Genomic DNA, 144,179 nt, shown 5'->3' on the forward strand with positions numbered 1-144,179 from the left:
ATACAGTATGGTGGACCTCACCAGTGCCAAAACAGAAGAACGGTCTGGATCAAGGAGGGGTCCACGTAAATGGATGGTCTGGATGATCAGACCCAGGTGCTAACATCAATACCAGCTAATATAGCTGGTGTGCGGAAAACCAGCCAATCCAATTCCAGATGGGTGCGTCCACGTACATTGTACGGATGGCATGGATAGAAAAAATATACATCAAAGGTAGGCTCCACCATCTAGACCTCTGGACGGTGGATGGCATGGATTTGAAACGTATACATCACCGTCAGATGAACGGTGTGAATGAATTACACATCAGCAAGGTGAGCCCACCCCCACACGTGCAGCACATGTGGGGTGGGTCCCACGTCCCAGAAAAAGGGACGGACAAAGTGGAGAAGTACATACATCATGGTACGTGCCACACAGCCCGTCCAAATGGACGGTGTTGATATACAATAGATACATTTAGGTGGGCCCCACCCCCACACGTGTGGGGTGGGCCAGTCCAGCCAAAAACGACGGACGGTCTAGATGTAGCTGGTGCGAGGGACTCTAGCCATTTGGATTCCCATATCAGGTGGGTACCACATGGGGCCACCATATATAACATTATATTATATTATAATATATATAAATATATTATATATAAAAAAGCCCAGAGCCACGGAGTTTCCTAGCGTCCTTACAGCGACAGGGTAATTGATGTGAGGTAGACCACCTAATCCTCTCCCACCATCCATGGATTGGACGATGGGGATATAACACAAGTAATTCAATGTGGGGCCACGTCCTTGCTGGATGGTGTAGGTAAAATATATTCATGGTGGACCACACACTCACTTGTTAGGTGGGCCATCAACAAGGAAAGGGGGAGAGAGAGAGAGAGATCGGCATAGCCGAGGGACCCCGCCACTATGGGCCCCTCATATGATCACAACACATACATCAAGATGGGTCCCACCACAAGTGGGCCCCCAAACCATTAAAACCAAATGCTATGAACACCCACCTTTAACCTTGGACTTCTCCTTCCACCGGTGTGATCTAAAGCTCCAATGGAGAGATTTCAACAGTTGAGATTGGACTTGGATGGTGGAGATGAAAGGTATGAAGGTGGGCCACACTAGCTCTCTCATGGGAGCTTGGATGTGGGTTTCTTGGGAGGAAAAATGAGAGAGAGAATGAGAGAGAGAGAGATGATGGGAGAGGAGTGATGGGAGAGAGGGATGGATGGGTGTACTTGTGTAAGGGAGAGAGTTGACTTTTAAGGGTTGCTTTTATACTTAGGGATGGGATAGAGTAATGGGTGTACTTTGACAAGTGAAGTGATTGATGTGACATTCTCTTGGGATTTACAACGCACGGTACTTTTTCTCAAACTGAACGTGGACCCACATCTCCTAGCCCGGGTATCGCCTTGGCGCGCGAGATGCGGCGTTAGAATCGCGGCAACGGCGCGGTCGCCAGGGTACAAGTTTCGAGTCAAGCTGACTCTGATATATGGGACATGACTTAGGATCGCACGTAAATACCGATAACAGATCGCGGGTCACCGAAATTTGGCCAGGAGGACCACGGAAGCCTATGGAACAGTACGAGCTAGGATACAGGCCTTACAACTCGACGGCTGAAGTGGCTATGGTCGCTATTGTTACAATGGAGATGGGGCTTAAGGTGCTACTAGCGCTCGAAAGGCTGGGTGGCCTGTGCACCTCTGTTGTGGTCGACGCTGCTGGGAGACACCGGAGAGGGTCTGCTTCTTTCGGTCTCTCCTCTGATCATGGTCACTCTATGCACTGGCCCACTCAGCCTCGTAGATTTGGGCCCTCCATACTACCTCCTCGAAAGTTGGGAGCTCATGCCCAACAACACGGCCTCGAAGACCATAACATAGGCCGTTCTTAAAATGGCGGGCCTTCCGCCCCTCATCATCTATCAAGTACGGTGTAAATCTAGACAGCGCTACAAAACGAGCCGCATACTGAGCCACCGTCATATCCCCCTGCACTAGAGTCTCGAACTCTAGCGCACGCTGCCATCGAATGTGGTCGGGGTAATACTAGCGGTCAAATCGGTCCACAAAATTCTCCCATGTCTAGACAAAATTAGGCCCTGCAGCACTGGCGATGGAGGTCCACCAATGCTCGGCCTCACCCTCAAGTACATACACTGCCAATGTGACCCGCTACTGGGTTGTACATCTCATGGTCTCCAACATCTTCTCCACTCGGGAGCACCATCTCTCTACTGTGGTTGGATTAGGCTCTCCTTGAAATCGCGGGGGATCGAGCCGAAGAAAATCTCGTAATAGGGCGCTCGCGCGCTCCTGCTCTGCCTAGTCTTCGGCCTCAGCGCGGCGCCTGCCCTGTCCATGGAGGGCGGCTGTCATAGCATGGAGCATCTGCTGCAACTAATCCACGCTAACTAGTACAATAGGGGCTGCACTGGTCTCAGACGAGGGTACAAGATCTGAAGGAGTCTCGGGTGGTGGAATGGGAACTGCGGGTGGTGGAGCGGGAATCTCTGGTGGTGGAGCGGGGGCCGCTCCGGTAGCTCGAGCGCCTCGGGTGCCTCGCCTAGGTGGCATGGTCTACAGAAAAGAACAAAGGTGCCTGTCAGCCTTAAGAACTCTCCAAGGCACATATGTTAAAGGTCTAAATCAGAAAATTGCTAACTTATTCAGGCTCAGGACCTATTGATTCTAAGTTCATAGCAAATATGTGACGTAATCCTCAGGTATTTCTAAGTTATGCTCTGATTCCAACTTCTATCATACCCCAAACTCGAAAATCGAACTCACAGAATTCTCGATCATCGAATCCGGCGTCGATAGCCTCCATAGTACCCCATTCTCGGCTCTCGGCTCCCGGCACCCATATGCCAAATTTCAATCCTAGGATCCTACAAGGAGGATTTCCAATATGATTTTTTTTGTAAAGGAGCATAACCAAGTCACAAAACAACATCACCACATATTCACTATATCAAAAACTTTAAGTACAATACAGAAAGGGAAATACAAAGATAGACAAAAGCTCCAAGATGATCTGCCACACGGTCCTGCCTCAACGCTGCTGCGATCTAACGTCACCTGCACGCAATGGTCATGTATAAGGTTATAGAAAGCTTAGAGGGTGGTGTAAGTGTGTGCATAAGGTAAGTGTCAAATAAGCAATATTAGAGTAATGCGGAAACATGCTGCTAAGTCCATGAATGTTATCAGTCGTACCAAGGTTATGCAATGCAAGGCATGAATGCTATCGGCCATACAGAGGCCATGCGATGCAAGGTATGAATGCTATCGGCCATACCGAGGCTAAACGATGCGAGGCTTACATAGCCAAATGTCATATACGAGATGCAACGCAAGTATGTCAATCCTCATTTGAATCCTCATATCAATACAGCTCAACTCTGGAATATCACTGGGGTCTAGTACACTCCTAACCAGATTGTCGCCCCATCGCGCACAACAAGGTGAGTGGAAGAGACCTCACTATCCACCTGCCAATATCGGGCCTGACTCATCGATAGCGGACCCATTCCTCGAGCTGATCAAACTCAGCCTAGCTTTGCCCCCTCCTCTCGGGCGAGTAAGGCCACACTCCCTTCCAACCGACCACGAAATAGTGGAAAGCGCGGCCTCCTGGTATTCAGCACTTAGCGGTCATGCATCCACTAAGTGTAGACGTTGGAGCAACCTCCTAGTACAATAAGGGTTTAGGAAATTTCACCCAGGGACATCTATTGCACCTCATATAGAGAAAGATTTTTGGTGTCCAATCCTTCCATCCACGATATGCCTGTGGAGGCTATGACCTTGATGTCGTTAGGGCATATAATAGTCATGTCACACAAATGCGAGATACATGATTCATGCTATCAATCATGCAGCAATCCTACGCATATCGCGCGCTCATGTGGGCAACTCCTCTGATCAAGGAGTCCCATAACAATCCGCCCGATGGCATATGCCATGATCAATCATTCCTTGCATCAAGCATACATATGATGCGTATGGGCATGTATCATAAAGTCATACTCAGCATGTTATATGATGATGATGTACTCTCCTCATATTAAAGATGGGCCTAGACGGCCTACTCATATCATGGATGGGCCTAACAATTATGGGGGCCCAACAGTTTGGGTTAGCCCACTAAGAGAAGATGAGAACGGGCTTAACAATGGGCCTTAGGAAGGGTTACAATGCAGACATTTAACCATCATTGCTCTTACAATGTGGACATTAAACCATCATTGCTCCCAAGGCATGGCCCATTTAGAACCAACTAGGAAGATGAATGGGCATCATAAACACTATTACATACGTTATGGTGGAATCACACATCACATCGGGCCTCACATGTATATCACATTGGGCCATATCTCATGGGCCTCAAATACGTCACATTTGGGCCTCAAATACATCACATTTGGGCCTCAAACATGGGCCTTAAATACATCACATTTGTGCCTCAAACATGAGCCTCAAATACATCACAATGGGCCACATCACATGGGCCTCAAATACATCACAATGGGCCTCACAGCAGGTGGACCTTGCACAACCAGTAGGTGGCCCACCCCAACAGATGTACGAGGATAAAACACATATATCACGGTGGCTTCCACCATCCAAACAACTGGATGGTGTGGATACAAAATACATACATCACGTTGGTCCTGCGGATTCATGGTGTGGATCAAAACATATATCATGGTGGTCCCACCGTCAGGACCGGACGGTGTAGATAAAATACATACGTCAAGTGTGAAGTCCCACGTCCAAATGGACGGTGAGGAAAAAACTCATACGGTGGGTCCCACTTGAAATTTAGATCTATCTCATTCTCTTTGTAATGTCATAAAATGATCTCTACATATGATTGGACGATATGGATACAACACATACCTCAAGGTGGGCCCCACCCCACACGTGCAGCACGTGTGGGTGGGTCCCACATCTAGATAAAAATGGATAGACGGTCTGGATATAATACATACTTCATGATTAGACCCTCAGAACTTGCTGACGTCAATACAGCAACTATATAGCTGTGCAACGTAACTAGCCAATCCATTTTCCCACAGCAGGTGGGTCCCACGTGGGTGGGGTCCACGCCCCCTCAAATGGATGGTTGGGATATAACACATACCTCATGATCAGGTCCACAAACTTGTTGACGTCCATACAGATGAACAGTTTTGATAAAACACATATCATCAAGGTGGGCCACATAGATGCACGGTGTGGATTAAACACGTATCATGGCAAACCCCACCATCCAAGGTCTAGACAGTGTGCAGATCACCCATGCTAGTGGGCTCCACCATCTAGAAAATGCTGGACGGTGTGGATATACAAATACATCAATGGTGGGTCCCACCGTCTAGAATGTTGGACGGTGCGGATGAGCATATACATCTGGTGGGTCCACGTGCTGGCCCACCAGCGTTGATTCACACTGATATTTGTGGTTTCCCTCTTCACCCAGGCCTATCCAAACGGATAGGTAGTAGGTGTAAGTGCTATGTTTTCTAGCTCCTATGATTGTCAAATTTTGAAGTGCCAAAACCTCTTAGAATCTGTGTCTTGTATAGCTCATTTACATATTCAAGATAATATATCTCATGTACAAGAACAAAGGTCTTTACCTCAAGAACTTCAAATGCAAGATCAAGAGATATACAAGTTCAAGTTCAAGTTCAACACCAAATGTTTTTATATTAAGGGATGATAAAAAGGATCTTACAACCTCACTTGTTAGACCCAAGGGGCAAATTCAAGCCATGTGAGATGACCCAGTAATAGTCTGAGAAGTTCTTCTTTGAAGTGCCCTACGCCTCAATAACATAAAGGGTGAAGATCTTTTTGAGTCAATCAATGCTGATCTATCAAAGTTTACTATGGTAGTCTAACCCACCAACATAAATGAGTATGATTATAAAGGAACAATTGCTAGAGGTAAATAACTAAGATGAGAACATCCCGCAATCTCTTTCAATTCCCATGGAGTTTTGAATAAGATTTTTTTAAAGAGTTTTAAAGAAAGAAAGAAAAAGCAGAATGCAAAAGAGAAAAATGATAACCCATACAAAAAAAAAAATGAAAAAAAAAAATTCAAAGTGATAAATGTGAGGCCCGCATCTAGTATTCATTCTATTCCGTCAGGTCCCGCGGTCCTCCCGATCGAATTTTGGCAACCTGCGACCTGTAGATTGTATTTGCGATCATCCCTAAGTTCTGTCCTGTAAACCCGACCCGATCTGACCCGAAACTTGCGCCATAGCGACCGCATCGTCGCCGAGGTTCCAACGTCACGACTCGTGCGGCAATCCGACGAGTAGATCAAAAGATGTATCATTTGCAATTATTGGCCCTTGATTTGATGTGGGACCCACTTTAGTGGGGTGTGCATGTATCCTGAGGTGGCATGGCCCACCCTAGAATTTCATCATTTCCTAGCCTAACCTACAAGCTACCACCCTACTAACCTATATCCCCTTATAGTTAGCTATTATGAAGTTGCCTAATCTAGGCAATTATTAGTCTCTTTCCTAGAGAAGTCATGATGACTCTCTCTATCCAAGACCCCATTTCTCTAGAGAAAATTCAGCTTTTCTCCCCTTTTCTCTAGAAACTCATCATAGCAACCGCTACACCTGTCCTTCTCTTCTCTCTCCCTCTTTTTCTCCATCTCCTCTCCCCTTGCAAGAGCCCAATGTCCCACCATTCTCCCCATTTTCCAACAACATTTCACTTTAATCCCCCACCATCTAACCCTTAAGATCAGATCTCCACCATAGATCTACCTCCCTTAGAGCTTGAGGCGCTTAGAGTTGGAGTTTTTGTGAAGATCCTTTAGGTGGGTGATCATTTAGAATAGTTCTTCATTGTCTTTCCTTCTTAGATCTTCTTTTGCTTCATGTGAAGAGTACAAGACCCACCAATCAATGGTGGAGATCCTACACAACTCCTTGGGTGTGGCCATTGGCCCACCATATGCATGCATTTTGTCTTGATGGGGCCATTCTCCATGGACCCCATCTTGATGATTCTTCTCTTTGATCTATAGTCATTGGGTCATCTAGACCCTAGATCCTTGGTGGGGATGGTATCCCCACCTTAGATGTTGATTTGTAGGGCCCATGCATGCATGGGACCCTTGTAGATCTTGCATGTATATGTTGATTACTTGATTGTGAAGGGCTCATAGTGGCAGAGCCCTCCCTATGGCCAGATTGTGTCTTTCTCCTTCCTTTCTTCCCTTTCTTTGATGTGGATCTGATGTGTGTGTGGCCCACCTGATGTGCCATGCAACTAGACCTTCCAGTTGTTGGGACATCTAGGCCCAAGTTGCTGGACGTCCAGGCCCAACCTTGCTGCCCCATTTGTTGGCATGGTTTAGATGGCCTTTAGGCTTGAATTTATGGTTGATCTTGGAAGGGGCTTGGGTCTAAGAGTTGTGTGACCCATCTAGGTGGACTCCACCTTGAGGAATCTGTGATTTATTCCCCTATTATTCATCTTTTGGGCTGGTCTAGATAGCAACATGTTGTTGTCCAGATTGCTAGAATTTTTTATGTTGCTGAAATGTTTGGAATGTAGGCCCTGTTTATGGATCTTTTCTCCCTGATTTCTTAGACATTTCTCTGAGGTGTGGACCCCACCTTGATGTATGTTAAATTCCACCTCATCTAGCCCTTGATTGGAGTCCATTTGGTAGGCCCAAGAGCGCTGGACGGTCCAAGTTTCTGGACTGTCCAGCAGGCCCATATGTTGTGAAACATAAATTTCTGCATGTACTTTAGGGATGATGGGCCACTTTTGTGGACCCCACTTGAGGTTCTTTTATGGGAGCATGTAATCCACTCTCTTTCCCCTTGATTTGGAAGGCCTGGGCCCACCCCATTGGGTGTCTAAGTTGGGGACAACAATGTTTCCAGCAAAATTTTAATTTAAAAACCTTGTTGTCCATTATGTTGCCTCTTATGTTGCTATACTTTTTGGGCCCCAACTCATCCTCCTTTATGGCCACCTTGCTGGGACCAACTTTTGATGCTTTATGGCTCACCAGGCCACCATTTTTTAGGGCCACTATGGCTAGACCAGCAGCCCTACTGGACGTTCCAGCTGGGCTGGCGTCCAGCAGGGGCTGGTCATTCCCAACTTGCAGGCCCACCATGATGCTGTGTTTTATCCAGCCGTTCTTCCATCTGGTGTGGCCCACTTGGACGTGTCCACCCCCTGGTGGGGTGTCCCTAGTGGGGCCCACCTTGACCACCTTTGTGGGGCCAGCCATCCACCCCTCTTGGGATGCCCAGGCATGTTGGGTGCTACTGGACTTTTGTCCAGCGGCAGGCCCACCTTGTATTTTTGTATTGTATCTCCACATTCCATCTGGTGGGACCCACTTTCACATGTATGGGCCACCTTGAGAATTCTATTTTACTCAGATTTATGATTTACTGGACTTCAGTAGGCCCAGGAAGCTGGGTGGGCTAAATGTCAAGCAATGCCTTAGAAAATTCTGCTTGCAATTAGGCATTTTGAAGTTAGGTGGCCCATCAGATGGAAGGTGCTTTCCATGCCCACCTTGTTCATAATTTCCTCAGATTATCAGACTCCTTATATGCCTTGTAAGGCCCACCTTTGGTTGATTATTGAGGACCAAATAGTTCAGATTTTTCGGGATGTCTAAATAGGCCCAGATGGGCCGGACGTCCAACCTAGGGCCCAGATTGATGTATGGGCTGCCCATCTTGTATAATGGACCCTATGGGTTAGATGTAAGCCCGGATTGATGTAAGGGAATGGATCCTTGTTGCCCATCCATATTAACCAGTTTTTAGGCTGACTTGTAAGGCCCACATTAATGCATGTTGGGAAGGCCTTTGTTAAGTTTTGGGCTGATTTGTAAGGCCCGTGATTGGATTGACCATTGGCTATGTACTTTGGGCATATGGGCTGCCCATTAGGCCCATCAATTAGCATGGATTCGGTGGCCATTGAGACTTGGGCCATGGTTGCCCCATTAGCCCATGTTGATGTATGCCTTGGGCCATGGTTGCCCCATTGGCCCATATGGATGTATGTAGGCTTTAGGTCATTCCTTGAGGCCCATCATAAGATATATAATGACATGTATTGCTGCCCATTTAGTTTTCATAGTTGTATCCGAGCCTTGGGCCTTGTTTTAGCTAGTTTCTTTATTGGGCCGCCTTATAGGGGACAATGGTGGTTAAATGTCCACATTATGTACCCATATAGGCCCCTTTGTTGGGTCCATTCTCATCTATTGGGCCCCATGTGTTGCTTACCTAGTCTTAGTGGGCTAACCCAAATAGTTGGGCCCCCACTAGTGGTTGTGCATCTATTATGACTTGTAGGATTGTCTAAGTACCTAGACCCTACCTTGCTCAGAGGAGAGTACATCATCAACATACATCTTGCTTAGTACATCTTCATGATTCATTCCCATGTGCATCATATGTATGCTTGGATTGAGTAGTGATTGATCATGATATATGCCGTTGGGCAGACTATTTTATGGGACTCTCGGAGTAATGGAGTTGCCCCACATGAGCGTTAGATGCGCAGGACTGATGCATGGTTGATTGGTATGATTCATCCCAAATTTGCATAACACAGATATTTTACACCCTAGCAACATCAGGGTCATAGCCTCTACAGTTACATCATGGGTGGCCAAATTTGGACATCGAAAATGTTGGTTCTAGCACTGTGGGCACATAGGATGTCCTTGGGTGAAAGTCCCAGAACCTTTTTGGTACCAGAAGATGCTCCAACGTCTAGACCAAGTGGAAATATGAGCGTCGGTGCCTATACCATGAGGCCGTGTCTCCCACTGTGTCATGGTCAGTTGGAAGAGGGTGTGGCCTTACCCGCTTGAGTGAGGGGGCTATAAGCTAGGCTGAGTTTGACCAGCTCATGAAATGGGTCCGTTACCGATGAGTCGGGTAGATATTGTTAGACTACTAGCCAGGCAGGTAGTGATGTCTCTTTCGCTCGCTGGGCTATGCGGCTAGGAGAGTGGCAGTCTGTGTGGGTGTATTTGACCCCGGTGATTTTTCAGAGAGGAACTGTATTGATATGTGGATTGGATATGAGCACTAGCATGACTTCATTGCACCTTGCATATAGCATTTGGCTATGTAGGCCTCTCATCGCATTGCCTTGGTATAGCGTCTAGTACTCATGTGTTGTATTGCATAGCCTTGTGTTGGCTGATGGCATTTCATGCCCTGTATAGTATAGCCTTGGTATGGCCAATGGTTTTCATGGTCTTGCTAGCATATTCTGCATACTCTAATATTACATACTTGGCACCCATCTTGCACACACTTACACCACCTTCTAAGCTTTCTATAAGCTTATGCACGATTGATGCGTGCAGGTGACGCTAGGCAATAGCAGTGCAGGAGCAGGAGCATGTAGTGGAGCTTTCTTTTGGAGTTTTGATTATTAACCATTGTATCTTTCTTATGCGACTTGTATTGTAAAAGTTTTAATTTCTAGTGGATTTTGTAATGGTGTTCTTATAGTTATTTGCTATGGTTATAATCTTAGTTATGCTGCTTAAGGAATAGACTTATGTTATAGAAATCCTACTTATGAGATCCCAGGATCAGAACCTAGTGAATGGGTGTCAGGAGCCAAGAATGAGGTACTACGGAGGGTGTCGGCACCGGATTCGGTGATCAAAAATTTTGTGAGCCCAGTTTCCGAGTCTGGGGCGTGACAATAAAGCATCAGCTCCTCAAGACAAACCTAAAATACAAATAGTTGTGGGCTCTACATGACCACATTGTACGACTAGACATGTGGCACCTTACTATAAGAGGATGTGGGCGAGCCCCACATATTCTACATGTGTGAACGTTTAAGCGAATACACACTTTCCATAAAGCCACCATCACAAAAATCACAAGCATGATTAAAAGAGGAAATAAATGAGGCTTAGTTTTTCACCAAATTTTTAGATTTAAAAATTTCCTATATCCTCCCACTAGTTCACTTGTCAATTAAAGAAAGAGGAGAGGAAGTTTCCATATTAAAAAGTAATGAAAAGCTCACACTGTAAGAAAGATAAGAAGAAATTGGAGAGAGAGAGAGAGAGAGAGAGAGAGAGTTTGTAGCATGCACACATCCATACAATTTCCTAGGGTTGGACCCATGGTTGGGCCTTAGTCCAAACATCCACTCCATCATGCTCCAATCAAGCCACCCGGTCCATTTTTGTTCTCTTTTTCACAGCTGCTTCATCGTGTATCCTCAAAACTCCGTCAATGGTGTGTTTAAAAAACTTAGATCCATCAAAATACACTAAGATCTTAGCTAATCCAGATCATTTAAGTATTGGAGTTATGTCCTAGAAAACCAATGCAATCCCAATTCACTTGCCATGTGGATGTGATGATGATCATCTTAGTTGTAGATCATGATGACCAAATGTCCTAAGTGGACAGAATGTTATGCCTTAGTTAAAGTGTAGTTTTATCTTAAACATACATAAATATGGGTAGAGAAGAGAAGTGAACCCTTTGCTTATCTTTTGGAACTCAGAATTAGACACAATAGTCATTGATTAAGGGAGAGTTGTGGTTCATAGATCTCAGTACCCTGTTATAATATGACCATCATAAGTTTTAGGACATGCATGTGATCATCACATGGGAGTGTGAGTGTATCATTGATGTAGGATTTTGTTGGACCTTTGGGCATCCTTCTTGAGGGGTCTGACTTGGGTCATAATAGATAATCTCCACCATCAGGGGTTGACTCGGTGCTGATATGCCTTTGCCCCTAACTCACATGAGAGTGTGAGTGTACCATTGATGTAGGATTTTGTTGGACCTTTGGGAACTTACATTGGTGGGTCGAGATCAAGTCATTAGTGCAAAGGCCCATTAGCCTGGACTCTAATTAGACTTAATGATGCATGAGAAGTTGATTCATCTTTAGGTCTGAGGACGTGTAAAGGTCGTGATTCTAATTGTATGACTTTGGCCATCTTTATGAGCTACCCGTGGCCTTTAAAAGTGGGTATGGTCGAGTGCATCCACTAGGGTTTGTTGATTCTTACGCATGTTATGGTAAGATCTATTAGATCATGTATTTAAGTAGTTTTTCCACAAAGCCCATCACTTGAAAAGTTTTTAATGTTTTTATGATAGTTTTCAACCGTTAAAGTTTTATTAAACCATTAAAACTAAATTTATTGCACTTGATGATGATTTGATGATAAATTATTTGATAAAAATGGGATATATGCCTTTTGTAAATGGCCATGATAATGGAATAATTGGATTATAAGTACATTTATGAATAAGGCAATTACAAGTCCCATTATGTATAGGGGCTGCAAAATTTTGTAAGGTGGCAACGTGCCATAACTAGTGTACCCCTATAACCTTAATCCTCCTTATATATTAGATATAATTCTAAAGGGGGGAGCTGTAGACACAGAGAAAGCCTAAATGCCCTCCCTTGGGTTTAATCTAAAGAGTATAATGAAAATGACTATGAGAGAGAGAGAGAGAGATCCTTCTCCCTCCTCGCTTCTTCTTCTTCTTCTTCTTCTTCTTCTTCTTCATTCCTCTCTCCATCCACCTATGTGCGTGGGTCCACCTGATGTGGATGCAGGGCACTCATTCTCCTTCTATCTGAGATAGATATGGGAGAGACCTCTTATATTGGAGTATCAATGTCGACAAAAGTTCAGATAACCGTTTGGGGCAATCTAAAAAATAGAAACGGGTGGTCACCACCTATTAATAAAATTGAGTGGAAGGTGAAAATTTCCAACAGAAGCAGAGTATTTTATAGGAGGCTTCCTTGTAAAGGAAGGATTTAAGAGAGACAGCATGATATGACTATCGTTATAAATTATTGTTCATATATAGACATTCTATTATTTTAATCAAATTAATTTATTTTAACCTTATATGTAGTATGTATGCACATATAATCCTTTTTTCACTTCATTTTTTAAATCTAAATTGCATTAAACGTGAGCTTTTTATTCTCTAAAATTTTGACTAAAGTTTTGAACATATTAAACTCGAACTTCTCATTCTTTAAATTTTTTTTTATTGAAGTTCTTATCGTAATTTTTTTACAATTAAGACTGAATTAAACAAGAACATTTTTCCATACCATTTGTTTGTTATTTCCTAATTAGCTAAATGTGATAGCTTATTAGTAGGCTAGAGTGCATGTACATATAAAGTCTCGCTGGGTAGAGTTGGGTCAGGCTAATATGTCTTGAACACAAGTCTAGTCGAAAAAGTTGACTGGGCCATACATGCTAGGCCCAAGCCCAACCGGTCACCCCATTACTGGTATATCATAACATGACACTCTAGTCTTGGACCACAGAGCACGCCCATTGTGTTCCATGCCCAATGTATTAAATATGAATATTTTCCATGAAAATTGTGTGGTGGGATAGTCTACCACGATGCATGCAGAAGTTTGGTGGATCTATAGAATTATGACCAAGTCCTAGAGGGGGGTGGGTGACTAGGACCAATTTAAAATTTGCCAATTAAAAGCACAATAACATACTTGAACTAATTTAAACTAAGAAGGCAATTTAACACTAAGGCTTCTAAGCCAAAGTGGGTCCAATCACATAGACTATATAAGATATGCCAATGAAGCAACTAAATTAAAATAGATAGTGAGCTTGCTTGTACTTTACAAGTTAAGTGCCTAGCAAACAATCCAATCCAAGCATTCATATAATTTGCTAATTAAAAACATAAGTATGAATAGAAAGTATGCAATTCACAATCATAAACACAAACATATAGTGGTTCAATTTCCCTGCTCCACTCCTGGTGGACACACTCTTTTCGAGTGTATCGATATTCACCACCAGAGGTTTTAAATCAGGTTCACCTCTAATCTTAACAATCCTACACAGGACCTAACATATGTACTCTCCCCATGTCGGAGGCACACGTTGCTACCACAAGAGACTTAAGTCAGTTTTCTATCATCTAACCAACAACCACTAGTGGTCCTAATCCAATGACCTACTACACTCTCACCGGAGGCTCTTACAGAGACTAACACGTACACACCCGTGCCCTGTGTAAGACCCGTATCCTAGACCGTACCATTCCGTATGCTTCCGCAGTCCTCCCGGTTGAATTCCGACAACCCTCGACCTGTATCCAACGTTTGCACGCAATCCTAAAACGAGTCCTGCATGTTAGAGTTGACTCGATTTGAAACTTGTACTCCTGCGACCGCACCGTCGCCGCGGTTCTAACGTCGCGACTCGTGCACCGAACCGATACCCGGGCCAGGAGATATGGGCCTGCGTTCATTCTGAAGAAATGTCGCGCGTTGCAAATTTCAAGGGAATCTCTACGACATGTCTCATCAATCAATCAATCAAGTTAAGTATACTCCATATCTCAAGTACAAGCAACCCATCCCTTCTAATTCCCAAAGTCAACTCTCTCTCTCTCTCCACCCATCCCTTTCTTATAACCCCATCACTCCACCCATCACCCATCACACATCATCCCATCCCTTTTCACCCATCACTTCCCTCTCTCTCTCTCTCATTCCCTCTCTTCACTCCCAAGCAACAAAACATCCCACGTCCAAGCCTCCCCAAACTCTCCCAAAAACAACAAGTGTGGCCCACCCTCTCATCTCTCATCCCCACCATCAAAACTCCATCATCCACCGTCAAAAGTTGAGCATAGGAGCTAAGGAAGCTAAGGGACCAAGAAGGAGGCCAATAGGTGGGTGATCTACCGTCAATTTGCATTTGAGGGCCCACTTATAGGTGGGAACCATTATGATGTATGTGTTGTAACCATGAGGGGCCCATAGTGGCGGGGTCCCTCCATCATCATCTCTTATCTCTCTCTCTCTCTATCTCTCTTTCCTTCTCATATTTTGTGGCCCACTTGATGAGTGTACATGATATCTGGACCGTCCATCCAACGGACCACATGGCTGACCAGCCCACCTTGCTTCTTTTTTGAGGGTCTGGATGATGGAAATACAAATCTTAGGTGGACCCCACAATGGCCAGATGGTCCAGCCCAGAACCCGGTGGATGTCCACTGTCCAAACCGTCCAGCAGGGTCTGGACGTTGTGCATGAAAAACAAAATATCGGCTTGGTTTAAAATTTCTGGTGGGCCGCTTATGCGGGCCCCAACTTGATGTATGGATCTAATCCACACCGTCCGTCCTATCTCTCAGCTCATTTTAGGCGTTGAGCCGAGAAATGAAGCTAATCCGATTATTTAGTGGGCCATATCTTTGAAAATAGTGATTTTACTGTTAAAAATCCATTAGGGACCCCTTTGATGTTTTCTATATATCAAAACATGCTAAATATTAGGCTCATTTAGTCTGTCATGAGCCGTAAAATCCAATAGATGAAGTGGATTCTCCTGATGCGGGCCCCACCTAGGAAAATCCTCCGAAAAATAAAAAAAAAAAGAATCATGTGCAGTAGGTGCTGCTGCTGCGCGTGGACAAAAAGGGCAGGGAGCCGTAGGCCCCACCGTGATGTGTGTGTAACATCAGGACCGTGCATTTGATGGGGCCCCTTTTTATAGCAGGGCACCCCAAAACCAGCCGTATACCAGAGCTCAGATGGTCCACGTCACAGGAAACAATGGTGGATCCAACGTTTGCCATTGGTTCCAGATGTTCTGGATAAATATAAAAATTTATTTATTTATTTTTCTTTTATTACATGGGTCTGTGTAACCATACCAACAAATGGATGGAAAATAGAGGTTATGGCGGGCCCCACGTGGGACCCACCTGTGAAGTGATTAGATTGGCCGGTGTACTGTCAGGTTCTGTGGAGCCCACCTTGGTGACGTGTGCACCCGAATTGTGGGGTCCTCTTTGATGTATGTGTTGCATCCAAACTATCCATCCATCTGACTAGTTTCATGCGCCCCACCTTGATGTAATTGTTCTAGCCGTGCATACCATCCATCTGACGTGTTCATGGCCCCACTTTGATGGATGTGATCCATCCAAACCGTCCACCTATTTGAGGATACCTCGTCTCACGGCTTGAGACTAAAAATAAGGCAGATCTAATATCAAGTGGACCACCCTACAGAAAACAGTGGTGTTGAACTCCCACCCTTGAAACCCCTTTGGGTTACAGAAGTTTTGATTCAATATAATATTTGTTTTCCTTCCCTATTCAGGTCCTTGTGACCTTATGAACAGTATGGCTGGAAAATAAATACTATGGTGGGCCCACTAGAAATTTAACCATGGAAATCATTACCACCACTGTCATTTATGGTATGGTTCAGATGATCTCTTGATATGACTCATGTTTTTGCATAATACTCTATATTGATCTCTAAAATTAGATGAATTGTGTTAGGCCCATTTGAATTGACTCATTCGACTCGGCCCATTCGACTTGGCCCATTTGATTCGGCCCATTTGATAGGGCCGATGTGATATATGAGGCCCTTGTATGAAGACCAACTTATTGTATTTGTGGCCCGTTGTTGAGGCCCACCTTGATGTATATATGAGGCCCATGTGATGCGGCCCATTTGACGTATTTGAGGCACAATGGGATGTGTATAAGGTCCATGGCAAGTATGATCCCACCATAGTTTATGTAAAGATATTTGTAGTGGTTCGTGCCTTAGGATCAATGATGGTTTGATGCCCACATTGTAAGGATGATATTGGTTAAATGTCTGCATTGTTACTCTCCCTAGGGCCCATTGATAGGCCCATACTTGTAGAGTATAGGCCGTCTAGGCCCATCTTCGTTATGAATAGAGTCCATCACCATATAACATGTTTAGTATAGATCTATGATTCATGCTCATACGCATCATATGTATGCTTGATATGAGGAGTGAGTGATCATAACATATACATTCGGATAGATTGTTTATGGGCTCCTTGATAGGCAGAGTTGCCCTACATGAGCGCGCGGTACGCGCAGGATTGTTGCATGTCTGGTAGGGTGATTCATACACTTGCATTTGTGTGATTGTGATTATTGTATGCCCTAGCGACATCAGGGCCATAGCCTCCACAGACACATCGTGGGTGGCTAGATTGGATACAGGAAATACTGTTTCTAGCATCAAAGTGTCATAGATGTTCCTGGGTGAAAATTCCTAAACTCGATGGTACCAGAGGATGACTCCAACGTCGAGACCGAGTGGATATATGAGCACACGAGAGCCGTATACTAATAGGCCGCGTCTCATACTGTGTCGTGGTCAGTTGGAAAGGGGTGTGACCTTACCCGCTTGAGTGAGGGGACAATTTCTAGGTTGAGTTTGACTAGCTTAAGGAATAAGTCCGCTATCGACGAGTCGGGCCCGATATTGGCAGGTAGATAGTGAGGTCTCTTTTACTCTCCCAGTTGTGCGTTCGGATAGGGGCGGCAAGCTGGCGTAGAGTGTACTAGACCCCAATGATTATCCAAAATGAGAACTGTACTGATATTTGATATGTGGATTTGGATGAGGATTGACATGCTTGAGTTGCATCTCGCATCGTATGGTCTTGATATGGCCGATAGCATTCATATCTTATACCGCATAGCCTTGGTACGACTGATTGCATTCATGTACCCATCAGCATGATTCTACATTACTCTGGCATTGCATTCTGAGCACGTTCATACTATACACACACTAACACTACCCTCTAAGTTTTCTATAAGCTTATGCACGATTGATGCGTACAGGTGATGCTAGGATGCAACTGTAGCTTCACCACAGTGGGAGTGTGCAGTCGAGCTTCAGGAGTTTCCGTTATCATTATCTTGTATTTCCCTTCATGCACATTGTACTTAAAAGTTTTTTTTTATCATAGTGGATTTTGTAATGGTGTTTTTGTGATTATTATTCGTGGGTTATGCTCATTATGAATCAAATCATGTTTGAAATCCTCCTTGTAGGATCCCAAGATCGGAACCTGGTGTATGGGTGCCGGGAGCCGAGAATGGGGTACTATGGAGGCTATCAGCACTGAATTCAGCGATCGAAAATTTTGTGAGCCCGGTTTCCAAGCTCGGGGCGTGACGGACCATATACACACTCATGTTGGTGAATCGGCCCTACATAAGAGCCTAAGTCATATACAATAACCTATCAAGTTTGGGTCACAAACTCTTACACTCAATTCTGCACAATGAAAGAGTGTATATTGACTCTTCCAAATGACAACTTACTTGTCGGTTTGAACCCCTTTTATAGCGTCTTACTTGTGTTTCTGGATCGATGCTATCCCATGCTTCAATTAGCTCCCCTTCTACACCCCCGATTGATGACGCCAATGCTTTAACTCTCAGGATCATTCGCCTTGCATGTAATGTGCCAATGAGGTGACTAAGGCAAGTGAGGTGGTGAAATCTTATACAACTAATGGATAATTGATTTCTTGGGGGATTCACCTATAAGGGTCTTGTAAAGGATTTAGACAAAAATATACTAAGAGACTTGATATCTAATCTCTAGAGAAGGTGGAGATTGAGTTCATCTTCAAAATAGAAGTTGGAATTCTCATTAGAGTGGTAAAGCTTAAAAAGATTAATCAAATCTCATAGGTTTAGAGTCATAAGATGAGTGATATGAGTGAATAGTCATATAAGCTCTAATTGCACTAAAAACTTATCATGATGTTCAAGAATCAAATGCCCCTTTATAAAAAATCATGTTCCAACATCTATGAAACAGCAAAGCTAATGGCTCTATCGATCGGATCGAAGGGTCATTCGATGTGATTGAATGTCCCTCGATATGATCGAGATGGTCATTGATGGAATCAAATAATACGAATTTTCAGTTGAAATGTTACTAGATAGTTTTTATGCATCCTTCAAGTTTTATCGACAGTCTGTCAATAGGATCGAGATCCACTCGAAAACTGATGTTTGGTTCATATATGATTACAACAGCTCTGCATATCTTTTAGCCTTACTTATCATGTTTCAATTAGGATTTTAAATCTAAGGGATTATTAAACAAAGTTTACCTATTATGGTTAGGATAATCTAAAGTATATAGTTGTTTTGGGTTTAATGTTAGGATCATCAAAGTACTTTATTCAATTGTTCTTCATTCTTTTTTGCTTTAAGTCTTTATGTTTTTTTTTTCGTTTTCAACTTTCAAGGGCTTAATTGATTCATTGACATATGCGCATGCATACGATTGACAAATAAGTTGCACCCATAAGTACGCTAGTAATATTTCCATTTATCGGTTAGGTTACAAAAACCTAACCTTGTATGATCAAGTCCGCCGAGTCAACTCGTACCGTGCCCACTCTTCACGTTCACTTGATCGTTCCTCTCTTCCGTAGTTAGCGGAAAATGAACAGGCTCTGTAGGAAGGAAGACAGGGTGGAGATGCGCAGGTGAGGTGACGAGGTAAGGCGCGTTGTTCTCTCTCATTTCCGACCGTTCATCATGCCCTTCTTCTCGTCTGCGGGGAGTCGTCGGGGCAGCGGCCTTGGCCAGTCCATCCTGCCATCATCATCATCACCGTCCGCTAAATCGTCCAGGCATCGGAAGCCCCCTCGCAGGAGAAACCCTCTCAAGGACCTCATCTTCTCCAACAATCTCATATTCTCTATCACCATCTCCCTCTCCTTCTTCTTCTTTCTTGCTGTCATCCTCCGATACGGCATACCCAATCCACTCCATCGCAATCCTCGTCCCCTCTCCTCTTCCTCTTCCTCCAGGCTCAGAAAGACCTCCACCATCAGAAAACCCATATCCTCCGACAGGAATCGCAACGAAGCCGTCGTCGACCTGACAACCAAAGATCTCTATGACAAGATCGAGTTCCTCGACAAAGATGGTGGGCCATGGAAGCAAGGGTGGATGGTGAATTACATGGGAAATGAGTGGGACTCTGAGAAATTGAAGGTTTTCGTCGTCCCACATTCTCACAATGATCCGGGATGGAAGCTGACTGTCGATGAGTACTATGATCGCCAATCCAGGCATATCTTGGACACTATCGTAGAGTCCCTTTCCAAGGTATGTGTTCCGTCTCATCTGCGTCATTTGGATGCGTGGAAGAGCATTTGCAATGGGGATTCCGTATCCATGGATCTGTAAATCCTGGATAAGGGGTTCAATGGCTATATGTTGTTTTGGACCTGACATTTTTAGAGTTCCATCATTCCATGGGTGTTGGGATTTTGTTTTTGGATGACAACTCATGGAAGTCATGTTCATGATTTCGAAATTCGAAACTGCACCAGGGGATCATTTATTGGGGAGTTGAACTATGGCACATGTGCCAACTTGTCACTCTTACGCGAGATCTGGGCCATCTGTAAGTGGGTCCTAAAATGTGAACATGCTCTCTCCCCGAATCTGGGTCAGTACTGTTGTTTTGCATCTGCTGGAGCATGGTTACATTTTGGATGATGAGTAGAGGCAATATTTGTGGGTTTTCCTTCTTTCATGGATAATGGCATTCCAGCTGTTGGGATGGAAACATAAATATTTGTGTAAACCCTTGTCCACTGGAAGCCACTTTTCCTCCATGCTTAAAGCATCCAAAACATGGAAGCTGTTACTATCCATGGACACTTGTCTTAAGGTTTCAGCACATCCTGATGATTCTGTCATTTCTCTTTCTGTTTGCAGCTGTGTACTGTTTCAGTTCCCAAATGGAAAATGGGTGTATGGAAATCAATCAGGGTGATTGTTGGCATCACTACCTGATCTCTTCATGTGTCATCGAACTGTGATTTAGGTTGATCGACCTAAATTGCTTGCGGCAGTGTATTATTTCAGTTTCCAAATGGAAGATGGGCATATGGAAATCGATCAGAGTGATTGTAGGAATTGCTACCTTAACTGCTTGATGCATCCTTGAACGGCCTAAATTGCAGTTCGATTCGCCAGTATATGTCGAGCCAGTTTGTTTGATCCTTTGGCAGACTACATTCCAGTACTAAAAAATTTCTGGATGCACTTGAAACATGTGTAAAATGTTTGATCCCATGTCAGTATATGGTTAGCACATATACGCTCAAAATTTGTACGTGGGTTGCAGTTGCAACAGATGCATTGAAAATCATATAGCTCTAGTCGAGTTTTTGATCCTTTTGCAGGGCATATTGCTATGCTCCACACTGTGATGGAAAAGCTTGTATGAACTGATCAGCCTTTTAGCTGATTGTATGATAGCTTACAATGACTTTCATGGCTACCATGTCTCTTTTGTAGGACATGCAATTCATGTAATCGGTGGGCCCCACTGTCAAATATCACTTGGCGCAAAAAATCTAGCTGATCCCTCATCGGCTAGGCCATACCATTAAAATAAAATGACGTTGAGAGTCTGATTTGCCGAACAGGTGTGGCACAATTAATGAGCAGATTGGCGGATTTTTGAGATCGGTGATCTTGATTGTGCCTGTGGGAGGCTTGGATGTTCTACATAATTGACACTTTGGTGGACAGATAAGGCTGTGTGCTATGCACCTGGTTGTAGGCGATCATTTCTCAAAGATATAGTGTATACTTAGGCCGATCAGGATTGTATGTTTGACATGCATTGACTGTCTTAAAAATGACATGCCTGGACTTGACTCATCCCTTGGCGAGCATCATCTAGTACTGTCTGAAGGATCTAAGCCTGTCAACCAAAAGTCAAGAAGATTGCATCTCCTGAATTGAAAATCAAAGAGGAAGTTGATAAATTGATCAAGGCAGGAATCATGGAAGCAGTCAACTACTAATTTTGGATTGCTAATATAGTACCTGTCGTAACTCAAGCTAAGCTGTCTCGATTGTTGGAATTACTGTAAATTGCCATTGTCGACCGTTCAAAAATCAGATTGTTCTTAAACTCTGATTAATGGGCATTTGGTCATTGAACTCGACCTTTAGACTATACAGTTGGATTGAAATATGTCCGACTGGATGATCCCAACAATTGATTGGTGCATGTCTTCCATTGAATGGGGACTGCCGACTATAATTGTTTCAGCCCTAAAGCGAGCCTAATCATAGTCAACTAGTTACCTTAATTTTTGAACCATGGCCCAAGAGAGACTGTTCAGGTCAGTCAAAAGTTTCTGCATGTGAGCCCCATTCAGTAATTAATGTTGGAAGATCCTGTAGACTGTAGTGTATCACATGGAAAGCAAACTCTAGTTTTTCTTACTTTCTGTAGATTTTAGTTGGAGGTCTGGCTAGTTGCCTATTGTTGTAATCTAATCTGGTTATTTAATCCAATCCGGTTATTCTTTTCGATGCCAGTTTGATGCTTTATAGCTTTCATCCTCGTCGTTGTCATCACCATAGCCCTGTCCCAGCTATTTGGGTTCGGCTTTCACGAGTGCTTGGCATAAGTTTGGCAATTGGCTGCTCACCTGAACATCATCTCTCCTGCGCCTGAGCTTGGGACTGGCTAGCGTGTTGCTACCAGGTGGACTTCAAAGATTTATAGCTATCTGTCAAAGAAAAATAAAATAATGGCATCTGTTTCATGCACCACATTTGGTTTCAATTGTTGATTTCTTGTGATAATGTAATTGATGTGAGGTCTTACTATGTTAGTTATTTATCCATCTTGTTTAACATATGCAACTGTTGATCAAGAATCAGATTGGATCATGTTCAGTTATTCTACAAGGCTTTTGATTGGGAGCTGAGAATTGTTTGAACTTGTGTTTGTAGGATAGCCGCCGAAAGTTTATATGGGAAGAGATGTCGTATCTGGAGAAATGGTGGAGGGACTCCTCAGTAACTAAACGGGAAGATTTCATTAAGTTAGTCCAGAGTGGGCAGTTGGAAATTGTTGGAGGTGGTTGGGTGATGAATGATGAGGTAACAACATGCCATTTTTCTAACTGTATTTTGAAGATGATAAATAAATTATAATTGATGGGCATCATCTTGTAATTGATTACTATGCATGGTCTCTGAGATTGTAAATATTCAATTTACCTTCACAAGTTTCAGTTGAACTATTGAAAGATGGCTTTTGTGAACAAAGTAGAAGCACGTATGATGTTTTAAAACAAACAAATAAAAAGAAAAAGAAGAAGAAGAAGAGAAAAAGTATGAATCAAAGTATTGGTGGTGTTTAGAGCATATCCCTTGAATTTGAATGTGGATGATATGTGTGTAGAAGATGATCTCCAAACGTCAACACTTGCTTGATTTTTTGTAGAGCCTCTAATGCCAAACCATCAATGAACTCTCTCAATCCTCTCTCTACCATGGGTCTAGAGAGCACGAACCAATCGACAGTTGGCGTTTTCCCCTATATACATGATATATACATGATCTTTCATGTATATAGGGGATTGCCTCGGTCACAAAGGCCAAAATACCCACAACTCTAAATGAACTTATCACACTCACACACAAAACCCTTAGGACTATTTGGTAATTTGACACTAAAATTAAATTCCTTTCCCATGCTAATCATCAAAGTTCAGTTTTCTACTAATGAGTATCCACTATTTCCATGTACTTATCACATTACTTTATTAAAAGACTCGCAAAAACGAGAAAAGAATATAGCCTGAGCAAGACAACTTAGATAGAAAGACTAGTAGCCGAGACTAAAAGATTTCAGGAAATAGATCTAAAAGATCTGGACTTAGGTGTCTTGATGCCTTCAATGAGGCATTGCTTGGAAAGTGGGTGTGCCGTTTTGGCCTGGAAAATTCTCGTCTATGGAGGAAGATCACAATGGCTAAGTATTGGTTCGCTCCTATGGGTTGATGGATTAAAGGTTCTTCTTTGTATTTTTGTGGAAAGGAATTTCTTGAGTGGCTCCCAAGTTTTTTATGGTCAGGATGGGTTATAGGGTTAGATTCTAGGAGGATGTGTGGATTGGCGATTCGTCACTTCAGTCTCCTTTCTGGGATTAGCTCGTCTTTGTCTCGTGTTTGGTATCTCTATTGCGAATTGCTTCTTGAATCATGTCTCGGGAGGTGCACTCCCCTTGTCGTCAGGATCTTTCTAATTTCTAAATTCGATGACTTGCTCTCTCTTTCATCTCATCCGCAGCGCTGTCGCTCTCCCTAGGAGTTAAAGATTCAGGCTGATGCTAGTAGTGGTAGCAACTACACTGCCTTAGTGTGGTTTTACAAGGCTCCTCTTAAAGTCTCCACCTTTGCTTTGTTGGTTTCGAGGAGCAAAATCCTTACCATTGATAACCTTCGGAAGCGATCAATGGTATTACTGAACATCTGTCTGCTCGGTATGAAAGCTAAGGTGTTGGTGGATCATCCGTTTATTCATTGTGCATTCTTAAGGATTATCTTCTCTAGTATTCTTCGATGTTCGGATGTGGCCTTGGTTATGCCAAGTTTTATCAAAGGGTTGTTCCATTCATGGCACGCCAAGGGAGGATGCCAGTTGGGCAAATCTAGGTGGAAGGTTGCCTTGCTATTCTTTGGTCCTTGTGGAGTGAAAGAAATAGATGTTGTTTCTGGAATTCCAGTGTCTACTGAAGGGGTCCTTAGTTGGGTCCATTTGTAAATTTAAGAGAATGGATGCCTTGATTATGTGTGTGGGCTTTTCGCCTATTTGTTGAGTCTCTTGTTTTGGTTTCTTTTTCTGTTGTTTTTCTCAGTGTTCGAAACATTGGTATCGCGTTACGTATTGTGCCCTTGGGATATGGATACCCATTGGTTATTGCATGGGATATATCGGTTGTATCGTGTAATGTATCGTTGTTGTTGGAAACATGGGGAAACATTGGGAAATTGGTTGAATTTTTCTATGAACCTTAAATGATTGTTAAAAAAGACATCAATACATACTTATAAATCAAAACATTACAAAAAACAAGTACACATAATAGGTTTTTTTTGTGTGGGGTCCTAATTTATGCATTGTCTAACTGAATTGATGCAAGTATATTCAAAGTCTATTCATATAATTTATAAATGTAAGAAGATGTGAGGAAACACCAACAATACATTCAAAAGCAAAAGAAGAATCACCAGATCAGGTTACATGTTTGATTTTATGTTTGTATACAAAGATTGCAACCGATTTGTGAGAAATTGGGAAATTTTGATTTTTTTTTTCAATTTTCCACAAGTCGGCTCATCTCCTACAAATCTCGAAATCGAAGCTCCAAATCTTTGATTTTCATGGGTTTGTAACAATTTGACACTGATATCATCCACATTCAAATGAAAAACATGAGGGGGGGTGCCCACCATTGGTGACAAATGGGGCCCCACCATGTTGTGTATATGCCATCCAATCCATACATATGATACATCTAGGGTGGATTTATCATATGTATTGATTGGATGACATGTACACAACACGGTGAGCCATGTATGCAATCAAGGGTGGGCATTCCGCCTCAATTGTTTCCCATTTTTTGGCTCACCCGGGTTTTGGATCGGCTTGATTTATGGGCTCATGTCCAAAAGAGGGAGGGTACATTTGATGTTCGGAGACTTGGAGTGGACGACATACATGCAACAGTGGGGCTCACATACTGCTTTCACCAGGCCTTTATATATATATATATATATACGTGTTATATGTCGTCGTCCTCATCATCATCTAAGCCTTATCTCAACTAATTGGCATCACCCCCCTTGTTCTCCGTTACATAAATATGATATATATGAGAGAGAGAGAGAGAGGTCACGTCAATTGTGCATCAAATCTCCATTAGATGTGCGCTTCAATTTTAGTCCATGGGGCGAAAAATCAGCCATAACAATAAGTAAGGTGGGTCATACCACAAGGACCGGTGGGGACGGGACACCCAACCAATAAAACCTCCCTTGCTATTTGTGGGTCCCACCATGTTGTGGGTATGCCATCTAATCCATTAATCAAACATGCGCCACTAGGATGAAGGGAGAAACAAAAAAATCTGGCCATTCACAAACCTAGTTGGGTAATGCAGGGGCATTTTCACACCGGGCTCAAGTGGGGTAGCTTGTGGGATGCGGGGGCACATTCAGAGTGGGTGGCCTGTGTGAGGCGGGTGGCTTGTGTGATGGAGCCCATGTGATTTGGGGCCCACAAGGGGGCGGAGCTCATGGATTTGGGGCCCATAAGGAGGGTTCGGCCGATGACCTAACCCATGGATGTGAGGCCTAGGCTATGAGATAAAGGGATTAATTCACCATGCTTTATCAGCTCGAGCTTTTAGAGCAAATGGTTAATTGTCCTGCATCAATGGGCCACACCATGTGAATTTAGAGGTCTTAGGCATGATTTTCCATGTTTCTCGGCATTGTAGCCCAAGTTTTGGATCAACCTGATTTTTTGTTTCAAGGTTGAGCATGAGGGGGAAAACATGTTGGATGGGGTGGATAAGGCGCACCATTGATAGTTTACTTTTGTGGGAGGAAATTTGGTTACCTAGAGAAGCAAAAAACAAATTATGGTGGCTAAGTCTAATGCTGAAGCATAATATAGGGCTATGGCACATAGTGTAGAATTATTGTGCTTGAAAATTCTCTTACGTGATTTGGAATCAAGGCGGATGCTCCAATGAAGTTGTTTTGTAATACCAAGGCAACTATTAGCATAGCAGTTAGCACAAAATCCGGTTCAGCATGATTGTACTAGTTAACTAGGGGGTGTAACGGGCTGTTAGCGACGGTTACAAGTTAATTTATTCCATAACGGCTATTACTACCCCATAACGTGTAACGGCCGCCACCGTTACCTTTACGCAATGGCCTTTACAACACACCATGGTAACATGTAAACGTTGCCACCATTACCTTTATGTAATGGCCTTTATGACCCTATAGTAACCTTTATGACACACCATGCTAGGACCACAATTTCTTCCAACACTTAAAGAACAATAGACAACCCTTGGGAGCCCACGCTTGTTCACTAAAGGATATTTATCAATCCAATCTGCCGAGACAAGGAATTTATCTAGGAGAGACAAAACAACCTCCTGCCCATTTGACCACATATATCTAGCCCCTCCTAAAGGCAGATCCACTAGTTGGTGTCTATTTACCCAATTAGAAAAAGCATCCATACTTTTGGTCACATTCCCCCTTGGATTTTTCAAACGAAAATCTGACAATATTAAAATCCCCGCCAACACACTAGGGGGGCCTCCCAACTCTGGTTGATAACATCGAGCTCCTTCTAGAATTGGTTGTGAAGGATTTTAAGACACGAGCCATAAACATAAGTCATCACCGACTGAAAATGTAACGAAATATCTCGTAGCAAAATAGAACCAGAAAAAGAATCGATCTTCCTCCATTTGTCAGAGTTGTAGGCAAGAAGGATCACCCCCGGCCACGCGCGCGAGAAATACAACATTAGCAGAGACCTAAACTTTATTGTTAATACCCCAAATGGAATTAGGCATACTTGAAGAGAGGTACTGAAGCTTGGATTCTTGCAATGCAATGATGTTAGCTTCAACTTTCTTGCACACTTTTCTAATCCGGGCCCTCTTTTCTCTGCACCCCAAGCCCTTAATGTTCCATGACACCACTATCATTGATCACCACCTTTGCCCGATCTCGCCTGTTTTCCGCCACTTCCCTTGGCCACAACATCATAGTTGATAGAACATTCTAAACTTAGCAACTCTCTCATGCCTTGAGGTGATTTCCTCGTCTTTAGACTTTGCCAATCTTCTTGTTGTTGTTGTTGTGCCGCCTTAGCTTTTACGAACTGAAGAAAGTTGTGCACATCATCATCCCTAGCTCCGAATGATAAGCCCGCCAACCCACCCACCCTCTCTAACACATCTTTGGCCCACTTATATTGTTCTCAGGTGATGGGGCCCTCGTCTTCGAATGACGAAAACACATCACCGTCTGCCAAATTGCCCATCAGACCATCCTGTCCTCCACCTGAGACTTCTTAGCACATAGAGGTGTTCAACGCGTCCTCGAGAAGATCATCTTTTGGGGTGACGACTTAGACCTGCAGTTCCCCTTCTGATACCTCTGACATCTTCTCATCTTCGACCACCATGATAGTTCCTTACTACAGTGTGATATTATGGAGTTTTTCAGCGAATTCTACAATAGAGGGGGTCTTTCTAAAGGGCTTGGGGCATCTTTCATTGCAATCCCAAAATTTCCGGGTGCATCTTCTTTCAAAGAATTCAGATCGATAAGCCTGATTGGGGGGCCGTATAAGATCCTGGCTAAAGTCTTGGCGTCTCGGCTGAAGAAGGTGATAAGGACCGTTATTTCTGGCAATCAGAGCGCTTTCATTCCGGGTAGACAAATCATAGATAGTGCCTTAATTGCGTTTGAATGCCTAGACTCTAGCCATAGATCCAAATCGAAGGCAATCCTATGCAAGCTTGATCTTGAGAAGGCATACAACCATGTCGATTGGACCTTCCTTTAGTATATGTTATCTCGAATGGGCTTCGGCGAGAAATGGAAATGGTGGATAGGGGAGTGCGTTGGGTCCGCCCATTTCTCCATGCTTTTAAACGGTTTCCCAAAAGGCTTCTTCAAAAGCTCGAGGGGCCTTTGTCAAGGCGATCCACTATTGCCTTTCCCCTTCCTTATAGTTGGGGAGGCCCTATCCAGAATGCTTAGCAAAGGCCAAGAAGAAGGCATTCTCAGCACTATCAGAGTAAAGGGCATGGGCACTCCGATATCTCATGTTCAGTTTGCGGATGATACGCTGATTTTTAGCGAAGCAGACAAGGAAACGGTGAGCAATCTGCGCATGACGATCCGATGTTTTGAGGCAGTTTCCGGTTTGAGAGTTAATATGGCTAAAACCAAGATGTATGGGGTGAACATGGAACAGGAAGACACCAGGCTCCATGCCAATTTCTTTAACTGTTCCGTAGGCAACTTTCCGACCTCTTTCGTTGGTCTCCCGTTGTGTATTGGTAAGCCCCTAAAATCTATGTAGGACAAGGTCATTAACAGATTCGAGAAATACCTCGCTAGATGGAAATGTAGATACTTATCTTTTGGGGGGGCGCATTACCCTTATTAAGTCGGCATTATCAAATCTTCCGTTATACTTCATGTCCCTATTCAGATGCCCTCCTTCGGTTCTGGCTATCCTTGAGAAACTGAGACGCGATTTTCTTTGGCATGGGAAAGAGGAGAAAAATAAATTCCACTTGGTAGAATGGAAGGAGGTGTGCAAGAACATTCAAGAAGGAGGCGTTAGGATTAAAGCACTCAAGACAATGAATCGGGCCCTTTTAGGAAAGTGGATGTGGAGATTAGGGAGGGAAAGTGGGAGTCTCTGGAACAAACTAGTCAAAAGCAAGTATGGTTGTTATAAGGGAGGATGGTGGACAAAAGATTCCTCTTCCTATAGGGCCTCAACTCTTTAAGGTCCTCAAAGGTATCGGTTTTGCTATCAGCAACGGAGAAAACACCCGATTCTGGGAAGATACATGGTTGGGAGTTGCTACTCTGAAATGCGACTTTCTGAACATTTACTGCATTGTTCCAAACCAAGATATTACCGTAGCCAAGTGTCTCTCTTTCATTGGGGGGAGTTTGGTTTGGAACCTGGAATGCAGAAGGAATTTACAGGATTGGGAGATTGCAGAGTATGTGGCCCTCCTAGATCGAATCTCCAAAAGCAAGCCGGATCAATTGGGTGAAGATAGGCTAGTTTGGAGGGCTGATAAATCAGGGGAATTCTCGGTAAAATAATTTTTCAAATGTCTACACAGCAACCCTCCCATTCAAGAAGAAATTATGACAAATTAGATTTGGAGCTACAACGTCCCTCTTAAGATGGTGTTTTTTGGGTGGCTGGTAGGAAAGAAAAAAGGTCCTTACGATAGACGACTTGAGGAAAAGGGGGATGATTCTCCCAAACGTGTCTTTGTTGCATGGCAGATGAAGAGACGGTTGATCACTTGTTTATTCATTGCTCCTACATAAACCAAATCTGGCCTCTAATCTTCAGTCCATTCGGCCTCAAACGGTCGTTTTCGAACTCAATAGGTCGTTTGTTAAAGGTGTGGCATGAGGTTAGCCTAGGCAAGCGAAAAACCCCAATATGGAGAATAGCCCTCTTAGCTGTTTGGTGGGCAGTTTGGGAAGAAAGAAATGGAAGATCCTTCAAAAACGACTCCAAATCGGTGGAGTCCTTAGTTCGGAGAGTTAAACAGTTTATCATAGAATGGGCCACGAATGTAGATCATCTCAAGGGCTGCAATCTTCTCTTCTTAGGAGCTTAGGTGGCTCGCCTTCTCAGGGGCCCCGCTCCTCTTGTATTCCTTTTTTCTCTTTTATATAAAATTTGGAGATCCTTATAAAAAATAAAAAAATCAAAAATAAAAAATAAAAAAAATAAAAAGAAAGAAAAAAAGATAGTTCCTTCCTACACCTCTGTTTCATAGGCTAGAATCGGCGCAATGTCTTTGATGTTAAGATCCACCTATCTCCCAGCCGCAGTCTCTCAATCACGGCAGGAATCCCCTCTCTTTAACAAAACCCCGAAGAGACTTGGTTTCAAAAGACCTAAGGGGTATCAAAAAAAGACCTTGAATTGACGCATGCGTCATCGAGGAAGATACATGTAGGTGGGCAAAGCTTCCACCCGTGTGAGACTTAAGCCTTCCATAAATGTTCATCTGTTGGCCCATCATCTCCTCCCAACCACGTGTCAGCATCAACTTCTCCCTCATAATCGCGTTCTAAATTTGAGCCAACTGGAGAGGATATAACGCTCTTTGCTTGACAGCTGTCTTGAGCCTCGCACCAACCCGACTTGAAAAATCGGAACCTCGACGTCAAGAGGGAGGTTCAAATTAGTGTCGGGACTTGAGCCTCCCACCAAATCCAGCCTTGGGGTGGAGTACCCATTACCAACAAGACTCGAGGAGTAAGACTTGCCATATGTCAGATCCCTATGAACTCTCCTTGCACCAAATCCAGCCTTAGGGTGAAGTACCCATTACCAACAAGACTCGAGGAGTAAGACTTGCCATGCGTCAGATCCCTACGAACTCTCTTCCCACCTACCTCCTTTGAACCAACCAATAGCAGTCGCATCTCCTCCTCCTAAACTGGTATTCCAACAGAGCCGCAAGGATGTAAACCATGGGAGCGCTTTCTAGCTGCCTCCTCCCAAGCTTTCCACAGACTGCCCTGTCTCAAGGGGGGAGAGTCTTGAGGAGAAATACCCTGGAGAAAATTATGGGGAGCTAGCCTTTCGGAAAACCCTCAACATTCCCAGAAAAGTCGGATTTCTTGCCATCCTTTCTCTTCTCTCTCCTACCACTTTACTCTTTTGTACCATTCCCCAGTCCCCTCTCTCTTCTTCCTCCAAACCTTCGACAAGAGGAGCAGAGCCCAACTCCTTGCCGATCTTGTGTATAGCTTTGTCCAAGTCCCCTCTCTTTGATGTTCCCATGAAGAATCCCTTGCAATGAAGTGTCTCTGGCCTCCTAGTGCTAATAGCTTCTTTCTTTTGATGCCACTTAGCTTCTCTACCTCTCAGCCCATCAGCAATTTGATTCTCTGTGTTTGGATGTCTTGCTCCGAGTTTCCTTCTAAGGAGAAGGAAAGTGATGCAAGACAATTAACCACTTGCTCTAAAAGCTCGAACTGATAGAGCATGGCGAATTAATCCCTTTATCTCATAGCCAAGGCCCCAAATCCATAGTTAGGTCCTCAGCCGAATCCTCCTCATGGGCTTTAAATTCATGAGTTTCATTCCCTCGTGGGCTCCAAATCTATGGGCTTCGCCTCATACGAGTCACCCGCCTCACACGGGCTCCAAATCCATGGGTTATGCGGGCCACTCACCCCCGAGTGTGCCCCTGCATCCCACAAGTCATTTCACTCGAGCTCGGTGTGAAAATGCCCCCGCATTAATCACCCCCGGTAAGGAGTCTCGAACACGAGACCTCCCACTTTGATACCAATTTGATGCAGGACAATTAACCACTTGCTTTAAAAGCTCGAACTGATAGAGCATGACGAATTAATCCCTTTATCTCATAGCCCAAGCCCCAAATCCATGGGTTAGGTTCTCGGCCTAACCCTCCTCTTAGGCCCCAAATCCATGGGTTCTGCCGGCCACCCACCCCGAGTGTGCCCCTCCATCCCACAGGCCACCCCACTCGAGCCCGGTGTGAAAATGCCTCGCATTAATCACCCCCGGTGAGGAGTCTCGAACACGAGACCTCCTACTTTGATACAATTTGATGCAAGACAATTAACCACTTGCTCTAAAAGCTTGAATTGATAGAGCATGGCGAATTAATCCCTTTATCTCATAGCCTAGGCCCCGAATCCATGGGTTAGGTCCCTCCTCGTGGGTCCCAAATCCATGGGCTTTGCCTCATACAAGTCACCTGCCTCACACGGGCCCCAAATCCATGGGTTATGTGGGCCACCCACCCTGAGTGTGCCCCTGCATCCCACAGGCCACCTCACTCGAGCCTGGTGTGAAAATGCCCCCCCCCCCCCCCCGCATTAGAAAGTTTCAGATTGAATATTTCAACCATTGATTATTCACTAAGTTATTAAGACAAAATTAGAATTCATTCTTAGCAAGCTGCACATGATAGATATATATGCGCAGCTTCAGGGGGAGTACTAAGATATGTGGTTAGAAGGGTCTTTTTCTAATGCAGGAATTAACAAGGGGATATTTGTATTTTCCTAGAAGTGTTCATATATATATATATATATATATGTACGATCGTAACGGCCACCATCGTTACCGTTATGATACAGGCCATAATGGCCATTACAGCCTTTTTATTTTTTGAAAAAACTATTACAGGACCGTTACGGCCTGTTTTTTCTGTAACAACCATTTTGAATGTGTAACGGTTACGACCGTTATCGTTACGTAACCAATTTTGAATACGTTGTTAAACATACATATATGTATTTATGCATGTAGGTTTGTGTGTTTGTGTGTGTAGGTGCAAGTATGTTTGTGTGTGCGGGTACCTATGTGCATGCATTTGCATGTGCAGGTGCATCCGTGCACAGGTGCATGTGTGTTTGTGTGTGTGTGCACGCGCATGCAATTTTTGAAATATCGGTATCGCGCAATGTATCGCACCCTTGGGATGCAGATACGTATCAATTATCGCATGAGATATATCATTTGTTTCGGGTAATTTATCGCACTTTTTGGGAAACATTAGGAAAATGGTTGAATTTTTTAATAAAACTTCGAGGATTGTTAAAAAAGACATTAATACACATTTTTAAATCATAACATCTCAAAAAAAAAGTGCACATAATAGATTTCCTTTGTATAGGGTCCTAAGCTATGCACTATCTTTCTGAACAAAGGCAATTATATTAAAATATAATGCATAACATTTATAAATGTATGAAATCACATCCAATTCATTCAAAAGCAGATGACATAATAGAAAGTAATATTTAGAATGATGGGCATCCAAAGGTGGACCCACATGATCAACTTCAAAAGTGCAAACGGTTTGAATAGATAAATAATCACATACACAACATATATGAACCTTCACGTGCATCTCTTAACATCCTTTCCGGCCTGTAAATTGAGTCAGTTCACTGATTAGGTGGGGCCCCACTTGAAATCAATGGACAGACAATGGTCTGATATAGTGCAACCTGCCTAATATCTGGTCCACTGGAATTTATATCTTTCTCATTTTCGGGCTTATGGCCTAAAATGATCTAGAAAAATAGATGGACGATGTAGATAAAACAAATACATCATGGTGGCCCTCACAAAGCACTGTCTAGAAGCCACCTTGCTACTGGCAGTGTCAGTAGGCAATTTGCATGATGCGGATTTAGGCCAACATGCTGCACTAGGATGCTAGGTGGGGCCCACCATGATGTCTGTGACAAATTCACCCCGTTCATCCATTTTGAGAACACATTTTAGGATATGCGACCAAAAATGAAGCAGATCCAAAACTCAAGTGGGCTGCACGACAGAAAACAGTAGGCATTCAATGACCACTGTTGAAATATTCATATGGCCACAAAAGTTTCATATCAGGCTAAATGGTTTGTGCTTTCACTTCATCCCAGTGGGAATGACCTTATAAATGGTTTGCATGGCATATAAACATTAAAGTTGAGCCCATGAAGGTTTCAACGGTAAGAAACTCTTTCCCAAGTTTTCCCTCTCGTGCGACCCACTTGATGTTTGGATCCACCTCATTTTTGGTCTAATGCCCTAAAATGAGCTCTTAAAACAGATTAATCACAAGCATCACAGTGGGCCCCACCTAGCATCCTAACGAAGGAATTTTTCGTGGAAGGCTTTCACAATAAATCTGTGTCCGACCTGGTGGGGGTAGTACTCAATCCGCTCCTAACCGAACAGGGATTTGGAGGGGACCCTGACTGTGGCCCCACCATGATGTATGTGTTGTATCCACACCATCCATCCTTTTGGAGAGATCATTTTAGGTCATGAGACAAAGAATGAGGCCGATCCAAAGCTCAAGTGGACCCCACCACAGAAAACAGTGGGGATAGTGACGGCCACCGTTGAAACTTGAAACCATTTCGAGGGGGCCCACCATGATTTTTATTTGAGATCCAATCTGTTCACAAGTTCAGACAGATATGGATGAAGGGAAAGCACAAATATCAACTTGATCGAAAACTTCTGTGGCCTTGAAGAAGTTTTTAATGGTAGGCGTTCAATCCCCACTATTTTATGTGGTAGGGTCCACTTGAGCATTGGATTTGTGTCATGGTCCTTTTTCTCATGACCTAAAATGATATCTCCAAATGGATGGAAGGAATGGATATACAATACATACATCAAGGTGGGCCCCACCATCTTTCCTGCAGTCGGGTTGCATCGAATCCACTCTCCCTTAAGGGGTGCGGATTAGGTGTTACGTGGGTAACAACTTAGTGGGTGTTAACCTTACTGTAGGGCCAACCTTGATGATATGTTGTTTATCTAATATGTCCATTTGTTTTTCCAGCCCATTTTAGGTCATGGTCCAAAACATTAACTCATCCAAATCTCAGCTGGACCACACCACATGAAACAGTGATGATTGAACGCTCATCATTAAAAAAATCCCAAGGCCCACCCGAGATTTGGATCTGCTTACATTTTGGGATAACGTTCTTAAATAATCAGAATAAAGGAAGAGCGGCATGGATATGAAACACATATATCAAGATGGGCCCCACATGGTAAGGTTAACACCCACCAAGCTGTTATCTGCGTAACAAGCTAATCTGCTTCCTAACTTAAGAGACAGAAAGAGAGTTTGAGAGTCTTTCGACTCTCTTCTCCATTAAAGATGGCCAAGAGAACGGTGCAATCCATTACAAATTCTCTACAGAATCACAACATTCCCAAAAATTTCTCTCGAAAATCTTTATTTTTGTAAATCCCAACCCAAATCCTCATCATCCTCATCGGAAATATGGTTTTCTTCCAAAATAATTATCTTCGAGGAAAAAAAAGGTTTTAGGGATTTTCTTACACGATTTGGCGATATTGACCGCAGCCCACCAAATCCAGACGAAATATGGTTTTCTTCCAAAATAATTATCTTCGAGGAAAAAAAAGGTTTTAAGGATTTTCTTACACGATCTGGCGATATCGACCGCAGCCCACCAAATCCAGACGAAAGCGACTCGCTTAAGAAGACCACAAAGGTAAGAGAATTATATATAGAGCTGGGCATCGAGTCGAGTCGGACCGAGTTAGGGCTGACTCGACTCGATCCAGTTTTGAAATAGGCCTGACCCGAACTCAATCCAACTTGATACCGAGTCCAGCATTCCTGACTCGATCCGAGTTCGGTCTGGCCCGGATTGATCCGGACCGAGTCCGATCTGATTAGAAGTACCGAGTCGGGTCGAATTCGGACCGAGTCGGATTGAGAGATGAGGGAGGGAGTGGAGAGGAGAGAAGAGGAGGAGAGGGTGATGGTGGTGGGTGGTTGCCAGGCTTGGAAGAGGAGGAGGATGAGGGAGGGAGAGAGAGAGTTTGAGATCGGGTCGGGGTAGGGTGCGGTGGGTAGGGTTAGAGAGTCGAGTCAAGTCAGGTTTCAGATCAGGTCAAGTCTAACTGGATCGAGTTTCGGGTCGAGTTACTAGGTAACTCGAACTCGACTCGGTTTGAGTTCGGATTGGGCGAAGCCTACTCGGTTTGGACCGACTCACCCATTCGGTTCGGGTTGAGTTGGATCTGAATGAGTCGGACGAGTTGAGTTAGCCGGATCGAGTTGTTTGGTGCCCACCTCTCTCTCTCTCTCTCTCTCTCTATATATATATATATATATATAGAGTCCCGGTCTCCTGCGCACAAGGCCGCACAGAGCTTTCATGCGAGCATTCATGTGAGCTGTTAGATTACACCCACAGTTGGGATTCAACGGCATTGAGAATAAGAGTGTCTCGAAAATTATGACTCGCGTCGAGACTCTTGCGCTCACAGGAATGGCATGATGTGCGGAGTTAGGTAACTATTGGACGGTGCTCTATGGGCCGATCATGATGTATGTGTTTTATCCATGCTGTTCATCTAATTTTTTAGATCATTTTTTAACATTAGTAAAAAAAAACAAAAGGTAGATCCAAATCTCAAATGGACCACACCACAAGAAAATGGTGCTAATTAAACACCCATCGTTAAAAACTTCCTAGGGTCCACTGTAGGGTTTATTTGCCATCCAATCTGTTCGTTAGGTCACAAAGACTTGGATGATGAGGAAAAAAAAAAATCAATTTCATCCAAAACTTGTGGCCCTTAAGAAGTTGTTAACAGTGAGTGTTGAATCACCATTGCTTCTTGTGGTGTGGTCCATTTGAGATTTGGATATACCTCATTTTTAGGTCATGCATTAAAATAAACAATAAAAATGAATGGACGGCATGGATTAAACACGTACATCATGGTGAGGCCAAAGTACCCTATAGTAGTCATCTGGTGACGCTGCCTCAAAAGGCAATCCGTGTCCCCTGGATGCATGGGTACCACCCTCCTTAGGACGGAAGCTCATTACGTAGTGAGTAACCAAGTACGCTTACCGTACTGATAACTCTGTCAGGCCCACTATAATTTACCTATTTTATCCACTCCGTTCATCCAATTTACTAGATAAGATTACACAGACATGGATGAACGCAAATATCGGCTTGAGCCAAAACTTCTCTGGCCAGAAGAATTTTTCAAAGGCGAACATTCAATTTACATTGTTTCCGGTGGTGTGCTCCTCTTGAGCTTTGGATATGCTTCAATTTTGGGTTCAACCCATAAAATGAACTGGAAAAATGGATGGACGGCGTGGATAAACCACACATATTCATGGTGGGCCCAACATAGTTTTGCTCAACATGATAAAAGCCTACTCTTTAACTCAGTACGCAATTTGATTTCACCGGATGCTAGAGACGGACGGTTCTAGTGGTGCCTCTTTGGGGTCCACTATGATCTATATGTTTTATCCACCCCGTCCATATTTTTGGACAGATTATTTTAGTGCATGAGCCCAAAAATGAGGCACATCGAATGCTCAAGTGGACCACACCACATGAAGCATGAACGCACGCAACATTTATTCGCATTCGAATAAAAGTTGTTGGATCACACCAATCGCTTCACCATCATTGTCGTTGCCTGCTGTGGGGCCCACTATGATCTATGTACTCTATCCACTTCGTACATCTATTTTAACAGATAATTTTAGGGCTTGAGACCAAAAATAAAGTATATCCAAACCTCAAGTGGACCACATCACAGAAACAGTGCGAATTAAATGAATACCATTTTAAAATACTTGGGGGCCATAGAAGTTATGTATCAAGCTAATATTTGTATTTTTCTCTTCATCCATATCTGTGTGATCTTATGAACAGGTTGGATGACAAGTAAATATTATTGTGGGCCCTAGAAAAGTTTAAACGGTGGAAATCATTATTTCCATTGTTTCCTGTGGTATGGTCCACTTGAGCTTTGAATATGCTTCAATTTTGGGCTCAACCCTTGAAATGAGATGAAAAAACAAATGGATGGCATGGATAAACCACATACATTTACGGTGGTCCCAACATAATCTACTTAGAATGATAAAAGCGTACTGAGTAATTCAGTATGCAATCCAATTTCATCGTGTGTGCGAAGGAAGCGGATTGGTTGGTGTGTTGACATCACCAAGTTATGTGGGTCCATCATGAGGTATGTGTTATATCCAAACCGTCGGTCCACTTGGTGATCTACTCTTAATACTTGAGCCTAAAAATAAGACAGATCCAAAAACTAAGTGGACCACACTATAAAAAGCAGTGGGGGATTGAACGCCTGCCATTGACACCCTTTTAAAGTTCACAAAAATCATGGATTAATATGATATATTTTTTTTCTCTTCATCCAGGTCTGTGTGACCTGATGAACAGATTGGATGGAAAGTAAACATTACAGTGGGCCCTGCGAATGTTTTAATGATGAGAATCATTGGCCCACTGTTAAAAACTTTTTGAGGGCCACAGGTTTAATTTGGATGAATTGGATATTTTTATTTTCTCATCATCCATGTCTGTGTGACCTAACGAACAGGTTGGATTGCAAATAAACATTATAGTGGGCCCTAGGAAGTTTTTGACGATGGGTGTTCAATCACAACTGTTTTCCTATGGTGAGGTCCATTTGCGATTTGGATCTACTTTGTTTTGGGCTCATGGTTGAAAATGATCTGAAAAATTAGATGAACGGCATGGATAAAATAGGTACATCATGATTGAACCAAAGAGCACCGTCCAATAGTTTTCGAGCCGTACAACATGCAATCCCATGAGAGTACGAAAGTATCGCTGCGAGTCATTATTATGGAGGCTCTCTCGTTCTCACAGATGCTGAATCTCAGCCGTGAGTATAATCTAACAGCTCATATGAAGAGCTTGCATAAAATCTTAATGCAGCCTTGTGCGCAGGAGACCATATATATATATATATATATTCTCCAATATTGGCGATATTGGCCAATATTTTGTGATATCTTGCTATATATCGGATGATAGGAGTCTATCAAATTTTCTTTATTTTTTCGAATTTCTAAGGGTTTCGTATCGCTGGATTGTGAAATCGATAATATCGGCCGATAATATCGATATTGCGAACGCTGCGCGCATTTATGTGCACGGGGAAGGGGAGGTCGCCCTCGTCCACTCGTCCTTTTGGGCCTTCACTTTGTGTGCTGGCACATGTGTGTGTCCACTGATGTCCTTTTGAGTCTTCACTTTGTGTGTGTCCGTTCACATCCTTTTGGGCCCCAAAAGAAAAAAAAAAAAAGTCCTTTTGGGCCTCCACTTTGCCCATTTGGAGCCTTTAACTTGAAGCAACTCACTCCTGACCGGTGCAGTTCTTGGTTTCTGTTGCCCATGGCCAAACCATCTATGTTGACTTCTCCTTATTAGTCTATTGGTGCTACTCCTAAGCTCCCTTGAATGACATTCGTTTCTAATTCTTTCCTCGTGTTGCCTGTCATCCATGTCAACATCTTCCTTTCAGCTACAACATCCCTTAAAGCATGTCTGATCTGTTAGCTATCCTATAAAATCTCCCTTTCAGTTTCATTGGTATGCATTGACCACATATAACTCCAGAGGCACCGCTCCGAAGGCACACTCCTTGGCCTTAGCTTCAATGAACCCCCTTCCCCCCACATGGTCCTCTGATGAATACCTTTCACTAGATTGGAGGACATAACATTAGATTCTCTAGGAGGTCAGGAAAATAAATGTTTAGCCTTGCAGCTAAATCCCTAGCTTGGTCATAAACAGAAAGGTTTGACCGCCTTGCTTGATGCCTAGTTGATCATGTTTGTGGAAGTCCTATACTTAAAATTTTCCAACGTTTAAGCTCTTTTACATATTGGATACCAATTGAATGAACTCTAACATATGTAATGGAAGTGTTTGGTCTTCTCTCTCCTCTAAACGAAAACAACAATGACTCATATGTGGATGGGAGTGCAGGAATACCATGAGGAAATGTATAGATTGAAAGTTGGACCATGGTTGAATGTTTTCTAGGCATTCCTTTTGGTTTCCTAAGGATATTAGGTATGTGTGATTACAGCTTTTACATTGTTCTAAACTCAAAACGAATATCCCTTCATTCTACCTCAAAATCCCACAAGAGCTAATTCTATGGATGCTGATATCTAGTTGTTTGAGTTATTCAGTTATATTTCCTCAAAAGAGTATCGTGATAGGCGGTATATGTTTCATGTCTGTTGCCTCTGGGTTTTGATACTCATGACAATGCTTATTTAACCAAGGTTTTACTTCCCTTGACCATGTTGGAGATAGTGTTCCTATTTTATCCTTTTGGAGTTAGTATGTTCAAGAAGCCTGTCTGATTATGTGTATTTTCCTTTTTTTTTGCAGGCTAACTCACATTATTTTGCTATCATAGAGCAGGTACTGTTGAAAAGTGTTCTTGATGTTTTATTTCATGTCTGGTTTCATGGTTTCCTTTGCATACTTGCATAATATCTCCACTCCTAACAGAACTGTCATTGAATAATCTGACCTTTTTGTATACTTTTATTTTATCATTCTTTGGTCATTATTGAGATCTCACTTGTTTCTTTACCTATGTACAATACTACATGCTTAACCTAGAAGTTCACTCTCAGATCTCTCCAAATGTTAATGAATGCTACTAGTGTTCCGAAATTTATGTTATTTTGCTGAAGCACTAATAATTTTGAATTCCTTTCAACACTAAATTCCTAGTATAAGATGTGAAGAAAATGGGTTACCCTTTCCATAAGATACCTCACTCCTAGCTCATTTGAATTAAATCCAACTGGTTAGACCTAAAATGTGATTTATTTGTTTCATTGATTTGAAGATTTCCCTCAACATCGGAGGACCTATTGATGCACGACGTGTGATCTAGACTAAATATGATGCAAGGAAATTATAAATAGATTAAAGAGCAATTCAAAGCATAAAATATACTAACCTACCACAAATCTAAGAAATCAAATAAATAATAAAATTTATATTTCAAGATAAATCATAATCCCACAATAAACTAAACCATATAAAACATGAATTTCAAAGGATCAATGGAAGGTAGAACCTCCACTTTAGTATAGGCTTAGGTCTAATTCAAATGGACTGATTTGTTCTCTTTAGGGTTAAGGATATGATAATCTAGGGTTAGGGTTTGGGTATGTAAGGTTAGGGATTTCGAAGGAATTAGGGCTTTGGAAGGATTTGGGAATTTAGGATTTTATAGGAAATAGGGACTAGGGTTTAAGGGATAGGAAGGTGGTTTGAAGAAAGGGAAGAAAAACAGAGAGAAGGGGCTGACCGTACAGTTGTACGACCCTGTCCATACAGTTGTACAGCCTGACTAGTACGGATAGGTAGTCTGTACATGTAGGAGCTGATGGTGTTGAGTTGGGTTGGGTTTGGTGGAGTGAGGAATAAGAAAAGATGGGTTTGGGGCAATGGGTTTAGGTTTAGAAGGAAAGAGTAAAGAGATTTAGGGTTTTGAGAAGGAAAGTAGAAGAAAAGAGGGTTTGAAAGGAAGATGAGAAAGATGAGAGAAATACCTTTTCAAAGAGAAACAAAGGGAATACATTATGCTTCACACCTTGGCATCACACCATTGATTTCCATTCATAAGAGATTTTCTATCTCTATCTCAAAGCGAGAGAGAGAGAGAGAGAGAGAGAGAGAGAGAGAGAGAGAGAGAGTTTTATTTATTTATTTATTTTAAATGTTCAATAATGGGATAGGACCGGACGTCCAAGCCTTTTTATAGTTTCAAGATGGACTTTTTATGAAAAGATGCTTTCAGATGAAAATCCTCAGATAAGGATGCTCAATGAAATAACATTTGTTCCTAACCCCCTAATCTCAACAAAATATCAAAATAAATCCAACATGAATAATCAACTAAATAAAAGAAATAAATCTAAAACATCCTGAAGTCTATGATCAATATGATCTAAGATCAAAATGATCCAACCATCCGATTAAAGCATCTTCAAGATCCAACGGTCCAAACTCAATAAGCAACCCACATGCATCTTCCTAGTGTAGGGTCTTTGAAAATGCACGATCATGCATGTGAGGTCTTCAATGTGGCCCGCCTGGAGAGGATTCGCTAAGTATTGCCAATGTATCAATATTGTCAATGTATCGCCAATATTTTCAGCTGTGTAAATTTGAGGTATCTCTTGTATTGCCAATGTATCGATATCGCTAATGTATTGCCAATATTTTCAACCGTGTAAATTCCATGTGTCGCTTGTATCGCCAATGTATCAATGATATTTCGATAATATCGCCAATGTATCGATATCACCAAAAACCTGTTTATTAAAAAATTCTCATTTCATAAACTTTTATGGTCACATGGCTGTATGCAGTGTTCAATTATATTATTGTTATCGCAACATGGGTGATATTGAGACCACCAACTTTCGTTTCCTTTCTATTTGTCGATGATTTATTGGGAAATATCTTGTGTTGTCGATATTCTGAAATATCGATGGATGTTTGGATGGAAGGTTGGAAGTTGGATGGATAGATGAGATGGATGGGATATTTGGATTGATTTCTTGTGACAACACATGCCTTTAGGCCTCCATAAAATGGAAACTTATCATGTAGGCATTCTTTTTGCAAAAATTTTAATCCTAAATATGCAAATGTGTATTTTAGCATCTCTTCAAGTTTCACTGAAAAATTCTACCGTTTTCCCCGCATCTCTGGTTATCAGTGATATTATCGGCAATATCGATATAGTTTTTGTATCCCCGACTAGCAAAACTTGTAGCGATACCGACACTTCGAACACTGCTTGTACCTTCTTTAGGACAACCTGATCACCTTCAACTGACTCAACAAATTTGAGGAAGGCTACAATAGGTGATGTAGGACGGATGCACATGCTATGTGAATTGGTGAGGTTAGTTTTCGAATTAAGCATAAGTAAAGTGAACCATAAAAATTCAGCATTCCATTGATTAAGGAAATCAAGAGAAAACCATGTTACATACATCCATATATGCAAGCCACATGCTAGAAACAAAATAACATAAATTTAGGTACCCATGGAAGTTGGGACTTCCATCTAGCATAGGAATAATTCAATTCTACGTGTATTGATCACAAATCACATAAAGGAATCACAAAAGCAATGGTTAATTGGCTAAATGAATGAAGGGATTAGGGTTTGGATTGAGGAATTAGGGTTAGGGTTTCTTAAATTTGGGAATTAGGGTTTATAGAAGTGAAATAGGACAAGGGTTTTAGGGGGCTAGGATTATAGAGAGAGAAGAAAGAAGGGGAAGGGGGCTAGAATTATAGAGAGAGAAGATAGAAGGGGAAGAAGGGACCCGTACTGTTCACTTGCACTATTCACGTGTTGGGTTAGGTTTAGGATGTGGATTGGCTAATGGTTTAGGGACGGAGTGGTTTTGTGGAGTTATTTTAGGGTTTAGGAAGGGATTAAAGGAGTAGAAAGGGGATTTGAGGGTTTAGGAAGAAAATACCTTTGAAGAAGAAGATAATTCGATATTTCCCTCCCTCGGCTTCCTACCTATCTCGATGAACACACGAGATTAAAGAGAAATAACTTCTCAAACTCTCACAAGGCAGAAGCAAATTCCATTCTATTCAATAGTTCCATAGGGGTGGGCGTCCTCCCCTTTTATATGTCCAGATTGGACATTTTATAAAACACCCCCCTAACTTAAAGTCCTATTTGGACTACTCCCTTGCATAATGTTTAAAACAATATTAATCATAAAGTAAATTCTAAACTAATTAACCAACAAAATAGTAAAGAAAAAACAAATGTCCTGTGGCCCATGGGGTCCACGGTCATTATCCTAATCTAGGCCCCTAGCGGGTCAATGGCCCGGTGGTCATGATCCAGAAGTCTAAATGACTAGGGATCATGATCCAATGGTCCAGAACTCCGATAATGCAACCAAAACTCCGATAATGCAATCCACATGCATCTTCCCAATGTGCGGGTCTTCCAGATGCACGCACTCGTGCGTGTGGGGTTTTCGGTTCATGCTCCAGGAAGTAGTCATCCATCCAAAGTGACACTAGAGCTCTCCTCCTCTGCCTTTGGTAGACTCGAAAAGGTGTCTAGATGTCCTCATCAATAGGACTCATAAAAGTGTTTACTTGAATGATTTTTCATCTCATTTGTTTATTATATGATATGTTAGATATATGTGAAATGGTCCAAATCCATGCATGTAGGGCTTAGGAAGGGATTAAAGGAGTAGAAAGGGGATTTGAGGGTTTAGGAAGAAAATACCTTTGAAGAAGAATGAATGAATAAGAAGATAATTCGATATACGGGATTCCCTCCCTCGACTTCCCACCGATCTCGATGAACACACGAAATTAAAAGAGAAATCACTTCTCAAACTCTCAAAATGGAGAAGAAAATTGCATTCTATTTAATAGTTCCATAAAGGTGGGTGTCCTCCCCTTTATATGTCTAGATTGGACATTTTACAAAACACCCCCCTAAGTTAAAGTCCTATTCGGACTACGCCCTGCATAATGTTCAAAACACTCTTAATCATAAAATAAATTCTAAACTAATTAACCAACAAAATAGTAATAATAATAATAATAATAAATGTCCCATGGCCCATGGGGTTCACGATCATGATCCTAATCTAGGCCCCTAGTGGATCAATGGCTTGATGATCATGATCCAACGTCCGAATGATTTAGGATGATGATCCAAAGGTCAAAAACTCTGATAATGCAACCCACATGCATCTTCCCAATGTGGGGTCTTCCAGATGTACGCACTCATGCATGTGGGGTCTTCGGTCCATGCTCCAAGAAGTAGTTGTCCATCTAAAGTGACACTAGAGCTCTCCTCCTCCACCTCTGGTGGACTCGAAAAGGTGTCTGGATGTCTCCATCATCTCCCCGCAGCTGAGAAGAATTCGCCTCTGGTGAAATAAAACTACTGGACTGTAGGTCCGGATCTATGCGCTGCAACTTGGTCTCTGTGATCCACATGCTGTTTGAAATAGGTTTGTTCCTCCACTTGATCAAGTATTGCTAAAAACCCCCGTGCTAGATGGAAACGAGTTGTTCATCTAGTATATCTTCTATCTCTTTTTTTCTCGAAGGTATTCTTGGTATAGGAGGGACAAGCTTTGAAGAAGGATTGGGCAAAGTCCAAGGGTCTGAGGATGGGTGATCCTCAATGTCTGGATCCATGTTAGGGTTATGTGAACCTTTATAAGAGATGAGATCTTCCACATTAAAAGTTGAACTAATTCCAATGGTGGGTGGAAGATCCACAACATACACATATGGACCCATTTTCTGTATTGTTTTGTATAGTTCAACACTACAAGCTTACAATTTTTTTTATGGCCCCTTATCGGAAAATCTTAGGTCTAACATGGACCATAACATAATTCCAAACCTGAAATTCCTTGAACCTGTGATGAGAGTTAGCAAAAAGTTTATATTGCTCATTACTTTCATTAATTCTTCTTCTAATCTCACCATGCAAGTCATGAATATGGCATGCGAATGCATCGGCTGACTCAGATTCCCTTTTGAAGGAAACTATTTCGGAACAGATAAAACTGTTTCTACTTTAGGAACAAACATAAAGAAATTGATCACTCTTTAGTACAAGAGGAATCATTGATAAATGTCTTTGATTCGAATCATTCAAAATATGTTTCTTGGCATAGCAATCTTGATGCAGGACGGTCTAAACTAGAATGTATATGTGAGCACAAAAATTATCCAGTGAAATAAACTAAGCAAATCAATTGAAATATTCACATTCCACATCATAGTAAAGAAAATAATAAAGGGAACATGCAATGGTTGCAGACCATCATCACAATCCTGCAGTACCATATTCAAATCATGCGTGGATTGGATTCGACGAGGGATGGGACCTCCCATTCTTGCATGGTTTCAATCCAACAATCAATGCAGCTTCTCTAGTCCAGGAAATCAAAGGATTTCTAGAATAGGGACGACTGGAAAAATCTGAAAGAGGGTTGGGATCGATTATCAGATTTACAAGGTCAATAGCAACCAAAAAAATACTAGGCATATAAAGAGAAGAAGAAGGTTGGAGGGCTAGAAATAGAATTTAGAAGAAGAGGAGATTAGGGGAAGAGAAGAACTTACCACAGAGAGAAAGGAGAAGGAGGTACTAAGCTTTCATTAAAAAAACATTATTAGGTTTAGGGTAGAAAACACCCTATTTATAAAATTCGGATTTAAAAGAAAATGACTAAATTACCCCTATAACAAAAGAAAAAAAAAGCTCAAAACAAAGCTTTCTAAAAAAATAAAAATCCTGAGTATTAGATTGGTCTTCTAACTCTTCCTACATGTGTGTCCTTATGTGGGACCTTCAATTAATCCAAAGATACGTGTAAGGTCTTCAAAATCATCCTTATTTGTGCCATAAAGATGTTTTCGTCGCCCGCCTTCGTCTTTTATAAACTTTGAAGGGTCTGATGTCCTTATCAAATTTACACAAATAGATGGAAATAAATTGCGTCCAATAGGATTTGAACCTATACCAAAGGTTTACAAGACCTCTGTCTTATCCATCATTAGACAATGGAAATGGAGCCCTGAACTTGTTGCTGCTTGTGAGGTATGCAAGGAGATCAAATACGAATTCAAAGCAGTGGATACCTTGTAATCCAGTAATTCCCTCTCGTTCCCCTAATTGCAATTAAACTCAGCCCAAGAAAGAATTACTTCTACCAAAGAGGGATCTATAACTTCCATTCAATCAGTTTATGTACCTGCGCACTTTTACTTTTTCCATATCTTATATATACGTTGTGAGAAACCTTATTCTCATTATTATTGAATGAATATAAATTCGCATCTTTTCTTCCTCTTTATTCAAGAGATTAGTGTTCACAACTCCAAGTGTAGGGTCGCGATGTAGTAATAACTCAGTAAGACCGAGGTCAAATCCACAGGGACTAAACTTGTACGTATTCTAAAAATAACTAGAACTAGAAAAAGATCTAAATTGAAATCTGAATAATTGAGAGTAATGGTGAGTAATGTTGATTAAAACTTATGAATTTAAAGGTGGGAACTAGGGGGCCAAGGATCCGCTTGTAGCTATCAAGATGCTACCTTGCTTGATTCAATAAACCAAATCTCTTAAATAAAACATGAAAAATAAACTAGTAAAAAAGAAAAACTCTTTGACAGTTGCTCCACCCTTGTGCTATGCTCCTCGAGACATTTCTAAACCCTAGAAGATGCTTTAGAGCATCCTAGGGAGTTCTTTTTATAGTTGTCGAACTTCAACTTTCGCATCGAGTTAGAAAAATCTAGAAACCGCCTCAAATTTATGCACTCTGCGCAGTTTCCCAAAATAAACTTCACTCTGTACAGTTTCCCAAAATGGACTTGGAGTTTTAGAATATGCTTTTTTAAGACATTTTTAGGAATGTTTGTTTTCAGGACAATTTCAGGATTCATTTTCTTCACTTCAAATCTTTGATTCTCTTCATTCCTCACTTGGTTTTCTTGGATCTTTGGCATGTGAATTCTTCATTAATGACTTTCAAATCTCCAAATCTTCATTTAGTAATCTTTTGAGCATAAATCTTTCTTTTGACATCAATTTCACCTAAGCTCTCGAAATCACCTCGCACATGAAAACATGAATAATTAAATTGATTAAGCACTATCATGTTTATAAAACTAAGGTATAAATAGGGAGAAATATGCAATATTTCACATTGAACAATTTGGGTTTCAGGATTGGCCCTTGGGTGTTGAGGATTCCACCCCAATTTTAAGTTTCCTTCTTTCTAGATCTTCGAGGTGCAGGAAAAGGTAAGAATCATCTTCCTTTTCTTTTGAAGACAAAGGACCTGTACTTTCTTCATCTTGAACCCTTCATTCTCCACCTCTTTCATTCTTCTCTGGATATCCCCCTTCTAGTTTGAACGGAAAAGAGGGATGGTTAGTCAGTAGAATCAGATCCAAACTTGACCATGGACAGACTTATGCTAGATTTGGGATATCCTCATATCCTTAGGTTCTTCCTTTTTAATGTTTACGTGATTTTATGCTAAGGGGCATGATCTTGACGGAATGGCCTCATCTTTGTGTTGAGATTTACATAATCCCTTTGATTGGAAACGGTTAGTTGATTCGTGTATTTATTTGAAAATTCTTTAACTTGATTATACATGCATATAGGATTAGGTCATCACATGTCCCTGCATCAGTAAGTGTCCTATTTGGCTTCACCATGCTATTTTCCTAATTATTCTAAGCACTTTTCATGTTGACGCAACTCCTAAAGCCCAACGGACGAAGAGTTATAATCAAACTAAAACTTACTATAAATAGTAAAAATGAAAATAAAATGGGAATTCGACCATCAATCTGATAGTATGTCGCAAATTCGGCATGTGCAACCCGGCATAGCGGGGTTAGGTGGCTAAAGTAGCTCGTCCTACCCCAAAATCATATATGACATGTCGGATAACTCATTCCGGTTTGCAAGATACGCCCGTTTTAAGGTGTTGACGGTTCGGATCACTTCCGCCTCTGATCGGGCCTTTTCTGGTCCATCTTGGCCATGAAATAGTCCGTGGCCTGTTGTACATCAGTCCCCTCCACTTCAGAAGAACTTATCCTCGAGTTCTTGTCTTGCTTTGGTTCATGATACTCGGTCAGGTCCGCGACGTTGGAAGTACGTGAGATCGCCATGTCATCTGGAAGATCAACAGTGTAAGCGTTGCCATTGATCTTTTGGAGTATCGGCACCGTTCCAATCTTCTTATTCTTTAATTTGTTGTATCTCCTTGTCGGAAATCTCTCATTCCGTAGATGGACCATGATGCGGTCGCCCACCTCAAACACCTTCTTTCGTCGATGCTTATCGGCTTGCTCCTTGTACTTTTTGTTCGAGGCATGTAACTTGGTTTGCACATCCACATGAATGCCCATGATTCTATCTGCCATATGTTCTGCTATAATGCTTATGCCTGGGAGCTTAAGCAGAGGGACCAAGTCATGTGTGTAGCGAGACACTCGACCATAAATAATCTGGAACGGAGACTTCCTTATCGAGCGGTTCACTATATTGTTGAATGCAAACTCCGCTTGAGACAACGCTAAATCTCACTGCTTCAGTTTTTCACTTAGAATACATCGAAGGAGGTTTCCCAACGTGCGATTCACAACTTAAGTCTGCCCATCAGTTTGTGGGTGGTAGGCGCTGTTGAACTGAAGTTGTGTATCGAATCGAGTCCATAAAGTCTGCAAAAAGTGGCTAATGAACTTCATATCACGGTCAGAAGTAATGGTCTTCGGAACCCCGTGTAGCCGCATGACCTCTATGAAAAATAGATTTGCCACGTGTGTTGCGTTAAGGGTCTTTTTGCATGGGATAAAGTGCACCATATTTGAGAAACGATCTACTACTACAAAAACTAAATCCATGCCGTGTTGTGTTTGTGGGAGACTAAGCACGAAGTCCATGGATAAATCCTCCCAAGGGTTATCAGGCATAGGTAACGGGGTGTAGAGGCTCGTATTTTGAGACTACCCCTTGGAGGTCTGACAAACACGACAGCGTTACACTGCTTTTCCCACATTATGTACCAATTGTGGCCAGTAGTACCGCTTCTCCACAAGGGCTCGCGACTTGTCCACCAAGGCCACCTCCATGTAGTTCCTGAATAATCTGCTCCCTCAAAGAACTTTGGGGGATGCGCAATCGATTCCCTTTAAAGAGGAAACCATCTTGCATATGTAGGTCATTGGGATGACCTTTTTGACACTTCATCCATGCATCCTTGAAGTCCTCGTACTCGGCATACAGCTCCTTGAAATAGTCGAAGCTGACCACCTCATTGCTTATTGTAACAAATAGTGATGCACGAGGACTAAGTGCATCAGCCACCTTGTTCCACTGTCCTGACTTGTGCTTCAAAAAGAACGTGAATTCCTGCAAAAACACAACCCATATAGCATGCACACGATTCACGTTAGCCTGACTATTAATAAACTTTAATGCTTGATGGTCAGTATACAGAACAAACCCTTTTTAAATCAGATAATGCCGCCAATGTCGCAGCGCCTGAACAACTGCGTACAACTCGAGCTCATATGTCGACCGCTTCTTTCGGGCTTCGTTGAGCTTCTCAATGTAAAAGGCTACTGGCCTGCCCTCCTGTAATAATACTCCTCTAATTCCGACATATGAGGCATCACACCCAACCTCAAACAGCTTGTCGAAACTAGGAAGAACCAAGACTGGTGTTGTGGACAACCGATACTTGATTTCAGCAAAGCTCTTTTTTTTTTTATAAAGAAGTAAAGCTCTTGTCAGCCCTCATTGGTCCACTGAAACGGCCCCTTTTTCATGCAATCTATAATAGGTGCGATTATTGAGCTAAACTTCCACATGAATCGATGATAGAAGGTCGCCAACCCGTGGAAACTCCTCACTTCATGAATGTTCGTCGGGATTGGCCATTCCCTGATGGCTCGCACCTTTTCATCGTCCACACGGATGCCCGTGAACGTTACAATAAATCCTAGGAATAACAGGCTGTCTGTTAAAAAACTACATTTCTTCAAGTTGAGGTACAACTTGTTAAATTGTAGGACTTGCAGCACCTACCTGAGATGTTCCATGTGCTCCATCTCATCTTGGCTATATATCAGGATGTCATAAAAATATACTACCACAAACCAGCCAATAAACGATTTTAGCACTTGATGCATCAAACGTATGAACGTGCTTGGTGCATTCGAAAGATCGAAGGGCATGACCAGTCACCTATACAACCATTCATTGGTCTTGAATGCCGTTTTTCACTCATCATCGGGTCAGATACAAATATAATGGTACCTGCTCCTCAGATCTAGCTTAGAGAACACCTTGGCCCCTTCTGGCACATTGAGCATGTAGTCTAACCACGGTATTGGGAACCGATATTTGATGGTAATCTTGTTAATTGCCCGATTGTCGACACATACGCCAGCTCCCATATTTTTTTGGCGTTAACAAGCGCAACACATGGGCTTATGCTCTCTCTCAAAAGACCCTTACGTATTAATTCCTCCACCTGCCCCTGAAGTATCTCACACTCTTTCGGACTCATCCGATAGTGAAGGCGGTTAAGCAGGCTAGCCTCAGGGACGAGGTCTATGTGGTGTGGATATCCCGCATGGGAGGCAATCCATTGGGTAACTCTTCGTTCCAGATTTCTTTGAATTCATTTAGTAACGACCTTAAACTTGGGAGAATGTTTAAGGGCTTTGATTCCTCGCCCTTTACCACTACGGCGTATACCTCGACGATTTCCTTGGATTCTTCCATCAAATCCCGAATGGTCAGGAGGGAACTCTCCTCCACTTTAGAAGCTTCAAGGTGGTTCTTTGGTGCCATAGGGGCGAGGATTATTTTTCGACCATCCTTGACGAAAACGTAAACATTGTCTCGTCCTCGGTGGGTCCCATCACGATCCGATTGCCATGGTCGACCAAGTAACATATGACATGTTTCCATGTCAACCAATTGAAAATGAAAGGGTGAATTGTTCGGTTACCTCTGTTTTGTCGATCTCCTTGATTCATCCAATCATACGGAGATGGGTGCCTTTCTATTTTTAGTTGCAGCTTTTCCACCATTGTTTTCGACACGAGATTCTCACTGTTCTTGACATCGATGATCACATTACAAACTTTTTGGTTTATAGTGCACCTTGTTTGAAAGATGTTGTGCTGCTGTAAATCTATCTCTACCTTTGGCATGTACAATATCTTCTTCACAATCAAAATGGTGGCCTGCCATTCACCATCATTGGGTGATGCTCCGCGGAAATCTGTGTTGTGTTGTACAACGACCACGGGCAGTTGAGCATCGCCTTGGGTGCAGGGCGGAATTAGCGCATCCGCAATACGGTTGAGGGTTGCTTGCAGCCCTTGCATAGTCAACTGACTCTCCCGGTGGAAAGCTTCCATTCTTTCCAAAAGATAACGCATCCCTAGATCACTGTCCATAGGATTTTGGTCCATACCTTTGTTATTTGCCATCTGTCCAAGGGGAGTCCTCGCTTTGATACCAAACTGACGCAGGAATGAACGTGATGTTTGATCACTGTCTTCCTCAAGGGGATAACTACTCCAAATCCACGGAGCTTCTCTAGACTCCTCACAAAGACTTCTCGAATCCACGAGGGAAGATAAGGAAAATAGAAATAAATTCTAGAAAATTCTTAAATTGATTGATGATTGAAATAAACGAGCTTACAACCCTTTAAATAGGGATACTAAACCTTGGAAGAAGTTTCGGAATTAAAGTACAACTAAAACTCCTAGAAATCGTGACTTACTATAAATAGTAAACTTACTATTTATAGATGGTTGTGATTCCTACTAGACATCACGGTTTTTGGCCAAAAATAGTAAGTGTCCTATTTGTCTTGACCATGCGATTCTCCTAATTATTCTAAGCACTTTTCATGTTGGATGCAACTCCTAGAGGCCAACAGATGAAGACTTATAATCAAACTAAAACTTATTATAAATAGTAAAAATGAAAATAAAGCAGGAATTCGACCGTCGATCTGATGGTATCTCGCAAATTCGGCATGCGCAACCCGGCGTAGCGGGGTTGGGTGGCTAAAGTAGCTCGTCCTACCCCAAAATCATATATGGCACGTCGGATAACTCATTCCGGTTTGCGAGATACGCCCGTTTTAAGGTGCTGACGGTCCGGAAGTGTGGATGCCCTCATCATCCACTACTTCAGAAGTAGTGGTAGCTTGATTAGTGATCACCTTGCCAGTTGTAACGATAACTCTACCAAAGCAGCACATGATTACACAGTTTCAAGATGGTCGTGCACAGTTCTTGGAGTAGGAGTTTGTATAGTTTGCTCTAGTGGCGAACATCTGAAGTACCTGGGAGACCCACTACTAAATTAGTGAGTGACAGTCTGATCACATCCATTGTACCAAATAATTCCAAAAAGGGGATACAATTACCCATTTTCGGGAGGGATTAAACATTGCTTGGAGTGAATATTTTGTGTAATATGCTCATCGCATTAGGAGAGCATCTGACATACCAGGGAGACTCACTGCTTCAGAAGTAATGGAGCCTGATTATGTTGTGATTTTAACGAAATAACTCCACGATAGGATCATGATTACCCATTTTCAAGAGGTATTATCTAGTGCTTGTACTGAGAGTTGTGTATGCTGCTGTTATCCTTTTATATCAGTGGGTCTCAATGGTTCAATGATCCAAGCCATTGATTTGACTGAAAAGAACCTTGATGAGCGGAATGACCAACCTTGTATAAAACAATGTATTATGCCTAGAGTAGGTAGTTATGGAACAGAACCCCAAAGCTAGGTACAGCTTATTCTCATCCCTGAAACAAGGTATGCCTTGTTTAGCCAACATTGATGAGGTTTATATGGTGCACAGGCCAACCTATATGAAAACAAGGATCTGTTTGGAAATCCTTTCCATAAGTCTGTAATCAAGCTAGACTTGTAACCCATGAAATGAGTCGACTGGCCCTATTTTGTCCCAGGTTTTCCACCCCATGGAACTAACATCATGCACAAATTCAGATTTCCCGCACATGCCATGTTGGCATGCACTATTTTATTTATTTATTTATTATTATTATTATTATTATTATTATTTGAAGACACAAGGTGTCCCTGCCCCTTTTGAGGCAAGACTATTCCCCACAGATACATGCAATCACCCACAACTACGTGTATCGGGTAATGTCCTGCACATGTCATGTTGGCATGCACTATGTGTATAGGTGCACGGGAGTGGGTGTGATTTGTGAGAATAGATAGCAAACCCTGAAACAGATGGAGAAGGTTTTTTAGCCCATAAAATTCGGTTTAAGAATGGGGATTCTTCACCCCCATTTTCTAAGTTGTCTTATCAATCGTAGACTTGGTATATGACCACTTCAATCCATATTATCCATGTTGTATCATTCATTGTGAATGGATCACAGCCAAATCCACATTAATGATACAATATTGACCACCCATTTGGCGGCTAATAGATGTTTTAAAATAAAATGGTGAATATTCCAAATTCAATGTGTGGAATCTAATTTTTAATCATTCGGTCAGTGGGATTTTGAGGTCATGCTCCAATACTGGGTCCTATGTTTTGAATGATCTAAGTCAACTTGAACATATCCACGTGGACAGTGGAGGAGACACCACAAGTTAGAAAATGTCAGTGAAGTATCACTGTTTGTAGCTCTAAATTTGAAAGAGGTCAGCAGGTGTTGGAACTAGTACAAAAGAAATCGCCTTTTTTTTTTTTTTTTTTTTTTTTTTTTTTTTTTTGCTTCTTCTTCTTGGTTACAACTTGAAAAGAAAACAGATGGAATGGAATGATGGATGCAAATGTGCATACTAGCATTTTGAATTCAAATGAGGAAACATTTCTATTCCCTCCACAATATAAGGGCAATATACAAATTCTCTTATAAATACTTTCACAATCATTCAACTGGAACTTTATCTGCTTTCTTGTGCGCGTGCATGCTGCTTAAAGTATGCTGTTTATGGTCATGTTAAAATTCACCCATTTGTGTTGTAGGATATTAGCCATCTAAATTATGAACAACTTGATTGGATATCTCATCAAATGCTTGTTACAGAATGTTGCATTTCCACTTCTCCATACAACATTTCGTCACACTTCTGTTTCCTATAATCAAGAGATCTAATCTGAATTGTTTCCGTCTAGTGGAAATTTGCTGCTGTGATATTGCAAAAAATTACACTGGTAATGTAAATACTTCATATGCTGTATAGGAGTCCAATTGTTTTAGACTAATGTTGGAGACACGTCTTTATTCTTTTTCTCGGCATGAATTCTTGGTTTTTTCATGTAAATACTGGAGAAGCTATGAATTCTGAGGGTGTTAGCCTGATTTAGTTTGAGATTGTTTCCATTTACTGATCATATAGTATAAAATAAACTATGTTGGTGCTTTTCCTTAACAACATCAGAGAGTTGAATGGTCGTTGAAAGTTCAATGCTGACTTCCATCCACCTTATGTATCAGATGATGGAGGGGAATATGTGGTTAAATAGCACCATCGGAGTTGTTCCAAAAAATGCTTGGGCAATAGATCCTTTTGGTTATTCAGCTACCATGGCATATCTTCTCCGCCGCATGGGTTTCCAGAATATGCTTATACAGAGGACTCACTACGAACTGAAAAAGGAACTAGCCTTGAATAAGAATTTGGAATATATATGGCGACAGAGCTGGGATGTGGAAGAAACAACTGATATTTTCGTTCACATGATGCCGTTCTATTCTTATGATATCCCCCACACATGTGGACCCGAGCCTGCTATTTGTTGTCAGTTTGACTTTGCTCGAATGCATGGGTTCGGTTATGAAGCCTGCCCGTGGAGGCAAGATCCAGTGGAGACAAATCCCGGTAATGTGCAGGAGAGAGCATTGAAATTGTTAGATCAATACAAAAAGAAATCGACGTTGTACAGAACAAACACGCTTCTTGTACCTCTCGGGGATGATTTCCGTTATGTCAGCACTGAGGAAGCAGAAGCTCAATTTAGAAACTATCAAATGTTATTTGATTATATAAATTCTAATCCTGGTCTGAATGCGGAAGCCAAATTTGGCACTCTCGAAGATTATTTCCAAACCCTTCGCGAAGAAGCAGAAAGAATAAATTTTACCCGTCCCGGTGAGGTGGGCTCTGGGGAACTTGAGGGTTTTCCCTCTCTCTCAGGTGATTTCTTCACCTATGCTGATAGACAACAGGATTACTGGAGTGGCTACTATGTTTCTAGGCCGTTCTTTAAAGCTGTTGATCGCGTGCTCGAACAGATGCTGCGTGCATCAGAAATGATGCTTGCGTTAATGCTGGGCTACTGTCAGAAATCACCATGTTTGAAGCTTCCTGTAAGTTTCTCCCACAAGTTAACAGCTGCAAGGAGGAATCTAGCACTTTTTCAGCATCATGATGGTGTTACAGGTACGGCTAAAAATCATGTGGTGGAGGACTATGGAACTCGAATGCACACTTCTTTACAGGATCTGCAGATTTTCATGTCTAAGGCTGTTGAAGTGCTGCTTGGAGTTCATCGTGGGAAATCCGATCAAAGTCCTGCCCCACCATCTCCGTTTGAGCCAGAGCAGGTACGATCAAGGTATGATGTCCAACCGATACACAGACTGATTACCGTCCCTGAAGGAAGTGTGCAGTCTGTGGTTTTCTTCAATCCACTTGAGCAAACAAGAGATGAAATTGTGATGGTTGTTGTTAGCAATCCAGATGTGAGTGTTTTACATTCGAATTGGTCTTGTGTGAAAAGCCAGCTTTCCCCTGAGTTGCAGCATGACAATGAACATATGTTCACTGGGAGGCATCGTCTTTATTGGCAAGCTTCTGTTCCTGCCATGGGTTTGGAAACCTATTATGTTGCCAACGGATTTGTAGGATGCGAGAAGGCTATGCCTGCTAAACTGAAAATTTTCACTGATTCCAGTCCACCATCTTGCCCCACTCCTTATGCCTGCTCAAAACTGGAAGGGGATACAGCAGAGATCCGAAATTGGCAAAGTACACTTGTGTTTGATGTCAAGACTGGTTTGCTGCAGAAGATAAGCCATAGTGATGGTTCTCAAACTGTTGCGGAAGAAGAAATAGCAATGTACTCTAGCTCTGGCAGTGGGGCCTACCTATTCAAACCCACAGGGGATGCTCAATCCATTGTAAAAGGAGGTGGGCGGCTGGCAATGTCAGAGGGCCCATTGGTGCAGGAATTTTACTCTTACCCAAAGACAGAATGGCAGAGAGGCCCAATCTCACAAAGTACTCGTATCTATAATGGGAAGAGCATACAAGAATTTGTCATAGAGAAAGAATACCATGTTGAGCTCCTTGGCCGGGACTTCAATGACAAGGAGGTGATAGCCAGATATAAGACAGATGTTAACAGCAAACGAGTTTTCTATTCTGATTTAAATGGCTTTCAGATGAGCCGGAGGGAGACATACGACAAAATCCCTCTGCAAGGAAATTACTACCCCATGCCCTCGCTTGCCTTTTTGCAGGGTTCAGATGGTCGCCGGTTCTCAGTCCATTCTCGGCAGTCACTAGGTGTTGCAAGCCTTAAAAGTGGTTGGCTGGAAATTATGCTGGACAGGCGTTTGCTCCGTGATGATGAGCGTGGTCTTGGGCAAGGAGTGGTTGACAACCGCCCGATGAATGTGATCTTCCACATCTTGAAGGAATCCAACGTCTCTGCTTCAACTTCCACTTCTACCACAATGCCTCTCAACCCCTCAATCCTCTCACACCGTGTTGGGGCCCACTTGAATTACCCCATGCACGTATTCATTGGCAAGAAACCAGAGGAAATATCAGTGCAGTCGCTACCACCAAGGTCCTTCTCTCCGTTAGCAGCTTCCTTGCCATGCGACTTGCATATTGTAAGCTTCAAGGTCCCACAGCCTTTGAGATATTCTCAGCTTCCTCCCGGAGATTCTAGATTTGTTGTCATCTTACAGAGGCGACAGTGGGATACATCTTACTGCCATAGGGGCAGTGACAGGCAATGTTCGACTTTAGCAGATGAGCCTGTCAATCTGTTCTACATCTTCAAGGATATTGCGGTTTTGAATGTGAAACAGACTTCTTTGAATCTCTTACATGATGACATGGAAATGCTGGGGTACATTGAGCATACTGGAAATGCTGCACAGGAAGGTCTTCTTATATCTCCCATGGAATTACAGGCCTACAAACTGGAACTGAGGCCCCCCCAGTGAATTTGATGAAAGCTGCACTCGTGCTGCAGTCCTCTTTTCCACATGGCATGCAGGTGTCTCCTCCTCATTGGGTTTCTCTTTTAATGGATGAGATGAGATCATTTACTTTCCCAGCATCCACAGCAAGAGGTATCTGGTTTCTTCCTTTTTCCCTGCCAATGGAGGGGGCACACAATTATCTTTCGGGCTTGATGAGATGACATGATCTGCATTGGGCCACTGGCAACAGAATATGAAATTTTATACCTTTGCTTTTTTACCAGAATATGTTGAAGATGGAGAGCTCAACCTATTTGTGTTCGAAATTAAAGCATATGCCAGGTAGTCAACGTAGATTAACCGGCAGGGTCATTTTCCGCCATATGACATGCCTTTCTACTCAGTCTTCTCTGGGAACTTTGGTAATCATAGAGGCACCCTGACCTGAAATTCTCTGAGACTTTCCTAGTAATTAGTTCACTTTTTCCTTGTCATTTATGCTTGTTGGAACTTCACATTGTGATAAATGTGACTGTACAGAAGTCTGGTCCTGTATTAATGAAAATGTGATAGAAAACTATAAGCTGTTTCTATGTGAGTATATACTAGCTCACAACACAAAACAAGAAATATGGATATTTCTTCTCAGCTAACCCATGTCCGATGGGGATAATGAGAACATTTAATAATGGCTGGCACTTATTAAAGAGGCACTAACATAATCCTACATGTGTTTGGCCGAAAACCCATGTGTGCTTGTGACACCCTGGCATGCATGGTAAACATCCAAGCCAGCTCTCAGGTGGGACTCATGTTTAGATTCAATTGCTAGAAAAATTAGGCCACACCAGCCATCGGGCAGGCCAGTTTATGAAACTAATGCATGCATAAAACAGGTTTTTTTTTTTTTTGTTCAATCGTTCTGTATAATGTGGCTCAACTGATGGAGACTTTGGACTTTGCAAACTGTTACTTTATTGTTCTTTTTTGGACGGGCCGGATTATATGCACATGGGTTCAGCCAACCTGTCCCTTAAATAGTAGTTTTTTTTTTTTTCTCCTTCATTTATTTATTTTCCGTCTCTCTCCTAATTTTGGATTCTGTATAAACAGATCTCAGAGAACCATCCTGTTAATAATGCAGTCCGGATTGTAGCCCCAGGTCCAATCAATCCATTAGTATCTGGGAGTCCAAGCAGGGTTGGTAGGGCCCAGCGGTGTTCACCATATCTAAGTTGTCACGTCAGACATTGTGATTCCTTTAATTTAATTTAAACTTCTTGCTGAGTGCTCCAATCTTTTATTACTGTTCTTTTAGGTATATTTTTGGGTTCTCGTCAATTGATTTAGGGATTGTTTGGATGCTTATAAAATCCCCACAAAAACTTTACTCATGTTTGGATGGGAGAAAACAGGTGAATGTAAACACTTTAACACCCATTTTCTCCCATCCGAACACTTGGTTTAAAGAATTTACATGTAAGCCGTTTATGTGGGGATTTTACAAGCATTTGTGAATTCAGCCTCTCAGCCAATGACACGGATGCATACCGGTAGTGATTGATTTTTATTTTTTATTTTTTAATTTCCAAATGGGCAAAAACCATACATCTAAACCACAACACCAGCAAATACGTCCTGGACTTCATCCATCACAAGATCATCTATTGGTAATAGCTAACTCACAAGATCATCTGTTGGTAATAGTGATAGCTTTATATATATATATATATATATATATATATATAGCAATGATATGCTGCTTAGAAATGCAACCATGGAGAATTTTTTGCAAGAAGGTGGTAGTAATCACTAGTTCTCCATTTCTTTGCATCACGGCCGCCATTGAATTTCAAAAGCTATGGACAAAACAATCATTAGAAAAGGAAAAAAAAAAAAAAAAAAAACTCTTAAAAAAGGTTCTCTTGGAAATAAAAGAGACACAAGTCAAGCATTTACTATAGGCACTTTGCACGAAAGCAGCGTTGTCATACTCCACTTGATGTACATGTACTACTGTCTTCATGTTTAGTTGTACAAGAGTCCTTACTGAGGAGCAAAATGCCAAAAGTCATCTTGCAGAGCTCAATCCTCCATAGAAAAAAAGAGGCTTTAAATTAGCACGCATGCTGAAACCTAAATTAAATGGATTCGGTCTTTAGTCACCATCTGACTCATTAAATGGACTCGACCTCTAGTTATCATTTGACTCGCTGTCAGGCGATGATCATGCAAAATTATTCAAGGATATAAGATGATTGATGGCATAATAAGATGCAATCATGCCAAGACAAAGAGTACCTTTACACGAGCTGCTTCATGCAAGTAACCTACCTACACCGTACGCAGTCAGGAAATGTCTCATCTCAACCTCACTCGAGAGGTACCCCAATAATGAGGTGGTTACCCCATCGACACGACTTACCAAACATGGGTAACCTTATTCCGCTGGAAAAGAAGATGTTGTTTGACTACTTTAATCGGTGGTTGTTTCACCAACCAGCTTCTCCATTTTCAACTTAATCAATGCTGGGAATCATAATCACAAAAATAGATAAACAATAAATAAGTGTAATAACAAAGAGTAGTAAATAAATAAATAAAATGGGATTTTTCATATAACCACTTATCTCTCTCCTGCTCTAAAATATGCCTATCCAAATTGATCTCTTATATTTCTTCCCATCTTTGAGAGTAATCTAGGGTGCTATCTTTGAGGTTGATGCCCCGAGGGTTGGAGACAAATGCTTGTGCCTTTCTTTGGTCTTATCAGGCTTTGTGCCGTTTCAATTGGAGGATTCGCTCTAAAGGTTCATAATTATGAGTTGATCGCCTCATTGATGTGTTCTGGAGCATATTCTTAACCTAAGTAGTTCTTTGCTTGTTCACAATTTAATTTCTGAAGCCAGTTTGGTGGTCGAGCCCAAATCATAAGCAAGACGTGTTGCAATCTCATCTCTAAGTTGGTTGGCATTTCTTTTAGCTAGGTTCCGCGCATCATTTTCTTGCTGAGCTTGTCACTTATTTACGTTTATATTCTTTGTTGATAGTGGGGCTTCTTCTAGCTTTTGGTGTTCTTTTGCTCTAGTTTGGATTTTTTTATTTTTTTATTTTTTTATTTTTTTATTTTTATTTTTATTTTTTTATTCTTCCTCTCTTTGCCCAAGCTATAGGCTCCTACTTTGGTCCTTAGCTTGAAGTGTGAGCTTCTTCTTTTTCATTAACCTGGGATGTGGGTTTTTTTCTTTCTCATTTTCATTTTCTTTTTTGCTTCTCTAGCCCGTGGTGTGGGATTTTCCTTTTGCTCTTAGCATTTTGTAATTTCTATATTTGGTTTATCATGATAAAATCACAATGATGACACTTTTTTATTACTCCAATGTCAAATCATAGAGAAAGATACAATAATATGCATGTTTTGATAGAAGATTTTTATACGATGTAATGTAAAATTGTAATAATTATGAATTATAATACCTATCTCCTAATTCATTCCCAATTGACTGTTGAATCCCATGTTTAAATAATCGTGGTAAAATCATAATACCAACAAAATACCCTACCAAAGAGCTGCCACACTCGTTTTCCACATTGACCATTTCTTCATTGCTATAGGGAATAGTGAATGGATCATTAGGATCGAGCTTAATGTAATGGAGTAAGAGAGATGTCAATCTTGAACTTGAAAAGATTAGTCTAAGTATCAGAACCTACAAGAGGGGAAGGGCCCGACCCAACGGTAAACAACTCCCACACCCCATCACTAGAAGACTTTGGTGGTGTGAGAAGCATTATTGGAGACACCATGCCTCAAATATGGTAAAATTGGGCCAATAGAGGTAGGCCCAATATTAGGTCTGTGAATACCCATTTGTTCGCAATTGTTTTACAATTAGGGGGAATATCGACTAACTCCAAAATATGAATTTTCTTTACAGAATTAATTTCTTCATTCATTGGAAGAATTTAATCATCAGAATTAGAGGACACCAACACATCTTAATACAAATTAGGTTCATCTTCATCAATTACAATGCAAGAGTACAACTCACACTATCTAAATTGTTTTGAGGGATTCTGCTCATAAACTACGAGGCAACTTGGGTATACTAGATGACTCGCTTCCACTATCATCACGAACCATACGAACACCTTTATCATCATAACTAAGATGCCCCCTCCTACTTCCTTGAATTGCATCCAACATCTTAAAGAGCTCTACTTCTATTTTGGGTTTCTTTCTGCTAGGATACTTATCTTGTATAAATTTACTATTAATAGGTGGAGAAAAGGTTATTGCTTTACGTTCAGAGCAAGTCCTGACCTAATGGCCTTGTTTTTCACTTACAAAACATGAACCGTCACCTTGCCCTCTGGGTGTTTTCTTATTATCTCTCCTTGGTTGTAAGGGTTTCATATATACATCACGGGTTCAAGATTGTTGTGGAGGTTTCATTGGATGATGATGCCTAGGTGGGTATGGATAATATTGGGTTGGTTAATGTTGGTAATGGAGTGGATGTGGATGGAAGAGAGTAGTTGGTGGTTGATATGGTAGATTGGGTTAATTGGTTGGAGTTTTCTGTCATTTTTATTTGTTTGAATTCCTAACTCTTCTCTTTGACCAATTAACTTTCTTACCACTCCCAGTGGCATATACTGCACAATTACTAGATTGGACAACATTGGACTCAACCTCATGTTCTAGATGATAGTATAAGTCTCTGAAAGCTTTGATAGCCTCATTGTGATTCAAAATATCCTTAATGTGGGACCATGAATCTGGGAGAGATTGAAATATTGCAATAATTTTTTGATTTTCAGTCAGAGTGCAACCCACATTCTACAATTCAATCATCATTTGTTCTATTTTATGATGTGATCCCTAATGGTGAATCCAATCGGCATCCTATACGCATCAAATTTTATTTGCATTGTGTTAATATTGGTGTATGATATTTTGTCATATGATTTAAGTAAGGCATCCCACATTTACTTGGCGGTCTTATGGACTTCGTATGTGGGAATAAAATGCTTGTGCATAGAACTAAGTAAGATGTTATGAGCATTGTATTATTATTCTTTCACTTTTTGTATTTCTATTAAGCGAGTTTTACGTTGTCTATGGAAACATCCCCATCCTTTATCTCTCGATTTTTTGACAATTTTTAATGTATACAATGCAAATTTTTTTTTATCTAACAATTTTTTGATGGATTTGTGCTAGTCATTAAAATTATCCCTGTCAAAATTTTCTCATCTCAAAAGATGGACCACAACAGTTTTGGACGTCATTTCTAGTTACTATATCAGGTAAAAGAGGGCTATATGTAAGTTAATCAGAAAAAACATATGAGACACAAATAAAATATTCATGTATAATCACCATTAGTGGTTTAAAAGGTCCAAGCTGGTATCACACAAACCAATTGACACATGGGTAGTATGGTCATTGTTAGTCTGGCCCAAAAGTTCTACTTACCCGATTGGGCATAGCTGAAACAATCAAAGTCAAAAGGACAATAAAGGAATCTCTCCATGGAAATTGTTAGGTTTCACCCATAATAAATATGCCACACACATCAAATATAAATAGCCTGCACGCAAGTAATGCCTCTATGTACATATAAAATTTAAACTACTTTGTAATGCACAAATTTCATACACTATGCTTAATGCCACTGCACGCGATGCCACTATGCGCATGTGTTATAATCAACACTCGTATGCCACACTAACAAAACTACTGCATGTACCACAATGTAAAATATAAAAAAGGTGCATCAACAAGCCACTTCATCTTCTTCTAGTCAGAACTGTATCAAAGTTGCTCTGATATCACTGTTGGGCGCACAAGTGGATAACGTGGCACTTATTATTAATTTTTTATTAATATGGACCGAGCAATATGATTACGCGACCGCTTCAAGGTGCTGAAACACAATACCCGATGGCCTGCTCAAATCAACTACATGTGGGAAGATAAGCCAATTCACATCCCCAATTTGACGATGGACTTGGTATGCCAATGACACGGTCCAGTTCAACTTGTGAGTGGATGGGCCTCACAGTAACATCCATGTCTTACCTCATTTCCTTGTTTCCTCACATCAGATGTTAGTGCGGTTAGGCAATATAATGATGTGGCCACGCATATAAGAAAGTGTGGCTTTTCCACAAAAGAGGGAAGTATGACCTTTTTACAAAACAGGAATGTAAAACCCGAGGCCCCGAAATCTAGTTTGTACACTGGATAACCATTGACTATAGGTCCATTGGCCTTGAGAATGTTTTGACTTGATTATAATGTTGTTCTGTTATCGAGCCGCAAGCTGTATTTCAACCCGATGTCCGAATTTTAAGATACGGACTTAAAATTAAACAATCTGAGAAATGACACTTATGTCCTTATTTTATCTGGCAGAGCCCCACCATCGAGTTTTCAGAATCCGTTAGGTCCAGGAGCCTAACCGTTGTGACCGTAGTTGAGTTACGGAGTTAATGGTGAAAACGGCATGTTAATAGGACACCCGGATTGTAAGTTATGAATAGACATGCACATGTATATTTTGATAAAAAAACTCCAATGACCTCGATTTTTTTAAAATCCTTGCAATGCTTTCTTTCAAATAACTTAATAACATTTTGTTTATTGCTACCATAAGCTTAAACTTCTCAAAATCATCACAAAACATCCCATAACCCTCATTTTTAGACAAAAGCGAATTTAAAACCATTTTCAAGTACATAAATATGAAAACCCTCTTGTAACATCCCATTTTCAGTACTCTCTTTCTTGTTGAGTGTGAAGTTGAGATGAAGAAGAAGAAGAAGAGAAAATAAAAGATGAGGTTGAGAGCCAATCCTCTGATAGTTACAGGTGAGTGCATAGATTAGGAGCGTGCATATATGTGCGTTAGGGTTTCCTTAAAAACCCTATTGCTGGATTTTCATTTAGGGTTAGGTGATTGCTGAATTTTCTAATCTAGGGTTAGGATATTGCTGGATTTCTGCTTTAGAGTTAGGTTATTGCTGGATTTTTTGATTAGGGTTAGGAGATTGCTGAATTTTTTAATCTTGGGTTAAGTTATTGCTGGATTTTCTGCTTTAGCGTTAGGTTATTGCTAGATTTCTGATTATGGTTAGGGGATTGCTGAATTTTCTAATCTAGGGTTAGGATATTGCTGGATTTTCATTTAGGGTTAGGTGATTGCTGAATTTTCTAATCTAAGGTTAGGTTAATTTTCTGCTTTATAGTTAGGTTATTGCTGGATTTTGCTGGATTTTTGATTAAGGTTAGGAGATTGTTGAATTTTCTAATCTATGGTTAGGTTATTGCTGAATTTTTTGAATGTTCTTACTGTATTTTCTGATTTAGTTACTGATATTATTAATGAAAGGTTGGATGATAGAGATGCTTTAGTTTTGTTTGAATTCATATGTATTGCCATTGGTTTCTCTCTGCCCCTTACAAAGTCCGCCCGCTACCTATTTGACAAAACGTTTAAAAGAATTATCCTTCCTCCTTTTGATGTTGTTAATTCTTGAGAAAAAGCATACTTGTGGCATGAAGTCTTATAGTGAAATGAATCCCAGATTGAATTTAGATTGGTTAAGTCATGTGCATATCATATGCATGGTTCATAGTTGATGTATCACATTGTATGATTGAGAGTGAATGATTCATATTATGGTATGGTGATCGTAGTGGGTTTTGTTGTGACAGACGATGTGTCTATGATTAGTATGTGAACCATCTAGATACAGGATGTATTACATGAGACCTCTATGAGAAACTTAAAATTCATGAGGAGACCATATGCAGAAGGTCATCCTTTTCTTGTCTTGAAAAACATGATCTATTGTGCTTGTGTGTGGACTCATGCATACATGCATACGGTGATTGTAAATGCGATGAAACATACTTTGTTATGACATGAGTTGGACACCACCGAAAATGTGTAATTCAACAGGACATGATTAGATGGTCCGTGGGTGAAAGTTCCTGAACCCCGATTGGTACCATTGGGAGCAACCAATGCCTAGACCGAGTGGAAGAACAGAGCGTTGGAATGCTGAAATACCAAAGTAGGCAGCGACTCCCACCGACGCGTGTCGATTAGTTGAGAGGTTTGACCTGACCTGCTTATGGGAAAGCAAAGATAGGTTGTATGTGATAAGCTCGTAAATTGTTCGCTATCATTTTACCAGATGACTTATGACTTATCGATATTACGCAGATAGTGAGGTTCAACACAAGTGGGTTAGACTAGCTCGGCCCGTGAAATATGTAGTCCTACCTCTGTAGTTGACCATAGTGGAAAAGTCTATATAAGTGGGTAGCAATCATATGCGAGTCCCACCTCTGTTTCAGATTTTGGTGATCCAATTGGAAAATGTGAAAAATTGTGGAAACGTTGAAAGAGTATGTATGTTACAAGTGGGTAGAAGTCCTACTTCTGTATATAAAAATGATTTGAAACGTAAAAAGTGGTATAATGCATTGTATCTTTATTTTATTGTTATTGATCTAGAAAGCCTGTGCATTCTTGTGCATTATATGAGCATGACATGAAACATGCATTTTCACTGCGCACACGCATTCACTAGGCTTAGTAGCTCTAGCTTTCCTTTCTATTTTTTTCAGGTGAGAGTAGGAAGTTGAAGGAGTAGAGGCTACAGACTCTAGTTGTCCTTTTTATTTTGCACATATCACTGTATATATTTTTTTTGTAATACCCTGAATATGTACATCAGGTATAGTAAATATGACATGGTTTATGTTTTGGTTTTGCCTTAATGTGCTCAGTTGTACACAGTAATATATGTTGAATATGATGAAAATTTGAGAAATGATACAGTTTGTCATCTTTACTTTCAGAAATCCTCCTTGTGGAGTCCCGCTTATGTGACTTAGTATGTGATAGTTGGAAGTCCCAAAATCGGAGTTCTACGGAGGTTGTCAACCAAAATTTGGTGTATCGTAATCATGGATTACCAACACTAGATTTAGGGTCGTGACAGAAAATGATATCAGAGCATGATCTGAAAAATATCTGCATAAATCATATAATGTATTTACCATATGTTGTTGTGTTAGAGTTGTTAGGTTCATGCTTTGCGAAGTAGAGGAGTTGTATGCTTATTTACTATTGTGTATATTATATAGGTTTACTTGTTCTTTTTAAGCTAATTCAATGTTTTATCTATAGGATGCCGCCTAGAAAGAATCCTATTTAGACTCCTCCATTGCAACCCAAGTCTAAGTCAAAATCTACGTCAAAATCTGTTCCAGATCCAGTTATACCTGTTCCTGCAACACAACTTTAACAATTGTTGCAGACTATGTCTAATATAACGGCTAATCACAAGCAACGATCTAGTTATACTCCTGAGACTTCAACGCAGGAGTGGGCCAGTGCTCTTTTTATGGAGTTTAGACGTCTAGATCCACCTTGTTTTTTTGGTAAGCTAGATCCTTTGGCAGCCGAGTCATGGAAGTCAGAAATAAAGAAACTTTTTCAAGTTATGGGTTGTACTTCCAAGAAATGTGTTACCTTAGCGACTTATCAATTGCAGGGAGAGGCAGAACAATGGTGGAATCAGTTGTTCGTTCAGTAGATCCAAAATTTATATGGACATGGGACACATTTAAAGACCAGTTCAATCGTAAGTTTTTCCCCGTAGCTGTTCGTCGTCAGAAAGCACATGAATTTGATTCTTTGGTTCAGGGTGAGATGTTTGTTGCTGACTATGAGGCTCGTTTTATAGAATTATCTCGTTTTGCTCCACATTTAGTAGCCAATGATGATTTGAAGGCGAGGAAATTTAAGAATGGTTTGCGTCCTAGTTTGCGATGTTGAGTTAGAGGGTTTGAGTTGTTGACTCTCAAGGGAGTAGTAGCGAAGGCATAGATTTTTGAGTTTGATTGGAACCAACAACAAAGTACGCATCCATCTACTTCTAATCAGGAAAGGAAGAGGAGATTTATTTCAGAGAGTAGTAATAGTTTTCAGCCCTTTTCTTTCCTAAAGAGGCCTACAGTTAGATATGATAATGCTGCCAGACCTAATGTAAGACTCCCAAGTATCACCATCTATTCCTCAACGACAGTTTTTAGCCAAACCCGATGTCAGATCCCCAATACCACCATCTGTTCCTCAGCGACAGTTTTTCAGAGCCTGTTATAATTGTGGTGGTGTAGGGCACCGTAAAAAGGATTGTCCCAATCCGCAGAAATAGCAGCCATATCAACCACCTAGACATCAACAGCCCCAGTAGCAAAGGCCACCATATAGGACACAATATAGGCCCCAATAACAACAGTCTTAACAGCAGTCACAACGGTAACAAGGTAGACAACCCTTACCCCTTCAGACGCAACCTTATGTTTATGCAATCTAGAAGAGATATTCTCAGACTAAGGGAGGAGTCATAGAAGGTATACTTATAGTATCATCCCTTTTTGCACGTGTCCTTTTTTATTCTGGCGCATCACATTCATTTATAGCAGATAGTTTGTAACACCCCAGTCCCAACGGTAAGATATTATCCACTTTGGCTGGCACAATGTCCACCTTCACGACTTTATTCTCACAGGTGGAAGCGGTTAGCGAACCACCCGCAAAACATGTCTTACCCTTGAAGGCCAAAGCCCCACATATAGCCCAGATTTTAGGCATTCCATTTTCGATGTGGGATAGGTGCACCACCTCCTTGACAGCTGGCAGTCTATTTTCGAAGGCTCGTCACCGACCCGACTAAGGACCACAGCCCGGCTGGGCAGGCACCCACCCCCCCTCGGGAGACAGAGCGTCCTCGCTCTGACACCATTTGTAACACCCCGATCCTAATGGTAAGATATTGTCCGCTTTGGCTGGGTTGGAATCTGACGGTCTGAAACTTTAAAATTGGCCTGCAAGCAAATGGTTCAATTCAGTTAAGTTTCAGTTCATATCCTAAAGATATTCTCGTTTCTCACATACTTCGCTCCGGGCTCAAGTTGTGTGTTTTCACTATCTGGATTTGATTTCTGAGGTGGTAGTCAAGCCCAGTAAGGCAGTCATAATTGAATAGTTTCGCAGTTATCAGACTTTTGACACATAGTCTAGGTCCGATACGGAGTCTCAATGTGCTCCCGAGGGTAACTGGGTTTTGAGATTGATCCTACATTTTTACGTGATATAGCGTTAATGGTTCTACTCGTTTTGGGTCTTACAGATCGTATTTAAAGTGATTAGTGCTAATTTCACAGGTAATCTAGTTTAACACTTAATAATTTTCGTCTAATTTCTAAAGGGTTCGATCCCTAGTAATTTCTGCCTGAGGTGGTACTCGGGTCTTTGTACGGATTTTTCCGGGACGTTACTATGGCACGTCTCACACTTGGTGATTCGATTGACGGGGTGTTAATAGTTTTTGTCAGTCGTTGGAATTACCGAGAACATCAATGACTAAGGGATTAGAGCTCTTGACTCCTTTAGGGAAAAGAATGGTGTTGAGTTCTATATGCCAAGACTGTCCTTTTTACATAAAAGAGTATGCCCTTCCAATTGATTGTTATGTTTTGGTGTTGTTGGAGTATGATGTAATTTTGGGAATGGATTGGTTATCCAAATACCATGCAGTGTTGGACTGTACAGCTAAGACAGTCACCTTTTCTATACTTGACCAACCTCGATTTCAGTTTGTGGCTGATCCTAAAGATAAGTTTATAGAGACTTTGATGTCTTGTATTCATAAAGAGTCCAAAGGTGTATGTATTGAACAGTTGCTGGTAGTACGTGATTTTCCAGATGTTTTTTAGGAAATTCCAGGTTTGCCACTCATTAGACGTGCAGAGTTTCGAATAGATCTTATCCTTGGCACTGCCCCTATATCCAGAGCCCCTTATCGTATGACACTGTTAGAGTTGCATGAGTTGCAAAGACAAATAGATGAATTACATCATTTGGATTTTATTCACCCGAGTAATTCACCTTGAGGAGCGCTTGTGCTTTTTGTAAAGAAGAAGGATGGTTCTTTATCGTTGTGTGTCGATTATAGAGGACTTAATAAGGTTACGATTAGAAACAAGTATCCGCTCTCAAGAGTAGATGATTTATTCGATCAATTGAGTGGTGCGCAGTATTCTCGAAGATAGATATACGATCTGGGTATCATCAGATTCTGGTTCGGGAGGAAGATATCCCGAAGACAGCTTTTGTGACTTGTTATGGACAATTTGAATTTTAGGTCATATCATTTGGTCTGACTAATGCACCTTTAGTATTTATGCAGTTGATGAATGAGGTATTCCGTCCTTATTTGCACCAGTTTATTGTTGTTTTTATTAATGATATTTTAATATATTCAAAGAGAAGGGAAGATCATGAGTGTCACTTAGAGATGACGTTGCAAATCCTTCGTGCCCACCAGCTATATGCTAAACTGAAAAAATGTGAGTTTTGGCAGGAAGAAGTAAAAATTTTGGGGCACACAGTTTCGAAGAATGGAGTTCCAGTTGATTCAGCTAAGGTTAAAGCAGTTTTGCAGTGGAAACAGCCGAAGAATGCATCTGAAATATGGAGTTTCTTAGGTCTAGTAGGGTATTACAAATGTTTTGTTAAAGGATTTTCTCGTATAGCTACCCCACTGACTCGATTGACTCGAAAAGATGCAATGTTTGTTTGGAGTGGAGCCTGTGAGCGGGCATTCGCAGAACTAAAAACTCGTCTTATGACGGCATCGATTCTCACTCTTTCATCTAGGAGTGAGGGATTCGTTGTTTATACAGATGCTTCGCTTATAGGTTTGGGGTGTGTCCTAATGCAACAGGGCAAGGTAGTATCATATGCATCTTGTCAACTTAGGCCTCATGAGCAGAATTATCCCGCACATGACTTAGAGTTAGCAGCGGTAGTTTTTGCCCTCAAAGTATGGAGGCATTACTTGTATGGGGTTAGATTCGAACTCTTTTCAGATCATAAGAGCCTGAAATACCTCTTTTCACAAGTTGAGTTGAATATGAAATAGAAATGTTGGATGGAATTGATGAAAGACTATAATTTTGATCTTCAGTACCACCCAGGAAAAGCTAATGTGGTAGCGGATGCTTTGAGTCATCAGCCACAGGCCCAAGTGGCACAATTAATGATGCGAGAGTGGAAAATGGTAGAAGATATAACTGAATTTGATTTTAAGATGACTCTACAGTCCTCAGTTGTACAATTAGCAAACTTGACGATTTAGCCCTCTTTGATATACCAAGTAATAGAAGCCCAACAGTTTGATCAATGAGCGTTGTTTCGTAAAGATGTGATAATAGGAAAAAGTCAACCGGAGTGGTAGATAGGTTTGGATGGTGGACTTCGGTTTCAGGGCAGATTATATGTTCCAGATATCTTAGAATTATAGAAGGCCCTTGTGGATGAGGCACATCGTACTTAGTTTATTATCCACCCAGGATCTACGAAGATGTATAAGGACATGAAAAGGCAATTTTGGTGGATTGAAATAAAACTTGAAGTTGCTAGGCATGTGTCAGAGTGTGACGTTTGCAAACGAATAAAGGCAGAGCACCAAAAGCCTGCAGGGGAATTGCAGCCTTTGGAGATACCAGTATGGAAGTGAGAACATGTAACTATGGATTTCATTGTGGGTTTACCAAGAATCTTATGTCGACATGATGCTATATGGGTTATTGTAGACCATTTGACAAAGACAGTCCACTTTCTTCCTATTTGTATTTCTTGGTCTAAAGATCGGCTCGCAACTTTGTTTATAAACGAAATTGTTAGATTACATGGTGTACCTGTTTCGATAGTATTTGACCGAGATCCGAGGTTTACATCAAAGTTTTGGAAGAGTTTTCAAAAAGCAATGGGGACGACTTTAAGATTGAGCACAACATATCATCCACAAACAGATGGGCAATCCGAAAGAGTTAACCAGATTCTCGAGGACATGCTTAGATCATGTGCATTAGATTTTTCTGATAGTTGGGACGACCATTTGCTGTTAGAAGAATTTACGTATAATAATAGTTTTCAGGCTACTATTAGCATGACTCCCTATGAGGCGTTATATGGTAGACCTTGTAGGTCCCCAAGTTATTGGACTGAGATTGGTGAGCGATGTCTTTTAGGTCCCGATGTTGTCCAGAAAACATTTGAAAAAATTGATCATATTCAACAAGGTATGCTTACAGCTCAAAGTCGACAGAAGAGTTTTGCAGATCGCCGGTGTAGACCCTTAGAGTTTGTCGAGGGAGACCGTGTATATCTCTGAGTTTCACCAGTGAAAGGTGTAGTACGATTTGGTATTAAGGGAACGTTAGCCCCAAAGTTTAGAGGGCCCTTTGATATTGTTGAACGAGTTAACACCGTAACTTATCGTCTCGCTTTGCCACCCCAATTATCTAGAGTTATAATATTTTTTACGTCTCGATACTCCGTAAATGTGATCCGAAGATAATAGAACTTGTTATTGACTAGCAATCCTTAGTAGTTCGGGAAGATGCATCCTAAAGCAGCCAATTTGTATCGTGGATAGAAAAGAACAAGTTCTTCGTACTAAAGTCATTCCCTTAATTAAAGTCCAATGGAGTTATCATTCTGTAGAAGAAGCAACCTGTGAACGGGAAACAAAGATACGCAGTCGTTACCCTCATCTATTTGATTCCTACATACGTATAAATATGATATGGTTATTGTTGTATTGTACTGTTATAACCGGATCTATTTTGAAATTTTGAGGATGATTTTTTTTTTAAAGAGGGAAGAGTTATAAGACCCGAGGCCCCGAAATTTGGTTTGTAAACTGGATAGTCGTTGACTGTAGGTCCATTGACCTTGAGAATTTTTGACTTGATCATAATGTTGTTCTGTTATCGAGCCGCAAGCTGTATTTCAACCCGATGTCCGAATTTTAAGATATGGACTTAAAATTAAACAATTTGAGAAATGACACTTATGTCCTTATTTTATCTGGTGGAGCCCCACCATCGAGTTTTTAAAATTCATTAGGTCCGAGAGCCTAACCGTTATGACCGTAGTCGAGTTACGGAGTTAATGGCGAAAACAGCATGTCAATAGGACACCCGGATTGTAAGTTATGAATAGATATGCACATGTATATTTTGATAAAATAACTCAAATGACTTCGATTTTTTTTAAATCCTTGGAATGCTTTCTTTCAAATCACTTAAATAACATTTTTTTACTGCTACCATAAGCTTAAACTTCTCAAAATCATCACAAAACATCACATAACCCTCCTTTTTTAGACAAAAGCCAATTTAAAACCATTTTCAAGTCCATAAATATGAAAACCCTCTTGTAACATCCCATTTTCAGCACTCTCTTTCTTGTTGAGTGTGAAGTTGAGAAGAAGAAGAAGAAGAAGAAGAAGAAGAAATAGAAGCTGAGGTTGAGAGCCAATCCCCTGATAGTTACAGGTGAGTGCATAAATTAGGAGCACGCATATATGTGCGTTGGGGTTTCCTTGAAAACTCTATTGCTGGATTTTCATTTAGGGTTAGGTGATTGCTGAATTTTCTAATCCAGGGTTAGGATATTGCTGGATTTTCATTTAGGGTTAGGTGATTGCTGAATTTTCTAATCTAGGGTTAGGATATTGTTGGATTTCTGCTTTAGAGTTAGGTTATTGCTGGATTTTTTGATTAGGGTTAGGAGATTGCTGAGTTTTTTTAATCTAGGGTCAAGTTATTGCTGGATTTTCTACTTTAGAGTTAGGTTATTGTTGGATTTCCGATTAGGGTTAGGATATTGCTGAATTTTCTAATCTAGGGTTAGGATATTGCTAGATTTTCATTTAGGGTTAAGTGATTGCTTAATTTTCTAATCTAGTGTTAGGTTATTGCTGGATTTTCTGCTTTAGAGTTAGGTTATTGCTAGATTTTGCTAGATTTCTGATTAGGGTTAGGAGATTGCTGAAATTTCTAATCTAAGGTTAGGTTATTGCTGGATTTTTTGAATGTTCTTGTTGTATTTTCTGATTTAGTTAGTGAGATTATTAATGAAAGGTTGGATGATAGAGATGCTTTAGTTTTATTTAAATTCATACGAATTGCCATCGGTTTCTCTGTCCCTTACAAAGTTCGCTTGCTACCTATTTGACAAAACGTTTAAAAGAATTATCTTTCTTCCTTTTGATATTGTTAATTCTTGAGACAAAGCATGCTTGTGGCATGAAGTCTTATAGTGGAATGAATCCCAGATTGAATTTAGATTGACTAAGTCATGTGCATATCATATGCATGGTTCATAGTTGATGTATTATTGTATGATTGAGAGTGGATAATTCATATCATGGTATGGTGATCATAGTGGGTTGTGTTACGACAGACGATGTATCTATGATTAATATGTGAACCGTATAGATACAGGATGCATTACATGAGACCCCTATGAGAAACTTAAAATTCATGAGGAGACCACATGAGGAAGGTCATCCTTTTCTTGTCGTGAAAAACATGATCTATTGTGCTTGTGTGTGGACTCATGCATACATGCATACGGTGATTGTAAATGTGATGAAACATACTTTGTTATGACATGAGTTGAACACCACACCAAAAATGTGTAATTCAACAGGACATGATTAGAGGGTCCGTAGGTGAAAGTCCCTAAACCCCGATTGGTACCATTGAGAGCAACCAATGCCTAGATCGGGTGGAAGAACAGAGCGCTGGAATGCCGAAATACCAAAGTAGGCAGCGACTCCCACCGACGTGTGTCGATTGGTTGAGAGATTTGACCTGACCTGCTTATGGGCAAGTAAAGATAAGTTGTGTGTGACGAGCTCGTAAATTGTTCGCTATCATTTTGCCAGGCGACTTATGATTTATTGCTGTTAAGCAGATGGTGAGGTTCAACACAAGTGAGTTAGACTAGCTCGGCCCGTGAAATATGTAGTCCCACCTCTGTAGTTGACCACGGTGGAAAAGTCTATACATGTGGGTAGCAATCATATGCAAGTCTCACCTCTGTTTTAGACTTTGGTGATCCAATTGGGAAATGTGGAAAGTTGTGGAAATGTTGAAAAAGTATGTATGTTACAAGTGGGTAGAAGTCCTACTTCTGTATATAAAAATGATTTGGAACATAAAAAGTGGCATAATGCATTATATCTTTATTTTATTGTTATTGATCCAAAATGCATGTGCATTCCGGTGCATTATATGAGCATGGCATGAAACATGCATTTTCACTGCACACACGCACTCACTGGGCTTAGTAGCTCAAGCTTTCCTTTCTATTTTTTTCAAGTGAGAGTAGGGAGCTGAAGAAGTAGAGGCTACAGACTCCAACTGTCCTTTTTATTTTATACATATCAGTGTTTGTATTTTTTTTGGTAATACCCTGAATATGTACATCAAGTATAGTAAATATGACATGGTTTATGTTTTGGTTTTGTCTTAATGTGCTCAGTTGTACACAGTAATATATGTTGAATATGATGAAATTTTGAGAAATGATACGTGTTTGTCGTCTTTACTTTCAGAAATCCTCCTTGTGGAGCCCCGCTTATGTGAATTAGTATGTGATAGTTGGAAGTCCCAAAATCGGAGTTCTACGGAGGCTGTCAACCAAAATTTGGTGTATCATAATCATGGTTTACCAACACTAGATTTAGGGTCGTGACAAGGAAAGTGTAGCTTTTCCACAAAACAAGAAAGTACGACCTTTCCACAAAATAGGGAAGTGCGGCTTTCCATGTAAAATATGGAAGGGTGAGAGAATATGAGGAAGATAGTGAGTAATGAGAGGGTAGGAGGTTACATATGCCCCACACATGGCGTCATGCCAAGAGGTGGGCTCCACTAGGGGTTGGCCGCGCTATCCCTCTCTCTCCTCCATTTCTTCTCCATTTCCAACGAACCTGACCATCTTGGTTTTGTTGCTGCTTACCCATTCAGCAATCGGGAGAGGAAAGGGAGAGTGTCGTCACTGTAGTGGGAGAATCGCAGAAAACGAGCACCTAAAAACCAGTGCCAGCAAAGATGAAAGAGCTTCTCATTGGGGAAGAAACTTCAATGAGAGAGAGAGAGAGAGAGGGAGAGAAATACTTTTCAATAGTCGATTTTCCCAGTACAAGATATAAGGTGATAATTGTTTATAAAAATGAGATTTTCCCTTGCCATGTAAACAAGAATTTAAAAATGGAACCTATGATTCAATAGTGAATCCTTGGAAATTTATCATTGAATATTCATTACACTTTTTTTTTTTTTTTTGTGCTTTCTTTGTTTTACTTTGTTTCTACCAAATAAGATAAACTCTCTCCTTTCCTAGAATCCATGTCCTCTAGAGTAAATAGTATTCTCTTCCCATTATGGTTGAGAATTAGTACTTAATAGTGGGTTTTACTTACACCCTGAACCATAGCTCAAGTGGTAGACAAAGTGAAAGGTACCTCGTTTCAATACTGAGGCCTTGGTATCGATTCCCTAATGGGGGTGGCTAACAGTGAAGTGTGAATTGACTGGGTGTACTAACAAGCTAACCAAAAAAAAAGAAGTGGGTTTTACTTTGTCCTCAGGCAAAGAAGAGCATGATGGTGATGCATTCAAGGTAATACTGTTCATTCGTAGCCATTTTTTAGGTCATTGTGGTATTTTTTCCATGGTCATTTATTTTGTGGTTATGTTATTCCAACCTAAGAGAAATTTGTGACCTTTTCTATTCATGATTGGACACATTAAAATCAATGATGTGATGATTGAGATGGATCATTTCCAATTTTTAGACCATAGCATATCATAATGGTCACTAGGTGTCTTTAGGTGCATGGATGATTAGGTTTCACCCACTTTTTTGTGGACCACGATGAAAATGTACTCCCATTAGAGAAGGTTGAATGATCACTATGATTAGTCCCCTTAAAAGAAAGTTTTGATCAGATCATTACATTAAAGAGCAATGTTTGCAAGATTAACATCCTCTTTATCAATATGAGTTGTGCAGCTTGGCTCATGAAAAGTCAGAGGAACCTAATGGATGGTCCAGATTGAATGTGAGACTACCCATCTGTCGTGTCATTTTGCCTTAGCCCACATGAACATTTCCCATGAGGCAACCTGCGTACACGACTGATGCATGCAGCATGCTTTAACGGTAAGCAACGGTTGTGAGTGACTGGTCGGAGTTTCAATTCCCATCTGGTATTTTTGTCAAAGACAACAGCCAAACAGGTCAGAGTTTCAACCCTATCTTGTATTTTTGTCAAAGAAGACAATTTTACCGGACTGACCCAAGTTATCACAAATTGGCTGATCTAACGCGTGTGCAGGTGAATGCAAAACACAAATGAGTTTATAAGGTGTTGGTTTGGTCAGTTCCTTTAGATAAGTGATTTATTTCAGACAAGTAAGTTTGGTATATAATTAGTTATAAGTAACTTTTTTACTTAAAAGTACTTAATCACTTTAGTTAATTTGTTTAGCTTTTCTACTTTTCATAAGTTGCTGAAGGGAAGCATTAGGAAGACGGAAGAGAGTAGAAGCTGATAAAAAAAAAAGGAAGACGGAAGAGAGTAGAAGCTGATAAGTATGTTGTTTGCCAAACTTACTTACCTTCTTAATTAGTAGAAACTAAGATAAGCAACTTGTGGAATAAGTAGCTTATCGTAAGCAATTTAAGATTCAAATGCCCCCTTAATTAACAGACCTAAGTCACAGGAAATCGCTTCATGTTCTTAACAGACCTAAGTTTACTAAACAGATCCAACTCACAGGAAATCACTTCATTTTCTTAAAAGACCAAAGTTCACTTAGCAGACCTAAGTCACAAGAAATAGCTTCATTTTCTTAACAGACCTAAGTTTACTAAACAGATCCAACTCACAGGAAATCGCTTCATTTTCTTAAAAGACCTAAGTTTACTTAACAGACCTAAGTCACAGGAAATCGCTTCATTTTCTTAACGAATGTAACTCACAGGAAATCAGTCTGTTTTTAAGGCCCCAATTTGCCTCTTCGAATCAGTCTCACCATTGACTTGCATCCTTCTCTTTTGTTGTTAAAATCATTAAAAAAAATTCCAATGTCTTTTCCTGAAATATCAAATAATCAGTGAAACTTTAGGGCTTGTTTGGATTGTGGTAAAGATTAAAAAAAGAAAAAAGAAAATATAGAATTAAGAAAAAAAAAAAAAAGAAAAGAAAAGAAAAGAAAAGTGTACTGATATCCACTGGTGGATTTTCCTGGGTTCTTTGAGCATTATTGAAACATGGCAATCATGGAAAGCTCATATTCCATTCACAATTTTCACTTTGTATCTTGTACTTGAGAATTTGACTGTGAAAAAGGCTAATGATTATTATTTCTTTCACTATTTTCTTTACTATCTAAAGAATACAAAAAGTCCAAACAATGGAAAACCCTTTTCTTTTCCCATAATCCAAACAGGCCATTGGATTGATTATTACATAATCACATCTCATCTTCAATAAAAATTCCTCAACGAATCAAATATCTCAACAAGAAAAGATAACTTTGGCTTTTCGAGCCAAGAGGCGAAAAGATGTTAATCTTAGGTATGATCCACCAGAAAAGATGCTAATCTAGGTATATGACCATACCACTATTCAGATTTCCATGTTATATTTGAAATGCAACCAAACCTAACTAGCTATCTATTTCAATTAATCATTCAAACAGGACCAATGCAACGGAGATAAGAAAATTAAATAAGAATCCCCTAACACATCACTCTCTCTGTCTGTACAAACTAGTAACCACCTTACCAACCATCAATTGCTGCTAAGAGTACGAACATTGCAACCCAATAATCCACTCTCTCGCTATCTCTATCTAATGTCATGTATTTGGTTTTCCTACTGATTGCTTTTTCACATTCAAGCGACAGTGATTATGCTCCCTCCCTTAGAATCAAGATCGCCACTGCTGCTGCTACTGAAGTTGGATACAGCCTGAAAGGCAGATGGGTGTCTGGAAGGTGGCAGCTGCTGGCAGGAGGAAGATGGCAACGATGACGATGCTGGGAGATCGAGGGACGGCAATGATCGCGGCTCCGTCTCGGGTGATTCCTCATTTAAGTTGAGATCCCTCATCCTCATTGGAGGAGGTGGTGGAGGAAGGGTTGGGAACACTGGCGTGGGCCTTAAAACCTTCGGCGGCACATCTCCCTGCATCGAATGGAACGGTGTTGTTGCGAATCCCATGTTAGGCTGACATGTCTTCTCCCCAAGGACCTCCTCTTCCATAGGCAAATCCAGAAACTGCAAAATTACATTCATCATTTATTCACTTCAAATGAACTCCAATTCACATAAAACATACAAAAAAAAAAAAAGAAAAAAAAAAAAGGTTTGATCCAATACATCCCGATGTATTGCAATGTGATACGTAGGGATTTCAGCCTTTGAATCTGGATCGTCTGCCAATGATCCAAACTGTTAATGTGATTTAGTTCCAACTGTTATAGTAGATAGACAACAAATAAAAGTTCTTAAATTGGATTATTTTAACCATTTGAGATTTGGTTCTTTTATTTTGAAAATGGGCGACCATCATAACCTATGAAATCAAAGAGTTGAAATATTCAACCTAATAAATGTTTTAGGCATCTTCCATCCAAGGGGGTCCTATGACACGTACGGTTTGGGTCATTAAAAAGAGCCAAATTCCAATGGATAACATCAAACATATCATATTGCAATATGTCCAGATGTATTCAAGGAAACCTCATGAAAGAAAGATATCTATGCTGAGTCCAGATGTATTCAAGGAAACCTCACAAAAGAAAGATATCTATGCTGATTGTTCACAGACGTTTTTAAGTTGTAATGTCTCATCCCCGACCCCACAATCCCATATGCTTGGCAAATATGGACTGTGGAGATTGAAGACCCATTTGTGTATGGATCATCGGCTGGTATCAAACAATTTTTAACCATCCAAGTTCCCTTCGTTTTGTTTATATTGCTGAACATCTTACTGGTGACCACCTATTTCATAGATGGTAATTAGATGCTTTGCTTGGCCCACTCAAATGTGATTTCCAGGCCACACTATAAATGACAGACCTATGATTTTGGATGGTCTGGATTTATGTGCATACATGCTACATTAGTGTAGTGGCAACTGGGATGCTGCTATAAGAAATGGTGGATGATACTGGCAGCTTGGGTCCTGTTTGGTAGATGCTGATAAATGAGTTCATTTCATTGTAGATAATCATAATGAGAAATGATGGCCTAAGGGCCTGTTTGATTTTCATCATTTCACCTGGAAATGGTAAATACCCTGGAAATGGGTGATTATTATCGTTTCACCTGTTTGAATATTCACGGGAATTTCATTTCTTGGAAACCGGTTCAAAAGTAGCAGTGGCCATTTCAGGACCCCATCTTGATGTATGTGATATATCTGTTTCGTCCATCCATTTTATCACAACATTTTGAAATATTAGAAGAAAAATGAGTTAGATCCGACACTCAACTGGCCCATATCAAAAGAAACAATGGCCCCAGGAAGTTTTTAACGGTAAGTATTTAATTCACATTTTTCTATGGCGTGGTCCACTTGAGCTTTGGATATGCCTCATTTTTTGTTTTATATCATAAATTCATCTGACACAATGGGTGAACGATGTAGATATATGATATGCATCATGGTGGGACCCACAAATATTTCACAATATTTGCCATTTTTACACCGAAAAACGTAAGCCGTCAAATCAATTACGGGGAAGAGTGCGGCAATTCAGGAGGGAAATATTTATTACCATTCACGGGGCATTTCCCTGGGAATTGGAAAATCAAACACGCCCTAAGGGTATGGAAACCATTCAATGTAAATAGTTGCACTTGGACTTGCTGGATTCTACAGCATCTATCTGGACCATCCATAAGGTCCAGTGCACTTTTCTTCCACTACTGTGAACATCCCAAAGCAATCATATGGTCCTAAACATTTGTGACCGTACCTATCTTGTATAAACAATCATGTCCCTCCATTTCTGCATGCCAATAATTGAAGGGTTCTGATCATCCAATCAGTATGACATTTCCAAGGTTGTGGAAGAAGTATGGACTGGACCTAATGGACGGTCAGATAGATGATGTGGATGGCAATCCAAACCCAACTAGGTGCATGGAAAGGTTTCCATACAGTTAACCCACTAGAGCATTTCTCAATCATAATTACATCTTAGAGATCAGGATTAAAAATAATTACGATAACCAACAATCACGATCTCTAACACATAATTTTGATCAACTAAAATGAGATGAACTCATTTATAGGTGTCTACCAAACAGGTCCTCAATCTTCCAAGAAACACTGAATGCCAAGGCATCACACTTAAGCTGCCAAGCAAGCTAGTCCCAATAGTAACTCATTTGAGGCATGATAAGATCATGTCTGCTGATAGTTGGGGCATTCAAGTATGGAAGAAATGGACAGTAAAAGAAAAATTTGACCAACAATCTACATTCAAAATACACATGTTGATTATCGGAGTGTTTGTAGCATGTGACTATAACAACAGAGATTTGTGGGGCCCATTGTGTTGCGTGTGTGACCATCCACACTGTCCAGGCGCTCGGGCCAAAAATCAGCCTGATCCACAACTCAGGTAGGTCACAGCACAGGGGATGATGGGGATGGGGATGCATACCATGGAAGCTTCAAGTCGTCTTGTGGGGTCCACTATATAGTGTATGTGCCATCTAACCCATTGATCAAGTGTGCCTCACTAGGATGGACACTCCAAAAATCAACCATATCCAAAACTCAGGTAGTCCACACTATGAATTCAGTTAGAGGTTTTATGTGTGATTTCAATTTATCTCCTTGGTGTGGCCCACTTGAGTTTTGAATTGGGCATTTCCTTTTTATAGCCATAAGATGAACATGAGGGGAAACACATGGTGGCAAGAAGGAGAAAGCCACTAATAGGAGGATGCCAACCTTCCAAACTTTGGCCAGTATTTTTACAACCATGGATAGGATTGTCATGGTCATGGCTCCCTTGAGATATGGAACTGTTCAAACAGATTATTGGACCATCTATGGTTCAAACCATCTGTTTTCTGCACATCCTTGATCACATGGAAAAGTGAACTTTTTTCATAGGGGCCCAAGAAAATTGGATGGTCCTGTATTGAAGTCAGTATGCTTGGTCTACTTGAAAAATAAAAAGATTTTCTTTCTTTCTTTTTTTTCGTTTTGTTTTACCGAATCAGGGGTGATATCGAAGAGGCTAGATCTGCGACGCCTTCTGTTGAGATTACTGCGCCTGAGGAAGTATTTCTGAGCATGGCTGGCCACTTGTGTAGGCGTGCGTGTCTTTACAAAGTTTCTAGATATTCCCCTCCAATCTCCTTTTCCCACTTTCTGCAGTCCCACCAAAAATAGCCGGTGTTCTTCCTCGGTCCAGGGAACCCCTGCAATATCACCCAAACCCATAAAACTAACAAGAACAACAGCAACACCAATAATAGAGAAATTCTCCAATGCTCTGAGAGTTACGCGCTCGTTCCTAGTTGAATTGGGACAATCAAACATCCCAATCCATTGATCTATACGTTCATTAGGTCTAACACAAATTTCATGCGCTACCATGAAAAAATTTCATTGATTTGACAAATATTAACCATTTGATCAATTGCCTTAAAAATGAGCAGTTGATATTATTTATACAAAAATAGGTCCAATCAACAATTTGATCAATCTATTTTTCAGGGACCATCATAGACTGCTTATAAATCTAAAGAATCAACCTTCCCATCTATGGCTTTGAAAGAGATGGCAACAGAAACTAAGGCCAAAGTAAGGATGGATTGGATCATCCATTGAGTCTGATTTTTGCATGGTAGCCCAAGAAACTTGTTCTGAAGTTAATGGACGGTTAAGATCAATCGGTTAGACTGGCCTTCCGCCATGGCACAGTCCCAGAATCGTTCATAACAATGGATATGATTGGCAAGTTCCAAATGTAACTTCCAAACAGATGTTATAGCCGTACATCTTTCGACATGTTAAAAATACTTAAATCGATAATCCATTCCACGAAACATTTTCCAAGTGAGGCATCAACGACGGAACTCGCCCGATGGACGGTTCCGATCACCAAAATAAGCACCATGTGCAGTGGTTGGACCCGAGGACTACAATTTCACGTGCTCCGGCGGGGCAGTAAAAAGGCCCTTTGGAAAGTGGAAAGACAGGAAAAGAAGAGAGAAGTGTGAATCGGAGGGAAACCCACGTACCTCTCTTGCGCTCACGGTTACCGGCAGAGGCATGGACCATATCATCAGACGCATATCCTGCTGCCACATCAGAATGGGTCTCGTGGGCTGGCTGTTCGTACTGAGACAGATTGTTCATGCTAACACTCTTACGGATCGAGCCCTCAGTGACCCTAACCCCAAAGAGCATAATCCCACCACCACCAGCGCTCTCGCCGCATGTGCGAGAGTTGTGGCCATTGTTTCCGCACTGCGAGCAGCTTCGAGTCGACATCTCCTGTCTCAAGAAACAATGACCTGCTCTACCCTTTTTCTCATATAAGAGAGAGAGAGAGAGAGGATTAGAAAGTGGGATTGAAGAGATGTGTTTGGCAGATATAGGAATGGGCTGCGGCTCTCGATCGAGAGAGTATATTTCCTTTCTATTTTTATTATTATTTTTATTTGGGGATATTTTGGGTTGTTTAATAGAGAGATAGAGACATTATTGGTGGTGAGTGTCTCCGTATAAATAGAAAGTATATGCGACGAGGGTAGCGAAAAATAATAAATAAATAAATAAAAAGGAATGGTGGAGGGAAAGACTGCTCCTCCACCGTCCGCTCCGCATATTCGCTTCTCCTTTTGGCATGGATTTGGTTGTCTCGACTTCCCGTCCTTTCTTTAATCGCCTGTGGGTGTAGTTGCAAGGATAAGCTGGTGTGTCCCACCTGCCCCCTTTCTTTACTTTCTCCTTCTCATAATAATTTCTCGTAAGTGGAGTTTCTCGGGAGATTTTCAGATTTGGATGCTTTGCTTGCAATAATATTAAAAAGGAAAATTGACCATACTAACTTCAAAATACGGGTAAATTAACTAGAAAGCTATGACATTCTATATATCTTAAGAGTGACATTTTGACATGTTTTAGAAAATTACTTGGACCAAAATGCCCTTGTCCTTGTTTCACTAGTTGTACAATTTTCCAGGGAATAAGAAGTTGCGATTGTATTTAATGCCAAGAAAGTGATGTGTACGGAACCCTTTTTTTGCGCATGAACAAAGACCAAACTCATGGAGCCCACATTGATGTATGTGTATAATCCATGCCACCCATCTTTTTTGCCATGTCATTTTAAGGCTAGGGTCCAAATATCAACCTGATCCAGAGCTCGTGTAAGTCACATAATAGAAAAAAATCGTGATAATGGAACCCACTGTTGAAACTTTCTAGGCCATGACTTTTTGAGCCCATGCCACCCATCCTTTTTTGCCATGTCATTTTAGGGCCCAAATATCAGCCTAATCCAGAGCTCGTGTAGCTGGTGCTCGGTTTGTGGGCCACCAAGCACAGTTGGGATGTCAAATAAACAGTACAGTGAGAACATGTTTATATGAGATCCATTCCATCCATCTGACAAGGAATCATATTTTCACCATGTATCATAAATTTCATTTAAATATAATAGTCATTTGTATTACATCATAGGGAAAAATGGCATAACCACGACCCATTTTACATGAGAACCACGACCCATATAACATGAGAACCACGACCCCATATTACATAACAACTACGATCCATGACAACCACGACTCATTGGATTTTCCATTGATGACAAAGGGTGTACCATTTCTGTCATTGAGCTACAAAGTTGTCCTCTACGACCTTAATTACAATACAATATGAATAACAATTCTCTTCAATGGGCACCCAGCGAGCTGAAAAACTCTGTTGAGAATGTCATATTTTAGACTGACCAAAAACTCTGTTGAGAAGGTCAAGCTAAAACAGGACATTCTCAACAGAGTTTTTCAACTTACTGGGTGCCCATTGAAGAGAACTGTTATTCATATTATATTGTAATTATGGTCTTGGTTGTCATGTTATATAGGTTGTGGTTGTTACGTTATATGGGTCGTAGTTATCATGTTATATGGGTCGTGGTGAGCATGCAACAACCACGACCGATATAACATGACAACCACGACCCACGACAACCACGACCCATATATCATAACAACCACGACTCATATAATGTAACAAACACAACCCATATAAATGATAACTACGACCTATATAATACATCACTGTCAGAAGAGAAGCTAAAGCTGTAATCTCACTTTTATCACTACCAAAAGAGAAGTTAAAGCCGCACTCTCACTTCTATCATTGTCAGAAGAGAAGCTAAAGCTGCTGACAAACACGACCATAATTACAAACAATATGAAGAACAGTTCTCTTCAACGGGCACCCAACCCCACATCACTAAGGGAAGGGAATGGATCACCCATAAAGGAAAAACGCGAGAAGGACTCGATTGACTTGTGAAAGTAATTTGAAACCCAAGTACCACTTTTATAGGATGACTAAACATTCCGAAGGGTCGCGCTGATTCTGAAGGAATTACGGGGAAGTAGCGACATTAATGCGATTTCCTGAAAAAGAGTGTGGCGCTGATTCCAAAGGGTTGCGCTGATTCCGAAGGGAAGAGTCGTGGATATGACGAACAATGGGTTGTGGTTGTCATACAACAGGCGTGGTTGGAGCCACGACCCCGTGTGTATGACAACTACGACCCTGTAATGTGATCGTAGTTAACATGTACATTGGATCGTGGTTTTTATCTACGTTGGATCATGGATCAGGTGAAAACGAAATGGCAACCATGACCCGTGTAACATGAAAACCACTACCCATATCACATTACAACCATGACCCTCGTGGTTGTCATGTTATATGGGTCATCGTTCTCATTTCCTACTCCCCAGATTGCATGACAACCACGACCCATACATGCACATAAGATCCTTACCATCCATCAAAGTTAGAAAAGTAACGTGCCCTTCTGTACCAAAGCTAGCCTGACGTTTTTCCGCTGATTCCAAAGGGTTGCGCTGATTCCGAAGGGAAGAGTCGTGGATATGACGAACAATGGGTTGTGGTTGTCATACAACAGGCGTGGTTGGAGCCACGACCCCGTGTGTATGACAACTACGACCCTGTAATGTGATCGTAGTTAACATGTACATTGGATCGTGGTTTTTATCTACGTTGGATCATGGATCAGGTGAAAACGAAATGGCAACCATGACCCGTGTAACATGAAAACCACTACCCATATCACATTACAACCATGACCCTCGTGGTTGTCATGTTATATGGGTCATCGTTCTCATTTCCTACTCCCCAAATTGCATGACAACCACGACCCATACATGCACATAAGATCCTTACCATCCATCAAAGTTAGAAAAGTAACGTGCCCTTCTGTACCAAAGCTAGCCTGACGTTTTTCGAATATGAGTTGTCATGTTATATGGACCGCATGGATTGGTGGCATGAATTATGGACGGAAAAAAGGATGGGCGGCATGAATTATAGACGGCATAATCCATGGGTCATGGTTGACATGTTATATGGGTCGTAGTTGTTATATTACATGGGTCGTGGTTGTCATGTTATATAGGTCGTAGTTGTTATGTTATATGGGTCGTGGTGTCATGGATCATAGTTTTCATGTGATATGGGTTGTGGTTGTCATGTTATATGGGTCGTAGTTGTTATGTTATATGGGTTGTGGTGTGTCATAGTTGTCATGTTATATGAGTTGTGGTTGTCATGTTATATGGGTCGTGGTTATCATGTTATATGGGTCGTGGAGTCATGGATCGCAATTCTCATGTAATATGGGTCGTGGTTGTTATGTTATATAGGTCGTGGTTGTTATGTTATATGGGTCGTGGTTCTCATTTTAGGGTCAAGGCCTATAAAATGAAGACAACCACGACCCATGTAATATGATAACCACGACCCATATATCACGACAACCACGACCCTTATAAGTGATTTCACACTTTTCCCTATGATGTGATACAAATGACTATTATATTTAAATGAAATTTAGGATATATGGAATATATAAACAATATTATGATATACATGCCATCTGGATGTTAGAACAATCAAACACATCAATGCTACAGAGGGAGGCTGATTGAAAGTGCACACGGATATCCACCATTAAAATCCTTCTAAGGCCTACGGTATTGTTTATTTGAAATCCAATCTGTCGATTAGGTCGTACAGACATAGATGAAGGGAAGAAACAAAGATCAGCTTGATCCAGAACTTTTATGGCCCCCAAAAAGTTTTTAATGGTCTACAATACTCATTTAACACTGTTTCCTGTAATGTGGTCGACTTGAGATTAGTACATACTAAATTTTGGACTCATACCAGAAAATGATCTGCAAAAATATATAGACGGCATGGATGTAACACATACATGGTGGTGGGGCCCATAGACCACCGAGCACCAGCCATTGGCTGGTGGTAGGAGAGTAGTCAATCCGTCACTTTCTCAGGTTTTATAAAAGAAGATAACTTCTTATTCACTCCAGGACCGTATGACTTCTGAACTAAAGACATGGGCATTTCTTCCGAAAACATATTCAAAACATGCCAGAGGCCATTCTTAGGATATATGGAATATTGTAGCTTTCTGGATAATTTGCCCGTGCTTCGAGGTCAGTACAGTCAATTTTCCTAAAAAAAAAAATCTAAGCTAAAAATAAAATATTAAAATATATTTATTATAAGAATGTTTACCGCAAGAGAGATGCTGTCCGGGGAATGAAATTATAAGAATGTTTTTATTTAAATTTTTTCTTGCAAAACAAGGCGTACGCGCCCACGTAATATTTGTATAATACCCAACGTATGTACTGCACCATGGCAATGACATGAATGGAATCAAACATCGGGTCAATCAATCATCCAAGGCAGTATTTGGTAAGATTCCGTGGTAAAATTTCTTTAACTATAAATTAGTAAATAATTTGAAATTATAAAACTTGTGTAAAAATGAACTTATCGAGGCATTTATATATTTATTTGATAAAAATTGCGGTAATTTTGTGATAAAGTTGCGACAAATAAAAAACAACGGCATTTTTAAAATCTCGCAATATTATAAAAATTTACCTACATAATATCGCGATATTTTCAAAATATCGGCATACTTTACATTCGCCAACTGAATGAAATACGCGACCATCCAAGTTCATTCATCTGGCCATACTTCTACTTCAATCTTAACCGTCTTTTATCATCTGCATTTTAGATGGGACATGTTTATTCTAATGTCTGACCAGTGCAAATGTCTTTTTGCTTTTTTTTTTTGCATCTGTTAAAATCCATTATAACCGTCCATTTCGTACACATCGATCGGTCACAATAAGAGTCCATTCGTTCAGTAAATGTTTTTGTTTTTTTATCATTTCCAAGTGATAACAAAGTTTGAACGGTCTGGATTGAGGTTTTATTATGTCATGTGTGCAGAAGCTAGTTGTCTGTGCATGACCTACTGAGGTCTTCCCAGATTATGGTTGCTTTCCTTATGACATTACCTGTGCGTCACCTTACCATTACCTTTCACGTGTGGTGCTCTTTCCTTCTCGACCTTATGTTTTTTTCTTTTTTGGAATTCTTTAATGCTCTGGCAGTATCACTTGGTCGATACGCATTGCCAAGAAATTACACACGTGATGTACAGTTTACTGAATTAAACGGTAAAAATTGTGGACAGCGGCATAGGTGGCTGGTAGAGTAAAAATTCCACTATTTTAGTTCAATACCTCGCGTATCTTTGGAAATTTGATGGACGGTCCAAATGGATAACTTCAATGGTCCGAAATCAACAAACAAGTTCCCTCCAATCAACAGTTAGGATTATTTAATGAATCTCAACTTTGTATAATCACCTATCCATAGTGGATTAGGAAATTTAAACGGTGTAGATTGATTTAAGATAATTAATATATTCGACTATTAAGTGACTTTGTATTAACATCAAAGACCAGCAAGAGTATTAATTAATTCCTCATGTCTTTGGTTTTTTTATTTTTTGGTTGCCCACGTGTCTAAGCTTTTCCTTTCTTACATTGTTAATCAGTGAGTAATAGTTCACCACCATTTCGCAATCATCGTCCTAACCGGCGTCGCACGCTACGGTTATCCAGACCATTCAACTTGACAAGCCCCTTGAATGGCTCAAATACGACATTCAGCGAGCAATATATACCATGTACGTGGTGGCCATCAAGTGAATGGTTAAGATTAAAATTAGCGAGTGGTCTGATGGCAACTTGGAAGATCGGATAGTCATTATTATCTGCACTTTTTTTTTTTTTTTTTTTGTTACATTTGTTCCCGTATTCGCTTAGGCTGTGACCTTTGGCCCACCTTGATATATGTGTTGTATATATACATACCCACACCGTCCATCCAATTTCACAGCTCATTTTAATGCATGAGCAAAGAAAAATTAAGCAGATTAAAATCTCGGGTGAACCACACCATAGGAATAGCGCTGATTGAACACCCATCCTGAAAAAAAAAAAACGTCGCAGGCTCGGCCATTCAATCATGATAAGGTCACGTGGAAATGAATGAGGGAAAACACAGATATCAGATTCATCCAAAAGTGCTGATAAGAAGTTTATTAGGTGAACATTCATCGGCACGTTTCCTATGGTGTGGTCGATCTCAATTTTAGGTTTGCTTCTTTTTAAAACTCATACAGTAGAATAAGTTGGAGAAACAGATCCAACTCATACATAAAGTGGTCCCACGGTCATGGTATCACCGAATTCGTGATTCCACCGCCCTGTAGAATGGAGTCGGTGGTGACCCCTAGTATGAGCTCGAAAATAAGGAAGATACAAATCTATGGCGGACCACACCACATGAAATACCGACAATTGAACACTCATCATTAAAAACTTCACGAGGGCACAAAAGTTTTGGATCAAGCTTATACCAGCGTTTTCCTTCATCCAGTTCTGTGTAACCTAATTAATAGGTTGGATGGCAAATGAACATTATAGTAAGCCCTATGAAAATTTTAATGGTGGGCGTTGCTTTATATGGTGTGGTCTACCTGAAATTTGGATCTATTTTATATTTGGGCCTGTGCTCTAAAATGAGCTGGCGGAATGGATGGACGTATTTGAATGAGAAACATACGTCATGGTTGAGCCGGCGGAGATTTTTTATTTTTATTTTTTCAAGCAAGTAACACCACCGAGTGTCACTACCAAAGCCGAGTAGCACAGAATCCGCGTCTCCATCCACAGTATTAGCAATTTTGAGTATCTAAATTTCCTTACGACTGTTCCTGCGAAAGCCTTTCGCAGGAAGTTCCTGCGCAAGGATGCTGGGTGGGGCCACCACCATTGTTTTTGGGAAATATACTCCGTTCATCCGTTTTGCAAGATAATTTCAGGATAAGCTACAAAAAACGAAGTGGATCCAAGACTCAAGTGGGCCACACGAGAGGAAACAGTAGGGATTCAGTTAGAACCGTTGAAGCATTCTTATGACCATAAAAGCTTTGTTTCAGGCTAATTTTTTTATATTTTCACTTCATCCTTGTGTTAATAACCTTATAAACGGTTTGGATGGCATATAAACATCAAGGTGGAGCCCAGGAAGCTTTCAACGGTAGGTATTTCTTTCCCTCTCGTGTGGCCCACTTCAGTTTTGGATCCACTTCGTTTTTGGTCAATTCTCCTTAAATGAGCTCACCAAACGGATGAACGGAGTACATTTCCCAAAAAAGGATGGTGGGCCCCACACAGCATTCTTGCGCAGGAACTTCCTGCGAAAGCCTTTCGCAGGAAATCCGCGTCCCTAAATTTCCTTACGACTGTTCCTGATGATGGTAATTGGCCACCATTTTAAAATAGAAAAAACTTGCTTGCCTCGAACAGTTCGGTAGTGGGTTCACTTTCTCTAAAGTGGGAGCGGAAAGCCAACTTTAAAGTGCATGAAACCCACTCCGTTCATCAGGTACATTATCCTTTCTGGGGTGTTGATCCAAAAAATCAGTTTGGTTCGACACTTTGATGGACCACCTTACAAAATTATATTTGAAGACCTTTAAATTCAAGCGGTTTAGCCCACTGAGTTTTGAAATACTTGTTTGGGTAATTATTTCATGGCATATCGATGTCACGGTGATCCCTGAAAAATAATAAACTAGGGGTGGGCGACCTTTCTAGCTTCTGTTTTTTTTTTTTTTTCTTTTTCCCACGGAGTGGCTTACTTTTGTTTTGGTTTCCAGGTGGACACGAGGAATCAAACCTGATGAACGGGGTAGATCTTATGATAGTTCAACCAACGTCTTTTCCCTCCATGAGGGAGGTACACAGGGTTGTGTAGGCTCACGCGGCTCTTTTGAAGTGGGAGCAATATCACGCATTGGTACGAGTGCACATGGTTCGGTTCGGTTCGGACGGGGGGTGAAACATGAACTGAACCATTTCTAATGGTTCCACAAAAATTGAACTAGAGCTGGACCATTTGCACCCTATAACTAAATCTGAACTGAACCGGAAAAATCAATTTGGTTCTGAATTGAACTATATATATATAAAATCCAGCCGGTGTCCATTCATGATGAAAGGTCTATATATTGTGTAAGGTGTACAAAAAAGACATTTATGGAAACAATCAAATGGCACATTGTAAAACATAAATCATGAGTCAAATAGACAATTAAAATATATTGTAAATTCATAAAATAGCTTTAAGACAAGTTCAATTAAGAATGATGATATGCATCGTATTAGAGTAGCAGACTATCAGTATGTTGCAAAATATAAACTTAATATGAAAGTCTTCAAACAAAAGTTATGCCTGTAAAAATATAATAATTTATTAAAATGAAGAATAACACAATACCTAAAAGTAAATTATATAATAAAATCAAATTGATCAAATGAATATTTACTTGATTTAAGAGCTTCAATTTCAGTCATATTTTTTTTTTAACTTCAATTAGGAGAAGTAAAGCACATAACCAATCTTATACACAAATTAAGCATTCCATAAGCTTAGGGGTAAGAGAACTACGAAAGTGATTTAGGACACGACCTCTAATATTAAAAGAGGATTCAGAAACAACAGTAGATACATGTATGACTAAAATATTCCTTGCAACTTGAGAAAGAAATCTATACTTTGAACTATTCACATTTCACCAACTCAAAATTTTAAAGTTTGAATCATCAATTTTATAAGATTCTTCCAAATATTTGTCCACTTCTAACTTGCCTTCATTACTCTTTTCTTCTTCTAAATGTTTTTGAAACTTCGATTTGAGAGAAATTAATTGCTCACTTGTACTAATACTTGATTGGTCAACCTCCATGTCATTAATGATTTAACTTCAAGAAGAATCAATTGACTAAAGCTTTTGATACTCATCATAAATACGATTGAATGCCTTTCTTACTTTTTTAGTGAGCTCAATCCCCATGATAGCTTCGTAGACTTCAGAATAACAAAACTTCACATATTTCAATTTATAACGAGGATCTAATATAACAATAATCAATAACATCATATTCACTTTTTCAATATTTCCCCAATACCTTTTAAATTTAAATTTCATTTTTTTTGCCCATGGTATTTAAAGTAGAATCCAAACTGATTGACAATTCGTATAAGAAAATTTTAATACCACAAACTTCATGAAAATTTGAATTAGAAGTGACATATAAAGAACCAAACATACGAACAGTGACATCCTAGAATTTCTCCAAAATTTTAGTAAAAAACTGAGCATCGTCCCAATCACTAGTGGTAGGAGGTTTGAAAGATGAACTATTGATGTCCTAAAGGGTGGGTGATAATGTAGAATAAATAAACAAATAATCTCAATCGCTTAAAGTATTGAAACCTTGATTCCAAATAATTTGTAGGATAACCTCTACTTAAAATTTTTACACAGGACAACCTTATTTCACAATGTCTTTGAAATCAATCTTTAGTTCAGTTATATAATCAATTTGACTATATATATATAATCTAGCCCGTGTCCATTCGTGATGAAAGGTCTATATATTGTACAAGGTGTACAAGAAAGACATTTATGGAAACAATCAAATGACACATTGTAAAACATAAATCATGAGTCAAATAGACAACTAAAATATATTGTAAACTCATAAAATAACTTTAAGATAAGTTCAATTAAGAATGATGATATACATCCTAGTAGAGTAGCAGACTATCAGTATGTTGCAAAATGTAGACTCAATATGAAAGTCCTCAAATAAAAGTTATGGCTGTAAAAATATAATAATTTATTAAAATCAAGAATAACACAATACCTGAAAGTAAATTATATAATAAAATCAAATTGATCAAATGAATATTTACTTGATTCAAGAGCTTCAATTTCAGCCATATTTTTTTCGACTTCAATTAAGAAAAGTGAAGCACATAACCAATCTTGTACACAAATTAAGCATTCCACAAGCTTAGGGGTAAGAGAACTACGAAAGTGATTTAGGACACGACATCTAATATTAAAAGAGGATTTAGAAACAATAGTAGATACATGCATGACTAAAATATTCCTTGCAACTTGAGAAAGAAATCTATACTTTGAACTATTCACATTTCACCAACTCAAAATTTTAAAGTTTGGATCATCATTTTTATAAGATTCCTCCAAATATTTGTCCACTTCTAACTTGCCTCCATTACTCTTTTCTTTTTCTAAATGTTTTTGAAACTTCGATTTGAGAGAAATTAATTGCTCACTTATACTAATACTTGATTGGTCAACCTCTATGTCATTAATGATTTAACTTCAAGAAGAATCAACTGACTAAAGCTTTTGATACTCATCATAAATACGATTGAATGCCTCTCTTACTTTTTTAGTAAGCTCAATCACCATGTTAGGTTCGTAAACTTCAAAATAACAAAATTTCACATATTTCAATTTATAACGAGGATCTAATATAACAATAATCAATAACATTATATTCACTTTTTCAATATTTCCTCAATATCTTTTAAATTTAAATTTCATTTTCTTGCCCATGGTATTTAAAGTAGAATCCAAACTGATTGACAATTCGTATAAGAAAATTTTAATACCACAAACTTCATGAAAATATGAATTAGAAGTGACATATAAAGAACCAAACATGCGAATAGTGACATCCTAGAATTTCTGCAAAATTTTAGTAAAAAACTGAGCATCGTCCCAATCACTAGTGGTAGGAGGTTTGAAAGATGAACTATCGATGTCATAGACGGTGGGTGATAATGCAGAATAAATAAACAAATAATCTCAATCGCTTAAAGTATAGAAACCTTGATTCCAAATAATTTGTAGGACAATTTTCACTTAAAATTTTTACGCAGGACAACCTTATTTCACAACGTCTTTGAAATCAATGTTTCAAACTAGTAAGAGAATATAAAATAAATACAACATTTGCCACACATAATAGAATAAAAATGACATTTACCACAAATAATAAAATAAGAAATCACTACAAAGGCACAAGGAGTTATAGTGGTTTGGTGCTTAAACCCATACCACTCCACTCCCAAAATTACTACCCTTGTAATTTTGGTTTTCATTATTTCAAGGTTTTCACATGTTCACCTTAACAATCTTATATAATTCTTGTGATTTTCACGGGCACCACAAAACAACCCACTAAGATTTCTGGGCTATCTCAGAAAAAACCCAAATGAAACAAAAGTAAATACATGGTACTTATCTTCAAAATCCATTTCGAAGATGTAACTAAAGCAGTGATCTTCTTTCTTGGAATTTGATGAAGCAGTATATGTTCAACCAGAAAGAATTTATAGATCTAATGTATTTTCAATGAATAAAAGATAACCCTAATGCTGCAAATTCAATTCTCTAAATCTTAAGTAGAGTATGGATTACTTTATTAAATATGATTACAGCTAACTTAAAAAAGAGAATAAAATAAGCTAAACAAAGATAGAGTTATCACATAGATATCTTGAAGATGGCCTGATTTTCTCTCTGACTTTGAATTTTTTTTTCTGTAATTTTTGTTGTAGAAATGAATGAGAGAAGGGCCTATATTTATAGGCAAAGGATTTGGAATTTCGGTTCGGTTGGCCGGATTCCAACGGCTCTCGAATTTTGCGAGATAAAATAAATCAAAAATTCGGTTGGCTTAAGCCAAAATTCGGCTGACTGAATATTTTTAAATTTTGAAGAAAACCATTGCTGGAAACTTGACTGAACACAACTTTGGGCTGGTTGAATGTTACGTTGGGCTGGGCGAACCCAAAGTTGGGCTAGCCGAACTTACAACAAAAATTCCAAAAGTTATCGTATACTTGGCTGAATTTTATTAGGTTTGCCGAATTTGGTTAAGCTGGCCAAACTAGAAGTCGGGCTGGCTGAACTTTAGAGAATTTACACTATCCATATTATATTTACAGACATGATTTATAAACACCTAACCTAGGGTCATTTTAAGGTTATACTAGCTGATGGTTGATATATAAAGAAGCTTTAATCTGGAACCATGCAATGTCTTTAAGGCTTAAGATGTTGAGCCAATCTTGAGTTGATCTTGATGAGTTGTCAAAGACTACTGGAGTAAGAGTGTACTTGTGTTCAATTCGGAACTTGGTCTACGAAATTTGAAAACTCTAAGTGTGCTTCAAATACAAGCACTTGTAATCTCCTCCTTTGTCAATTTCATGACAAAAAACATATACAACCATACAAAACAACTCATCATATAAACATACATTAAAACATCTCATGGACTCGTCCATCAATATAAAGCTTTGGTTTAAGAAGACATCTGTACACCACATGTAGTACATCACCTTAGGCTCCCCCTGAGAACTATAATAAATCACCTATAGCTCCCCCTGACTTATACTAAACACATGCACAACTATATATATATATATATCAAATTCCAAACATATCATGCATGCATTGCCGCATTGCCATGCAATGCATGTGTGTGTGTGTGTGTGTGTGTGTGTGTGTGTGTATCCCCCCTTTTGTCACAAGTTGACAAAGGAAGATGTAAAAAAGAGTAATAGAGCATAAAAATATCATAAATGAGGACATATATTATAATAGAGTGTCAAGAAGAGTGTGAAAATAATAAAATCATCCAAAGTTATTAAAGACTGTAACAGATTCCAAATCATTCAGATTCATAAGAGAACAGAGCAGGCATTTCAAGATCATTAATTTTCAAACTCTGACTAAATCGATGAAAGTACTTTTAATGTATTTCATATTCTAATTTTGAGTTTGAGCTAAGGAATCTTGAGATATTTGTAAGGCATCTACCTTTTACTCTAATGCAGCCAACCTATCATTAAATTGAGTGGGCTAGTTGTCAGAATCATTTGTGTCTCCAGTCTTCTCCAGATATGAAAATATGTCATCCATATTGATATCGCCTTCCTGTGCTTCTTCCTGATCACCTCGTTGCTCAGGAAGAGGAGTTAATTGCATCATGTTTAGATTAACATTATTGAATGGTAATTCAGACTCCGATGCTTTTAATCAATGGTATTTATAGGCGATATTGTAAAGCAAAGGAAGTCATAAGATATGAAAATGGAATAAAACCATGTCGAGGATGCAATCGATACTGAATTATAACAAAACAAATTAAGGAAGGAAGACATATACGAACACCAATGGCTACAACATGATAATTCTACTCATGAAGGGAATAAGATCATTCTTATTCCCTGCCTTGGGATAAACATTCGAAGTGAAAATGTGATGAATGACGTGGTATTTGGGAAATAATTGACTAGTAGAAAGGCATTACCGGACCGCCATTCAGCATTGAATCCACATAGCACACAGGTAATATAATCTCTTTCTGAATTGTTCATTTTGTCAAAAAGTGTGGAAATTTGGATCCTATCTTTTGCCATTTCAATATCCATTAAGGACGAGATGGTTGAAGGTGTTATTGTGATGGTTTCTTCTAAAAATTGAATTTTAAAATACAAACTATTTAAAGAAACCTCATTAATAGATGCATATATGCCTTGAGCGATGGATCAGTAAGCCGACCCGCCCCAGTTCAAAATTTTCTCCCATCCTACCTCAGAAAGGAGCTCAAGAAGACCATATTAAGTAATGTTGTCAATATTAACTGATCGCTCAATGATAATGCTCCTAGATCGGAAATTTTGAACATTTTTCAGGTCATCCTCCACTGAGCATAGGGTCCACACAATCCGAGGGCCAGAGCGGGATGAAAAACCCATATGAAATTTATGAATTGTTCGCTTATATCTTGGTTCCATAATAGAAAATAAGCAAGGAATTACAAAAAAAAGAGAGAGGTAGAATAGAGAAGATCAGATTTTTAGAGAAAACCCACCAAAAATGGGTTTTAAATTCAAGTGGAATAATAAAAATAAGAATAACAAGCAATTAGGAACTTAAATCTAGAAGGAAAAATGCTTGAAATCAACTTACAATAGAGTTAGAGAATGGATTGGCCAAATGAAGCACCAGCGGATCTCTTTTGAAGGAGATTATATAAAGGATAGAGAGATGACCAAAGTCCTTTATGAATCGTCTATAAATTACGGCGTGTCTTAAGAAGGATCGCATGTTACGTACACTCTTGGGTGGAGGTAGGTTAGAGATAGGATCAATTTTCACCTCGTCTACCTCAATCCCTTGGACGAAATTATGTGTCTAAGCACTATTCCCTTGGGAACCATGAAATGACATTTCTTCCAATTTAGAACCAAATTCTTTTCCTTGTATCGCTTCAATACATTTTAAAGATTTTCCAGACACTTGTTAAAGGATGGACCAAAGACAGAGAAGTTATCCATAAAGACCTCTAAATATTACCCTACCATGTCAGAAAGTATACTCAACATACATCATTGAAAAGTGGCGGGGGCATTACACAGTCCAAATGACATCCTTCAGTAAGCAAAGGTGCCAAAGGGACATGTGAATGTTGTCTTTTCTTGATCTTCAAGAGCTATCTCTATCTGATTGTGCCAAACTCGGAAACCGGTCTCACAGAATTTTCGATTGCTGAATCTGGCACAGATAGCCTCCGCAGTACCCTATTCTCGGCTCCCAGCACCCATACGCCAGATTCTGATCCTGAGATCCTATAAGGAGAATTTTTAACATGAATTTGATTCGTAATAAGTATAACCATAAGCATCACCCACGAACAATAACTAAGACACCATCACAAAATCCACTATGATAAAAAAATTTTAAGGTACAATGCATAAAAGGAAATACAATAACGATATCGGGATCTCCAGAAGTCCGTTGCATGCTCCAAGCTCGACGCTGCTGCGATCTAACACCACCTGCACTCATCTATCGTGTGTAAGCTTATAGAAAGCTTAGAGGGTGGTGTAAGTGTGTGTGTGTGTGTAAGGTAAGTGCTAAGAATGCAATATCAGAGCAATATTGAAACATGCTGGTAAGTCTATAAATACTATCAGCCTTATCCAGGCTATGCGATGTAAAAACATAATAAGCCAATATCATATACTAAGGAAGCAATGTAGATCAGCTATGCAATGTGGAGACATAGTAAGCCAAATATCATATACTGAGGATATAATGCAATATGCAAATCCTGACGAGTCTACGAATACTGTCAACCTCATCTAGGCCATATAAATTTAGAAACATAGCAAACCGAATGCTATGTACTGAGGATGCAATGCAATATGTGGTGCGAATGAAATGACCAAGCTGGAGTATAAAGTCGGGATGATAGTATGTAGTATCGTAAGCTATGGGGTTTATCACAAGGGACTTCTATCCAAACCAGTCCCATACCTAAATTTGGATAGCCAGACTCAATGTGGTAAACTCCTGATCTCAGGTTAGTCACGTGCCCTAACCGAAATCCTGGCCATTGTAAAGGTACACAACAATTAGTTGCACACCACCAGCCCGAGTGGATAGTGAATGAATGAATGAATCAAATGCTGAGTGTGTAACTGCTACTCAGTAAGTCCACATATCAGTATCGTACATCTCTGGGATCATCACCGGGGTCTAGTACACTCTAAGCTGACTACCGCCCCTGCCGGCCGCGCAGCACAGTGAGTGGAAAAGACCTCACTACCCGCTTGCTAATATCGGCCCGGCTCGTCGATAGCGGACCCATTTGTGAGCTGGTTAAACTCAGCATAGTTTACAGCTCCCTCACTTGGGCGGATAAGGCTACACCCCCTCCCAACTGACCACGACATAGTGGGAAGCGGGACCTCCTGGTATTCGGCACTCGACGCTCATGTCTTCCACTCGGTCTAGACGTTGGAGCATCCCCTGGCCACGGGAGTTTAGGGACTTTAACCCACGGACATCGAAAGTGCTAATATGCTCAAACCAAACATTTCTGGTGTCCCATCTGGCCATCCACGATATGCCTATGAAGGCCGCAGCCCTGATGTTGCTAGGGCACCAAATGATCATGTCACAAAATGCGAGACGCATGAGCCATACCATCTAGTCATGGATCAAACCTGCGCATACCGCGCGCTCATATGGGGTAACTTCGTCTCTCAGGGAGTCCTATAAACAATCAGCCCAATGGCACATGCTATGTTCAATCACTCCTCATAACAAGCATGCAAATGATGCATATGGGTATGTATCATGAAGTATACTAAGCATGATTATAATCATATACATGGTGGGCCTGGATAAGGCGGCCCATGGCTCGTAATAATAAACGAGTGGCGTGCACACAATCACATACACATGGTGGGTCTCACACATCACAATTGGGCCTCCCCCATATAAGGGGCTTCACACAATCACAATAGGCCTCATATAATCACAATGGGCCTCATATAATTGCAATGGGCCTCATATAATCACAATGAGCCTCATATAATCACAAAATGAGTGTCATACAATCGCGATGGGCCTCAAATAGTCATAATCGATAATCGATATATATATATATACATATATATATGGTGGGGTTCATAGAAGGACAACAGATTTAATCCATAACATGAGGATTGATCCTCAACAGTGGATATACCAAACCTGATACCACCGATCTTTCCATCTACGGTGACGATGTTCTCTCCTCATATCAAGGATGGGCGTATATGACCTACTCCTATCAAGAATGGGCTTAAGAACAAGGAGTGGGCTTCTTTGCCTGTTCTATCACATAGCAATCTGGGCTTCTTAAGGGCCCAATAAGCATAAGGTGGACCACATTCCCTATGGAAGGCTCGGTACGAACACAAGATAGGCTTCAAGGCTTGGGTGGTCCTACAGGGTATGGTGAAAAAAGGTGGACCACATTCCCTATGTAAGGCTTGGTATGAACACAAGATGGGCTCCAAGGCTTGGGTGGTCCTACAGGGTATGGTGGAAAACATTATTATCAAATAGGGGCCCAACGGATTGGGATGGCCTAATCAAGGGAAAGATGGGTAATATAATCATCAATGAGGGCCCAACGGTTTAGGTTAGCCCATTAAGGAGAGATGAGAATGGGCCTAACAATGGGCCCTTGGGAGAGTTACAATGTGGACATCTAACCATCATTGCTCATACAACGTGGACATTAATCCATCATTGCTCCTAAGGCATGACCCATTTAATATCAACCAGGAACATGGATGGGCATCATAAGCATCATTACATACATCCTGGTGGAATCACACATCACAATGGGCCTCATATACATCACCTTGGGCCTCACACAAGGGCTTTATATACATCACATTGGGCCTCACTCATGGGCCTCATATAAATCACATTGGGCCACATCCAATGGGCCTCATGTACATCACATCGAGCCTCATATACATTACAATGGGCCGCATTACATGGGCCTCATATATATCACATTAGGCCACATCCCATTGGCCTCAAATATATCACAATGGGCCACGTCCCATGGGCCTCGAATACATCACAATGGGCCACATCTATGGGTTTCTCATCATCACATCGGGCCTCATCATATGGGTCAACATACATCACATCGGGCCTCATTATATGAGCCTCATATACATCATATTGGGCCTCACCAAATGGGCCGCAGATACATCATATTGGGCCTCATCAATGGGCCATAGATACATCATATTGGGCCTCATCAATGGGCCACAAATACATCATATTGGGCCTCATCAATGGGCCATATCTTGGGCCTCAAATACATTTCAATGGGCCACATCCCATGGACCTTATGGGGCGGCCCATGGCCCCAAAAAAAGGATGGATAGCATGTATATAGCACATATATATTAGTGGGTCTCGTCCCAGCTGGACAGCACAGATGAAATACATACATTACGGTGGATCCCACCGTCCTACTGGACAGTGCACTACATTAATGTGGGTGGGGTTCACCGTAAAATGGATGGTGTGGATCAACGCATACTTCATGGAGGGGCCCACCGTCAGTTGGACGGTGAGGGTAGAACTCATATATCATGGTGGGTCCCACCGTCCTAGCTGGATAGTGTGAACACCACGCGTGTAGCATGGCCCACTGTCGGATGGACGGTTTGATATAAGACATACGTCAGAGGTGGGGTCCCACCGTCCTGGCCAATGGACTATGTGGAATATAGCATACGTACATCAAGGTGGGTCCCACCCCCATAATGCCACACATGTGGGGTGGGCCCCACACTAGGAAAAATGTATGGACGGTATGGTATAATACATACCTCGTGGTTGGGACCACAAAACTTGCTGACGTTTTATACAGTAGCTATATAGCTGGTGTGAGGTACCCTAGCCAATCCGTTTTCCACATCATGTGGGCCCCACTTGGGGCCCACCATAACATTTATTTTCCATCCCATCTGTTTATAAGGTCATAAAGACCCCAATTAAGAGGAAGAACAAATTTCATATTGATCCAAAACTTTTGTGACCCAAAAAGGGGTTTCAATGGTAGACATTCAATCCCCTGTTACTTTTGGTGGTGTGGATCACCTGAGCCCCATGTATGGTTGATTTTTGGGATATCCTAATAATTAAAGGGGACCCATCAAATGGACGGTGTAGATGTTCAACACGCATCATTGTGAGGCCTTTGGTGGGGCCCACAGTCCCACCCTTTAACAAGTAATAAGGACGCTGTTTGCTACAGCGTCCTCTAGACGCTGGCAGCAACAACATCGCTATTTTTTTATATTTATTTTTTTGTTTATCCTTGGTTTTTCATAGGTGGGGCTTACATCAGGATGATCTGTTCTGTTGTCTGGGTTCTCTGGCTCATGAAGGGTCTAATGAGCCCAATATTCAATATTTTTTGACACATAGAAACATCACTACAGGCCTTAATAGTTTGTCACTATTAAAATAACATTTTTGATGGTGTGGCTTACCAAAGATTTGGATTGGCTTCATTTTTCGGCTCAACGCCTAAAATGAACTGGGAAGTTGGATGGACGGTGTGGATACGTTACATACATCAAGGTGGGGTCCACATGAGTGTGACCCACCAACTTTTTAAATTAAAGTTGACATTTGTATTTTTCCTTCATGCAGATGGCCTACCCCAGACGTTCCAGGCAGCAATGCTGCTGGACGCTATAAGGTGGACCCCATAATGGGCAGCATGGGTATACAGTGCATGCATCATGGCGGCCACTGCCCTAAGCGGTATGGGTCAGATACATCATGGTGGGCTACGAGATAGGAAAGAGAGAAATAAAGAGAGAGATAGAGAGAGAGAGAGAGAGAAGATGGTTGTAGGAGGGGAAGGGCTCCACCACTATGAGCCCTCCCTAGGTGGGCCATGTAATTACAATACATACATCAAGTGGGTCCCAATACATGTGGGCTCACCAATCAAAATCAATGGTGGAGATCCCTTTTCCAGGAAAAATATAAGGTTTAGATCACCTTTCACAATAGAAAAATAAACATCATGATGGGGTCCATGGAGAATGGCCCCATCATGGGATGATCATATGAATCATGGTGGGCCATCGGCCACACCTAGGGACCAAAGTGAGATCCATACCATCAATCGGTAGGCCCCACTTATCCCATCATCAACAACACCATCTAATCCTATAAATCACCCACTGATGGTCTTCTTCTTTAGCTCCTTGGCTTCGATTTTGATGGAGGATGATGAAGATTGAAGGGCAAGGATGAGAGATGAGGGGGTAGGAAAGTGGGCCTTGATCTTGGGTTCTTTTTTCTCTCCTTGGGATTTTCTATCATGGAAGATTGGAAAAATGGTGGAGAATGAGACAAGATGGAGTGATGGATGGGAGAGAGGAATGAGAGAGAGGAATGGTGGTGTAAGAGAGAGGTGGGTATGTGTGTAAGAAAGGGATGGGTGGAGAGAGAGAGAGTTGACTTTGGGGATGACTTGTGTAAGAGAGGGATGGGTTGTATACTTGACTTATGATTGATTGATTGATATGATAGATGGTAGAGATTCTCTTGGAATTCGCAACATGCGGCGTTTTCTTCGAAATAAACGTGGGCCCACGACTCCTAGCTGGGGTATCGCATTGGTGTGCAAGACGCAGCGTTGGAACAGTGGCGACGGCGTGGTCACTAGGGTACAAGTTTTGAGTTGAGCCAACTCAGATCTACAGGATGCGACTAAGGGTCGCGCGCAAACACTGTTTACAGGTCACAGGTTGCCAGAAATCATCGGGGAGGATCGCAGAAGTCCAAAGAATGGTACGGTCTAGGATAAGGGCCTTACAAATCTCCCCTCCTAATAAAAATTTCATTCTCAAAATTTATAGAATAGATCAAGGGAGAGGAAGCATCATCATATAGTCGTTAATGAAGCAATAGTACGAGTGACTAGCTAGCCTTTCTAAAATTTAATCTATGAAGGGCAAAAGAAAGTTGTCACGCCCCAAAATCGAAAACCGGGCTCACAAAATTCCTGATCGCCGAATCCGGTGCCGACAGCCTCCATAGTACCCCATTATCGGCTCCCAGTGCCTATACACCAGATTCCGATCCTGGGATCCTACAAGGAGGATTTTCAGTGTAAATTTTTTTGTAAAGGAGTATAACCATAAGTATACCCAAATCACAAGAGCAACATCATCATCACATTTCCACTAATATAAACACTTAATTACAATGCTGGAAGGAAATACACATATATAATGAAATCGCCACAAAGCTCGGCCTCCACGCTCCTGCTTCAATGCTACTGCAACCTAACGTCACCTGCACACAACGGTCATGCATAAGCTTACAAGAAGCTTAGAGGGTGGTGTATGTGTGTGCACTACATGTGCTAAGCATATCAATATCAGAGTAAGCAGTAATACTGGCAAATCCATAAATACTATCAACTTTATCCAGGCTATGCGATGGAAAGACATAATAAGACAATATCATATACTGAGGAAGCAATGCAATATGCAAATCGTGACGAGTCTATGAATACCTTAGCCGTATCTAAGCTATGCAATGTAGAAACATCATAAACTAAATGTCATATGCAGAGGATACGATGCAGTATGCAATGTAAAAGAGATGAAAAAACTGGAGTGTGTAGTCGAGATGATAGCACGCGGTATCACAAGCTGTGGGGTTCATCACAAAGGACTTTTATCCAAACCAGTCCTATACTTAAATTTAGATAGCTATACTCAATGCGGTAAACTCCTAATCTCAGGTTGGTCGCATGCCCCAACCGAAATCCTGATCATTGCGAAGGTACACATAACGAATTATTTGCACACCACCAGCCCGAGTGGATAGTAAATGAATGAATAAGTGAACCAAATACTGAGTACGCAACTCCTACTCAGTAAGTCCACATATCAGTACCTTACATCTTTGGGATCATCACCAGGGTCTAGTACACTCTATGCCAGCTTGTCGCCCCATCAAGTGCACAACTGGGTAAGTGAAAAAGACCTCACTATCTGCCTACTAATATCGGTCCGGCTCGTCGATAGTGGACCCATTCCTTAAGCTAGGTTAGACTCAGCCTAGTCATTGCCTACTCCCTTGGGCTGGTAAGGCCACACTTGTAAGGCTCGTACCTAGACCGTACTGTTTCTTAGACTTCTGCGATCCTCCCTATCGAATTTTGGCAACCTGTGACCTGTAATCAGTGTTTGTGTGCGACCCTAAGTCACATACTGTAAATCTGAATTGACTTGACCCGAGACTTATATCATTACGACCGCACCGTTGCCACGGTTCCAACGTCGCATCTTACGCACCGATGTGGTGCCCAGGCTAGGAGTTGTGGGCCCGCATTTAATTTGAGGAAACGCCGCGCGTTGTAAATCTTGAGAGAATCTCTACAACCCATCACATCCATTAATCAATCACAAGTCAAGTACACATCCCATCACAACCCATGCTTTCTTTCTCCCCAAGATAAGTAACCCTCCCCAAAGTCAACCCTCATGTCACTCACACCCATCACTCCACCCATCACCCATCACCTCTCTCTTACAACCACCCTCTCTCTCTCATTCTCTACCCATTCCCCAAGCAACCCTAAGAGTGTGGATGTCCAAGCTTTCCAAGGAGAGAAAGAGCTTTGTGTGTGGCCCACTTCCTGCCCCCCATCTCACCATCCAACCCTTTAATCTTCATCATCCACCATCAAAGAGTTAGCTTAGGAGCCAAGGATTCCAAGGAGCTAAAGAAAGAGTCAATCGGTGGGTGTTTTGTAGGATTAGATTTTAATTTTTGTGATGAACCAAGTGGGGCCTACCGATTGATGGTATGGATCCTATTTGGGACCCATCTTGATGTATGTATTGTAATCCTAGGAGGGCTCATAGTGGCGGAGTTCCCTCCATCACACGTCTCTCTCTCTCTCTCTATTTTTTCCTATTACAGCCCACCTTGAAGAATGGATTAGATCCACACCATGGACAGTGGAAATCCCACCATGATATATTATCCACATCGTTCTTCCTAGACGGACCTGGATGAAGGAAAAACACAAGTATCAGTTTGATCCAAGCATTGGGCCACGCTGTTGTGGACCCACCATGATTTATTTATTATATCCGCACTGTCCAGATTGCTGGATGGTGGGTTACACCATGGTGCATGTGTTTTATCAACGCTGTCCATCTATTTCATCCAGACCATCTAGTGGTCTAGACGTGGTCGTGGGTCCCCATGCTGTATGTATTATATCCCAGCCGTCCATCTGGACGGTGGGGACCTACGAGCTACATACCTGCTGTATTTACATTAGCAGTTCTGTGGGTCCTGATCATGAGGTGTGTTATATCTCAACCGTCCATCTGGACGGTGGGCTAGCAGGCCACACCAGTAGCTAGAGCTGCTGTAATGGCGTCAGCAAGTTCTATGGGTCCTCCATGATGTATGTGTTTCATCTATGCCGTCCAACCATATGTAAAGATCGTTTTATGTCACTACAAAGAGAATGAGATAGATCTAAATTTCAGGTGGAACCCACCACGTGTACGTGGGACCCACCCTGATGTATCTGTTGAATCTGCACCGTCCAGAACACTGGACAGTGAGATCCACCCCGCTGTAATGGCGTCAGCTATGGTCTGATCTTGAGGTATGTATTATATCTTAACCGTCCATCCCCAACCCTTTTGCTGCTGGATTAACGGCATCAAGATAGTGGGTCTGATCTTGAGGTATGTGTTAAATCCAGACCGTCCATCCACTTCGTGAGCTCGTCTTAAGGGTTGAGAAGAAAATAAGACAGATCTGCTTATTAGGTGGACCACACTGCAAAAATCAGTGGAGGATTGAACGTCTACCATTGAAACCGTTTGGGGTCATAGAAGTTTTGGATCAATATGAAATTTTTTTTCCCTCTTAATTCAGGTCTTTGTGACCTTATGAACAGACTGGATGGAAAATTAACGTTAAGGTGGGCCCTGTGCATTGTTAACAGTGAAAATCATTATCTCCACTACTATTTGTGGTATGGTCCAGATGATCTTTTGATATAATTCATTTTTTGGGTAATGCTCTAAAATGATCTCTAAAAATAGATGAATGGTGTAGGTAGTCGAACTAGGATGATGGGTCCCACTTGATGTATATGAGGCCCATGTGATGCGGCCCACTTGATTATATGAGGCCCATTATTGCAGCCCATTAGATGCGGCCCATTGTGATGTATATTAGGCCCATGTGAGAGGCCCATCGTGATGTATATTAGGCCTGTGTGAGAGGCCCATTGTGATATATATTAAGCCCGTGTGAGAGACCCATTGTGATGTATATTAGGCCCATGTGAGAGGCTTATTGTGATTGTTTATGAGGCCCATTATATGTGTGAGGCCCACCATGATGTACATGCTATAAACACACCGTTTATCCATTTTTAGACCATGGGCCCCACCGCCTTATGCAGGCCCACCATGTATGAGTAATGAGCACGCGCTGTCCATCCATTTCCTAGATAGTTAGAGGGTCGAGGGCCCCGTTATGATTCCGATTCTGATTTCCAAACGGACCGCACCTTAGCACAATGATGGTTAATGTCCACCGTTGTAAGCTTCATAGGGCCCATTGTTAAGCCCGTGTCCACCCTTAACCTAGTGGGCTAACCCAAACCATTGGGTCCTCACTTATATCAGTAATACCCATTGGGCTAACCCAAACTGTTGGGCCCCCATTGATGATGATAGTTTCCACCATCCTTGCAGGGGACCTCGCCTTAGGATAGACGATATGCTAGTACCTTTAATAGGTTATGATAGTCTAACATGGACCATTCCATATAGACTTTTATATGTCTAACGGGGCGTATCGTTCAGCCCTTACTCTTGTAAGTAGCATACCGGTTAAGACCAATCATCACCTGTTATATCTGATAATCATGCTAGTGTACTTAGTCTAGTAGGACACATTGAGAATATGCTTAGTATAACATCATGCTACATGCCCATACATATCATTTGTATGCCTGTTATGAGGAGTGTTTGATCATAGCATTCACCATTGGGCTAAGACATTTATGGGACTCCTTATGAGACGGAGTGCCTCACATGATCGCGCGGTACGCGCAGGACTGATGCATGGTATGGCTCATGAATCTCAAATTTGTGTGACATGATCACTATATGCCCTAATGACATCAGGGTCGTGGCCTCCATAGGCACATCTTGGATGGCCAGATTAGATACCGAAAATACTTGGTTCTAGCATTATGGGTACATAGGATGTCTTTGGGTGAAAGTCTTAGAATCTTTTGGTACCAGGAGATGCTTTAACGTCTAGACCGAGTGGCAACATGAGCGCACAAGTGTCGAATACCAGTAGGCCGTGTCTCCCACTGTGTCGTGGTCGGTTGGAAGGGGGTGTGGCTTTATCCGCCTGAGTGAGGGGGTTGTAAGCTAGACTGAGTTTGACCAGCTCACAAATGGGTCCGCTATCGATGAGCCGGGTAGGTATTGACAGACTACTGGTCAGGCGGATAGTGTGGTCTCTTCCACTCGCTGGGCTGTACGACTAGGGAGGCGGCAGTCAGTGTGGAGTGTACTAGACCCCGGTGATATCCTAGAGGGGAACTGTACTGATATATGTACTTGATGAGGATTGACATGCTTACGTTGCATCTCACATATGACATTTGGCTATGTAGGCCTTGCATCGCATGGCCTTGGTATGACCGATAGCATTCATGCCTTGCATCACATAGCCTTGGTATGACTGATAGTATTCATGGACTTACCAGCATGTTTCGCATTACTCTGATATTGCATACTTGACACTTGCCTTACGCACACACTTACACCACCCTCTAAGCTTTTCTTAAGCTTATGCATGACCGTTGCATGCAGGTGCGTCAGATCGAAGCAGCACTGAGGCAGGAGCGCATGACAGATTATTTTGGAGCTTTTTGATCATCTTGTATTTCCCTTTCTGTATTGTACTTAAGTTTTTGTTATAGTGGATATGTGGTGATATTATTTTGCGACTTGGTTACGCTTGTGGTTATGCTCCATTACAAAAAAAAAATTAAAAATCCTCATTATAGGATCTCAGGATCGGAATCTGGCATAGGGTGCCAGGAGCCGAGAATGGGGCACTATAGAGGCTGTCGGTGCCGGATTCGGTGATTGAGAATTCTGTGAGCTTGGTTTTCGAGTTTGAGGTGTGACAACAACCCCTTTTAACCGACCACGACACAGTAGGAAGTGTGGCCTCCTGGTATTCGACACTTAACACTCATGCATCTACTTAGTCTAGACGTTGGAGCATCCCTAGTACCAAGGGGTTTAAGGACTTTCACCATGGACATATTAGATGCCCATATGCTAGAAGCAAACATTTTCGGTTTCCCAACTGGCCATCCACGATATACCTATGGAGGCCATGGCCTTGATGTCGCTAGGGCATACAGTGATCATACCACACAAATGTGAGATGTACGAGTCATACTATCCAGTCATGTGTCAAACCTACGTGTATTGCGTGCTCATGTGGGACCACTCCGTCTCACAAGGAGTCCCAGAATAAACCAGCCCAACGACACATCCTATGATCAGTCACTCCTCATAATAAGCATACATATGATGTGTATGGGTATGTATCATGATGTAATAAAGTACATATGCATGATTATCTGATAAGGCAGACAACAATAATCCATAATTGACCTTCACTGGCATGTCACATACCAAGAGTGTAAACTAAACAATATCATCCTTCTACAACTATAGGAGTCCATGTGGCATGTCTTGCGTTATACTAACATTAGCCTTCCAAGGTATTGATATATCAGATATCCCAAGATGGGTCCACTGGAAAGATGGCGGATCTTACCCATACATCAAGATATGCTCTATATAGTGGATATACCAAACCTGTTACCACATATTCTTCCATCTACGGCAAGGGGTGATGATGTACTCATCCTACAAACAATGGATGGATTAAATGACATACTACATCAAGGATAGGCCTCACCCTCATCCCAAAAGGGATAACCGGACGGTGTGGATGATACAAACATAATATCGAAGTCCTAGCAATCGGTTATGAGAGTAGAATACATCTCACGAGGTGAGTCAAGTGAGTGTACAAGAGGATGAATCTAAGTACAACAAGTGGGTTTCCTCACCCTCTCTATCATGTAATAACTAGGCTTCCCTATGAGGGCCCGGTATAAATATAAGGTGGGCTTTGGTGGGGTCCATACATCTAGGACTATATGTCCTTCCAAATGATCTGTGTAGCCCATTCAACGTCTAAGTGGGCCTCAGGTTTGGTCTTTAAACTTGGGCAAACACATGCACCTAGGTGGGCCACATTCCAATGGGAGGCCCAGTATGAATACAAGATGGGCTCTAAGGTCTGGGTATTCCTACAGGATGAGGTAAAAAAGCAACAGCATCAATAGAGGCCCAACGGTTTGGGTTAGCCCACTAAGGAAGGATGAGAAATTACTATCATTGATGGGGGCCCAATGATTTGGGGTAAGCCCAGTAAGAGGAGATGAGAATGGGCCTAACAATGGGCTTAGAGAGAGTACAACATGGACATTTAACCATCATTGCTCCCAAAGTAATGGGCTTAACAACTGGTCCTAGCGAGGATTACAATGGTGGACATTTAACCACTATTGTCTCCTAGCATGTAGTCCACTTGGGATTTGAATCTAACTCTCTATGGGGCCCTCAACCCTTATACAAATCGGGTAAATGGATGGACATCATGTATGTAACACATACATCATGATGGGCCTCATAAGGCAGCCCCATGGTGGGCATATAATCCATAAATCAGGGTGGGCCTCTCAAGGCAATGGGGCCCGCGGCTTTAGAGAAATGGATGAAGGGTGTGAATATAACACATACATCATGGTGGGCTTTACACATCATAATTGGGCCTCACATATATAATGGGCCTCACACATATAATGGGCCTTATACCATCACAATGGGCCTCACACATATAATGGGTCTTATACCATCACAATGGGCCTCACACAAGGGCCTCATGTACATCTCAATGGGCCTCACCACATGGGCCTCATATACATCATAATGGGTCTTATACACGGGCCTCATTTACATCACAATGGGCTTCATACTTGGGCCTCAAATACATCACATTGGGCCTCATACTTGGGCCTCACATACATCATAATGGGCCTCATATAAGGGCCTCACACATACATCACATTGGGCCTCATCACATGGGCCTAAAGTGGCGGCCCATAATCTAGGAAAAACGGATGGGCAACATATATATACAATAAGGTGGGCCCTACACATATGGCTAGTGGGCCTTGCGTGTATAACAGGTGGGCCCTGCTCGGACATCCAACAATGGATGGTCTGGATATAATACACACCATGGTGGGTCTCAAAACTTCAATGGTGGACAGTGTGCATATGAAACACATACAGTGTAGATAAATGCATACATCATAGTGGGCCCCATTGTCTATGTGGATGGTATGGATAGGCACATAAATCATAGCAGGCCCCACCGTCCAAGACATCTGGATGGCAGGGATAAAACACATATATCACGTGGGGTCCACACGTCCCAGGGATGGACGATGTGGATAAAATAGATCCATCATGTGGGTCCCACAGATGGATGGCTGGATGAAACATATACGTCAAAGGTGGGTCTCTCCGTCTAGCAAATTGGACGGTGTGGATATACACATACCTCATGATCAGACCTACAGACTTGTTGACGTCAATACAACAGCTATATAGCTGGTGGTCCCCATAAATGGATGGCATGGGATATATGATACATATCTTAAGGTAGGCCACACCCCCACACGTGCAACACGTGTGGGGTGGGTCCCACACCCAGAAAATGGATGGGTGACATGTATATAACACATATTTGGTGGGCTCACATCCATATTGTTGGACGGTGTGGATGCAACGCATTCATCAAGGTGGGGTCCACGTTCCACGGTCCGGATGGACTGGATATAAAATACATACATTCAAGGTAGGCCCCACCCCACACGTGCAACATGTATAGGGTGGGTCCTACGTCCTAAAAAGGACAGACGGTATGAATATAACACCTACATCATGTGGGCCCCATGATCTGGACAGTCTGGATGACCCACGCCATCAAGGTAGGCCCCACACGTGGCAGGTGGGTCCACCATCTAGAATGCTAGACAGTGTGGATAGCATGGATGAAATGCATACGTTTGGTGAGTCCACACGTGTGGCCCACCACATGCTTAGAATAAAGATGATATTTGTTTCTTCATTTTGTCCAGGTTGCTGGATGGTGTAGCAGCGCTGGACCGTCCAGCCAACTGTTAGACGTCAGCAAGGTGGACCCTAGGCTGGCATGGATAAAGTACATACATCATAGGTGGGCCATACAATTAGGGGAGAGAGAGAGAGGGAGAGAGAAACGCGAGATAGAGGGCTCCGCCACTATGAGTACTCCCTTCCATACATTACAAAACATACATCAAGTGGGTCCCAGTACATGTGGGCCTACCAATAAAAAAATCGACGGTGGAGATCCCCTTTCCACCAAAAATGCAAGGTCTAGATGACCTTCTCATAATGGGAAAACAAACATCATGATGGGGTCCATGGAAAATGTCCCCATCATGGGATGAACATATGAATCATGGTGGGCCATCGGCCACACCTAGGGTCCAAAGTGAGATCCATACCCTCAATCAGTAGGCCCCACTTGGCCCATCATAAAAAACACAATCTAATCTTACAAAACACCTACTGATTGTCTTCTTTTTTTAGCTAATTGGAATCCTTGGCTCCTATGCTCTCTCTTTGATGGAGGATGATGAAGATTGAAGGGTTGGATGGTGAGAATTGGGGGTGGGAAAGTGGGTCTAACACTTAGCTTCTCTTCTCTCCTTAGGAATTTTCTCTCATGGTTGCTTGGAAAATGGAGAAAGATAAGATGGAATGGGTGAGAGATGGGAGAGAGGAATGGGTGTTGTAAGAAGAAATGACATGGAGGGTATGGGCTTGGTTGACTTTTGGGTGAGAGAGGGATGGGTGCCATGCCTTGTTGGTAAGAGAGGGATAAGCTAAGTATGGGTTGTACTTGACTTGTACTAAATTGATTAATGTGATGGATGGTAGAGATTCTCTCAGGATTCGCAATGCACGGCATTTTCCTTGAAATAAACACGGGCCCACAACTTCTGGCCTAGGTATCGCATCGGTGCGCAAGTCGTAGCGTTGGAACCGTGGCGACGGCGCGGTCGCTAGGGTACAAGTTCCAAGTCGAGTCGACTCAGATCTATGGGATGTGACTTAGGGTCATATACAAAATCTATCTATAGGTCGCAGGTCGCCGGGATTTGACGGGTTGGTCGCGGGAGTCCAAGGAACGGTACGGATTAGGATACAGGCCTTAAAAAAGTGGTCCTTCCTTGTGAAGGTATTTAATTTCCTGTAGTCAATGCACATTCTCCAACTAGTAGTGACTCTAGTTGGTACGAGTTCATTGTTGACATTGGCTGCGAGTTTATTGGACTCACCTATTGACTGTCGGATATAGGGTAAATGAAATGGCCAAGCTATATGTCCTAGAGGGGGAGTGAATAAGACTATGCCAAAATTAAATTTAAATACAGCGGAATATGAAACAAAGAATAGATATCACTATATACCAATCACAGTATAGGAATGGAAAGCAACCTAAAATAGAGAAATAAAAACACAAATTGTTCTAAGGACAACCTTATACCAAAAACCAAAGTTTATGGTAGGACAACTTTATTTCTAGAACAAATAGAGAAATAGAAGCTCAATGTAATAAAGAGATAGCAAAAATATAATGCTGAAATATAAATCTAAATTATTACAACATTCCCCACTGAGCTTGAATTGTAAAATTTACATCATTCACATCCACAAATACATTCCACAATTCTGAATGATAAAAGATAGGAAATATAAATCATACATCCATAACACAAAATTATAGTGGTTCTCCTGTGTGTTCACCAACTGTTAAACAACAACCACACAGAATGCTACTCCACTCCTAATATCCTCACATAGGGGATATTAGCATTCACTATCAAATAGGTTTTCACAGGTTCACCGAAAACCTTCACAATTGTGTCTTTTTCAAAGGGCTTGCACAATTAAAAAACCCTCACTTCTGAGTTTTCTTGCTCTCCTCAGATAACCAACAACTTTGAGATTTTTCTTGGCTTAACCTCAAATAAAACCAAACAAAGTAAATTACACAAATTGTAAAATACCTGATTTTCTCCTTCGTTGTGGAAGCCCAGAAGAACCAAGTCGGAGTAGAGATTTGAATGTGAAAGTTCAATGTCTAATACTCACTTTATAATGGTTTTAGGTTCTAATAGATTTTAAATTAAAACAAAAGGGCTAACTCTAATTGATTTTGATTCCAGAAAAAGGAAAACAACAATTCCTCTTTTTAGATTAGATTGGAATGCAAGAAACAAAATCAATTAACAAAGCTAAAGAAAGAGAATATTAAATAAGCACACTTAGCTTAAATGGAGCACCGACTTATCTCTCAGAAGACCAAATTAATTTAGCTTGAAGTTCTTATTTTATTATGAGATTCGTGCTCTATTTATAGGTGAGCAAATCACACCTTCGACTGGTCTAAGGACCTCTACGACTGGTCGTAGAATCAATAGATATTTGAAAAATTCAGGCGCGATAAGATTTGGCAGTTTTAGGACTAGTCGTAGGTGGTCTATGACTGGTCGTGGGTCTCCTACGACTGGTCATAGGTTTCACACGACTAGTTGAAGCAAGTCGAATTTCAGCGCTATATATTGAGTCGTAGCTCTACGACAGGTTGAAGATGCAGTTGACACTGTACCTATGACTGGTCGAACAGTCCCTAGGACTAGTTGAAGCTTAACAAAAAATTTTTGATTTTTTTAACAAACTTACGACACGAATTTCATAGACAGGTCGAAGCAGTGCTAGGACTAGTCGAACAAATCCAGGACTAGTCTTAGAACAGACCAAACTCACTTATAGAAAACATATGAATTATGTATCCAGAATGACCTACTCTAAAGGTCAACCTAAGGTCAGCCATACCTCAGGAGTGAAGTAAGGACATTGAACATAAGAGACAAGTGACCTTTGAAAGTAGTGAAGCTTGAAGTCTTGATAGAGCTCAAACTTGAAAGCTTCTTGAGATTCTTGACTTGTGAACAGTGCTTGTCAACCTAAGTTGATCTTGAGTAGAACATTGTTCTTCATAGATGGAAGCTTCATAACAGTGTCTTTGACACCACAAATTTGACAACACAAAGGGCTATTAACTATGACACTTACAGTATATGATACCCACACCCAACAACTTAAGTACCTCAGCCTTAACCACTTCATTCATGTTTTAATTTAATCGACGTTGTGGTTGCTGGGAAGTTTTTGCATTATCTTCAAGATGAATATGGTGAGTACAAATCAAAGGATTAATTCTCTTGAGGTCCGCAATCGACCATCCAAGTGCTCCTTTATGCTCAATGTGAGTGGAAATAAGCACACTCTCCTGTTCTTTCTCAAGCTGAGAAGAAATTACCATTGAGTATGTGTAATCTTGACCTAAATAGACATTTAAGATCAGTGGGCAAAGGTTTTAGGTCAAGCTTCGGTGCTTTGAGGCTAGACGGTAGAGGTACTACATCGGTTTGAGGCAATTTCTCAAATCATGGCCTCCATCGGTTAACTTCAAGTACCGGTGTAGCATCAAGCACGACATCCATCTCCCTAATCGTGTCATCATCTAAATCAGGGGAGTGGGCTAAGCACGTCTCTAGAGTATCAGAGTATAGAGTCAGAAGTGCTCTATCTTCCACGAAAGAATCTATTAAGTTAATGTCGTAGATTTCATCAACATCCTCTGACTATTTGCTCATGTTGAAAAAGATATTGAACACCAATGTCATATTTTTGAAAGATAAATTCATAATTTTATTCCTATAATTAATGATTGTATTTGATGTAGAAAGGAATTGACGACCAAGAATGACGGGAATTTGAGTGCTCATATCTACGATGGGCTGAGTATCCAAGACAATAAAGTCTACTGGATAATAAAATTTATCAATCTGGACTAACACATCCTAAATCATCCCTCTTGGTACATAAATTGAGCGATCGTCAAGTTGTAATGTGGTCCAGGTGGGTTTTAATTCACCTAGACCCAATTGTTCATATACCAAGAAGGGAATTAAATTAATGCTAGCTCCCAAGTCAAGAAGTGCATGCTCAATTTGGTGATTCCCTATTATATAGCTAATATTTGGGCTACCAAGATCTTTATATTTTTGTGGCACATCTTGCTTGAGGATGACACTCACCTTTTGTAACGCCCCGATTTTCAGAACCTGAGTATATGACTCGTTCTCCAAAAACCCAAGTGTTAACCTTTAATGATAGTCAAATCCAAGTATAATTTTTTTTCTTTTCTTTTTCTTTTCCTTTTCTTTTAGAGTTAGCAGTTTAGCGAAAGATGGAAAAATCAAACATAAAGGAAAATTTGCATTACATTTAGAATATATGAGTGACTGCCCATAATGACTTATACAAACCAATGTCTCTATATTAACAAATACAAGAATTAGACAATTTACACATGGGGAATAATAAAATGTATATAAACTTGAGCTGCAAGATCATGCTGCTTCTCTTGGCAGATACAACCATACATCCTTGATAATTTTACCATGCTCTTTATCACTCTAGACATGAGTGTCTTTTAAGTCACCTGTGATACCTGTACGATTATATATTTGATGGATGAGTGACCAACTCAGTGTGAATTCCCCTCAAGATTACACACCGCCGCCTTAGATAAGTATAACATGAAAAGTAATAAGGCATACAAAACATAACAAAATGCAGTCTTACTATATGTATGGATACGTGAATGCATCATTGACCTGGGGATGCTCATCCAGTCGGTAGTTGGGCTCGTCACTCATGTAAAAGGCTGGTCATCAGCGTAGCACATCACGTGAGTACATCACGTATAACATAATGACTGAACCATCATACATCACATACGTAGATCGATAGTCGGTGGTCTGGTAGCTAGCGAAATGATACCCCAATAAACCTAAGGTTACGTGCTACAACATCTAGAAATATCTACCCGTCATCGCCAATATGCCATTTATACATGATTAGCCAGGCCATTATTAGTCCAATTGCAATCAGCCAGTTTAGTAAAGCTCAAGGTCACTACAAGGGGTTCGTCACCTAGCGTAGGCCGACGACTCGGGCATAGTGTCCCATTCCAGTATCCCTGGCCCATAAGTCTACCGCCTTAGGGTGTTGGTAGAACCCGTCAACGTGTGGCCAATTAATTCTCAACGTGTGGGATAACTACAATCATATGTTCGAGTGAGGACGAAATATCAAAATTGCAAGGGTAAATTAGATGATTAAAATGAGTCGACATGTATACTTCAAATATGATAAACAACGACAATTAAAACGTTAAATGATTCATCCCAATGTCACTCCATAGATGGTAAGTCTCATGAATAATCTTCCAGTACTAGCATAACCTCCACATTGAGGGCTACTTTAAGCACAACCAATCTTGTTACACCCTAAGCGTAGACTCTCTTCCATAGGTAGAGATTCCCCTATTTATTTAGAGAGATTTTAATTTCATGTCTTGCAAACAGTCCAACAATTCGGAGAAATGGCATAATGACTAAGTACCAAATCATCCTAAGTGATTAGGGTAACATTCTAACAATTAAAGCAAATCTCATGTACAAGTGCGAATATAATTCAAGAGTTACTAAATGAAACAAGGTCTAGCATATGCATTCAATTCTCATAACCATGGATTACCAATTCTTAATCATATATTCAGGTAAACTAATCATACAATTATTCAAGCTCTAAGATATCACTCATAATCAATGTAAACGCTATGCTTGATCTAACTTAGAGATGGAAAGCCCAAGGGGAGAAGTCATCACCTTTTATTTTGATCCGCCTACGTCATTGCTAGGAGGTGCGTGTGCCATTAAAATCAAATCCTTCCATACATTGTAAAATTCTATGGTTAGATCCAAGCTTAACACACTATTTATGGTTAAAGTCCTAACCTAGGGTTTGGATTACCTAAGTCTAGGATTTCATCCTTAAGTTTAGGTCTAGGATAAATTTTAAGATTTGAACTCTAGTTGGTGTACAATTAATTATAACAACATAATTATTATCGTTAATGATATAATTAGCATTAGCTAATATGGTTATAATAATCATTATGATGGTAATAATTAGTACAATCTATTGTCAATGATAATGTTTAAGAATGGTAAATAAAATATTATGTCTAATAGTCGTGGTTTTGTTTACAATAACTAATACTAGTATACGTAACATGCTAATGGCTATTCATGCTTAATAATTATGATAGTTAGGATAATACCAATGATAATAATAAACCAAAAAATTATAATTTAGGAGGAAAAGTTAACTTACATTAGTCGACTCAGTTCGACGCACAAGCTCTATTTTCTCCCAACTCGTACAACTCAACTCGACAAGTTTCAGCCGAGTCGACTCGGCTCACCATCACTTGTCTTTCTCTTGTTCTGTCCTCACTTCTTTTCTTCCATGACTGACAAGTCCATCAGCCCAACTACATCCCTAGTCTTGAGTCATCAACTGAGTCAACTCAGTCATGTATAGAGAATCTCTCTTTTCTTCTTCCCATCTACTGTAGGTCCCGCCACACCGTCGGACGGCCAGGGACGGTGACTCAGTGGCTAGACTGAGTCACGTCAGTGGGTCCCATTTTCAGCAGCAACTCGGACGGGTCGATTTAGTGTGACCCGACAGTGAGCGTCCTTCCCTTCTTCTCTTCTTTCTTCCTCTTTCTTTCTTTCTTTCTTCCTTTCTTTCTTCTTCCCCTCCATTCTTTTCTTTTGCTGGAACTCCATGAATGCCCAGCCCAGACCCAACTCGAATCGCACCTCGACTCAACCGAGTTGGGTTGGTGCAGCAGCTTGGTGCTGCAGCCGCAACACTCTTACTCCCTTTCTCTCCTTGTTTTCTCTCTTTCTTCCCTAGGGTGAGCTGGAGTAAACTAGGCCCAACTCGGTTTGGACTAGGCAGCCAACACCCTAGCAGCATGTCGACTTCGATAACAGCCCATTTGTTGTGACTTAGTTTGGTTGAATCAAAGTCGCACACACGGACACTCTCTTCTCGCTATTCTTCTTCTCTCCTCCCTCCTATTTCTTTCCTTCTTAGTTTCCATCTGCTGGACGCAACACCCAAATAACCATGCTTAAACTCGTCAGCGAGTTCGAGCCCCTTGACTGGTATGGTATGACACCTCATTGCACTCGACGTGACTGCAACTCATCCTCCATATCTCTTCCTTTCTTCTCCTCCCGAACGTGTCTAGCAAGGCCAAACACAAACCCAAACCATCCGCGCCTGAATAGACTCGACCCTGTCGACATCTTGTGGTGGAGAAGAAGAGTACTGTTAATGGCAGACTCTCTCCCATTGCTTCTTTCTTCATTCCGACAGCATGAAAGGGTTCCTAGGGGTGTAATAGAGCTAGGTGATGTGTTAGACCCAAGGTTTGAAGGGTTTTAGGTAGTGGGTTCGCTGGAGGAAGGTTGCAGCGGGTTTTCGTGCAAAGCCATAAGAACCGGTGAGGATCCCTGCTGCACTCAATCCCTAGCTCTTTTATAGAGTCCCTTTAACAATCCTAAATCGTTGGATTGTAAAAAAAAGGCCTGGATCACGTTGTTGTGCAACGACTCTAAACACAACCGGTAACATGAAATGAGCGGTCATTTCGATTTTGTTGTGGAAGCAACCTTAAACCGCTTGCATCACATGAAGGGCTGAGAATGCTTAGGACGGACGACTAGGATCGAGGGAGAGGAGATCATGAGGATCGCCAAGTTGGCAGTAATAGAGACAGTTTTCATTTTTGGAAACATGGTTTTTCACAGTCCATATGCGACTGAATTTGTGTTTACGCATGAGTACAATTCCCTGTGAAACACCCTTGGTTTTGGTCAGAGTCACGCTCCGAATCTGATGGACAGTTTGGATCATGAAGATGGGCCCCGATTTATGGGCCGTGATTTAAAAATTACGGACGTTTGTCCGTCCGCTTGCAGAAAATAGTAAAAGAGAGGAATCCTTCCTCTTGCGGAAGTTCTCGGGTCAAACCCAGTTTGATTGGAGGTGCAGTCTAGTGCATAACGAGTGCACCACACACTGTGCACTCTCGGGATTGATGGTGGGGTCCACGGGGTTGTATGGCACAATCCACACCATCCATTTAATCTGGATAGTCCCCCTTAGGACATTAGACCAAAAATCAGGTAGATCTAAAGTTTAGGTGGGCTATCCTACTTAATTTAAGTCGTATTTGCTAATTCACATTGATCCAGCGGTCGGATTGATTCCGATCTGAACTTCAATGGTCTTGAAAATTGTTTAGATGATTGGGACCACTTATTCCATGGATTTACAATATTGAGTGTCACAATTATGACATCTTTAATGATATAAATTACTATTATTTTACGTTACACTTGTAGGGCTTATTCTTAAACAAATCTATCCTTGTGGTAGATCAACTGCTATAATTCATGTATATACTCCTTGGCTTACTTTAACTGTTTCATGGACCACATCACATGAATGTCTAATTACTAATTTTTGACATCCTGCCCATCCAACCAATCCATCGGTTGGATTAACTCATATCTAATTACCAATAACCCTAAGGGTCCTAAAGAGTATTTAGGCGTGATCATGAGGTTGAATATGAAATCAGACAATATGATTTGTGTTTTCAAAGGGTGGAACGTCTAACAAGAGTTGTAGGCTGATGAGCGGTGGATCTTGTGATTTTGATCCCTAATTTTATTTTATATGATTTAATTGTACTAAATAGGCGTATTCTGAAATATCATCACGATCAAGATTCTAAAAGTAGAATTTTCATTTATTTAAGTACAGGGTTAACTTAATCATGTTGTGATAGTTAAATGGACACATTGGTCTCAAATCTTATGATGGTGTAGTGAGTTGTCATGGTTCAAAACCAAAGGGTTAAGATGGATAGATTGAGAGTGGTTGGATGGTGACGTGTAAGGTAAGTTACGTGTGTTACCACATACGTGTAAGCTAATTTAGATCTACTTGGTGACACCCGAGTATTGAAAGTACGGGGTGTTACACCTTTTTTGTCAGAAAAATTTTCTTTTGAATGTTTTGCCGTCTTTTGGTAATGCATAGATCTTTCAAAATTTTAGCATATGAAGGGATTTGATTAACGGTATCTAGTAGAGGAATATTGTCCTTCACTTGCTTAAGCACCTCTAGAATATCCTGAGAATTAGATGGAGGTTTTGGTGCAATCAAGCGTTGAGGGAATGACGCAATTGACTTACTTTTTTCGATTCTTCCTCATGTGGGGCATTGCTAGGTCTATCAATCTCAATTTCTTCCGGGTCCTTAGGCTTTTCAACCCTCACTGGAATGGTTTTGTCGGTAATCTTCCCACTCCTAAAAGTGGGGATAGACTTAGCCTGCTCTATTTGATTTGAAGAGCTTGGGTCACTTACTTCATATTGCGGTTTTGGATTGGGGAGAGGTTGGGCTGAAGGGATCCCTTTCTCCCTAATCGAATTTTTTGTATCAAGCTCTTGTTTGGCCTTTATGAGCTCTTAAAAGGCTTACAACATATGTTCACAACCCCAAGTGTAAGGTCGCGATGTAGTAATAATCTCAGTGAGACCGAGGTCGAATCCACAAGGACTAATCTCGTGAGTATTCTGAAAGCAACTAGAAGTAGAACTAGAAAAAGATGTAAAACTAATTCTGAAGTGATTGAGAGTAATTGTGAGAGATTTAATGAAAAACTTAAGAAAATCAAAGGTGGGAAACTAGGGTTTCCAAGGATCCACTTCTAGGTTCTCAGGATGCTACCTTGCTTGATTCAAGGATGAAGAGATTTGTCAGATCTCCAAACTTCTCATGGATCTAATCATCAATGGATGAGAGCTGTGATGATTTGGAAGTGATTCCATCACCTAACCATGCCCAGGAGATAAGGCAAACAACAGGATCTACCAATCACACAATCAATCATAAGAGAATTATGAAGGTTAGGAAGGATTCCATCATCCTGCCATGCCCAAGGGACGATGGTGAACAACAGGATCTCCTAATTTCACAATCTCAATTCAGGAAAAGAAGATATCTTAAACTATCGCAGATCTATTGTAATTTGTCACAACAAACCATTAAAAACTAAAAATATTCCTTCATAATCAAACTAGAATCCAAGAGAGTTCAATAAAACATGAATCAAAACAAAGAAAACATCCCAATCATGTACAAGCTTCACCTCTTAGCCCTGGCTAATAGGTTTAGCCAACTATAGACATGATTGAACTAAAAACTCTTAAGAAAAGCATAAAAACAACTAAGGAAAGGGGAGAAAAACTCTTGGCGACGGCTTCTCTACGCTTTTGCTCCACTCCACAAACCCTAGATGATGCCTAGGGACATCCTAGAGACTCCTATTTATAGTTTTGCAGTACCTCTTTTCGCACCGACTTGGAAAAATCTAGAAACTGCCTCAAATTTACATAATTTTTCAAAATAGACTTCACTCTGCACAATTTCATAGAATGACCCAGAGTTTTAGAATATGCTTCTTCAAGACACTTTCAGGAATATGTTTGTTTTCAAGACAATTTCAGAATTCCTTTTCTTCACTTCAAATATTTAATTCTCTTCATTCCTCACTTAGTTTTCTTGGATCTTTAGAATGTGAATTCTTCAATCTTGGCCTTCTAAGATCCATCCCTTGCCTTGGTGATTCTTGAGCATCAAATCCATGCTTTTAGCACCCTTTTCAATCCAAGTTCTTAAATTCGCATTGCAACACAAACATAAGTAAAATAGAACATGAAGCATTATCATGTTCATAAAACCAAGATATAAATGGGGGATAATATGCAATATTTGACCCTCAACATAATCCCTAACCAGCATATTGCTAGTCCCGAGCAAAGTATGTGTGAAATGAACTTTAATGCACAATGTTTAAACCTTAGAAAACATTCTTTTGTGTAATCAAGTATGAATGAGTAGACTCAATGATGAGAAAGTGAGATTTTGAAAACCTAGAGTCGAATCACATAAGAAATCAATCAAATAAGTTCTTTATCCATTGAGTCAGAGCATAGTTCGCATATCAAGTTTTTCAATGTGCGCAGTGAAGATCAACTTACTTTCTATACGGATACTATCATTATAACATGTTTGCCTTGCTCATCACTTTAAGATTGGTTGAAAACTCGAGTACTGATTCCGAACTTATCCCTTTTTCCTTCTTTTTTTTTAGTTTTTGATTTTATATCGATGATCATTTATATTCATTCAGTCTTTTCTCTTTTCTTTCAGATTTTTTTTAATTCCTTTTCAAACTTTTTTCACTATTTTCACCACACATGACCCTTTTTGTCGATCTCCTATTTTTTAACTGGTTCTTTTCTTCTTTTAAGGTGGACAAAATTCTCCAGAATTGATTCTCACCATCTATCAATGATTCACATACTAACAATCAGAAATTCTAACATTATTCATAGAAAACAATTTGAACATGTGTTGTGATTTAGATTAACATGATATTCAAACTTCCTCTTAATCAATTGAGCGCAAGAACTTAGGTGATAAATTACTTAGATGACTAGACTTCAGTAATTCAAAATTTAATTTCTATCTTATCATCATACTCAAAACATTCTTAAATACACAACTTATCACTTTCCAAATAGATAAACATTGAAAATTTTTCAAAATTTTCACAAAATTTGCTCAAAATTGAGAAAACACTAATTAGTTTACTTAATCTCCCACCCCCAACATAAAATCTACATTGTCTTCATTGTAAAAGAAATAAGCATGAGTTGCAAAAGAGACAATGTAATTGAAGAAGTGATGGAAAGATAGTACCTGATGAAGGAATTTTGAAGCTTTTTTTCTACAGGATCTCAGCGTGAAGGTGGGTTAGCACAAGAGTTAAACCAACAAAAAGCAAACTATCCTAAAACAGTGGAAAGCAAACTATCCTTCTTATGAAAGCGATAAACCTACCTATACCTCCATCAACCTAGGAGATCAATCCTGGTACACAGGATCATTCAGAGGTATGGACATGTCCTTTGAATTAAATTTCTCAACAAATGGCTTTAATCGATGTCCATTTACTTTGAATTCATTACCATTGTTTAGATTTCGAATCTCGACAGCGCTATGAGGATAAACATTGGTAATAGTGAATGGGTCGGTCCAACTAGATCATAGTTTACCCAGAAAGAGACGTAATCGAAAATTATACAAAAGGACCTTCTGACTTGGTGTTAATGATTTTCGAAGAATGTGTTGGTCATGAAACACCTTCATCCTGACCTTGTAAATTCTTAAGTTATCGTACGATCGTTCTGAATTTCTTTAGGTTCATTTAACTGAAGTTTGTGTAGCGAGCTAGTGTTGTCTAAGTTGAAATTTAGATTTTTAATAGTCCAATATGCTCTATGTTCCAACTCTATAGGCAAGTGGCAAGCCTTCTCATAGACAAGTCTAAAAGGAGACATTCTAATAAGGGTCTTAAATGCGGTACGGTAAGCCCATAAAGCATCGGTCAATCGGATTGACTAATCTTTTTGATCAAGGTTAACCGTTTTCTCTAAAATGTGTTTGATCTCCCTATTGGAAATCTCAGCTTGCCCACTTGTTTGTAGGTGGTATGGAGTGCTCACCTTGTGAGAGATGCCATATTTTTTCATTAAGTTCGCGAATGGCCTATTACAAAAATGTGAGCCTCCATCACTAATGACGGCTCAAGGCATTTCGAACTGGGAAAGCATGTTCTCTTTTAAGAATTTAATGATTGTTTGATGGTCATTGTTCCGGCACAGAATCGCTTCAACCCATTTAGTGACATAGTTTACGATAAGCAAAATGTATAAATTCCCAAAGGATTAGGGGAATGGACCCATGAAATCAATGCCCTAACAATCAAATGCTTCAATAATCAGAATGGGGTTCAGAGGCATCATATTTCGATGGGTTAATGCTCCCAACTTTTGACAACGCTCATAAGCTTTGCAAAACTCATGAGTGTCCTTGAACATAATGGGCCAGTAAAAACCACACTGTAGAATTTTGGCTGTGGTCTTTTTAGCAGAAAAGTGACCACCACAGGCCTGAGAGTGACAAAAGGAGATGACACTTTGGTGTTCAGTGTCTGGCACACATCTCCATAAGATTAGGTTTGGACAATATTTAAATAAATATGGATCATCCTAGAAGAACTTACAAACCTCGACGAAGAATTTTTTCTTATCTTGCGCAGTCCAATGTGTCGGCGCAAAACCTGTGGCAAGATAATTAGCAATATCAACAAACCAAGGTGAAGGAGAGACTTTAAATAATTGTTCATCAGGGAACATGTCATTTATATGTGTCGTCTCAAGGAAATTAGAGAGATCAAGGCAGGAAAGATGGTCAGCCACTACGTTCTCTACTCCCTTTTTATCTTTTATTTCTAATTCAAATTCTTGGAGTAGGAGGATCCATCTTATCAGGCGGGGCTTAACATCATTCTTAGAAAGAAGATACTTGAGCACCGCATTATCTGTATAAATGACGATCTTGGATCCGATCAAGCAGGACCTAAATTTGTCCAAAGTGAACACTACGGCTAAGAGTTCCTTTTCCATAGTCGAGTAATTCACTTGGGCAGGATTTAGAGTTCTACTCGTGTAATGAATAACGTAGGGCTTATTTTCTTTTCTTTGGCCTAAAACTGCCCCAAGAGCATAGTTAGACGCGCCGCACATAAGTTTAAAAGGAAGGCTCCAGTTGAGTGGCTGTATGATAGGTGCAATGGTTAACATGCCCTTAAGCTTAGTAAAAGCTTCTTAGCATTGCTCAATCCACTCGTATGGTGTATCCTTTTGAAGTAGATTACATAGAGGATGAGAGAGGTGACTAAAGTCCTTTATGAATCTTCTGTAAAACCCGACGTGTCCTAGGAAGGATCTCACGTCTCGTATGTTCTTGGGTGGATGTAAGTTAGAGATAAGATCAATTTTAGCCTTATCTACCTCAATTCCCTTGGACGAATGATGTGTCTAAGGACAATTCCCTTACGAACCATAAAATGACACTTCTCCCAATTCAATACCAAATTCTTTTCCTCGCATCGCTTCAGCACGTTTTTTAAAATTTTTAAACATTTGCTGAAGGATGGACCAACGACCGAGAAATCGTCCATGAAGACCTCAAAATATTGCCTCACCATGTCAGAAAAAGTACTCAACATGCATCGTAAAAAGTGGTGGGGACATTACATAGCCCGAATGACATCCTTCGGTAAGTAAAGGTGTCGTAAGGACATATAAATGTGGTCTTTTCCTGATCTTTAAGGGCTATCTCGATCTGATTGTAGCCCGAATAACTGTCAAGGAAGCAATATTAAGAGTGACCAGCTAGCCTTTTCAAAATTTGATCGATAAAGGGAAAAGGAAATTGGTCCTTCCTTGTGACGGTATTCAACTTCCTATAGTTATTGCACATTCTCCAACCAGTAGTGATCCTAGTTAGCACGAGTTCATTGTTGGCATTGGCTACGATGGTGATTCCAGACTTCTTAGGAACCACCTAAGTTGGACTCACCCATTGACTATCGGAGATAGGGTTAGGGGTGTACATCGGGCCGAACCGAGTCAAACTGGGCTCAACCTGGCCCAGCCCAGTCACCAGTCAAACTTAGCCTGAACCCGGCCCGACTCGGTCACTGGGCCAACATGTCTAGCCTGAACTCGGCCCGGTCAGCAATCGGGCGAGTTCGGACCTGCTCCATCTACAAAGGGACCCACGATTTGGATGCCCTGGATTGCTATAAATCTATGAAAACTGTCACTTTAAAGATGAGTGGTGAACTATCCCAGAAGTCAAGAGGGAGATTGAGAGAGAGGGAGAGAAAGATTGAGAGAGAGAGAGATTGAGAGAGAGAGAGAGAGAGAGAGAGAGAGAGAGAGATTGAGAGAGAGAGAGATTAGAGAGGGAGAGAGATAGAGATTGAGAGAGATAGAGAGTTTTAAGGTTTAGGGTCGGGCGGCGTTCTCACTTCTCTATCTCAATTGTTTAGGGTAAGGATTTAAGAATATATATATGTAAACGGTCGAGTCAAGCCAAGTCGAGTCGGGTTTCGAACTGAGTCGGGCCGAGTCGAGCGAGTTAACCGGGCTAGCCCGGTTCGTGTACAGCCCTAGATAGGGTATATGATACCCACATCCAATAGTTTAAGAACCTCGACCTTAACCACTTCCTTCATGTTTGGATTTAATCTACATTGTGGTTGTCATGAGGTCTTCGTATTATCCTCTAGATGAATGCGGTGAGTACAAATCAAAGGGTCAATTCCCTTGAGGTCCGCAAGCGACCATCCAAGGCCTCCTTTATGCTCAATGAGAGTAGAGATGAGCATACTCTCTTGTTCTTGCTCAAGGTGAAAAGAAATCACCACTGAGTATGTCTCACCTTGACTTAAATAAACATATTTTAAATTAGAAGGTAAAGATTTTAGGTCAAGATTTGGTGCCTTGAGGTTAGACGGTAGAGGCACTACATCAGTTTGGGGCAATTCTTTGAATTTTGGCCTCCACAGGTGTAACGACCCTAAAATATTTTCTTTCTTTGCATAAATTTCCAATTTAAATAAGATGAATTATCCCACCTAAAACAATTATCAAATCTTAGACAACCCTGTGATACTAACTAACACAACTAAATGAGAACTAACTATCTAACCAGAATAGTTAATACTAAACCATCTAGCGCAAGCCTTTACAGAGTAGAAACGAGCTAATCATCGGTCCAGGGAAAGTTATAAACCCTGTTTGAGAACTCGATGACTTGATCCCATCCACTGCTGCAGCCGTGGGTAAATACCAACCCTTCAAGGCTGATGGATGGAGCTAATCGGCTTAGACTAGATCGTGGGACCCACATTTGATATGAGGGTGTATGTATGACCCGTATCCTAGCCCGTACCGTTCTGTATACTCATACTGTCCTCCCGGTCGAATTCTGGCAACTCGCGACCTGTATCCAACGTTTGCGCGCGATCCTAAGCCGAGTTCTGCATATTTGAGTCGACTCGAGTCGAGACTTGTACTAGTGCGACCACGCCGTCACCGCGGTTCCGATGCCGTGTCTTGTGCACCGAGGCTATACCCGGGCCAAGAGATGTGGGCTTGCGTTTAGTTCGAGGAAAACGCCGCACTTTACAAAATCTAAGAGAACATGTCAAATCAATCAATCAAGTACATATCAATCACTTCACATGTCAAGTATAAGCAACCCTAAGTCAACTCTCTTTCTCTCTCTCTCTCTCCACCCATACCTAGTTAAGTACACCCATCACTCATTCACACCCATTACACCCATCTCCCTCTCTCTCTTACATCCCATTCTCTCTCTCTCTCTCTCATTTCTTCATTTTTAAGCAAACCATGAGACTCCAACGTCCAAGCCTCCATATGAGAAGCCATGTGTGGCCCACCTTCCTACTTTCCATCTCCACCATCCAAAGTCCATCTCAACCGTCAGAATCGTTTCCTTGGAGCTCTAGATCATGTTGGCGGAAGAAGGAAGAGGAGATCGACGATGGATGATCTTATGTTTTGATTTTGTGATTTAAGTGCCCACTTATGGTGCGACCCATCTTGATGTATGTATTGTATAGGGAGGGCCCAAAGTGGCGAGGTCCCTCCCCTTCTCACGATCTCTCTCCCTCTCTCTCCTTCTCTTTTTCCTTAATTTCATGGCCCACCTTGATGAATTATCCACACCATCTGATCTTGAGGCCTACCATGTTGCCGCCCATTTTTTAGGACAGATCTGATGAAGGCAAAATACAAATATCAGTCTGATCCAAAGTTAGTGGGCCACGCTGCCGTGGACCCCACCTTGATGATTGGTGTATCCATGTCGTCCTGCTGTGAGGACCCATCATGATATATGTGTTATATCTGTACCTTCGTGGGGCCCACGCATGACGTACGTGTCTTATCCGTCACCCCAGCAGATGGTGGGGCCTACCCTCCTGTGGTGTGGATTACATTCAGAGGGTTTGGACGCTGGACGTTTAATAAAAAAAGAAAAGAAGTAAAGTATATATATATTATAATATATAAATCATATGTATTTATATATATAGAGAGAGAAAGGAGAGTGGGGTGGCCCACGTACGTGGAACCCACCTTAGGATATGTATTATATATCTATTCCATCCAACGGGTGGTATCCCACGGTGGGAGCTGTGATGTATGTGTTTTATTCTTACTGCATAGCAGCTGTGGGACCCACGCACGTGTGGACTCCACATGATGCTTGTGCTTATTAAAGCCGTCCACCTGTTTTGCATCCACCGTCCAGATGATTGGACGATGGTGCATACCATGATGTATGTGTTTTATTCCAACTGTCCAGATGGCTGGACGGTGGACCGTTTCAATATATATATATATATATAATAAGTAAATAAAATGAAGCAGATTCAAACCCCTGGTGGGCCAAGTACGTGGCCCACCTTGATGTTTGTAGCTCATTGTTCATCCATTTGTGAAGCACACAGTGATGTATGGGTCTTATCCACACCGTCCAGACCTTGGACGGTGGGATCCGCCATGATGCATGTGCTGTATCTATACCGTCCAACCATTTTGAGAGATTGTTTTATGGTATGAGAAAAAGAATGGGTTAGATCTAAAGTTCCAGCGGACCCCACCATTCAGAATAATGGGGATAATGACATTCACTGTTCAAAACTTCTTGAGGGCCACGGTAGTTCCAATCAAGCCAATATTTTTATTTTCACTTCATTTGTCTCTATGAATATGTTGGATCTAAAAAAAAAATATACATCATGGTGAGTCCTATAAATGTTTCAACAGTGGGTGTAGCTATCGTGACCCTCAAATGTTTCAACGGTAGTTCTAATCAGTCCTATAAATGTTTCAACGGTAGTTCCAATCAAGCCAATATTTTTATTTTCACTTCATTTGTCTCTATGAATATGTTGGATCTCAAAAAGAAAATATACATCATGGTGAGTCCTATAAATGTTTCAATAGTGGGTGTAGCTACTCCCATGGTTTTCTGTGGCGGGCCCTCTGCATTTTGATGGTGAAAATCATTATCTCCATCATTATTTATGGTATGGTCCAGATGATCTTTTGATATGATTTTAAATAATACTCTAAATTGATATTTAAAAATGGATGAATGGTGTAGTTAGTTTGGCCCATTTGATTCGGCCCATTGATTTAGCTCGTTTGATTCAGCTCATTTGATGCGGCCCAGCTTGTTATATATGAGGCCCATTGGTGCGGCCTATCGAGCCGCCCATTGTGATATATTTCTAGCCCGTGTGAAGAGGCCCATTGTAATGTATTTCCAGCCCATTTCGTAAGGCCCATTGAGATGTATTTGGGGCCCATGGGTTGAGGCCCATTGTGATGTACTAAGGCCCATGGGTCGTGGCCCATTGAGATGTATTAATGGCCCATGTGCAGGGCCCACTTGTTATGTATTTAAGGCCCATGGGAGTAGCCCGAGGTGATGTAATTATGGCCCATGGTGATGTATATTAGGCCCTTGTATGAGGCCTTGGGCCCATTGTATGTTCGGCTCTATGTGGACCACTGCTTGGGAGCGATGTTGGTTAAATGTCCACATTATGACCTTCCATTAGGCCTTGTTAGGCTCATTCTTATGATTCCGATTGTTGTGACCGATTGTCGTGACCGATTTATCAATTTCGATTGACGTGATCGATTTACCGATTCTGATTATTGATCGATTTCGATTGTTATGGCTGATTGCCGATTAGCGATCGGTGCTGATTATCATGACCAATTGCCGATTTCGATTAACGTGACCGATTTAGCGATTCTGATTATTGATTGATTCTGATTGTCATGACCGATTTGCCGATTTCGATTATCGATCGATTCCGATTGTCGTGGCCGATTTTTGATTAGCGATCGAGGCCGATTATCATGACCGATTACCGATTCCATTGACGTGACCGATTTGCCGATTCTGATTATCGATCAATTTTGATTGTCGTGGTCGATTGTCAATTTCGATTGACGTGACCGAGTTGCCGATTTCGATTATCGATAGATTTTGATTGTCGTGGCCGATTTCTGATTTGCGATCGAGGCCGATTATCATGACTGATTGTCGATTCCAACTGATGTGACCGATTTTTCGATTATGATTATCGATCGATTCCGATTGTCATGACCAATTGTCGATTCTGATTGTCATGACCGATTATAGATTTTGATTAACGTGACCGATTTACCGATTCCAATTATCGATTGATTTCGATTGTCGTGGCCAATTGCCGATTAACGATCAAGGCTGATTATCATGACTGATTACTGATTTCGATTATCATGACCGATTGTCGATTCTGATTGACGTGATCGATTTACTGATTCCGATTATCGATCGATTTCGATTATCGAGGCCAATTTCGATGATTCCAATTATCGAGGCCGATTTCGATGATCGAGGCCGATTTTGATTGTTGAGGCCGATTCCGATTGTCAATACAAATTTTAATTGTTGAGGTCAATTATCGAGGCTAAATTCGATTGTTGAGGTCGGATATTGAGGCTGATTGATGAGGCCCAATATGATGTATATGCGGCCCGTATTTGAGGCCCATTGTGATGTGCATTCGGCTCGTGTTTGAGGCCCAATGTAATGTATATGCAGCCTGTATTTGAGGCCTGTTGTGATGTGTATTCAGCCCATGTTTAAGGCCCAATGTGATGTATATGAGGCCTATGTGATGAGGCCCATTGTGATGCATTTGAGGGCCAGGCGATGTAGCCCATTGTGATGTATGTTAGGCCCATGTGAAAGGCCCATTTTGATGTGTATTAAGCTCTTGAGTGAGGCCTATTGTGTTGTATATTCAACCCCTGTGTGAGGCCATGGGTCCACTATATGTTAGGCTCTATGTTAGTCATTCCTTAAGGGCAATGTTGGTTAAATGTCCACATTGTCGAGGTCGATTGTTAATACCGGTTATTGATACCGATTATGAGTATGTGACAGCATAGCATTATGATATATGCCCATATGCATCATTTGCATGTTTGTTATGAGATGTGGTCGACCATTACATATGTCATTGGGCAGGTTGTTATAGGACTCCCTGATAAGTGGAGGTTATCTCACATGAGTACACGGTATACTCAAGATTGATGCATGACTGGATTGTATCTTGCATTGTGTGATGTGATTCCTGTACGCCCTAGCGACATTAGGGCCTTAGCCTCCATAGGCATATCGTGGATGGCCAGATGGGACACCGAAAATCTGTTATTAGCATCGGGCTCTATAGATGGTCCTGGGTGAAAATTCCTAAACCTCCGAGGCCAGGAGACGCCCCAATGTCGAGATCGAGTAGATATACATAAGCGCATGAGGGCCGTATACTAGTAGGCCGTGTCTCCCACTGTGTCGTGGTCAGTTGGGAGGGGGTGTGGCCTTACCTGCTTGAGGGTAGGGGGTATAGCTAAGCTGAGTTTGACCAGCTCGTAAATGGGTCCGCTATCGACGTGCCGGGTAGATATTGGCTGACTACTGGCTAGGCGGATGGTGAGGTCTCTTCCACTTACATGGTCGCGCGTCAGTGGGCGGTGGTTGTATGTAGAGTGTACTAGACCCCGGTGATGATACTAGAGAGGAACCGTACTAATATGTGGACTTATTAAGCAGGAGTTGCATACTCATTCATTCATTCATTCACTATTCACTCGGGCTGGTGGTGCGCAACTATTTGTTATGTGTACCTTCGCAATGGCCGATATTTCGGTTGGGGCGCGTGACTAACCTGAGATCAGGAGTTTACCACGTTGAGTCTGACTATCCAAATTTAGGTATGAGATTGGTTTGGATAGAAGTCCTTTGTGGTGGACCCCATAGCCTACAATACTACATACTATCATCCCGACTTCACACTCCAGCTTGGTCATTTCATTTGCATCGCAAATTGCATTACATCCTTAGCACATAATATTTGACTTACTATCTTTGCATTGCATAACTGATCTACATTGCTTCTTCAATATATGATATTGGTTTATTATATTTTTACATTGCATAGCCTAGTTAAGGCTGATGGTATTTTTGAGCCTATTAGGATGTTTTCACATTATTCTAATATTGTATGATTTATGGGCTTGTTAGTATTTCCGCTTACTCTGATTACTCTAATATTATTAACTTGACACTTACCTTGTGCACACACTTTCACCACCCACTAAGCTTTCTATAAGCTTATGCACGATAGATGTGTGTAGGTGGCGTTAGGTTGTAGTAGTGTTGAGCTTGGAGCATGCAGCGGACCTCTGGAGCTTTGATTTTTGATATATGTATTTTCCTTTCAGCATTGTATTCAAATAATTATATTAGTGGATATGTGATGATAATGTTGCCTTTGTGATTTGGGTAAACTTGTGGTTATGCTTCTTACGAGATAAATGTACATTGAAAAATCCTCCTTGTAGGATCCCAAGATCAAAATTTAGCGTATGGGCGCTAGGAGCCGAGAATGGGGTACTACGGAGGCTGTCGGCACCGGATTCGGGGATCAGGATTCCTGTGAGTCCAATCTCTGGGTTTGGGGTGTGACAGTGTACGCGGACTTCATACACGCGCCGTGCACCAAATCTCCATCTCAGGTCAAAGCCGCTTAACCCAATAGAAATCGCTAAAGCTAAGGAAATTTGAAATTTCCTCCCTCCAAATGCTTCTCCAAAAATAGACCGACTGTTTGATAGTGCAAATGACCACTTTCCGAATACTGTGACCAAATCCACACCATCCATCTAATTTGTTGGGTCCCATCGACCACGTCTATGTCGAGATTACATATTGAAAACCACCTTGCCGCCACTGTCAGCAACCCAGCAAGCAACGTACAAGCAAGATGCTGACGGGGAAGCTATACCCACATCCGCCACACCTCTGACCAATCCGACCGTTGGAAATGGACAGACGGAGGCCACGTACGTGGGGAAATTCTGTGTCAGCCCTACGACTTCCAAAAATGGATCCCTACGTAGCTAAAGGCGGAAGAAAAAACTTTCGTTTTGGGTAAGAGCGATCTCCACCCTTCTCCGACTTCTGGAAGCTTCCCTTGGGCAGATCCTGCTCTTCCGTGTTAGGGCTATTCGAAATCTCATATGGAGATATGAGATTTTGGCGAGATGCCGCATCCGCACGAGTCACCGCCTATCTAAGATTAGAGTCATCACCAATGGTCCTTGTTCACCATTGGGTGGGCCACGCATGCCACCTTGGCGTCATCCAAACCGTTTGGATGTAACTGATCCGCAGATTAGTTGGCCATTGCAAAACCACCATTATCAGTCCATCATCTACTCCAGTCTAGCGGGTGAACCCACATCCTAAAAGTTAATCATTCCGCTGATCTAAGCCGTCCAAAGTGTGGCCCACCTCACCAGAGTGTCATCAGGAAAAACCGATTAGACCCATGCTAGGATTTAGCTAAACTACCGAACTCTTACGGTGAGTTTCACAGACCGTCTCTCACTGAACGACATGCTAATCCTAGTAATTAGCAGTAAAAATATCTAGAACGGGAAATAGCTATAAATAACCATTTTATTAAGGTGAATCCCAAGAGAAACAGAGTAGAAAAATAGTAAGAGAGAGAGAGAGAAATCGTTTGAGAGAGTGCAGCTGAGCGAGTTGCATGCATTGTAGCAACTCGACTCAGCTGAGTTGTCCGCTTGCTGTGTAGCAAACTGAGAGGGAAGCAGGTGATAGTGAGAGGGAAAGAAGAAAGAAGAAAGAGAGAGAGAGAGAGAGAGAGAGAGAGAGAGAGAGAGAGAGAGAGTGGTAGGAAAGGTCAGCTACTGGAACAAGTTTCTAGCCGGTTGATTAAAACCTCTTAGAGCCAGCAGCAGGCCTTATTTCATGTAGTTCAAATCCCTAGCCAACTCAGGTAATAACAACTAAACTCATCCTTGTCTTACATTCATATCAAACCAGTTGATGTCCCACCGAATTCTCTGCTGTAACAGACCGTTGCACCTCGAAACGGCACTTGAAATCGAGTCTGGGGTTGTGGATTCGAGTCCTAATGAACCTGGAGCTAGCTTATCGCGTAAAGATCCTTCCAACATCTAAGAGTAACCTCTGATCAGGTAAATCTGTCAGTTTTTCCCTGTCATTGACAAATTCCACCCACTGACCGACCGATTTCACAGTTGGCTCAACTCAGCTACGAGTTGAGTGACTCAGCACCCTCTTGGCGTGAAAATTCTGATCTGCCTTCATGGCAGTGATCGGTTTTCCTGGAGTTGGGAATAGCGTTGCAAGCCAAGCTCTGGTTCACTAGAAATAGGGGGCAGAAGTGCCATTTACCCTTGAGTTACTACTAAGTCAACGACTCAGGTATGGTGCGGGGGAATAGATCCCAACTCAGTTGGGCATAGGGAGCTGATTGCCCTGGTTAACCTGAAACACAGTTGGGGGCAATCGAATCTTGCCCGATTGGGAACTAACCCAACCGGTTTCCCCAACTGAGCCAACTCACTTCTCAATAATGGACTGACTCATCTGTTTCCTGACTGAGTCAAGTCGACTCTGATCATCTGGAGATGATTTGAGTAGCATGATATTCCAAGGATTCGCAGCCTAACCTTGATGATGGTAGATCTCTTAAAAAATAACTTCTCTAACTATTAGTTGAAAACTCCATCTGAGTAAACTTAGTCATGACTCACTGGAATCTTGAAATGCCTCATTTAGTTACTATTTGCAACTAACATCCTTGAAAGATACTTCACTACAGTCAATCTCAAATCAAGTAAGTGAAGGCAATCTCAAATTATCTATAATCCATGCCTAAGCTAGAATAGAGTTTGATTTACATTCTTTGGTTTAGGAACTCATAGACTCACCTCATAAGAAGGCTCAAGTTAAGAAGGATGTTCTCTGTAGGTGAGGGATATCCCACATGGCCTCCTCATTTCATTGATTTCCAAATTAGCTTAAGCTTAAAAGTATGAAGATGATATAATTATGTGAATGTTAATGTTGCTTCTTAAATTGATATTAACAATCATGTAGGATTGTTTGAATCTGGTTGTTTTGATTCATCTTATGAGAATTGTGCCGCGCTCTCTAAGTCACACTTAGCATTACCTTGTTATATGTGCACTTTCACTAACTGTGTTTGGAAGTAATAAATCCCATCTCCATTGAATGATAAATTTACTCCATAATACATATTATATGCTAGAGTCATTCTAATTTGAATCTATAGTGTTTACAATCTTAGAATGGTATACTATTCCTTTCAATTCTAATTAGTTTTGTTTAATGTGAGTGATATGCAAATGCCTAGTTATCAAGTTCTATATGATCATAGGGTGATTTAGACTTAAGTGTGCATGCTCCAAGTTACCTTTGTAATAGTAAATGATGAGGCATGATTCTACTAGTAACTACTAGCATGATGATACCTAAACCTATTCTCAAGTCATATAACGAACCCTAGGTGTGGAATGCCAACCATGGTGGGAAGTAGAATGAACTTGTCTAAATGTTAAATTTCTTGATATGTCACACCTATGGGCCCCATTTTGACTTAGAGGAAGTAAATTACTTTATACTTAGCTCTTGTTGAATGTTTGGCATCCTATTAAAGACCACAAGCCTTGATCATATTTATGAAGATAACATTGTGCATGAGTATCATGGTGCATGACATCCATACATGACATGTGCGTTTTTTCGAGTGCTCACTGTAAGCCACACCCTGTTCGAATTTCTGAAGGTATTATCCTTTTAGTTTTACTCACAAGTTATTTGCATTTGAGTCACTTTGGATGCTCTTTCTTTTCATGAGGCTTTTTCAAGATTAGACACTCCTCATGCGTACCCCGCGTATTTTTCTAGGAGATATCCTTGGGTGCACTCACCTGCATGGTCTTTTCCGGGTGGCTAGTTCTCCTTGGGCATATCTTTGAATATTTTTTCAGGTAACTAGTTCTCCTTGGGCGACCCTTTATTTTGACAACTGGATGGGCATCCCCAGATCTGTGACTTGAGCATACATTCATACATCCATACATTTGTTTATAATTTCATGATTAATCTCCTTGTAATTTGAATATGTTGATTTAAACTATTTTGGAATGACATGATATGTATGAATCCGTGCGGGAAATTTCCATTGAGTTTTCACTCACTCAATCGTGCGGTTGCCCCAAATAGACACAGGTATGATAGAAGAAGATGGCGCTTATGATGGGACCTCTGGTGCAGCTGATGAGGAGTATGGAGAGGAGGGACAGTATGCTGATACGGTTGAACCAGTGGAGCTTAATTGATGTTATATGATTTATCTGCTTTGTTGTTTTCAGACATTCGCTAATTTAAATTTGTAATTAAAAATCCCCTACTGTGGGATCTTGCCTTGCTTATTACTTTTATTCACGTATGTTGACTCCTTTATTAGTTTATACAACTATTACATCTCATGTTTATAAATTATGTTGGTAATTAGTTGAATGGTAGTTTTATTTCATGATGTATCCCTCTTTCCTCGTACTCGAGCGATCGTCGTCGGGTTATGAGAATCAGGGTGTTACAAGTTGGTATCAGAGAGAGAGAGAGAGAGAGAGAGAGAGAGAGAGAGAGAGAGAGAGAGTTTATACAAACCTTGCCTTTGGGAAGGAGTTTGTGCAAACTTTCAATATTTCAGGTTTAGAGTTGTATAGATATACAAGTAAACTAGAGAGTTGAACACAAGGAAATGATCCCCTAGAATTACGCTATTTCAAGAACATAGAGACTTAAACTTAGGTCCCCAGTATTGGATTTCATAATCATATCAGGTTTCATGCACATACACTAACTTATGTCAATGCCCTTATTTCGACTGCACTCAACCATAAACTACATTTTTTCTAACTATCCGCTACTTTGTTCATGATAGCATTACGAATTTTATAAAATGTTAGTAATCCTTGATTTATGAAACTACGATTATTAAACGTGAGTAGGCTTTAACCTTGTTTAAATTCACTGCTTCTCCTTGCATTCTTATGCTCATTTGGTGCTATCTAGTTGCTATCATAACTACCTTGCAAAATTCATTATTTTGCATTGTATTAGTGTTTCTAACGTGGATAGCATTTTAACTATTTCTATTAGCCTTTTAACCTTGATGAGGAATTGGAAGTTAGAACTATAGTCACTTTATTATAGCCTCTTGACACAAGGCTCACTGCTAGTGTTGCATGCTCTCCACTCTGCATATAGTCAGTATCTAAACATAGAAATGAAACTTAGGCCCTCATTTTAACTATCGTGAACCTAAATACTGGAACTAGAAATGTAGTTCCCTCTAGAAAATTCACTTAGTTAGGAGGAACTGTTAACTTAGAAGCATAGAAGACATAAGATCCCTTGGATTGTAAAATTCTTATAGCAAAACTGCCTTGTGGTGCAATAAATATAGAATGCTGCACCCTGACATAGCATTCCTAAACTATAGGATACGATGCCTCCAAAGATGCAATCTCAACAAGTACAGACACCTCTAGCAATATCGTAGGACACAGGGAGGACTGAAAGGGAAGCGAGTCCTATATACACCCCGGCACTCCCGGTGCAATTCGAGGAGCCTGATTCAAAATCTAGAGCAAGGGCCATCCCGTCACCCCACCTAGCTCAGGCAGAGAGGACATCATCATTTGATGTGCAATCAGGGATTCCTACACTGAATGCTTGGAGCAGATGGTTTCCCTACTAACTCAGCAACATACCTTTATGCGGGAACAACAAGCTACCATGGCAGCTGCAGTCGCAGCTATGAATCAGGGACCACGCGGGGTAGTTCCATGTCCAGTGATTGGGAATGATGTTGACATATTTGAGAGATTTCAGAAACTGTGACCTCTGATCTTCTCGAGGACGATTGATCCCATGGTAGCCGAACATTGGCTGAAACGCATGCTAAAACTGATGGAGCCATTGGGATGCTCGGATACGCAAAAGGTGACCCTTGCCACCTTCGCATTAGAAGGGTAAGTTGATGGATGGTGGGATTCTACCCGTAGAATTGTTGGGACAGGATATGTATGGACTTGGGAGAGGTTTCAGACCAAGTTCAATGAGAAATATTTTCTAGAGTCATTCCGCGATGAAAAGGTATCACAGTTTTTTAAGCTCGAATAGGGTGTCATGATGGTAGCACAGTATGAAGCCCGCTTTCCTGAACTCTCTCGATACGTGCCGACTATCGTCAGTGAAGAGAAAGTTAGACTAAGGAAGTTCAGAGATGGTTTGCGGCCTGGGATAATGTCACGCCGCAAACCCGAAAATCGGATTCACAGGAATCCCGATTGCCAAATCCGGTGCCGACAACCTTCGTAGTGTCCCATTCTCGGCTCCCAGTGCCCATATGCCAAGTTCCGATCCTGGGATCTTACAAGGAGGATTTTCCAACGTGCATTTATCTCGTAAGAGGCATAACTACAAATTTACCCAAATCACAAAGGCAACATCATCATCACATCTCCACTAATATAGACATTTGAATACAATGTTGAAAGGAGAATACATATGTTAAAATCAGAAGTCAGCTACATGCTCCAAGCTCCACGTTGCTGCAACTTATCATCTCTTGCACGCATCTATCGTGCATAAGCTTATAAAAAGCTTAGAGGGTGGTGAAAGTGTGTGTGCAAGATAAGTGCCAAGCACACAAATATAACATCACAATCATACAATGTCAAAAATACAGGTAAGATCATGAATCATACGATAGTAGAGTAAGCGGAAATACTGACAAGTTCATGAGTCAAACAATATCAGGGTACGCAATACAGATCAGCTATGCAAATGAGGAGTCATAAAGAACCAAATATCAGATGCCATATCTAGACCATATAAATGCAGAGATATAAAAACCCAAAATATCATATGCTGTAGATGTAATGCAATATGCGGTGCGAATGGAATGACCATGCTGGAGTGTGAAGTCGGGATGATAGTACGTAGTATCGCAGGCTATGGGGTCCATCACAAGGGACTTCTATCTAAACCAGTCCCATACATAAATTTGGATAGTCAGACTCAATGTGGTAAACTCTTGATCCCAAGTTAGTTGCGCTCCCCAACCGAAATCCTAACCATTGTGAAGGCACACGTAACAAATAGTTGCGCACCACCAGCCTAAGTGGATAGTGAATGAATGAATGAATGAATATGCAACTCCTGCCTAATAAATCCACATATCAGTACTGTTCAACTCTGGGATCATCACCAGGGTCTACTACACTTTACACCAGCTTACCGCCCCATCAAGCGCACAACTAGGTAAGTCGAAAAGACCTCACTATCCGCCTGGTCAGTAGTCAGCCAATATCTACCCAACACGTTGATAACGGACCCATTCACGAGCTGGTTAAACTCAGCCTAGTTATGCTTACTCTCTCAGGCAGGTAAGGCCACACCCTCTCCTAACTGACCACGACACAGTGGGAGACGTGGCGTACTGGTATACTGCCCTCATGCACTCATATATATCCACTCAGTCTCAATGTTGGGGCGTCCTCTGGTACCAAGAGGGTTTAGAGATTTTCACCCAGGGCCATCTATGGCAGCCCGATGCTAATAGCATATTTCTGGTGTCCCATCTGGCCATCCATGATATGCCTGTGGAGGCTACGACCCTGATGTCGCTAGGTATACAGTAATCATAACATACAATGCCAGATGCATGAGTCATACAATCCAGTCATGCACTAATCCTACGCATACCATGCGCTCATGTGAACAATCTCCGCCTATCAGGGAGTCTCATAACAACCTGCCCAATGACATATGTAATGGTCAACCACATCTCATAACAAACATGCAGATGATATGTATGGGTATGTATCATGATGCTATGCTGTCATATACTCATAATCAGTATCAATAACTGGCATCGACAATCGGCCTCGACAATGTGGACATTTAACCAACATTGCCTCTAAGGAATGGCTCGCATAGAGCCTAACATATAGTGGACCCATGGCCTCACACAACGGCCTAATATACAACACCCTAGGCCTCACTCAAGAGTTTAATATAGATCACGATGGGCCTCTCACATGGGCCTAATATACAACAAAATGGGCTCCACCGCATGGCCCTCAAATGCAACACAATGGGCCTCATCATATAGGCCTCACATACATTACATAGGCCTCAAATGCATTAAGCCGAGGCCGAATGCTCATCAAAATGGGCCTCAAATACGGGCCACTTATACATCATAATGGGCCTCTGCAATCAGCCTCGACAATCGAAGTCGGCCTCGATAATTAGAATTGGCCTCAATAATCGGAATCGGCCTTGTTAATAATAAGAATCGACCTCGATAATCGGCCTCGACAATTAGAATCGGCCTTGACAATCAGAATCGGTCTCAACAATCAGAATCGGTCTCGATAGTCGACATCAACAGTCGAAATCGGCCTTGACAATTGGAATCAGCAATCAGCCTAACAAAGGGCCTAAGGGAAGATCATAATGTGGACATTTAACCATCATTGCCCATCAATGTGGACCTTTAACTAACATTGCTCTCAAGAAATCTCATAGGGTCGATCGTAAAATGGGTCTACGGTCCATACAAGGGTCTAATACACATCATCATGAGCCTCGCTTATGGGGTATATACGCATCACATTGGGCCTTATTCATGGGCCAATATATATATATATATATATATATATATATATATATATATATATATAACATCGGGCCGAGTCAAATGGGCTGATTCAAATGGGCCGAATCAAATGGGCCGAATTCAATGGGCTGAATCAATGAGTCAAATGGGCCGAATCAATGGGCCGAATCAAATGGGCCGATTCAAATGGGCCGAATCAAAAGGGCCGAATCAAATAAGCCGAATCGCTGGGCCGAATCAAATGGGCCGAATCGATGGGCCTTATCAAATGGGTCGATTTAAATACACCATTCATCCATCTTTAGAGATAATTTTAGAGCATTAACCTAATAATAAATCAGATCAAAAGATCATCTGGACCACACCACAAATAGCAGTGGTGATAATGATTCTCACAGTAAAAAAAATTTAGAGGGCCCACCATAGCATTTATTTCCCATCCAGACTGTTCATAAGGTCATGAAGACTTGAACAGTGAGGAAAATAAATATCATGTGGGTTCAGAACTTCTGTCACCCAAAGGGGGTTTCAATGGTAGGCATTCAATTCATTTGTTTTAGCAGTGTGGTCCACTTGATTTTAGATCTATCTTTTTTTTTTTTTTTTTTTTAGTCTCAAGCCTTAAAACGAGCTTTCTAAAGGATGGATGGTTTGGATGAAACACATCCACACGTGGGACCCATAGAACTTGCTGACGTCAGTTAGCAGATGGATCCCACCTCTGGACGGCTTGGATATCAGGTCGAGAATATGGAGGGGACTCACCATTCAAATGGATGGACGGCTGGGATGTAAGGTGGGTCCCTTGTGCACAGAACACATACATCAGAGGTGGGTCCACACGTGTGGACCCACGACATTTCGAAAAGTTGATATTTGTGGTTATCTATGTCTGCTGCTTGACGGTACACGTTCTGCACTAGAAGACGGTGAGGTCCACCACATTGGACGGTTGGGATAACCCATATACTTTGCAGGTGGGTACCACGTAGGGCCCACCATTAGTTATTATATTTTATAATATATAGATATATAAGTATATATTTTATTTTATTATTTATTTATATATATATATTATATTATTATTTATTTATTTTTCTTGAAACAGGCTGCAATGTCCAGCATCCAGATGGATGGCTGGATGAAATGCATACTCTTCGAGTGGATGAAATCCACTTCAACGTGGGTCTCATAGAAATATTGTATATATATATACGCTATATAATATTTTATACATTATATATATAAGAAGGTGGGGTGTTTAGATCCACCGTCCAGACCTATCTGGATGGTACAAATCACGTATGCTAAGGGTGGGTCCACATGGTATGGCCCACCATATATATATATATTTATATTATAATATATCACATTATATATATATATATATATATACACACACACACACACATATGCATATACGTGAGAGAGAGAGAGAGAGAGAGAGAGAGAGAGAGAGAGTTAGGGGTGACAACATCTAGGCCCTTTCTTTCTTTCTTTATTTTGTTTTGTTTTGTTTTGTTTTTCTTTTTTTCTTTTTTTTCTTTTTTTTTTTTTTTGTGGGTTAGCTTCTTAGTATACACCCATGTCAGTACACACACTTCATGTTAGCCACCCTCACTAGGGATTGATACCAAGACCTTAAGTGTTGAAATGACATATCTCCACTCAGTCCGCTAGTTGAGCTATGGACCTGGGTGTGTCCAGGCCCGGGACAGCAGATGCACTTCACGGTGGAGTCCCACCATCCATGATGGACGGTGCGGATGAAACACAAATTAGTGGGCCTCTTCATCAAAATGGATAGAGAGAGAGAGAGAGAGAGAGAGAGAGAGAGAGAGAGACGGTGATGGAGGGGCCCCGCCACCATGGGCCCCTCATGATTACAACATATACATCATAATGGGTCCCACCTACAAGTGGGCCCTCAAATGCAAATCGACGGTAGATCACCCACATATCAGCCTCTTCTTTAGCTCCTTAGACTCGTAGTCGCCTTAGCTTCGATCTCAACTGAAGATGATGAAGTTTTGATGGTTGAGATGTGAGATGAGAGGGTGGGAAAGTGGGCCACACTTAGTTTTTGGAAGAGAGAGCTTGCATGTTGGAGCTCTCATGGAAGTTGGGAATTGCTAGAGAATGAGAGAGAGAGAAGAATGATGGATTGATATGGGATGGGTGTTGTAAGGAAGGGGAATGGGAAAGCATGGGTTTGTTTAAATTTTTTGTAAAAGAGGGATGGTAGGGAGAAAGAGTTGACTTGGGAAAAAGGAGGGATGGGTGTTGGTACATGGGATAAGGTGAGGTGGCACTGAGATATGGTGGTGTACTTGACTTGATTTGATGTGACATGTTGTAGAGATTCTCTCAGAATTCGCAAAACGCGGCGTTTCTTCAGAATGAACGTGGGCCCACATCTCCTGGCCCGAGTATCGGATCGGTGCACGAGTCACAGCGTTGCAACCGTGGCGATGACGCGGTCGCTAGGCTACAAGTTTTGGGTCAAGCCAACTTCAGTATGCAAG

The 144,179-nt window shown here is 41.0% G+C and overlaps 2 protein-coding genes and 2 long non-coding RNA genes across 4 annotated transcripts; 2 read left to right on the forward strand and 2 right to left on the reverse strand.

Moving 5' to 3' along the window:
• Window positions 1-19,288: 19,288 nt before the first annotated feature.
• Window positions 19,289-58,388, forward strand: LOC131258333 (alpha-mannosidase 2). Its single transcript, XM_058259583.1, has 4 exons — window positions 19,289-20,050; window positions 22,712-22,861; window positions 40,342-40,374; window positions 55,064-58,388. The coding sequence occupies exons 1-4, from the start codon at window positions 19,475-19,477 to the stop codon at window positions 57,806-57,808; spliced, it is 3,504 nt and encodes a 1,167-aa protein (XP_058115566.1). The 5' UTR covers window positions 19,289-19,474; the 3' UTR covers window positions 57,809-58,388.
• Window positions 58,389-66,156: 7,768 nt separating this feature from the next.
• On the forward strand, window positions 66,157-66,640 carry LOC131257446 (uncharacterized). The gene is made up of 2 exons (XR_009177409.1): window positions 66,157-66,270; window positions 66,326-66,640. It is a non-coding gene; the product is annotated as an uncharacterized LOC131257446 (long non-coding RNA).
• Window positions 66,641-78,401: 11,761 nt separating this feature from the next.
• LOC131258334 (transcription factor KUA1-like) lies at window positions 78,402-83,677 on the reverse strand. Its single transcript, XM_058259584.1, has 3 exons — window positions 83,027-83,677; window positions 81,993-82,201; window positions 78,402-79,030 (listed from the first exon to the last, which is right to left on the reverse strand). Exons 1-3 carry the CDS (start codon window positions 83,277-83,279, stop codon window positions 78,647-78,649), a joined length of 846 nt encoding a protein of 281 aa, XP_058115567.1. The 5' UTR covers window positions 83,280-83,677; the 3' UTR covers window positions 78,402-78,646.
• Window positions 79,067-81,986, reverse strand: LOC131258335 (uncharacterized). Its single transcript, XR_009178063.1, has 3 exons — window positions 80,578-81,986; window positions 79,545-80,008; window positions 79,067-79,495 (listed from the first exon to the last, which is right to left on the reverse strand). It is a non-coding gene; the product is annotated as an uncharacterized LOC131258335 (long non-coding RNA).
• Window positions 83,678-144,179: the final 60,502 nt, after the last annotated feature.

The sequence above is a fragment of the Magnolia sinica genome, chromosome 10, assembly GCF_029962835.1.
Source record: "Magnolia sinica isolate HGM2019 chromosome 10, MsV1, whole genome shotgun sequence".
Lineage (NCBI taxonomy): Eukaryota > Viridiplantae > Streptophyta > Magnoliopsida > Magnoliales > Magnoliaceae > Magnolia > Magnolia sinica.

What these genes read in the sequence shown, in the direction of transcription:
- LOC131258333 (XM_058259583.1), top strand. Translation starts at nt 19,475, where the DNA reads ATGCCCTTCTTCTCGTCTGCGGGGAGTCGTCGGGGCAGCGGCCTTGGC. An exon ending in TCGTAGAGTCCCTTTCCAAG is followed by an intron (nt 20,051 to 22,711) that starts GTATGTGTTCCG and finishes TTGTGTTTGTAG; the next exon opens with GATAGCCGCCGAAAGTTTAT. An exon ending in ATTTTGCTATCATAGAGCAG is followed by an intron (nt 40,375 to 55,063) that starts GTACTGTTGAAA and finishes CTTATGTATCAG; the next exon opens with ATGATGGAGGGGAATATGTG.
- LOC131258334 (XM_058259584.1), bottom strand. Translation starts at nt 83,279, where the DNA reads ATGTCGACTCGAAGCTGCTCGCAGTGCGGAAACAATGGCCACAACTCT. An exon ending in TAACCGTGAGCGCAAGAGAG is followed by an intron (nt 82,202 to 83,026) that starts GTACGTGGGTTT and finishes GTGATATTGCAG; the next exon opens with GGGTTCCCTGGACCGAGGAA. An exon ending in TCGATATCACCCCTGATTCG is followed by an intron (nt 79,031 to 81,992) that starts GTAAAACAAAAC and finishes GTAATTTTGCAG; the next exon opens with TTTCTGGATTTGCCTATGGA.